Source organism: Phocoena phocoena, chromosome 21 (assembly GCF_963924675.1).
Source record: "Phocoena phocoena chromosome 21, mPhoPho1.1, whole genome shotgun sequence".
Taxonomy (NCBI): Eukaryota; Metazoa; Chordata; class Mammalia; order Artiodactyla; family Phocoenidae; genus Phocoena; species Phocoena phocoena.
Genome location: NC_089239.1, coordinates 30,677,044 through 30,803,581, shown reverse-complemented (window position 1 = coordinate 30,803,581; position 126,538 = coordinate 30,677,044). Strand labels below are relative to the sequence as shown.

The window sequence follows — 126,538 nt, the reverse complement described above, 5'->3', positions numbered from 1 at the left end:
TTGTCTGGGTCCAGAGTGGTTGTTTCCCTCCGTGATCGGGGGGCTGGCTGCCTGGGAGCTGAAGCTGCCCAGCACCAAGAGAAGATCAGACAGCATCTCCAAATTCAAAATTCGAATGCACATCGTTTTCACACGATGGTAAAGTCAAAAAATTGTTAGGTCGAGGACCGCCTGTATTTGATATGAGATTAAAGAAATATAGTGACATAAATACTGGAGTAAAGCACTGTTGAACACACTTATTTTGTAGGAAAATGTATTTAATTTCTATGATTGTTGTAACCACAGAGTATATTTGATGTTTCTGAGTCAGTAAACTGAAACACAGTGTAAAAGGATGGCCTCTTCTGAAAAGGTCTAAATGTATCCATCGTGTTTCCCTGGATGGCCCTGAACCCAGATGACTGGTTCTCCATTTACAAACAACTTAAAACAGTATCTTCTCCCTTGGGTTATTCCCACTTTTTCACTCTAATTTCTCTACTTTCCTATTCTTTATAATTGGTTTATTTTAAGGTTTGCCCTCTCTCTTAAAAACCTTAATAATCATTCTCAGTCTTTTCAGGAGGAAAACTTATTCAGAAAATTCAGGCCTTGCTACCTTTCCATCTGCTCTAGGATTTCAACAAAAAGGGGTGCACTCCAGAGAATATAAACGACCTAAATACATAAAACAAAACATCTCCTGGAATTGCTATGCTAAATGGAAACATTCACTCTGTGTCGTACAAGCACAAGTGATTAGGTCCGGTTGCTAGAAATAGGAGATTTTAGTGTTTCTGAGCCCAAACACGAACAGATCATGCTGGTAAATCATCCGCCAGACAATGAAGGTTCCCAAAGGCTCAAGGAAGGAAAGGCTGGGGTTCTGGGGGGCACAGGACTTGATATCAACCAGGAGAGGATCCGCTGGATGCAGGGGAGGAGAAGTGAGTCAGGGTGCTCACGGTCAGGACAGTTCCCACCACGGGAAGAATGTTTCCCTTCCGCAGGGCTCTGCAAAATCCAAGAGGAGGGGCTGCATCACCACTGGTCCCCTTTCCCAGAGGGCAGTGGCTGACCCACACAGGGCATGGGCGCGGGGCTCGGCCCCGGACGTGCCCTGCCCAGGCCCAGCGCTGCCCGGGACTGAGCGCGTGCTTCATTCTACCCCCGGGGCCCAGTATTAGGAGGACCCTGACCACAGACGGAAGCCACGCTCTCCGACAACAACCTGGCCAGTAATGGGCTTGATTTTTCCCAGCTGCCTCCGTCTTCTGTCTGATTTCAGAATCGCTTGAGACTTCAGGAGGAAGGGTGTTTTGGATCCCCTTTACAGTAGCTCACTCCTATGCCCTAGGCCCACACACCAGCCGCGGGGCTGACACATCTTACGGTCTGCTTTCTCTCGCTGCAGCAGCGTTCAGAACAGCACATGGCGAATCTGCAAAAACACGTGCGCGACCTAACTTCTGTTGCTTCCCGGGGTTCCCACCTTCACGAGCACATATGCCGCCCCCTCTTCCGTCTCTCTGGGCACACGTGTGTACAGAGCCAAGTTCAACGGCGCTCGCCCCCAGCCTCTGTCCTCAGGCCCGGGAGGCTGTTCCCTTTCACTCATTGTGTTATCTTCACAATGAGGCTTTCCAGAACCCTCACTCTCTCCACAGCAGCGGACTTGCCTGCGCATCTATGCCTCGGCCTCTGCACCGCGGTTTGGCAGGTCTGAAATCAACCAGAACAGGGCCTGGCAGCCTCTACAGGAGGGACATTGGGCATCAGGTCATCATTGTCTTGACCGGCCGTCTCGTGCCTCGTAGGATGCTTCCCAGCATCTCTGGCCTCGACCCACTCAACGCCTGCCCGCGTGGGCCCCAAATGTGTCCAGACATTACCAAGTGTCCCTCTGAGAACCAGTGACATCGAGTAATCCCTCAGGGACCGAGCTCACTGAGCAGCCGTAATTCCTCTCACGGACAGATGCCTGAAGACACATGTGAGGACGGCGTGGGGTGCTGAGGATTTGGATTTGCAGCATCAGCAGAACGGGGACAACTCTATAGGCCAAGGACCCAAGGACAGAGCCCTCTAGGTGGGTGGCCTCAGGTCGCTGTGTAGTCTGCAGGCCTCTGGAGCCAGCAGACCTGCCCTGGAGTCTGGGACGACTTAACATTGAAAACTGCCCTGGTGTGGGAGCACCCCGTCAATGTGAGGGGCAGACGTCCTTGTAAATTCCCTCCATTGCCCAGAGGGTAAGTTAAACGCACACACACACTTCTACACTTCCCGAGGATAAATGTTAATTCTCAGGGACAGGATAATTCAAACACATAAGGGCGAAAAAGAAGTATTTTCCTAACTATCTCACGTTTCTGAGGCATCCCTCTCAAAGCAAAGTCGGCATTTTACATTTTATGTTTCAAATTATTAGGAAGATCCGTATCTATTATGTACATGAAGGCATAAGGCCTTAGGTAAAAAATGACTCTTTGAAAGGAAGGACTCAACTTAATTCTCAGCCGCAGGGTCTCAGTCTGGGGGAATGGAAGGCAGTGATTTTGGACTTTGTTATGTTCTCCTTAGGGAAAAAAAAAAGGAAGGTATTAAAAGGAACCTCGGGGCTTCCCTGGTGGCGCAGTGGTTGAGAATCTGCCTGCCGATGCAGGGGACATCGGTTCGTGCCCCCGGTCCGGGAAGGTCCCACATGCCGCGGAGCGGCTGGGCGCGTGAGCCATGGCCGCTGAGCCTGCGCGTCCGGAGCCTGTGCTCCGCAACGGGAGAGGCCACAGCAGTGAGAGGCCCGCGTACCGCAAAAATAAGTAAATAAAAATTTTTAAAAAAAGGAACCTCACAAGCTTTTTTCTTGATTTGTGTATGCAGAGGAAAGTTACATGGTCACCACAGCCATATATGCTAGTTTTAGTAACACTGAGTTGAGCTCTGCTCAGAGCCCAGAGGGCCCCATGCTTGGCTTAATGGTGGTCTTGAAATGCTTAAGTTTTGAACAATGGGCCCATTTTTATTTTGCACTGTGCCCTGAGAATTATGTACCTGTTCCGATCCTGCTGTGACTCTAAATACACCAGTGAGTACCATCCATCTGGAGGGGATTCTTCCTCTTTGGGTAAGCCACATGGAGCTTTCTCAGGTAATTCCTTTGCCCCATTAAAAAAACTAGAGGGAGAACTTGAGGTCTCTTTTCAAATATCACCTCAATATGGACATAGTCTAAGTAGAAGGACGTGGCTCAGTAGGCGGCCTGAGTGAACCTTCTGTCTGATTCCAGAATCAGGGAGACCTCCCCACCTCCCCCTGGGCAGAAGCAGGTGGGGGCAGGTTACGTCCATAACAGCACAGATGTCCCTGGTTGAGCAGAACACAGTAGGTGCTCACCCTCTGCATCCCCCCAACTCCAGCGTGGAAGAGAGGTGTGGTGTTGAAAAGTCAAAACCGAGGCCACAGTTTGAAAATGGCCCTAGACCAAGTACCCTTAGCCACTTAACTAAAACTTGAACTCTCCAGACTTGCCCAAATGCTGATGCTGACCTTAAATAAACTTTAAGCTTGCTCCCTGTCAGTGTGACCTTACAGCTTCCTAGCTAGTTGGCTACCTGTGAGTGAGCTTATACAATGAGGAGTGTAAGTTTCCAGTAACCAATCACAATAGAAAAGAGTGCACCGTCGCCCCATAGTATTTGTGGCGGATCTGGTTCCAGTCCCCCTGGAATGCCTGAGGATGCCAAAATCCCGGGATGCTCAAGTTCCTTATAAAAAATGGCGTGGTACTTGCTTATAACCTATGGACACCCTACTGTATACTTTAACTCATCTCTAGATTACTTATAATTCCTAACACCACGTAAATGCTATGTAAACAGGTGTTGGCAGGAGGTAAATTCAAGTTTTGCCTTTTGGAACTTTCTGGAATGATTTTTTCTAATATTTTCTATCTGAGATAGGTTAGATCCACAGATGTGGAACCCACGGGGCCAGAGGGCTGAATGTGCTCACACGTTTACACTTTATAAACTGCGCTGTAATTGCCGAAAGCCAGCTTCTAGGCACTTTCTGTGGGAAGTCTCCCTGTCTGACATTTGCTTCTCAATCAACAAAATACTCATAACAAGTAAAGCTCTTCTGAATTTTCTCATGTTGACATAGGTCAACAACAGTTACGGACTGCAAGGGCTGTTTGGCTTGCGCAAAAGTTGGCTGGGTCTTAGAGGATGACTGTGGATTAGTGAACTTGTTCAGGAGGTAACTTCAGTTGTAGCTGCTTTTCCATTTGAGGTATTGTAACTGAAAGCGGGGTCCGGCTGCTCGCTGCTCCAAAGCCAGTGAAGAGGCCAGGCTTGTGGAAAGTTTGCTTTATTTTGGGTGCCGGTAACCAGGGCGGGGAGGGGAGGGAGGACTCGTGTCCAAAGGCCAGCTCCCCCCAGTGGCAACCAGTGGGCAAGCGATTTTATGGGCAGAGAGAGGGGGCTGCCTGCAGAAACAGCACAGGCAGCTCTGACGGTCATCTTGAAATTGGTCACTGGTGCTCTGACCAGCGTCATCTCGATAGTTTTAGGTACAGTTAATCTTCGGTTCCAGGGTTGGTTTGTTTCCATTTCTTGAGGCCAGTTCTCGGAATGCGGCAGCTTATGTCATGGCTACAGTCTGGTCACCACGTAGTTAACTTCCCCACCTGGTGTGGGTTTCGGTATCTGTAAGACAGCTCACAGGGCACGGCTCAGAATATGATCTATAGCCCTTGAGAAGGAACTAAAGGTCCTTCTTTATGCTTAATGACTAAACTAGTATTATTTGGTCTCCTTTGCCATTGTTTGCATTTTCTCACTTCTCTGATTAAACTTATTCTTTGGCTGTAGTTTTTCCACAGACAAAGGGCAGGCGGAGGACCTGGGGGACAAGGACCATAGGGTGCTTTTCTGTTTCAGTATCTTTACTGGAATAAATCGCCACAACCCCTAGCAGCTGTTATGCTGCTACAGATGTGCAAGGTGTTTTTCTCCTAACAGCCTGCAAGAACCACAGAAAGCCGCCTGATTTTTTTGAGCAGGACAATAGCGCACGTTCATCCTCCTGCCGCAGGTGAAATCAAGTTTCTGGCTCTCTGCCACGAGGTCAGCAGAGGCTTTTGAGTGTCGTATCATCCCACAGAATACCCGGCTGGTCCACTCCATTCGTGATACCGTGGATCCAGTGAACGGGAGTAGCAGGTTCTTTAGCTGCCCTGGTAACATGTAGATGAGCTACTCCGAGTATGAAGCAATGTATGATTCAGCAGGAAAACAGAGTAACTCCACGAATTCAACAAGAATTTAAGATAAGGAAACGGTCAGACGGAACTAAGATGAGACCATCAAACGAACAGAGATAGACCCCTAGTGCTGGAGAGCAAAGGCAAGGAACAGGGGTCCTGAGAGTCTAGAACTTGAAGGCAAAGCCCTACAGACCTTTGACGGGGCAGCGTACAGCAGGTGCTGACGCTTAAGGGGCTCAGAGGGGCGGTCCTAGAGTAAAACCTGGGGTTTGGAGTTCTGAGCGCTTCTCAGTGGTCGCTGAAACCTGAGGGAGTACGCTGAAACCTGCTCTGGGAATGGAAAACAAAAAGCAAAAAAACAAAACAAAACAAAAAAAACCCAACCTGGACGGTGGCACCAACTGCCCCTGCCCGCTGGAGCTTTGTTGCCATGGTAACCTTCATCCAAACAGCCCTTCTCCTTTCCTCTGGTCTCCTGGTTGCTCTCTAGTTCCCCCTAGTGGCAGGATTTAATACAACTCAGCAAAGGAGAAACTACAGTGCCGAGTTCCAGCTCCATGGGGCAGGACCTAGAAGGGTGTATTTGAAACAGAGACCTATTTGCTTCACAATTGGCACATTTGCTACAGGAAAAAATTCTAACTCCTCAGCAAGACTGTTCTCAGTCAAGCCCCAATCTATAGCCTTAACTTACCTCTCCAGCCATCATCACCGAAATCTTTGGGTAGCCCCACATGCCAAAGCCTAAACACTTTCTCTGACCTTAATGGGTTGTTATTCCTTAAAACTCATAAAAAACTATCATATCATAGATCATGTCTGCTTCTGCTCACACTAGTAACTGTGTGGAACTGTCCCCTCCCCTCTTCATTGCACAGATTTCCATGATCGTCTTAGAAATATCATTTAAACTCACTGAGCCCTATGTGTGTACGCTGTTCCAGGCTCTTCACTCGTTTAACTTAATTTAATCCTTCAACACAACCCTGTGAGGTATATCCTATTTATTTCCATCTTTTACAAATAAAAGTGGTTAAATAACTTGCCCAAAGTCACATAATAAAAAATAGACCTGCTGCTCCAAAGCCTCTCCCTTAACCAGTTCAAAATACCACCTTATAAGATTCACATCAAAGGTCACCTCCTCTGAGAGGACTCCTACACTCCCTCAGGCCAAATTATTTGCTTCCTCCCTGATACTAATATATTTTTACCATGGCAGAGCTTTTCAGGGTGCGTGATCTTTTTTCAGGTATTTATATCTCTGTACCTTCTATAAATAATCTAGTGCACAGTTGCCCAATAGATCTTCCTGCAGTGATACTGCGGTATCTGTGTCGTACAGTGTGGTGGCCACAAGCCCCGTCTGGCTACTGAGCAGTTGAAATGTACACAGTGTTACTCACTTTATTTTACTGAAATTTATTTAAATTTAAATAGGAACAGCCACGTGGGGCTAGTGGCTACCATATTGAATCGTGAAGACCTAGTGCACAGCAAAGCACTGAATAATAATTCCTCAAGAAAAAAGTTCACCAAGTGAATGAATCATCCGTGAAAGACACATTGGGCAAAGAGAAAACACTTGTATAGCTCCGTTTTTGTTTTTCTTTTTCACCACATACAGACTCACATTGGTTTACTTGATTAATAGACATGTCTATGAATACACATTCAACAAAATATTATATAGCTCCACTCTCAAGACCTATCCCATATTTTATCTTGCACAATAATATGTATTACAAGCCACATTTTTTCTTTTACTGTAAGACTTTTTAAAGGATGTTAACAACTCTGCTGTGTAAATATTTAACTTATAATTGTCTGTCCCTGTTCTGCAATCCTTTTTTTTCCCCCTCTGTACTGTTCACTGATAAATCCCAAGTGACTAGCTCAGGGTCTAGTAGGGACTCAATAAATATTTTTCGAATGAATGAATGAATCATGCCTACTGGGGCATCTTTGTGAAGTGTGAAAATCGAATTTACAAATCGCTTTCGAATATGTAATTTTTATGAACACGGCGTAATAATTAAGGAAATAGGTACGTTAAATTTTGTAGCCATTAAGCATCTATTCATTTTAATTTGAAGATTTTTTTCATTGGCATTTTGGAACAAAACCCTATCGTTTCCAATTCCCAAACAAAAACTGTCTTTGTCCTCTGAAAGGTCCTCACAACCTCCTCCAAATGCTTGACTGAAACTAGGCCTTCGACGGGGCAGAAACCACGATATTCAAAATGTCCATTTCTAAGGGAGGGCCCTAATCGGTTATTCTTCACGCCAATTAAAACGGAGATTGAAAGCTCCGCCCAAGGCTTAAGCTCCCGGAACCGAGTCCTCAGTGAGGCCAGGGAAGCGCGTCCGCCAACCCGGAGCCGCAGGACCCCAAACTGGAGGACCCGCGAGGCCCAGGGCGCCCGCGCCGAAGCCCCAGCCCCGCCGAAGCCCCGCCCCTCCGAGGCCCCGCCCCCGGTGCTGCCATAGAAACCCAGAAAGCGCCATGGCTGCCGCCGGTCTGGGAGGAGAGCTTTTGACACTGCCGACGGTACCCAAGTCACTGTCACTTGCGCCACGTCCAGCCGCTCCCATGCGAGGGAGGCCTAAGAAGTGTCTGGTCTATCCGCATCCCCCGAAGAGGTCCCGCGTGTCTCCGTCGGTTCTGCGCTGGCTCCAGGGCCTGGATCTCAGCTTCTTCCCCAGAAACATCAACAGGTGCTGGAGCAGGGCCGGCCCCCGCCGCCTGGCTGGAGCCTCGGTCGGAGCAGAGCAGCCCCGGGGTCCGCGCAGGGGCTTTCTCCTGGGATTGCCCCCGCCCACTCACCACACACACACACACACACACACACACACACACAGCTTGTTTTCTTAGGGAACTGACCTAAAAAAATAGGATGGAGCATTTCAATCGGTCAATCAGTCAATCAGTCATTACATAGACTTGAGCTAATACAGACTGCTTTGGTGACTACAAAAAAAGTAAAAGAGTCCAGGCTCTTTCTTCAGAGACATTGGACATTAATACTAGTGGCAGTTAATATTTGCTCTGGGCGTGCAAACTAAATTCCATAAAAATAATGACTTTGTTGCAGGCAAGGACTCTGGTTTACTAATTTCGGTATTCCTCAAGAAAGACACGCCTGAAAACTTCAGTGTACCTAGGTATCACATGGGCATCTTGTTAAAATGCAGGTTCGATACAAATGAATAGTTTGGGGTTCATAAAAAGAACACCATGGCCTTTGGTGTGTGTCATCTTGCCCAAAGGTTATTCCACAGCAGGTCCTCCTTGGAGCAATGGTACAACATTCTGTAAGTTGCTGCCAGTATAGTATATTAAATTGGTGTTAATGAACCAAAATCACAAACTGTGTAAGTGACTGCATTTTATTTCCTTATTTTTATGGATCAGGGATTTTTCAAATGGCTTCCTGATAGCAGAAATATTCACTGTACACTACCCCTGGGACCTTAAATTGTCATCCTTTAAAAATGGAACTTCTTTAAAAGTCAAGTTGGATAACTGGGCGCAGTTGGAAAAGGTAAATTAGCAACCAATGACCCTTTTAACTGTTGAAAAGTTTATGTTTGAAGAGGTGTATTCTTGAGGTCGTGGATTTCTCTGTATATGCGTGTGTGGCCGTGTTTTAGGATGCAATGCAGCTGGGTAGGCAGCTTGTTTCCTTGTATTGAAAAGAAGGTTATTAAAGTTTATGTCATGAGTCACCTGTGAAACTGAGCATACTCATTTCAAATTGGAGCGGGATATAATGGTTGATTTTCTTGCTGAGTAATAATAACTTAATTAACATGTTAAACCTCAAAATATTAGTTGAGAATTAAAGGGGGATTAAAGTGAATTCACAGTAATTGGAGATTTTTATAGAACTTCTTATGGTGAAAGTATTCTTTTTCTACTATTACAGTTCCTGGCAAGAAAAAAACTTAGATTACCTAAAGAACTAATCCACGGAACAATTCACTGTAAAGCCGGAGTACCTGAAATACTGATACAGGAGGTGTACACCTTGTTAACACATCGAGAGTGAGTTATTTGGAATTTTCTAGTAATATAATATGAAACTTTTGATAATATAAATCTTATTACTAAAATGGGGCTTGTCAACAATATTTATTTTTTTATTTCCAGAATTAAAAGTATCCAGGATGACCTTGTGAATTTCACAGACTACAGTTACCAGATGCAGTTGCCCCTGGTCCCCAGATCGACAGCTTCAAAGTCTATTAAAGATAACATTAGGTTATCAGAATTAATAGGCAATCCGAACAAGCTCAGTAATGAACGTAAAGTAGAGTTCCTCTTCCTTTTACAAATGTTGCAAAGAAAATTGAGCAGAAAACTGAATCCAAGTAAGTTTTCTTGGAAATAGTCAACTGGGTTCTTCCAAGCTTAAGAAGGCTCTTCTTGAGCACAGATGAAAGAAAAGCCTGCCACTGCGCCCTGAATCATAGACTTGTTGTAATTTCATCTACTGTGACTTTTATTGTTATTAATTCAGTCATACTTATTACCATATATGTATTCATATCTATCATATTATTATGTGCTTTTAATTTGTTCTCTGTTTCTTGTCTTACCTATTTTTCTTCTTCTTTTGGACTGAACTTTAATCCAAAGACTTTTTTCCTCCCTACTAATTTGGAAAATTATAAATTTCTACACTCTTTAGTGCTACGCTAGAAACTTTAACATGCATATTTATCTTAGTCTAAGAGTAATATCTTTATTCTCTTCCTCAAACTGTAAGGACCTTATAACACTAGGACACTGACCAATCCCTACCAGCCCCCTCCCCACTTCAGTTCTTTTGTTGTTCAGCATTTTGGTTTTGTCAAGTTATTTTTTTAACACTGCAAAATCAGGTATCATTATTTTTTATACCGAATATTTGCTTACATTTAATCTATCTCACTATTACTTCCACTCACTGGGTCTTGTCGGAATTCCTGGAACGAAACACAACCATTCCATTTAGTCATCAGTTTAAATGTCCATCTTAGTGCAAAGCTAACCTATCTCTCTGCTGTCTTCTTTGGAACACATTTTCTCTTTAGCCATGGACATACCTCAACACTTTCGATTCTTGAACAGAATTCTGTTATCACCAGTGTTGATTTTTGAGAATGCTGATTTTAAGCTGCCAAATAATTAATTGTGATAATCACAGTTCTGGGAATGACCAGGGTGGTGTTTAAGCATAAACAGGGCATGACCTTAGAAATGACCAGACACGTCTAGTCAGAAATGACCTTAGACACGTCTTCCAGCCTCAGTGAGGGTGAGCTGCTGAGGAGTGGGTGATCTTTAGAAGCACAGTGAAACTGATGCCCAAGCGCTGCAGTTGACAGAATTAGTTAATGAGAAATACGGGAAACATGGAAAATAATTTTGTCACTATTTTTACAGTATAAAAATGTTTGCAAAATGAAATAGATACTGTATGGTTTTACTTATATGAAATATAAGTTTTAGGGTACTGTATGGGAGAGACAGGAAGGGATTTTGGGGTGCTAGCACTATACTATTTCTGGATCTGGGTGATGGCATCCCAGGTATGTATTCACTCCAAACATTCTTCAAACTGTAAACATACGATTTGTTCATTTTTCTGTATATATACTAATATTGAATGAAAGCTTATTGGGACTTCCAGTGGTTAAGGCTCTGTGCTTCCAATGCAGGGGGCGTGGGTTCGATCCCTGGTGAGGGAAATAAGATCCCACATGCTGTGTGGCCAAAATTTTTTTTAAAAATAAAATAAAAAATAAATTGGCTGAATTAAAAAAAAAAAAGCTTAACAAAAGACTAATAGGAACATAAGGATACTGTCTTTAAAGTAACTTTTTTTTTTTTGGTGGTACGCAGGCCTCTCACTGTTGTGGCCTCTCTCGTTGCGGAGCACAGGCTCCAGACGCGCAGGCTCAGTGGCCATGGCTCACAGGCCCAGCCGCTCCGCGGCATGTGGGATCTTCCCGGACCGGGGCACGAACCCGTGTCCCCTGCATCGGCAGGCGGACTCTCAACCACTGCGCCACCAGGGAAGCCCTAAAGTAACTTTTTTAAAGCAACTATTTTGTGCATCAGAGATGTGAACCATGGTGGAGAGGGTTATTAACCTATGTATCCACACTGCTCTCAGGAATATGATACAACAGATGTCTAAATAATTTGCTTAATTTGAAATTGTGGTGTCGTATTTTGACCATGGCCATAGTGAATTTTTAAGAAAGAATTTTTGTTTACATTTTATAGAATGGTTTGAGGTCAAACCAACAGTGGGAGAATCGACTTTCAGTCATGGTCCTGCCCAAGCCTGTGGGTGCAAATGTAATTCAGTCATTTCGAAGGAAAGAGTCGCTCCTGTGTGTAAGTGTTTTTCCACTTGTTAAAAATGATGTTTTTGTTTTATTTTATTTGTTTAAAATTTCAAAATAGTTAAAATGTTGGTCTAGGCATTCAGTCTAGAACGGTGCAGTAGGCTGGTATGTGTGCTTTTGGATAGGTGGCGGGGGCATGCTGTCCGCTAAGAACCAGTCACAACAGGGGAAAGTCCCAGGCCAGCGCTGCCCCGCCTGCTACTATAGGAGCCACTTCAATTCCGATTTCAGCTTAAAAAAGTGCGTCTGAAACGGGAAACTCATTGGCAGAGCTCAAAACTCAATCCTGTAGCTGCTAGATGATGAATCAGTCCTAAGGCAGATACAGACAACCTGCACACCTAGACTTCCCCATCACTTGTTTTACAAGAAGCCACGAGTTTAAATCCTGTTAATTCAGAAAGCACTTAACACCAAAGCAAACTGTAGCCAAACAAGGGCCAAAGTCAGCCTCTGCCTCACTTTTTGGTATAGCCTGCAAGTTAATGGTTTTTACATGTTTAAATGGTTGACAACGTACACCAAAATTGCACATAATGGTACTGAAATCACAGCCTGTTCATCTGAAAAGCTTCTAATTATCAAATAGAGTGGCAAAAATTAACTGTAAGAAAGGTTACCTTTTTTTTTTTTTAACACTTAAGTTCCTCTCTTTGTTTACCTAAATCTAGCATCTAGCAAAATAGTGCGCCGAGGGAATGTAGATTTCTTAGTTGTCACTGGCCCCTCATATTAGAACTGAGTCACCTAAAGAGTCTGAGTGGCCGGCTTGGATGCCTCAGTGCAGAATTCTAGAAACCGAATTCTGAATTCTGTATAGTTGCCAAATCTAAGCACTATTAAAATCACGGCACTGTTGCCTCACCTGCTTTCTGAAGCAACATCTAAAAATAGTTGAGTCATGTTCAGTATCAGATGCACCAAAATAAGCCCTGGGTATTTTTAGGCTCCACCGATGACTTTTGGAGATGGTGGCATTCAGGTTTTGTATTTCCGACTACTGTCATGCATGCTTTAAATATTCTGTTTACCAGGCATTTAGACTAACCTGTGCCCAGCCTGTGGCCAATCGTTCTGCATGTGTCTGGTATGTCAGAAACACAGATGGTCGTATACAATACTTAGTAACCACAAATGGATTTTAATGTTGTTTATTTAAATATTACACCAAATACAGGTAATGGTGACAATCCACTTAAAGAAATTCACATGAAGCGAGCTGGAAAACGTTCTTCTGACTCTATGAAACCTATCAGATCAGAAGCATGGAAAGGGGACCCAGAAGAGCACCTGTGTGATGGGCTTTGAAGAAGCGATGCCACCACCTCTTGCCACTCTAAAGGGATACCGTCACCTAGTCTTGGATATATGTCAATAATAAGTAAATTAAAGGGGTGTCTTATCTATAGTTGGGCTGAAGAACGTATTTTTTAATTCAATTCAACAACCATTTATTCAACACCTGCACCTAGTAGTGTTGAAAATACAAAATCAGTTTAATTAGTATAGAATGAACAAAAATAAGTTTAAAGGTACAGTTAAACATAATTCACCAAGACGGGTGAGAATTCTTTCTCATGAATTTTGTAGGAATGGCGAATCTACTTTGTAATATGTTTTCCTCACTAGAAAGAGAAGAGCCATGCTACGAATATGCCTGTTCATCATCAACAAAATGTATTCTGAATGATTATTGCTGTTATACATAGGCCCCCAGAAAATCTTGCCCACTTCCATAAATAACTTTACTTAAGCCATCAAAAAAAAAATAGTCATCTTTCCTGTTGATACTGAGTTGTGGGGAAGGAAAATCATGGTTTACTTGGTGTTTAGCAAACAATTTAGCTTGATTTAAAAAAATGCCTCCTGGGGCTTCCCTGGTGGCGCAGTGGTTGAGAGTCCGCCTGCCGATGCAGGGGACACGGGTTCATGCCCCGGTCCGGGAAGATCCCACATGCCGCGGGGCGGCTGGGCCTGTGAGCCATGGCCGCTGAGCCTGCGCGTCCGGAGCCTGTGCTCCACAACGGGAGAGGCCACAACAGTGAGAGGCCCGCGTACCACAAAAAAAAAAAAAAAAAAAAAAAAAAAAAAAAAAAAAAAATGCCTCCTGCTTGCTGCCATGCCCCATATTTTTACTGCAGGGAGACAGAAGCAGTGATATACTGAAAGACTGATGACAGTTCATATATTCTCGGTAATTTAAAATTCATATTTGGAAAATTTCCTTCAAGTGGAATTATTCACGTTTTTATGCTATCTCATTAATAGTGTCATTTGACTTCCAAGATGAGTATTACTAATGCTGAATCCCATGATATGCTTGTCAATTTCCAACAAAACTCTATTCATCTTTCTGCATTTTTGAAGCCTTAGAGAGTTTAACTCGAATTTCTACCTCCAGAGACTTCCTTGTTTAATCTTACCCTTCTGGATAGGTAACATTTAGTAAAAGAAATTAACGAGAGCCCTGATGAAATCGATGACTTCTTGGGAAAGGTTTAGAAGATTATGAGAATAATTTTTAAACCATAAAATATAGTTCCTTAGGAAAGGATTTTAGAAACAAGTCTTCTGAAGCTCAGCTAGAGAAACGTCCAGAGAAAAGGATTAGATTTGGATAAACAGTCAAATAATAGGTTTCTTTATTCTCTTGACTCTGTTCAATCTCCTGAAAAAGCTACTCACTCATGGCCTGACCTTGGTTAAGTTCCCAAGACCCCTGTGGGACCTACGGAGAGTTTTGAAAATACAGGAGAGTCTGGAAGCTTCATATCATAGTGACTAAGGACATGAAGGAAGTGGGGATATGGTGAAAGTAGGTAACGTCAAGAGCTTCTTAAGATGAGATGTGTCAACAGAAGCCAACACTTCAGGCAAATCTAAGGAAGGTCATTTTCTTCACAAAGTTTCTTCACAAAGATCTTTGACACAAGGAAGCAGTGAGCTATTCTCGGAGCTACAGCAGCCCCTATAGGAACAGAACCTTTCAATCGATTGGCAGAATGCTCATCCCGGGAATGGAAGCTTCTGTGATGTGCTGTTTATATTAATTAGTAAGCCTCTTTTTGCTCTCTTTTTTTTTTTTTTTTTTTTTTTTTTTGCGGTACGCGGGCCTCTCACTGTTGTGGCCTCTCCCGTTGCAGAGCACAGGCTCCGGACGCGCAGGCTCAGCGGCCATGGCTCACGGGCCCAGCCGCTCCGCGGCACGTGGGATCCTCCCGGACCGGGGCACGAACCCGCGTTCCCCGCATCGGCAGGCAGACTCCCAACCACTGCGCCACCAGGGAAGCCCTTGCTCTCTTTTATACTAATTCTCTCTTCTATACTAATTCTCTCTTGTATACTAAACACTGTAGTCAGTGTTTCTCACAAGTGGAGACTCACCCTCCTGAACAGCCCAATCACATGATTTTTCTAGGTTTCTAAGCAGGGTCATAACCCAGATGGACGGCGCAGCTCTTCATACCTCTGATGACTTTAACCCAGAATTTAGCGAGAGATGGTGTCCTCTCACTGGTGGTTCTAGGGACGAGACTGATTGTGTCATCTTAGCAGTTCACTGTGTCATACCTGGCTTTAATTGCAGTTTTTATTAAAATCATTGTCTAATGAGACTTCTTTCATAAAAGCATACTTAAACTTGCAAAATAATTTGTCCACATTATCAGTAATATGGACACATTCAAATAAAAACAAGTTCACATTCTTTGTTTGGGTTTTCATGCATACTAAACATAACAATGAAATTTAACTTTATAAATTTGTAAAACTTTTGTTTTTCATATTAAGACACATACAGATCAACATAGTCAATGACATTTTATGAAGAATTAGTAGTCATAATATTAAGGTATAGAACATTGTTGAAGTCAAGGAATAATAGAATTGCATTTGAATCAATCAAATTTAAGCTTTCGACAAATACTGGGTTATACCTCAATGGTCTTCATGTGCTAAAGAGTTGTAAGATCTTTTTCATACTTTATACATTAAAATATTATTTCTTGCATTCATTAAACATACAGAAGAATGTAACAATTGTTTATATATGTATAACTTAATACCTTTGAAGTATTTAAAGCACAGATTAGGGTTTTTAATCTATTTTAAAACAAAACAGAGAATGATAGCAGGATTTAGACTGCCACTTTTTAAGTGAGGAGATTTCAGTGCATATATGCCAATTAATAATACCCCTCACCTAAAAAAAAAAAGAAATCTGAATTACACGTATCACTAAGGGTTAAAAAGTACTTCTCAGATACGATTTACATTACCCATTGCATCTCTGAGTTGTATACATTCTCTTCTATAATATTAACTATTTTCTTTATAAAATGGAATTTAAGGCTAAAATGCTTTTTTTGTGGAGTTAGAAGTAGGTCAGTGTGATAGACAGGTACATAATATATACTGTTTTCTGTTTTAAGAAGCTTAAGAAAAATTTTAAAGTATTTTAAATGCAACAAGTTTAAAGATAATAAAAACCACCATTATTCTAGTTATATGAGCTCACTCCCTAATTAGACAAAACACCTGTATTATAAATCTTGTAAAACAGCTTGAGTATCAAAGTACTATTCTTCCTAGTGTGCATTCATTTCGTAAATTTTGAAGTCAGAATTCGAGTACAGTTGAAATACATGTCGTCACGCCTCAGGCTTTTTAAAAATATCGACAGATGCACTATTTTAATAAATATTTTTAAAACTTGAATTTACATAATATATCCCAAATTTCAACTAATAACCTATTTACTTACAGAACTTTATTTGAAACTGATTTTCATCAAATAAATTGTTTATTATATTATAATGTAACTTGATTAGAGATTATGTGAATGTTAAATACATTAATCAAAATTAATATTCATAAATTCCAAATATCTTTTTACAATTTTTTTTTTTTTTTTTTTTTTGCGGTATGCGGGCCTCTCACTGCTGTGGCCTCTCCCATTGCGGAGCACAGGCTCCGGACGCGCAGGCCCAGCGGCCATGGCTTACGGGCCCAGCCGCTCCGCGGCATGCGGGATCCTCCCGGACCGGGGCACGAACCGGTATCCCCTGCATCGGCAGGCAGACTCCCAACCACTGCGCCACCAGGGAAGCCCCCAAATATCTTTTTAAATAGTGAATTATCATCAGATGCAAATTTTCACATAGATTTCACTGCATTTTGTGTTTTTCACCTCTAATATTTTTCATGCTTATGTAGCCTATTCCTTTATAATTAGACATTTGAGTTTCAGCTACAGAACTTGGGAATGTTTTCTCTTTAAAAAAATAAAACTCAAAAGTACTTTGCGTACCCATTTATTGATATATATATTAAACTTACAACTGAAAACTTCGATTAAATATGAGCTAAAACTAGTGGTTTACTATACATTTTATAGAGGACAATACCAGTGTTTGTTAACTTGAAGATCAGCTGTACACACCTTACATTTCGACACTTCAAGATACTCAGTCACCCAAATACTCTAGGCACCGACTGCACGTCAAGCACGGTTCTAGGTGTTGCACTATTTTATAAGTTTCAGTGTTTCAACAATAGAATATTTGGTACCTTTTGTGCTTTGTGAAAAGTTGATATGCTCCTTTAGATTTGTCAGTCCTTTATAATTTAAATATTACCTCCCTCCCAAATAAGGAGACACCTATTTTTCCTTGAAATTATATAAATATTTTATTTGTTGAAGTTAACGAATAAAATCAACTGTGAGTCCCCACTTCCCACCTCCTCCTCCAGACCTTTGGCTCTTGGACAACAAAGGTTAAAGGTAATACTAACCGGAAAAAGGTCTTTAAAAAAACAATTAAGTGTGAGAAAAACCTTCTGTCAAAATGGGTTGAGTCGTATTCCAGTCCCCAAAGGTGAGAATGGGTTCACCTTTGCCCACATCAGAGCGTCATTCAAGGAGATGGTGGATTTCCCATCTTCAAGGAAAAATACAGGGCCCTGCACAGTGACAGTCAAGGGAAGAGAAGATGAGATTATGAATTTGCAATATGTTTTTAAACTTCCAGAAACAGACTCACACGAATAAAAAACCACTGGTGATATTCAAGCAACACTGATAGGAAATTTATAAATAAGAGAAAAATTAGATTCTTTGAATTGCCACCAAATAGAGAAACATTTTAAAATATCTTAACATTATGCCCTGATGTCTTTCAAAATAGAATTTAGTTTTATAATTTGAATTCGTTAATTACAATGGCGCTGTCAGTGGCAATAGGTATTGCTAACCTATTAATTACTACAAAGGTAACATTTATAAAGGCATATATGCCTAATAATAGACTTTAATATACCTCACTCTTTTAATCATACAGCCTACGTCAATACAGCTGGGAAAATTATTGAAGCCAGAAATTCAACCTGCTCTCCAGAAGATGAAAAATACACTGCTATATATGTGTATATATAATTCAAAGTCCTGTCGACCCTGTGATTTACTAGCATATCTATAATTTAGTTATATCAGCTATTTTGTATGTCGAGGGTAGTTCTGAAGAACTAAATCCAAAAAAAACTTTCAATGTGTGTCTCCCAGCTCTTAGAAGGAAAAGCATGACTTTACAAACACGGAATGGAATAGAAACTTACTCTCTTCATTATTTTCTAAAGTTATCAGGTTTTTTGTCATGATTTCAAATGATAACAGCTTGTTGTTAGTAAATTATTTCTAGATATTAGGAAATCCATTACATGAAGTAGGCAGCTTCCTATTCACAGGTACTTGACATTTTAGTTTTAAGCAGAACACACTGATTTTCTGCAGGAACAGAAATATCCTAGGAGGGTAGCCCCCCTCCCGCACCTCTGAATCGGTCATTTGCGCCCTAGTGTATGTAAGATGATGAGTAGATCCTTTCCTAACGTGTGTGTGAGCGCAGAGAGGTTAGCCTGTGGAGCAGGTCATCTGTCTGTCTCAGATGGAGAAAAAGTCCTGAAGAGGAGAAAGAAACAGGGAAGTGTCCACTGGAAGTACATGCAGGGCGGTGAGTGGCACTGAAAATGTATTCTGAAAACTGCATAATGGTTTTTTTTTTTTTTTTTTTTTTTGCATAATGGTTTTTGCTCTTAATCATAAGTTCTTGAATTTACTGCTCTGGTTCTTTATCTCTGAACTAAGTGGATAAGCACGTATACAACTAAGTGTTCTGTCTGTGGTTTGGAATATATTGCTGTGTCTGAAGACTGTTTGTTTCTGGTGTCAAGTCAAGCTACAGCTAGAGTTTACATTAGCAGATATTTAATTGGAGTGATTATCCCCCCACGTACCTTTCTCCATTGGCCTGGCATGTCAGTGTTAGAAATGTAATTAGCTACGTTACATTAGAAATACAAGAGTCCACTTAATAAAATGTGAACGTGCCCAAGAGGTGGCGTTCTTTTAGTCCCACCTGGTCTCCATTAGCATTTCACGGGGATTCAGCTTTGTTTACCTCTTGGGGACACCTACAACTGGTCCTGGCTCTGGGATGATGAAGGCTCCTCTATTTTCTGGAGATAATGGCACCCCTGGGTCACACTGGGAGGCTCTGGCATCGTTCACCATCATTACTTTGATTGGGCATGAGGGACCATTCCTTGGGAATTAGCCATCCCTCATGATTGATCCCCGTAATTTTTAACTGCTGAAAAGTGCCGTAAGTCAATGTAAGAACATGCATAATATATCAATGATATATTATACATCTACCAGTTGTTAATTGCTTTCTTTGTGTTTATAAAATACAAATGGAGACTATAAAGTTAAATTTAATCTACTGAGATATAATAATTTGTAACTGTGTTGATTGTTGTTTTGTCTTTCTTATTTAATTTCCCTAAGAATACGATCTATATGTATTTTAAAACATCTGTTACTAAGTATATCTATCATATGAATTGCTTTTATGATAACAGTACCATGGCTATGTCTCTGAATTTATTTCAAGGAGAGAGAAAACATTTATACCAAATATGGAAGCACTGAGGGCAATACTTTCTCACTGGGCCTCAGGTCTCTCTATAGGTACCTACTTTTATTCAGGTTGTGCTTATTTTAAGAACACATTTCAAAAAATAATGAAACAAATAAAAATGATGAAGATGCACAATGTATGCCTGACATCACGCTGTACCTGGATTTTTAATCCCGTAAAACAAGAGATGTGAATATCAGAATGACTCGGTAGGTTTGACCCGGTCACATAATCTGGTCCAATAATTCCTCTGAGTGGTTCTTCCTTTAGTCTCTTCAGTAAAGTTGCATAAACCATTCTTTGTGAATCAGAAGGGGATGTATATGGAGATTCTTCTGATGATCTATATTTTCAACAGATATTCCATTTTTAGTTTTGTAGAATCACAGGGTTGTTAAGGTTTAGATTAGAAAACAGTCCCTGATGATTATTTAGTTCTCCTTTGTAAAACATGGCAAATCAACTTTAGACTCAATGTATAGTAAAATGAAGGACTTAAAAAAGGCAGGAAAGAGCGTTGTAAATTATTACTGAATATAGGCTCAACGGCACAAGATTCATTATCCTGCCAAGATAAATAATGAGACAACCAAATTGTCAATAAGTCTGTCTGTAATATTAAGTGATACCTTCCGTATCCCAATTTTTATATCAGATTCACTCACCGGTTGATGGATTGTGTGCAAGCTCTCCATGCATCCAATTCCTCTGAAAGGTGTTCGATTTTTATAGGCACTGACACCTTCCGACGTTTCAATAGCTGACTGAAACATGTGAAAAAGACATTAACATCTGCCATCCAAGACAAAGACAGCAAAAGAGCAAATGAACTTTAAATAACTGCAATTTCAGATTTAACAACTGTTGTTCACAAATCTATGTGTATATGTAAATATATGCATGTAGGGGGGTGTGCGTGCGTGCAAGTCCCTGGCAGGTCAAAGATATTCAATAAATATTGGTTGGATGACAGACCGGGTATTGCAGAGTAACAGCCACGGTCAGCTACGGTGTGGTCCAGTGTGTCTCCGTATTAAAAGTGACTCTTAGAAAGCAAGTGGAACAGTAAGAAAAGAATGTCAATTCGCGGAAAGCAATGGAAATGCTGATTTCAATTCTTTAAAGACAGGGATGTGTGAAAAAAAGCAGTGAGACAGTGACAGCAGTGATCCATCACATCTGTGTGTAGAAAACTGGAAAACAGATATAATGTTGTTGTTAATTATGAGGCTGTAGATAAGGAATTACTAGTCCTAGTTTCCATAAGTTACAAACTCAGTATGTTTTTCAAGGAACTAGTTGGTTGAAATTTAAAAGTAAAAGCTGTTTAGGAGATAAAAAGAAAAAGAATATAAGAGCTTACAGGTGATATAAGACTAAAGGTAAGCATTTCTAGAATTTATATCTTGTGGTTAACTCTTGCTGGTTTGTCATCATTCTGCTGGGACATGATCAGAATTGGTGAGAAAAAATACATAAATACCCTCCCCCCACACACATACCCCTAACATTTCAGTAATATTATCTCAAATCAGTTGGTAGCTTGTTTTTTTTTCAACCTCAAATTATTGACTTAAAATTCTTTTATTGATAATGTAGCTTGGCTCCAAAACAAATTCTTTAAATCATATGGTTTCCCTGTCTACAGCTCTGCACTTGGTAGTACTTTGTCTGCCCAGTAGTTTTTGATGATCTACTGTAGATAGAGCACTGTTAAAGAGTGAGGAGGAAAACCCAGGTAACTAGGTGGACAGAGCACTGTGAAAATACCAGAGAAAAGCTTACATGTGTACACGGGGAATCACAAGGGTTTCACTTTGGCTGGAGCAGAGAACACGTAGAAGGACACAGTGGGTGATAAGGATGGAATGTGACTTCTGTGGAATTTCAAAGTAAGACTAAGGATCTAAAATGGTATCTGTTCACTAGTGGGGAGTCTCACCATCAGGGAGGCTAATGCAACTGTTGTAGGGGTGACAGGAGGAGCGGGGGTAGGGTGACTAGAGGAAGGGCTACCACAGGGGACAGTTAGTGAAGACGGTAAGTGTGGGTCCCAGAGAACGAGAAACGTGCTGGTGTGGGAGCTTACTGCATAATTGCATGTTGACAGCGAGGAAGAACACCTAACCCTGAACCTGAGCATTTAATTCTGGACGACAGAAGTATAATGACATCATCAGAAGAAAGAGCGAACCCAGGAGGAACAGATGTGAGAAGGAAGATGGCTTTAATTCTGAGCGCACTGAGGTTAGCGAGCTGCGGGGCGTCCAGCCAGGCGCTGTACCTGCCTACAGAAGGGTGAGTCGTCCGCACAGAGGTGAGAGGGTGGGTTCTGAGGGACAGAGTACAGGCAGGTCCCGGAGCTCGCGTTCCTCTCTCTGGGATGACACGTTTCTAACCCAGCCACACTGTCGCAAGTCTCTCCTGCCTTAGGAATAAAATGCCTTCCTTGCATTGGTGATATTTTTTTCAAGGGACCATTTTCTCTTTTTCATTACCAAAGTCATATAGAGCTGAACATAGCTCATTAAATAATATTAATTCCATGTGATACATCCTACTGTTCTTACAATATATTTTTAAAATATTGTTAGAAGTTGCTTTCGAATTGTGGTCATGCTGCCTGCGTAGATCTCTCCCTGAGCGCCCTGACAGCAGGAATCTCTGCTGCTCCTTGGTCAGGCCCACAGCTACACCAGACCTCCCCCCAGGGGCACTGGATTTTATTTTTGAGTACGACAAGCTTTAAGCACAATGGCTGATGGTCAGCAAGCTGTTAGAAAACACAGGAGTTTGGCAGGTAGGTTATACCTGAATACAATATGCTTCGCACTTTTCTACTGTAGAGATGGGAAAGCTAAAACACACAGTTTTTCATCTTCTTTTGAAAGTAGGGTTACACAGTCCTGGCCAGTGGGTTGTAGATGCACAGCCCTAAGGAAGACTTTCCTTCCTGAATCAAAGGGTCCTGCCCTCTGTGGTCTCCATCCTTTCACCCTTACCACTCCTTCTGCTTCGAATGTAGACCTAATACCCAGAGGGCTGGGAACTACCTGGTAACCTTGGGTCACTCAGGCAAGAGGAAGGAAGCCAAGAATGTCGGAGTTGAAAGAAGCGAAGAATCCAGATCCTTGATGGAATCTGCCCGAGAATGCCTACCTCGAGTGTCTTGACATAAGACCAGAAAACCTTAGTGTTTAAGCTAGAATTAGGATTGCTATTGTTTACACCCCAGTTCACTGCCAATTCATATCGTTTACTGCTGCCTTATTATGAAGCACATGCTCGGTAAATACATGGATGAGTGCAAAATGTTGTTGCTTCTATGATGTACTTAGACACTAACCATCTCAGTGAAAGGCACTTCTCTAATTTCACGGCAGAAGAGAACCTGCTCTTACCTCGTGTACTCATAAAGGGCCGGGACGATGCTTTGGTACTGTCTTCTGATAGCCAGCAAAGCACCAACGTACCCACATAGTATCAGCAGTTCGTTTCGAGCTCTAAAAGAGAATATATTTATTTTGAAAGATTCCGTAACTTGAGGTAAGAACATTGCTCTCATATACAGTTATTCTACTTGTGGCTCTATATTTTGATGGGTGACATTTATAGCAAAATATGCTTAGAAAATTTTCTAAACTTGAAGATGTTTTATTCATGTTAACTCCTATTCAGACATGTACACAATAACATAAATTGTATTTTGAAATAAAAGTCTTTAAGTAATATTTAACTCTGCCTTCTTGTTTTTCTCTCTTCCTTGTCTGTTCCTTCATGTAATTTCTCCCCGAGTGATGCACTGGGTCGGACTGACTGATTCCCGGCATACTGTACAGACTGCAGGGGACGGCGGAGAACACCTCCTGCACACCCAGCTGGGGAAGCTTGCCAAAGTCTCACAGGCTCTGCACCATCTTTTCCACATGGCATTGCAACAAAAATAGCCCAAAGCCTCTAGTATAAATATATGTGGTCTCGGGATTTTAGTTACATGGATAACAATGTCCTTAAATGATACTTGAATTCAAGGATAGTGTCTATTTTTTAATTTCTAGCACTTTCACTTCTTTCCCCAACCTAGTATGCTTTGCACACATGGAGATTTAAGAGATATGACCACTAGACAGACCACCGAGGACATGAGGTCCAAAACCAACCCAAAGCTCCGAATTGGCCCTATTTGAACCAGGTGTGTATGTGTGTGTCTGTGTGTACATACACATAACACACTAGGTATTAGGAAATGGGACCACTAAGATTTACTATTTGTTTCAAACTGACCTCTGTACTTTTACTTAAGGATAACACAAATTAAAATGTAATTTTTCTACACATGCACGTATCTGTCCAAGATGATCTTATCTCCTGATCTGAACACCAAAAACAATACAGCCGGGACCTTCCCTGGTGGCACAGTGGTTAAGAATTCACCTGCCAATGCAGGGGACATGGGTTCGATCCCTGGTCCAGGAAGATCCCACATGCCGCGGAGGAACTAAGCCTGTGTGCCACAACTGCTGAGCCCACGTGCCACAACTAATGAAGCCCCTGCACCTACAGCCCGTGCTCCGCTACAAGAGAAGCCACTGCAATGAGAAGCCCGCGCACCGCAACGAAGAGTAGCCTGTGCTCGACGCCAACGAGAGAAAGCCCACACGCAGCAAGCAAGACCCAACGCAGCCAAAAATAAATTAATTTAAAAAAACAAAAAAACAATACAGCCATTCCGAAACATTACGTAAGCTCAGTTACGCATTTTGGAGGAAAAGTACTCACTCAGTACATGTATGCAGGAGTAATTTTTCAGTACGAACATAACTCAGTAGGTCAAGAACGGGGTAAACGGTATCCAAAGTCCAATTTGAACTACTGATGGATCCTGGCAAAATAAAACCAAATAAAAGATTCTCTAAATAACAGGATTAAAACTTGTTCATCCAATTTTTAACTTATGTGATTGATTCTTTTCTGGTCAACGCTATCTACTTCTTTATTTTCTAGATCACAGTCAGGTCCCGATACCAAACACTCAGCAATCTCTTTCCTCTTTAAATTCAGGACAGCTAGTGCTTGGTTTTAAGCCTTTTTAGCAATATGAATGAAAATACCAAATAAAAGAGTAGATTTTAAATTATACTACCAACTGAACACGTACCTTTGATGAAGTCAATACCAATAGGAAGGGCTTTCTCAGGTTCTTGACTTAACAAGTAATACTTTATAGTTTCAAATATATTGCCATCGGCATGGGCTGTCTCAGCTAATTGCATACATTCTTCTACTGTGGGTAGCTTGCACTAGAAAATAATTGGTTTGATGACACCGTTACTAAAATTTATAGGGATAAAAGCAATAGTATTAAGTGCTAAATGTTTCCAATATGCCTCCTTATTAAAGTTGCTGAGAACAGATGTAAATGAAATAATTTGTACTAAAAGCATACACTTATGGGAATATCTTTAAGATCTAGTAACAATAAATAGGGTATTACCTAACGAGTCAGTAGTTTTAATCACACAAATACCTAATAAAAGAGGTGAAAGTAGGGCTTCCCTGGTGGCGCAGTGGTTGAGAGTCCGCCTGCCGATGCAGGGGACGCGGGTTCGTGCCCCGGTCCGGGAAGATCCCACATGCCGCGGAACGGCTGGGCCCGTTAGCCATGGCCGCTGAGCCTGCGCATCTGGAGCCTGTGCTCCGCAATGGGAGAGGCCACAACAGTGAGAGGCCCGCGTATCGCAAAAAAAAAAAAAGCAAAAAACAACAACAAAAAACCCCCCAAAGAGGTGGAAGTAAATTGTCCTGATTGTGATACTAGAATTAGTACCTGCAAATGTAATTGAGCAGGAAATGCTGAAATTAGTTACTTTAGAACAAATATACTGACCAGTCTCAAAAACTACATTAAATGTAGAAAACATAAAAGGTGCATGCTTACGTGTTCTCTACACAGTGATTTACTTTCACTTGGCCTTGAGACAAAGCAACTTTATTTCGAGTAGGACAAGCTCTCAACGTTTTTAGCTTTGACATTCCGAAATGCCACAAAGTGGAGATCTGAGTCTATGAATTCATTACTGTAAAATGAAAAGCAACACTCCCAATCTTTTCAAATAATGATTTTTTCTGTTAAAACTGAGAGTCTACTCCACCTTCATGTAAGTTTTTCTGCTTCCATAACGTAGACAGGAATTAAGTTATAAATTAGTAACTTAATAACTCAAATCAATATTTTAACTTAAGTTATAAATTAATTTTAGATAAAATTCTGACTTGTTCATGATATTTGCAGTTTAGGTGTTGAGGTTTGTTGGTTTGTTTCTAAGCAACACAGGCATAGTTTACTGCTGTCTTACTAGTCTTTGGCAACCACTGAGACAGAGCTTCCGCCGCAAAAAATATTTTGTGCTGTGACCACAGATGATGTGGTTCATCCACAGTTAGGTCATCTGTCTCCTCTCCTTTGAGATTTGTCACTCTATTTCCTTCTCACTATTTTTTACACCCCCGTAAGTTACTAAAATGGTTTATTCAATTTGCTTATTCCACAGCTTCATATTTTCTGTTGTTTAAAATTTAAGTAAACTGAATATTTTAGATCCCTCAAACTCTCCCAAAAAAATTACAACAAACTAAACTAAAAGAGCTCTCATGTATGTGACATTTCATATTGTTTCCCCATGTTTATTCACTGAATGCCAGTTATTTACTGAGCAACTACTATGTGCTAGGAACTGTGCCTGGTTAGAAAGAAAAAAGTTTCTTCACTTTGCTATATGCTCTGAGAGTAGAGGGAATTAGCAAATGGTTCCCACTGAAATTTCATTCTGACACCGAATATGATAAGAGTAGGTTGATCATTCCTGTAATTCTTATCCTATCTTAAAATTCTAAAAGCTATATAACTTAATATTTAAATATAATTTTTAAGGGAGTTCCCTGGTGGCCTAGTGGTTAGGATTTTGGGCTTTCACTACCATGGCCCAGGTTCAGTCCCTGGTTGGTGAGCTGAGATCCCGCAAGTCACATGGCACAGCCAAAATATACTGTAATTAGTACAATCTCCCTATTGTTGAACATTTTGATTGCTTTTGTATGTAATCTTGGTATATAAATTCCTGTATTCGTAATGGAGCATTTTTAAAAAGCACTTTAGAATAAGCATGCCAATTTTATTATACTTCACTAATTCTTTTAAAGATCTTAAACTGCCTATTTTTAAAGTTAGCATAGGGCTTCCCCGGTGGCACAGTGGTTGAGAGTCCGCCTGCCAATGCAGGGGACACGGGTTCGTGTCCCGATCCGGGAAGATCCCACATGCTGCGAAGCGGCTGGGCTTGTGAGCCATGGCCGCTGAGCCTGCGCGTCCGGAGCCTGTGCTCCGCAGCGCGAGGGGCCACAACAGCGAGAGGCCCGTGTACCACCAAAAAATAAAAATAAAATAAAAAAAAATAAAGTTAGCATACATGTACCTTAAGATGCAAAGTGGAAAGGGCTTGGGATGTGAAGTTACAAACGTTGAAGTTCTCACCCCACCGTTAACTAGTTAAAAGTTCCGGACTTCCCTGGTGGCGCAGTGGTTGAGAGTCCGCCTACCGATGCAGGGGACACAGGTTCATGCGCCGGTCCGGGAGGATCCCATGTGCCGCGGGGCGGCTGGGCCCGTGAGCCATGGCCGCTGAGCCTGCACGTCCGGAGCCTGTGCTCCGCAACGGGAGAGGCCGCAACAGTGAGAGGCCCGCGTACCACAAAAAAAAAAAAAAAAAAAAAAAAAAAAAAGTTCCTTACCTTCTCTGAGTTCACTTTCTTTATAAATTAGGAACAGTATCCCCTGCTTTTCAGGGTTTCATGAGAATTAAGTAACAACAGATGTGAAAATTTAGAACAGTTCCAAACGTATAGTAGAAACTCAATAAATGTTCTTCCTTATTGTTATAATTTTTGTTGTATTTATGAGGGGATTCTGACGGGACCGTATATTCATTTCTCTGTGTGCGTCACTATTTGACCAAACCTAAAGCTAATGAAATCACAGCACTGCACTTCAAAGTAGAATACTTAATATCGTCAGCATACCTTCTCATGAAGATCATTTATCTCTTCGATACACCCCGGGTAGAAAGCACAGAGTTTTACTAACTGTAGTTCGCTATCAGGAGTCATCAGGAGAAGATCAGCTGCCAAATTCCTATTCACATAACAAAAGGGGAAACTTCCATGAGGAAGAAAAAGCCTAAAAATAACATTTTAGAACTATTTCAAAGGAAGAAGACTCATTACACCTCCCTTGCTTTTCTATTTACATCAACAGTACTAATTTCCTACTTAGTTATGAAACTCCTCTAAACGTAGATTACAGAAACCAGAGGGCGTGAAGAAAAAACGTATTATGAAATTCCTAAATACTGAGCCCTTATATATTTACAATTAATTTTGTTATTACAGAATAATTCTCTAACCAAACTAAGTAGTATGAGACGTGTTCTTTGGAGCGAATTATAAGGCAGACTCTGTGAAAGCTAATTCTCATCAACTTTTGCTACACTTGCCAACAATGGACAACTGTACTTTCCAGCGCGTTGAAACTAATGGATAGTTAGATATTTTAAGTTTAGATGTATGGGTATTCTGCATATTTCTTAAACTTTAGGTGGAAACCAAAGACAGAAATGCGGTTTCCCGATTTGCTTTCTAAAGATTTAATCAATGGAATAGATCATTTTGAAATCAGACATTTAAAAAATATGTGGACTTTCACAGCTTTACATTGAAATATTTTGTATAAAATCATTTTTAAAAATCAGGAGGTGAGGCGGTTTTGGTTTCACGCCTCGTAAGAGAGAAATCACTAATTTTTAATGGCTTACGATACTATTATTCAATTTTCAAGAAAATGATAGACATTCCGCATGACCTTAGAATAGACAGTATTCCAAACGTGCAGTTACAACGGCTGTGCCGTGGACGCTGAGTAAAGCCCCTCCACCTTCTTTGTGCGCCTTCAGTAAAATCTAACTTGGTCATTCAAGTGAATAAATTATTTTAGAAAATATTAGGGAGACGTTTCAGCAGAATACAGTGAGTAAAGCACAGGAATAGGGATAATTTGTACGTGTCAAATTCTCTATCATCATTGGGCAAGTAAATCTTTGAGTGTTCTTACAGGTTCCAAATTAGAGTAATTCATCTGTTCTTGATAAAAAGTATGACTTTATGTTTTCTGATACTAACATTCAATAGCAGTTTTTAATAATGTCCATGAGAATATAGAAATTATCATTTGCTTTTATAGTGTTTTAAAAAGCTGTGCTAAAATTCTACTTTAACTTCTATGAACTACAGACAGAAGTCTGACTTTCTTATCCTAGAATCATATCCTGATACAGAGAAATTTACAGCAATTCTAGCTAATTTTATTTACTTTTTAGGCTAGTTCACTGTTTATTGAAAATTCAGTATGCCAGTAGGGGAAAATGTGTGTATATATTTCTATATACTGATATAGACCAGCGAAATGATCCAAACTCTTAAATTTCACTATAGAACAGGCATTTTCATTTGCTGGCTTGAGTTATTGTTTTATTGTAGAAAGCCACAGTTCATTTTTTACACAGGTTTAAAGTATAAAATCATGAGTGATTTTGTACCTAGGTTATAGGAACTGTTCTCATTTCCTTGTAGTTAGGTTTTATATAAACTATCTAAATGAACTGGCATTCTGCAAAGCAATAAACCAAAAACAGTTAGTGATCATTTCTTAGTAAAGAGTTGGTATTCTAAAAACAAAATATGTGAATTTTTAATTGAAGATTTTAATAAAACTCGATAATACCTGTATCCAGTGGATGGAAAGCTAAAAAGAAAATAAATTTGAATACCGTGAATAGGCAATGACAACCAAGAAAAAGCAAACTTTTACCAGTAACTGTAAAAAAAAAACACGAAGTGTTCTCGGTTTATAAAATTACATTAGGATTAGATTTCACTAGGAAAAAAAAGCCAGATGCATGTATTTCAGCGTTTGAACTTTATCCTGGTTTCTGGTGCACAAACCTATGGCTATATAAAGAAAGGACTCTTGGAGGGAGTTAAAAGGAAGGAGAAGTTTGTTTTATATTAAAAGCAATAAGGCAGAGAGTCAGGTGGAAGATTTTGAAACCTCTTTAAAATTTAATATCCATGTTTTGCTACTTTTTACCTTTACTTTTTTAAAAAAAGTAATCACATTGTATTTGAATTAGATGATGACTTGTAGCACAGCGTCAGTCAGTCACCTTTGTGGGTTAAGTAGTGTGAGTTAGACCTCGTGCTTTCGGTTGGGTCTGAGCCAACGACCATAGTTCTTGAGAGACGGAACTGGGTCCTCTCGAGGGATGGCCTGCGTTAGGTACACTTAAGTCTGAGACTGATGGTGGGGCACCACTCCATCCTGATGGGGGAGGGAGCTCTTACATCACTGTACGATATGGGTAAAAATTAGAATAACTCTGAGATTCCCGAATCTCTCTGAAGCCCCCAGATCCGACAGGAAAGGAGTCCGGGAAGCACTGCTCTTTTTCTGACTCAGCCCTGGATGAGGGGGCGGTGTAGTGTGACAGCTGCCATAGACTGAATGTTTGTGTCCCCCAAAAGCCCTATGTTGACATCTAACCCCCGGCGGGATGGTATTAGGAGGTGGGGTCTTTGGGAGGTTATAGGGACATGAGGGAAGAGCCACGATGAATGGGATTTAGTACCCCGATAAAAGGGGTCACAGGGAGCTCCCTCACCCCTTCCACCACATAAGCACAGCAAAAACGCAGCCAGTTACGAAACAGGAAGCCAGCTCTCATCAGACACCGAATCTGCCAGTTTATCTTGAACTTCTCACTCTCCAGAACCATGAAAAATAAATTTCTCCTGTGTATCAGTCACCCAGTCTGTAGCATTTTGTTACAGCAGCCCCAGCTGACTAAGACAGTAGCTAGGAGTGCAAACACTGGAGCCAGTTTATGTAGCTTTGAGTCCTGGCACGACCATTTACTGAGACCAGAGGCAAATCAACATCTACCGCATAGTTGTGAGTGAACTGTTGCATGTTGCATGTAAGTGCTTACGACGGTGCATGGCGCACAGTGAGCGGTAAGGAAGTGTTAGCTAGCGATGACGATGATTCTCATCTGTAGTGTTCAACAGTGGCGTCTGTATAGCTCCATCGTAAGAGCGGGGGCCTGTGTGCAGGGAGTGTAGAGTGGGGAGACGTGAAAGTCCTCATAAACAAGCTTACGTAGAAATTTCCCAAGGTTCTACGTGAGAAGACAGAGGTCTAAAATCATCTTTATTCAACAAACACGTGAGTGACAGCACCATCTCCTTCCTCCACGATGAAGGACTGTCTGCCCTGAGAAGTGAGGGAGAATTGCTGTGAGTTGGAGCTCCAAGTCCCCCAGGGACTCTCCCGGGTCTGCCTCTTACAGCACAGCCCAAGTTTGTTCCAAGTGTCCGGCTACACCATCTTTATTATTACTCTCCATTAGAAAAGTGACTTCATTTTCTAAACCTCAAACTAAGACCCAAGATCTGACAAGAATGAGTGTAGACATGCAGAATTTAAAAAGTGGGAATGTTGGGCTTCCCTGGCGGCGCAGTGGTTGAGAGTCCGCCTGCCGATGCAGGGGACGCGGGTTCGTGCCCCGGTCCGGGAAGATCCCACATGCCGCGGAGCGGCAGGGCCCGTGAGTCATGGCCGCTGAGCCTGCGCGTCCGGAGCCTGTGCTTCGCAATGGGAAGTGGGAATGCGTGGTCCTGATAATCTTAAGAAGTGCACATTTACCGTCTCATGGTGCTTTATGTGTTTGAAATATTACACGTTACAACTGGGCTACTTTAGAATAAGTGATGGCAGATTCCGCTACATAGCCACGGTAGTTCTCACTCTTAATTTGTGCTCACATCTTATCTTTATCTAAAAGGGAGCTCCTATATTCTCCCAACACACATCTTATCAAGAGCAACTTACCACATTCAAAAAATGCTTCCATCACTAGGAAACTATTCTTTGACTTTAGAAATGCTCACCACATTGGAATCATCATGCACTTTCTCGCCAGCAGCTCGAGGGCATAGTGGGTTGCGGGTCCTGCCAGCTCTCCAAGCACTGTGCCCACACAGACTGCCAACTCCAGCTCGTTTCCGCGAATCAGGTACGCCATAGCCAGCTTGCTCAATGAGAAGAGAATTCCTTCAGTTTCATAGATGCTGGGTAACATCGTCATTCCCCTACTTCATCTCATGAAGCAGATAAAGTTGTATTAACCTATAATCGATTATTCTTATAAAATACCGAGTGCAACATTTGTCTACGGTACTTATGTCAGGGCAACTACAGTTTTCAGATGGAAAAGCTGATAAAGGGACACAGAGCACATTTTATAAGGTCAGAATTTAAGAGTTTCGAGCCTTTGCTCACATTTTTGTAATTAATAACAGTCTCTCTGCAGTATCCTCAACATGTCCTTCAGTCCCTCTATCAGAAAAAAAAAAGTAAATTCGTAAAATCTTCCTCGATACTGTACAACGACTATCAATTATCCCTTAAGGCCAACATAGCTAAGGATACATGCAAAACAGAACCCACATCTTTACTTAATGGTTTCCTATTACATTAGAGGCTCAAATGAAAAATACCTCAAAAACGTAACTTGTGAAGAATATACTAAAGTATTTATAAAAATAACTGCTTTCAAAACTCAGGTATTCTGAGTCCAAGTCCAGTGACTCTTCCCTTTACCACACTCCTGCTTCTCATATATGATGAAATACTTAAAGTTAGGTTTTGACAAATATGTCTCTTGTAATAAAAATAAATAAATAGGTAAATAAAAGGATCTCATAGTCTGTAGAGTTTATCTGTGTTTATTGGGCATGTAAGCGCTCAGGCTTGGAAAGCATGCAAAAACCAGATCTTACATAGGAAGTCACCGTATTATTCCCCCTCAAACATCAGGACGTATCTTAAGAGCTTTTCATTCACATGAGCCACTTTGAAATGTACCTCGATATTATCCACAGCGAGGTGGCAACACGCGGCTAGGACTGCCCGGCCATCCTGAAAATACCATTCCGCCAGCTCTCTGCAGGCTTCCTGCAGGAGTCTAGGAAGAAAAAGTGTACGTACTGGATATAAACACGAGAACTCCATCATAACAGTGAACTGATGCCTTTTTATAACAAGCTGCTTAAGGGATCCAACAAGATTTAATTTTATATCCTTGGTTTAGGTAGAAAGCCTGATTTGGGGGGAAAATCAGGAAAGCAGAGTCTTTCTTAGCAGATGAGCTGATAAAGCTACCTGCTCTCTCCTGCAATTTTTCTTCTTTTCAGAAGAAAAGCCAATTTTTCAGAATTTCCCGTCCTACATCGAATAATTTATGCCTCAGCTATAGGGGCAGTTAACCTTAGAAGAATTACAGGTTGAACAGAAACTTTTCAAGATTTAGGTGATGACTGGAACAGGGGTGATATAATGTTAGATCTTTAAAATGCCAAGTTTAGAAATGGCAGAGAATAACAGCAAAAAAACAGGAAGAAATGCGTTAGTCCCAACACATTATTTGCCTAACATTTTGTGATCATTTTTACGTGTCAAGTGTCCTAAAAGTTTAAATATCCTATTTCCTAGGGCAATGATAGGAGCTAAGAGAAGACGCAGAGGAAGGTAGATTACTAGACTTAAAAAAGGTCAAAAGGCTGGAGAATCCTAATTTCCATTTCTTTTAAAAACTTTAGTATTTGGATTTCCTTTTTTTTTAATTTTTAAAAACATTTGTATTGGAGTACAGCTGCTTTACAATGTTGTGTTACTCTCTGCTGTACAGCAAAGTGAATCAATTACACATATACATATATTTACTCTTTTTTAGATTATTTTCCCATAGAGGTTATTACAGAGTATTGAGTAGAGTTCCCTGTGCTCTACAGCAGGTCTTTATTAGTTACCTATTTTATATATAGTAGTGTGTATATGTCAAGAGACCTAGATGTTGTTCCAGATGCTAATACCAGGATGTCGTGGATTTTGAGTGATGTCAGGGAGATGTTATCCACACTGAGTCTAGGGTGAAGCATTAATAAACAGCACATCTTACTTTTACTGCCTCTCCTCCCCAGCAGGTTTGATCAGATTTTAAGGATTTAGGTGCTTTATATGCAATTTCTGTACTGAAATGCAGTTTGCTTTTCTGGAAGCTACATAAGACGTGTGGCGGCTGTGTCTATGTGCCTGACATTTCCCTCCTCGTCTAGGGACGGATGCTGTGACGGAACATGACTGTGGTGAGAAATGCAGTTGAGGACACGAGACAGACAAGTCCTCTGCGTGCCAAGAAGGATGAACTGCCTTAAAGGGAAACCAGCCACCAAAAAGTATTGATCCCCAACAAAGAATGAATCGCTCACTCGTTAAAGTCTTCCTTGTAGATATCATCAGAATAAGAAGATCCTTTAGGTGTTGAAACATGGAAGGTTTGCATATTTCCCTCACAAGCAGCCTGGAATTTAATGCAATCTTTAGTTAATCTGTAGCTAACTGCTGATAATGGACCAATTTCAGAATATTCTTTTGAACAAAGTATATTTAAATGATGTTTGAAATTTATACTACGATTTGGAGATAGGCTTAGAATTAAAAAAAAAAACAAAAAAACCAACCCATGAACTCTGTTGTATCAACAGGAAGCTTCAAGTGAATGATTACTAGAGTTGTTCAAGTGTATACAACGTTCAACAGTGTAGAAAAGGCCAGAGTTCAGAGATGCCTGCATGTTTAAAGATCTAAAATAGGTTCGGTGTGGCCAGAGCAAAGAGAGGGTGACTGAAATGTCCAAGAAAAAAGGTCGGGAGGTGGGCAGAAGCCAAGCCATCTACAACTCTGTCCATCACGTGAACATGACCTTCCCCCTCCCACACGCCCCTCCCAGTGTGTCCAGCCCGTGTCGTTACGTGTTTGTACCTGTGCAACAAGCAGAGCTTCTTTAAGCTGACCTCTTGACATAAAAAAATGGACTAATTTTTTCACATCGCCAGTGGCTATGCAGTATGGAATGACATCATCCTTATCTTCCTGGATTAGCTGATCAGCTCTCCTAATAAAATAACAGCAAAGCTTTTTTGTATATAACAGAGTAATTTCAAGGTTCTCAGTTTGACTGAGATTCTCTGAAGTATCTAAAATTTGCATGAGAATCCACAAAGACTTAGATTTATAATCATATCACATATGGAGAACAAAAGTTTTCTGAAATAGTAAACACTGTTAGTACTTGTTTTTCCTTAGGAAACTACAAATTTTCATATTTTAAATGCAATGAACATTTCAGGTCTTAAAATTAATGTAGCTTAGCTATTAAAATAAGGAATATATCTTTCTGACAAGTTGTTAGCTAGATATGTGTGATGGGACATCTACTCTCAATTGGATTAATGCATATGTGGGTGTCTACTTCACTAAAGACAGATAATTTTAAGTGTTTTAGTGAGCACAACGATTGGCGAGCCTCTAAATGCAAGTAGCCTAAGAATCATTAAAAAGGACAATTCAAGACAATTTGATTTCACTGTTACTTATATTTAACAAACATGAAATTTATCTCTGTTTTTATTTTTTCCCCACTCACTGTCATCACTGGCTATGTTTTTGCTGTGCTCATATGCTGGAAAGGGTTAAGGAACTTTGCCCCAAGCAAGGTAGCTTAAAGAAAACTAATGTTCCCAATATGTGAGGGGGGAGCGGGGGCCTGATCTTGGAGATTATGAAGGATATACATGTGTCTGTCTCTGTCTCTCTACATCCATCACTGTCTGTCTGTCTGTTTCTCTTTTCCTGTTTTATGTCCCCATTACTTTCTCAATGACCAACCTCGTTAATTCCACTCTTAACGTTTAATCTCAGTTTTACTGAAAACTAATCTGGAATATCTAATTTATGCTGGCACCTGCATTAAACTCCATTTCAACTGCCAACCTTTGGGTGGGTGCAGTAGACACTTTTTTATTTAATAATAAAACAACAATTTTATTATTGTTTGCCTAGATCACTGTTAACAGTCTCCAGTTCATGGGGTCATTGGAGTTTTCCCTAACAACCAGGCTTTTACCATCTGACCCTGATTTCCCTGTTATAGCTGTTTAGAAACAATATTCTCTTCCTGGGCATTTAGAAGTAGGACTGAGACACTGCCGATCAATCTTTCTGAATGGCTGGATGCATAAAACATGAACGTAGGAGTTGCAGGGAGATGATTTTCTGGCCACCATGTGAACTAAGGAGCAGAGAAAATCAGGCGTTGGTTTTCAAAGATAAATGAAAAAGACTGTTGTTTCTTAGGTTGAAACAAAATTGTTTTGTGAAATAAATACCCTCTGCTAACCTGACTTTATTAAGGTTTCAGTGGGAGCAGTGACATTTACAATCGTGTAGTAATTGTACACACAACAGAAGACACATGAACTTAGAATGACTTTGGATTCTCAGAGCTTAGTCTAATGAGCCTGCAGTCTGAGGGCTGGAGCTAGCTATTGCTTACTTATTTGGGGAGAGTAGGTGCTGGGGAATGGTCCACTTTCCCACGGCTAATGCGTTAATCCTTCTGTATTTCATGCTTAGTCTCTGATTGATTTTATGGGTACACGTGAGTTACAGTTGAATTTTTTTCTAAACCCTGTCCCGTGAAACGAAAACCAAACTTCATTTTTAATGCCAGAAGCAAGGTAATTACTCATTAAATAGTCTTCTACGGTAACTGGCACGTAGTGAGCACTAAATATCTGTGGAACGAATGAACAGAACAGAACAGAGAGCAGTCTCTGTTTCCCCCTCAGAAGATATGTGGTGGAAGCCCTAATCCACAGTACCTGTGAGTGTGACTTCATTTGCTGATATAATTAAGTTAAGACGGGGTTGTACTGGATTAGGGTAAACTCTAAATCTGTTATGACTGGTATCCTTATTAAAAAGGGGGAATTTGGACCCAGAGACGCACGGGGGATAATGCCACGTGAAGACTTAGCAGAGCCTGCAGTGCCAAGGGCTGTCGGTAACCACCAGAAGCCAGGGGGAGAGCACAGACCTGATTCCTTCTCAGAACCTCCAGCAGGAAGCAACACTGCTGACAACTTGCTAGCCGTGAGAGAATACATTTCTGTTGTTCTAAGCACTCAGTTTGTGGTCCTTTCTTATGGCAGCCCTAGGAGACCAATACACCTCAGAAGAAATCTTGTTTGTTTATTACATTCTAGAACAGGGACATCCGGTTAACCTTGTTCAGTGGTAAAACCCTTCTTCATCATCAGAACTACCTTGTATACATGCAGAGGACATGGCAGGAATTAGTGTCCACAGAGAGAATTTCTGAGATTATTTATAGAATGACTATTTCACAAACTTTGCTAACCTTCAAGAAATCTTACCACTTATATTTCAATAGCAATACATTAACCAGTGAGTATGTTGACTGATCTGTCATTTCCTCCATCAACATGGGGGAATTTGCCTTCCACCACTGTTCTTATCAGATGTCAGCTCAAATATAAGAACGCCAAATGACTTAAAACCGATTTGTGTAATTTACTGTATCAGGAGATATAAAATTCAGTTATCATTTAAAACAACATAAAAGTAAAAAATCTCAAAGGCTACTAGCATACTCATATATTGCTTCTATTTTAACAAAATGTAAAACATCTGTTTGGACACAGACTCTCTGCCTCACCTCTGCATCAACTTCTTCCAGTATTTCACAGACACCCCTGGCGCAACTGACAAGGCTTTGTCCCACTAGAACAGGAGAAGAGAAGAGCAGAAACATACCCATTTTGATTGTACAGGCTAACTCTTAACAGACTTTTTAAAAACTGAACTCATATTTATAATACAAGTTTTTATTAGCGTGTTTGGATTTCCAGACATATTTTTTGTATACTATCTTGTGCATTCCCTAGAGTATAAGTATTACCATAGTTTAAAATAAAATAAGATATATAAATTCCCTGATTTAGCAGGGAAAATCCCAAGCCTACAGAAAAAGAAAGAGCGGTGGAGGGAAGGAGGGGAGCAGAGAGAGAAAAAGAAAGGAGGTTGGGAGAAGGGGTAGTACATAAAGTATGTAGTTTGAAAAATATACTAACTCACCTTCCCACACAACACCAGAGTAACCTGGCCTATGGTAGTCTATGTTCTATTTTCAAAGTCATACATACACTGAAATTTTTATTTCACTGTTACTTATAGTTAACAAACACAGCATTTATTTCTGTTTTTATTTTTTCCCTACTCATTGTCATAAATTTTATTCATTGTAATTGATATTCCTGTCTTCATGTTTTAAAAATTAGACTACTACTAAAAGAAGCTCGCTGTTCAATTAAGGCTGATTGTGACTGTTGTCTGAAGACACAGATTTCACTGAATTCAAGTCTAGAAGGGAACTGAGGAGAAAATATTCTGAAATATCACTACATAAATCCAAACTTCATTTTAATAAAGGCTCTCTGAGACAGGCAAGTTCTACTGCAAATAAAGCTAGAAAATTGGTAATTAGCCTGAAAATAATAGGTTAGGGAATTTTTAACACTACATTATTTATAATCATGTTTTTTGGGGGAAATTCGTCTTTATTATAGTAGGGATGAATGGAAGAAAGAAATTGAAATGTAGATTAAATTAACTTTAAAATCACCAAGCTCTTTCAATAAAAACATGTGTTGCAAGTGAAAAGAATAAATGTTTTCCTAATCTCATACTGTCAATTTTACAGAAACAGAAGCTCTTTGTAAGGCGGTGATCATGAACAATTATAAGGACACCTATATTTCTAAAGGGTTGTAAGCACAGTTTTTGGATCATTAAGTCCATTGATGAAAGTGCACGACAACAAAATTATTAGCTCCATAAGTAAATGCCTGCTTATCTTGAATTAAATTGGAACTAAATATAATTTAAAATTATATACACCCAAATATATAACTCAGAAAGATAAAGAATTACACTGTTCTACCAAATTTATTTGTTCTTTTTCTCCTTCACTTTTGATATTCTTTCTAGGAGTGCCCCGTTAAAGAAGTAACTTTTAAGTCATAGCTTTATTTCTTCATAAGAAAAATTTCACACTGCTCCTAAGTTAAACATGTTTTTAGTTTGCAATTCCTTTTAAATACCACTTTTAAATGGTACACTTTATTATCTTAGATCAAGCAGTAATTCATTGTTTGTCTCTAATGTATAGGGAAATACAAAGGTGAGCTAAATTTAATTTTGATACAGTTTAATGTAATGTTACTGCTTAGTTTTACTTCATATTATTTATAAGTATTCTTTTTTTTAAGTTAGTTTTTTTTTAATAGATCTTTATTGGAGTATAATTGCTTCACAGTACTGTGTTAGTTTCTGTTGTACAACAAAGTGAATCAGCCATTCGCACACATATATCCCCATATCCTCTCCCTCTTGAGTCTCCCTCCCACCCCTCTAGGTGGTCACAAAGCACCGAGCTGATCTCCCTGTGCTCTGCGGCTGCTTCCCACTAGCTACTATTTTACATTTGGTAGTGTATATATGTCAATGCTACTCTCACTTCGCCCCAGCTTCCACATCCCACCCCCGTGTCCTCCAGTCCATCTTCTATGTCTTTATTCTTGCCCTGCCACTAGGTTTGTCAGTACCATTTTTCTTTTAGAGTCCTAATATCATGCTTTGCAATTGTAAAATTAATTAACCAAGAGCTTTTCAGAAATTATCAACCATGGAATGAGTCCATGTCATTCTAATCTTTTATTTTTCATGGGTAGGAGAATTTCTGTTGACCTAAAAGTACACATGCCAAAAAATGAAAGGCTCAATAAATCTTCCCAAACTGAATACTAGTGTAATGAGCTCCCAGATCAAGGAACAGAAGCCCCTCCTCTCTTCCGCTCTATTTTAGTCACCACCCATTTCCCAAAGGAAACCACCATCCTGAATTTTCATAGAATGGATTCATCCAAACCTTTTTGGAAAACTCTGTTTTGTTGATTCAGTGCTCTCTAAAGATCAGAATGCACCTTCACCAGCGGACCCTCAGAGGGGGTCAGTGTGGGACTGACAAATAGTATTAGCAGGGGGAATTCACTGGGAGCAGATTAGCCAACATAGACTTTTTTAGGAATCAAAGACTAGAGTCGAGGACAGTGGTTCTCACAGGTTAGCTTGTTGGGAAGAGAAGCTGGAGGGCTTAGAAAAGCACCTGTCATTGGGCTCCATCCCCCGAGTTCCTGGTTCTGTAGGTTTGGGTGGGAAATGCACGTCTAAGGAGTTCCCAGGCATGCTGATACTGCTAGCCGGGATCTCACTTGGATAGCTACTGCTCTGAGGTATACCCCTGGTATCAGATTGGCAGAGAACCAACCAGACCTGGAAGAAGATAAGCTTGATATTTAGTATCTGACTGAGACTTGGAACACTGTGTGAGACTCCTTGGTTTTGCTTTAATAGCACATTTTACCTCTCCAAGTTCCACCATCAGCTCACAGTATCTCCGGATCTGTCCTAATCGCAAGTGTATTTCAGCAGCTTCCTTCAGCCTTTCCTCTTTAGTAGGGACACCGATACCACCACCAAATTTAGACATCTTGACTGTGGTTAGTTCTTGGGCTTCAGACTGGTTAAGAAGAAAATGAAATGATCTAAATTTTGTTATGCAACAGTTAGTGATAACAGATCATTATAAAAGCATTATACAGACACATATTTTATAAGCATATAGCACTGGAAATTAAATATTTTTTTAAATCAATGCTTTTTATCTATAAAATTTAACACCTCTTTAAACACAATATTTTGGTGTGGTGAAGAGTAGGGCTTGGATATGCCTGGTGTGGGTGGGAAGAAGCTAAATCCCATTTTCCTTAAAACTCACCAGAAGTCCAGAGGCCAAAAGGTAGTGAGTGATAAAGTGGTATATAACTGGTGAAAAAATATATAATAAAAAAATAAAAACTCAAAATTATTCTAATTGGTTTCTATACTATCAATAGGTAACTGTTACAGTCATTAGGTGTTTAGTTTGTGATTTAAAAGGGTACTTCTTGGGCTTCCCTGGTGGCGCGGTGGTTGAGAGTCCGCCTGCCGACGCAGGGGACGCGGGTTCGTGCCCCGGTCCGGGAGGATCCCACATGCCACGGAGTGGCTGGGCCTGTGAGCCATGGTCGCTGAGCCTGCGCGTCCGGAGCCTGTGCTCCGCAACGGGAGGGGCCACAGCAGTGAGAGGCCCGCGTACCACAAAAAAAATTTTTAAAAAAAAGGGTACTTCTTTATGAAAATAGCTGCTTCCTATCACCATCAAATCCACATCCCTGGCATGATTCTCTCCATGGTCCAACAATTAGTCACCCATTGATACTTCATTGCAAATATAAAAGCTTTTTCTTCTTTCTGGTCTCAGGACTGGTTTACTGTTGGAACTGCGTATCGCTTCATGTATAAGGTGACTAGTAGTTTTGTACTGAAATTCATTAAGGGATAAAATATGAACGGTTTTAATAAAATATATCCCAGAATACAGCCTAGCAGGACTCTGAGACACAAATCAGAGTAGCCCATACATACAATCATCTGGTAATAGTGTAAAGGTAAAACATTTCAAGGGCTTTCCAGGTGGCCTTTGAAGAATTTCACGAGATTCAACCTATGAAAACCATGGCTGCCTTAATCTGTTCCCCAAATAATTGATACACTCGTGATCAGTTTTTACTGAAGGTTTATGTCCTCAGTGTTCACTTACTTCAGTCTACCAACTCTAATTATATATGCAAAAAATAATTTTCATATTTTAATAGTGAAAAGGCAAAACAATTTTGTGTTTGAGTACATCACATCTGCATATTTACTTACTGTTCGGAATGTAATCAGATGTTTCAAATGCATTATTCCTTTACAGTAGTTCTGAGGAAGTAAGCTATCATCTTGCCCTTTTATCACAGCAACTAAGTCCCATAAATTGTCACTGCCACCCGGAGGCTAAAAAGTTGATACAGAACATCCAAAGATAGAATAATGAATTAAAAACCCCACAGCATTTTGCACCTTTAAAAATATAATGCAGGCATATCTAACTTGAAAAATTAACAGGATAATAACTATACTCTATCTTATTTATTGTTTCTGGTTTCCATTTGCTTTTTTTGTTTGTTAGGCCCTCTGAGATCCTTGCTGGATTAATGCATGCACCCAAATTGTCTATTGAGGACCAGAGGGGAAAAGCTTTATTCGTTGCAAAAGATCCTTGAATCACCCACAGTCCCAACAAATAGCCTCTATATATACAAATGTGTGTGTATAAGCACGTGTGGTATAATATGAAAATGTTGGATATTTTCAAATGTATATAGTAGAAACTGTTATAATTTATAAAACAACACTAAATTTAAAATCACTTAAGGTCGGTGGCAAACTTTTTTTTTTTTCAAACTTTTTTGATTACATATTTTGTTAGCTCAGAAATAATCTCAGCTGTCCATCACCATGTGGAAGATCACGAATAGTTCTTGAGGTGAAGAGGGTCTTCAAAACAAAACACGCGGTTCTGAAGTGCAAGTAATAATTAAGAAGGAAAAGTTGATTTATTGCCAATAATAAAAGATAATAATATCAAGGCGAGGGCCAGAACAGAAGGTAAGGAAGCATGCTGCTATAAAAGCAGACATGGAGACCACACAGCAGCAGCTGACAAGTTAGGAGGTAGGTCGGTAGCTGAAGTGCCCTAAAGGCTGTCAGAAATGCTACTGGTTAGTCAATGATCGATTTTGTCAGTGTTAGTAGGGTGGAAACAGCAAATTGCCTTCTTCTCTCTCTTTTTTAATGTCTCATTGCCCTCACAACTTATGGACCATTTGCTTTCTTACACTGGGATGACACATGTAAATATGTGATAACTTAATGACAAAAAGTTGTCACGATTCACTTTGGCAAAGGGGAAATTTTCACATTTAATTCCTCTAATACTTACTGATAAACATTCTGAAAACCATCTTAGTTTTTTCACACGAGGGTTGCCACTTAGTTTCTCTACCTCCTGTTTGATATCTCTTGACACTTTGCCACACAGCAGAGGGGGCATGCCTTGTTCTACAGCACAATCTGGAGAAGAGACACAACTCTGAGAAAAGAGCGCTTATAAAATCGTATTTAGAAAGAAGATCTAATACATGCAGAGTTTCCATACCAGTGTTCCCGATAATTTCTTCCCAGGATCTATCTGCCAGAATATTTATTTGTAAAGGAGTGATTAACGGCGTTAATGACCAGAGTCTCACAGTAGAGTCCCGGGAGCACGAGGCCATAGTGAAGGGGCGACGTGGGTGGCATGCTAAGCCTGATGGAGGAAATAAAGCCATTTACTAAAGGAAGCACTGAAAAATATGTTTTATTGATGTGTACCTCCTAACCCTTCCACAGAACTGAAGTTGTGGAGAAGTTTTAATATAACATTTCTGTCTTGGCTGAAAACAATACACAGGTGTAAAAAAAGTATTTAGCATCTTCTGTAGATATGAACACAGAGTTGAATAATTATTAGAAAGCAGATGGCCCTGGATGAAAGTGCTGAAATTACATTTCAGTTGGTATGTCAGTGAGCTGACTGTCATACCCATGGAATACACAGCGATCCAGGGGTGGGTGGATGTTCTCATCACACGATAAAGAAAGACTTGAGGACCTTTCATTTTAGAATGTCCAGAAATGGGATTCTCTCCCACACTCAGTCCCACACTGCAGTAACTAAAAGGCCATTGGTGTAAAGCATATGGATACAATGACTAGGTTAGGGTTAACTGCTCTCAATAATCATTTTTGCATTCTTAATTTACCTACTCAACCCCATCAAGGTTTGGGTGCTACAAATGAGGGTAAAATCATGTGCAAAAGGTAAGGAATCTGATTTTCCATTCCCAACTCATTTATAGTAAAAAAACTCTGTACTATATTAAGAAACAAAACATTGCCTCAAATATCCAAAAATAGAGGTAAAGGAATGGCTAACTACATCATACCTAAGTTATTAAGGACTTCCTGTTTTACAACTTACCTTTGGGGTGATGGTAAGGTAACGGAGAAAAATCCAAGTCATACATGAGAATATGTGCAAGGGTATATGTGTGCCTGCGTGCGTGCGTGCGTGCGTGTGTGTATGTTTCTCTACAGGGATAGAGAGAAAGACACCACGGTGCTAACAAGAGTTATTTTCTGATTATTTCTGATGACATTTTCTATTATCTTCTGTGTATTCTGATACTTAAATAGTAAGCATGTATACTTTCTACTAAGATAAATGTTATTTCAAAATGAAACCCTGTAAGACTTCTTCAAAAATACTGTCTTGCTCAGAAATTATAATCATTAATATAGCAAAATTTAAAAGTACATGAAAAATACTTTACCGTATACATCTGCACCATGATCGTACACGGTATCCAAACAAGCTCCTTCCCGAGTGTCCCACACTTTTATAGTATAGTCCCAGCTGCCAGATATTAGTAGGTATGGGATCTCAGTATTCCACATTAATCCCCGCACAGGTGCCGTGTGTCCTCTAAGAACGTTTATGCATGCATCTTTAGTATAATCCCAGATTCGAACAGAACTGAAAACAATATTATGTATATAATACAACTTATAATTTATCTAGAGTATCAGCATATTCTTAATGGAACACAACGATTATTTCTCAGTATATTGAAAAAACATTTTATGTTTCAATATATGTTATGATTCTCTTCTTTTTAGCATATAAAAATGAATTTTATTTATTTTAAAATGAATAACTAACTAGGCTTGAGCCATCCTATTCCAATATTTTTCCCTTACTTTTACTGGCCATTAACCCCTGATACTAAATATATGATTTCGCAGTTTATGTGTTTAAAAAATTGCTTTCTTAAAATAAAATATCCAGAACAGATAAAGCCAAAGAAAAATATGACTAACAACATGTATACAGTAACTTAAGAGCACTCAAATTATTTGTGTAACTTGAAAATACAGCGTGTATGATGACGGGTATTATTTGAAAAATCAATTCGTATCTGTGCTTTTATCAATACAGGAAACACTTCATGTTTTTGTCAGTTAAATAAGTTTCTTGGTCTGTGGACTCACTCTCAGATCAAGTACAAAATTTAAATATAAATGGGTTCATAATACTACTTGAATCTACTGACTGTGTAGAGTACAAATGTTACTGAAGGACAATTTGAACTCAAAATCAATTTAAGACCTCCAAATGCCAACTCTGCTTGGACAATTCATAATAATCTTTTAGTTAAAGATTTATATAAATCTGAAAAATATCAAAATATTAATACTCCAAAGGTTATATTACACTATTAGGAGACATACCACATATTTTATTTCTTAAGGCATATCTCTTTCTGCTATATATAAAAGACTCCTTTCTTCTTTTTCCCCTTTATACCAGGGCAGAATACTGTGGTTACTATATACTATAACTTTTACTTGCACCAAGTAAGATTTTTCTTACCTAAATTTATCTCATATTCAAACATACAAATGTATCTTGTCTGGATATAAAATATAGACAAGATTTCAGAAACTTTCATAAACCCAGAAAAAAAATGTTATGTCACTCTCATTTCTAAAATATCTTCTTTTCATGCTAGCATATATAATCACCTTCTTTTATTCCATTCTTAATGAAAACAGAGTACAGCTGTTTTCCACATTAAATATGGGGAACATTATTAAAAATAAACTCGTCTCTACATGTTACAAAGGTTTATTGTTTCAGACATTTTTCCCTTTCCCAACAGGTTTCTGTTAACTTTTTTCCTAATAAAAGAGAAATAAGCATCTATTGCAAGTACAATAAATAAGGAAATAGAAATCATGAATAAGATGCTAAGTATGGAAAAATTTAATTTACTTTTAGTTGGATGCAATTAGATACTTGTTAACTGACTACTTGTTAAGTACATGTTTAAAATAGTTCCACATACACGTTGGATCATATAAATAAGTACACTTCTATAAAATTACAAGCTTATGATGTTTAGGACTAGAAAATTAGAATCCAAAAATACATACCCATCATCAGAGCCACTGCAAAGAATTCCCTCCCTCAGAGGAGACCACTTAACATGGAACACTTTCTCTGTATGCCCACTAAACACTTTCAGTGGTTGATCGGAACTGGTGGCCACATAATAGACGCGAACATTTTTGTCTTCACAGCCAGTGGCTATCATGTCTCTGAAATATCACCCACGGCACATAAAAAAATAAAAAGTTTGATACTATTTGTTACTGATAGTTTTCAAATGCACACAGTTCTAACTTCTAAAACGAGAATTTTTTGCTTCCTTAATGAAGTTACACTGAAAACTTACATAAGTAAAAACATCATTTACAGCAACCGCTCTAGTACAGAGTTTCTCAATGTTTCCTTTCAATCAGTTGTGTTTTTATTTTATTTATGAGAGATAATGGCACAGTCATTTCTATACATTCTTTTTCAAGATGTCTAGATTCATAACTTTAGTATTTCTCAGACCTTTATATTTTGCAACTACTGGGTCTTAAGAAGGGTCTCGAACGGTCAGTGACTGAGATTTGCTTAATTGCTCGTAGGCACGTTATTAATTACTACATGCCCTGACCGTTGGTAAATTTTGTTGTGGCAGGGATATAAATAGCAATGCTTCCCCCAGAAGTGTGCTAGGAAAGCTCCCCGCAGAGCCAGGGTCGTCTCATCTGACGGTAAGTCACATTCCTGGTTTTCCAATTCTCTTTGGTGAGATGCTTAACTGCTTGATCCAACAGAATCCTCTGGGAATATAATACGTGGATCTGATCTTTTAACGATCTTGGCTCTAAGAGAGTGAGATAGCTAAGCAACTATTTGTACCCTAGCCGTCATGCCTGGAATACTGTTCCCAACGGAATTCGAGTACTAGGCAGACCTGTGGCATCAGGTACCAGCCAGAACAGTCTCCCTGAGGAACATTAACAACCGTATAAACAGTCCCCAGGCTTTAAAGGTAAAGAGGGGAAGTTACACGTTTTGGACCCAGCTGTTATCAAAACCTTCTCCAAACTTCACATTGTTGATTTTTGTCGCATGGGTTGTAATACCTATATTTATTTAACCTCACATGCATAAATACACCAGTTTGTAAACTGCATGCCAATCTATAAATGTGTCGATTGCATGTGCCCAAGGCCCACTGATAAACAGCCCGTTCCTCTATGTGGGAAAATATATTTTGCATAATACAAATATTTACACGTATACACGAGCATATTTCTGTATACATGTCTATGCAGATACATAAAGATAAAATCTTAGAAATGAAAAAATATTCAAAGAAGGTACATACAGATATCCAAATTATAAATTCAGAAATATCTTATGAATAAACTTTTATAAGTTCAAGGTGTTTCTCAATTATGTCCTAGGATGCTAAGTGGAATATAAATACAGAAATTAGAACATTTAGAAAAGATTTTTTAAAATAAAAGTGAAATTTTAAAATGAAAAATGAAATTTATTAGGTAGGCTTGGTAGTAAACACAATAGTTAAGTATAAACGACTTTTTTAAAAAAAAAGTTTTCTTAACCAACAAGGCATACTGCATTAATTTCTAATTTTGTTTCCTACCGGTCAAATTCTTATTAACCCTATAAAACAGAGAAATAAGAATGTGGAACTGTTCTGTTGATCATATGCAAGGTAATTCTACTCATTTTTATATTCAACAAATATTTATTAAACATCTGTTTTTTTCAAGGCATAGCGAGGGTCAGAAGCACAGTGTTTTGCTAAGAATATACTGCTAAAAACAGATAACCACTACTGATCTCATGGAGCTTACATTTTACAGGGTGAAGCAGCCAATTCACAAATAAAACTTAATTTTATGATGTTAAGTGCACCCAAGGCTTATTATACCATAGGGGAAATTTACCTAATATGGGGGTCAGGGAAGACTTTTCTCCAAAAGTGGTTTTTTGAGCTGAGAGCTGAAGGATAGGGAGAAGTTACTTATATCCGGCCCGGGCTGGGAGGAGTTGTATGGGGTGGGATAGGAAGTAGAATCCTAGATGGAAGGGGAGACAGGAGTGAAAGCCTTGCGGTGAAAATGAGCTGACTGGTTCAAGAAATCGAAAGCCACTGTGGCTGGATATAAGGAACAAGGGAAGCAAGGCTTGTAATGTGATACTAAAGTACAAAGGAATGGGATTATACAGGGACTCCCTTGTAGGACTGGCTAAGATTCTGCACATTATCCCAAGATCAATGAGAAACTGTTGAAGGATTTAAGCAGGAGAATGCCGTGCTCACGTCTGCGGTTTTAAACGCTCACTCTGACAGCAACCTAGAGAACACAGAGAGAGGAAGTGGTGACGAAAGGTGTGAATTCTGGAATTGATTTAGAAGACTTTTGCAGAAGTCCCAAAACAGACAAATGTCATTAGTTTAGTCGCTGGAGGGATGGTTGGGTAAAGAAGGATATTTAGATGGAGGATATGACAGGAATTGATGGCTGGCTGCAAGTGAAAATTGAGAGATAATAAGGTCTAAAAGAAGAGGGTTTCCCTGGTGGCGCAGTGGTTGAGAGTCCGCCTGCTGATGCAGGGGACGCGGGTTCGTGCCCCGGTCCGGGAAGATCCCACATGCCGCGGAGCGGCTGGGCCCGTGAGCCATGGCCGCTGAGCCTGCGCGTCCGGAGCCTGTGCTCCACAACGGGAGAGGCCGCAACAGTGAGAGGCCCGCGTACCGCAAAAAAAAAAAAGAAGAGGTCAAGGATTTGGGCTTTAGCAGTTTGTTGTTTGCATTTTCAGGCCACTGAGGTGGGAAATACTGCAGAAGAGCTGGTCACGAGCTCATTTTAGAGACTCTAACCGGGGACCTCCCTGGCAGTCCATGGTTAAGACTTTGCCTTCCAATGCAGTGGGTATGGGTTCGATCCCCAGTCGGGGAGCTAAGATCCCACATGCCTCGGGGCCAAAAAAAACAAAACATAAAGCAGAAGCAATATTGTAATAAATTCAATAAAGATTTTAAAAATGGTCCACATGAAAAAAAGTTTTTTTAAAGTACCTGTAACTGTGTAATAAATGCTTCTGTATTTACTGGAAGAAACTCATAGATCCATCATTTTGTATAATATGTGATTTGACTCAGAACACAGTGTAATAAGGTTTTAATATTTTAGTATGTATATTTTACGACTCTAATATGGAAAAGCATAATTCACACTGTTTTCACAATATTTAAAGAAAGTTTGAATTTTTAAAGATAATTTATATCCCATCAAAGAGAGGTTTGAAACACAAGATTCTTGGAAGTGCAGTGGCTTAAAGGATCAATTTTAGTGGAGGTTTGACTTGGATTAATTTTTAAATCTAAGCTGATCTTTAATGCCAGGCTCTTAAGCAAGGCTGACCTTTCAAAACCATTCTAAGTTCCGTGTCATGGGAAGTCACCCAAGGCCATGGCATTTGCATTAGGTGGAGGCAATGGAAAGTCACGGGGAACAAAATACCATTGCACAGATTCCTAAAAAGGGTTCAGAGAAAGGGCCACGTTCCTCAGAAGACACACACAGATTGGACTGATTTCCATGTTTCATTAGTCAGTCATATGCTTTTCCTTAAAGCAGCAGGAAATAGCTTGAAAGTAGGAAATCAGTATTTCTAAATCATATAAAAACCTCACGGAATAAAAACAGACGGTTACACATGCAATTACAAGGCTAGGCAAAGGGAATATTACCTAAAAAGAGTCATGAATATTACCTATGGAAATAACATTGAACTTTATGGCTATTCAAAATCTCTGAAATGTAATTATTACTTATTTCCGGAAAAAATATTTACCTGTTGTTTTGGCTCCAATCACAACCAAACACTGCAGCTGGATGTTTGTATTTGTGTAGTACTTTACCATCAACTGTTCGAATAATACTGAAATTAAGTATAATATATTAATAGAAAATTACAACAGTCTAAATACATCATTCAAGGGAAGAAAGCCCGAACTGTAAAATTTGAACATAAGTGTTTTAGGAAAGAGACCTTGTCTGCAAAGCACAAGGAACATTTAAAAGTACTGTGTAAATATTACCAATTATGAGTAAGGATATTTATATCACATAGCATTAATTATGGTAACCCACTGAAACCAATTTAAAGGAGATACATTTTTATTTAGAAACTATTTCTTATATTTTTAATTAGGGAAATACATAGTTTAATACATATATTTTAAAATATATGCATTAGATTTCAGCTTCAAAATTTAACAGTTCAAAATGTATGTTTAAAACAACTCATTTATAGTGTTGGGTGCATGCACTATTACACCAACTGCAAGACATATATTTTCATGGCATGTTTTAAGTGATACAACTAGAAATTCAGAGGACCCCTTCTCCCAAAACAGATCCTATATACTTTCACTGCAAAAACAAAAGCAGCTCTAATACCCTCCTATTATATTACCATAGTGCAAGGGCTATTGATCCCATTAGGGACACAAAGCTGTGTATAAATTAATGTATTGCAAAGTCTTAAAAGTCTTTGGAAAAGACCTTTTTAAAACATCACTAGGCCCACCAAAACTTTGAGGTTACTGGAGAGTGGTGGTGACCTACGCTTCCAAATATTTAGTCATTGACTGTGGTATTTATCAAATAAGTAATGCACTGAGAATATATGCTAAAGCTAATCATGTATCACCTAGTCAAAAAACTCTTACGTACATCTTTCGTATTTTGGTATGTATCAATGAGCAAATACTCATTTTCAAGGGAAAAAAATCACTAACTGTTGTTTCTGAAAATTTTAACTTCTTGGTAAAGATCTTTGGTTTCCATAACTACTGTATTTTCCACTGAAATTACAAAGTGAGGAAGAGAAGATTTTGGGCTGGGTATAGCAAAACCTAGGAGGAGATAAACTTTACTACTTCTCAACAACCATAAGTGCTTATACTACCTGCCAAAGATGACAATACCTATAGCTATAGGGTAGCACCGTTGGAATAAAAACATTTTTTTTAACTCAAAGGCAATTCTTCCCTTACATATATTTCTTGGAAGCCTCCTTTTTCCTGGGACTCAACAGAATTAAGAAAGCACATATTTCTGAGAAGTTAGTCACTTTCTAAAAATAGGCATTTCCCACAGGCATGGTCTTATTCCTCCTTACAAAGCCTTTTTATCCTTTTTTAAATAATAACACCTACTGTGAACAAGTTTCTAGAGCACTTGATACCTCTTTAATCACTTGCGAAACTGAAATACCACTCCCTCAAAATGTGATGAAAATTAGACTCTGTGAAAGTCCTTTAAGTTTCTTTGAGGCAAGTCACAGTATTCTAGTTAAAATTCGAGTAGTATTTTCATCTAGAAAGAATTAGTGGTTTGTTTATTTTTAAACATCATTGCATTGTTATTTATTACTGATATATCATAGCAATGTAGCATGTGCCCATGCGGGCTTATAAATAATATTTACGATAGTAGGTAGAGCTGTACAAATGGAATCTCATCGAACATTTTAATGTATGTGCTAACATGATACAATTGATATTATCAAATGTATCTTTTATAAACAGTGTGATTTCATACATAGTACTTACCAGTAACCATCACCACTGCAGGTTGCTATTCTTTTGGAATCTTTATGACTCCAGGCAATGCAGAATATTCCATTTTTTCCATGCTTCAAAAAATGTAAAATACCTATCAATAAGAAATAATTCACCCCTTTTTCCTCTTATTTATTTATTTCTTCTAATATTACTTTGCTATTAGGAACTTGCTCTAGATGATGCTACAGAGACACTACTGTCAACAGCAGAAGGCTGAATACACACTTTAAAGAATGTGTAACGCTGTCAACACTTAAGAAACAAAACCATTGTTTTAAGACATAAATGGGTGGCTCTATTTCCTTTTTGTGGACACTGGTAAACACCCAGAATCTGCTTCCTCGGCCATCTGTAGAATTAAGCTCTGCTTAATAGCTTAATACCTTTTTCTGTAAAAGCCCTTCTGGAGATGAAGATGGTTATCTATCTGCTTTCTAACCCAGTTAGGCTCCTAAAACTACAGTATAAGAGGTGCTGCAAGCAGCTGTTATTATTGATTGTTCTTCTAAATTTCAAATTTTTATTTTTATGAAGCAAAGAAGGTTTAAGGTTATGATTATAATAAATCACTCTGTATTTGCCTGTACTCTATATTTATCTGTATTCTTGGACTGGGAAAGGGTAAAGGAATACAGTCACAGCTGGTATGATGAGAATTTTTAAAAACCCAAAGAATATATTTTATACATAGGAATGTCATTCATCAACTAGGTAATGGGTGTATAAAGGTTGCAACCAATCCATTTCCAAACTTTGTTTAAAACATTTCCGTTTTATATAGCACTTAAATCGTGGCTGCTCTTAAGGGAAGACTACAGTGACTTTTTGTCTGGAGCTTTAAGGCTGTTTTACTAAGGTGGTCCCCAGTTTGCTATTTTTACCTTTCTTGGGGGATCAAGGTGGGTAGCTTTATAAAGATTAACACAAGAATGGAGGTAGTCTCTATACTCACTTGAAGGAGGGGAGGTCCTCCATCAGCTGTGTTCGTCCCCGTGAACGGGGCACTTATGGCTCCCTCACGTCCTGCATTTTATTTGGTGAGGCATGCGTAACTTAGTTAACTGAAGCTGGCACTGTTCATTTTCCCCACATTTATTATCCTAGATGTAAGCGGTTTCGATATTGGTCTTAACTATGCTATTGGAGCTGGGAAAGACATAAATGGACGTAAGAGACGTCCCTGATGCTCAGGGCTGGGCTGCTGGAATCAGGCTGCACCTGCCGAGTGCTAATAGGAAGATACTTAGTTGACAGGACGCCAAGATGCTAGAAGAAGAAATCGACAGATTTGACATCCAAGGATAAGATTCTTGAATTAGGTCAAAAGTTGCTTTTCCAGGTTCATCTTTTCTTCTTATATCCTTACTTATTATGGGATATGCATCGTTCTGGTGATGGGGAGGGCAGAAGGTGGGCTGGGGGAGTGCTGAACTGAGAACATTGTTGTTAAGTAGAGAAAGGGAAGGATGACCTGTCGTCCTTTGCCAAAGTTTCCTCTTTTGAGAGCAGAATTGCACACTGGTGGTTGTTGAAGTTTCCCTACGGCTCTGCATTTGTCACATAACTTCCGTAACCCCTGGAAGATCAACGCTACTTGATTTTCAGAGAGAGAACAGTCTTTTGTATAAATGGTTTTAAAGCCTCGATATATAAATAATTATCAAGTAAGTTATATGTTTGATAAACTTCAACAGTAATCATTTGAAATGAATGAAATTTCAAGAGAGTGAGAGACAATCCTAGATGCTGTTCACATTTCCCCCCATTCACAACTAACATACTGTAACGAGAGCATACGTATTTACAAAATATTAACAGAACTCAGGGAAATATGAGATGACAATTTAACTCCAAGCAGAAGGAAAAGTACAATCTGTGACACTACAAATAGGAAGAGAGGAGCTTTTAGAACTTGTCATGGAAAAATGGAATTTGAGACTTGGAAGGAAACCTAAGAAATTATATAATCCAACTTCACCATCTTATAAAATGAACAATCAGAAGAGATATGGGAACATATGTACATGTATAACTGATTCACTTTGTTATAAAGCAGAAACTAACACACCATTGTAAAGCAATTATACTCCAATAAAGATGTTAAAAGATAAATAAATAAATGAACAATCAGCTTCAAGGCAATAAAATTATGCTCTCTATGTCAAGAGCTAATCAGTGACAAAATTGGGACTATAATTTGGGTCTTGTTCCGAGTTTAGTCTTTTTCCAACTTTTGAATATTTGCCTAGACAATTTTGTGGAAGGCGACCCAAAATTCCTTTGAACCTCTAATGCAACTTTAGGTGAATTTTTGTATCTTAGGCTCAGCTACATTTTTCAGAATTCATTTTAGCACGTGCATGTCCTCTTGGATTTTCTTCTAATTAAAAGACTACAATGCCACCTGGTGACTCACTAATAAATTAAGAGAGGAAAGCATTTAAAAAACGTGAAGCCATATAAGGCATTATGTTATTCGACTAGCAATAAATACATCTTACCTCATTAAATCGTTGTACGATTTTGCCCTTTTTAATATCCCAAATAAAAGCACCATTTCGAGAAGTTGCTCCAGCAATACAATTTAAATCACCTTAGGAAACAATTTGTTAGACATTATATGAAATGTTTGCCACAAATGTTAATTCTTTTCAAAAATGTAATTTTTGAAAAAGTAAGACTTGAGTTTGCAAAGTGGCTCTTTTTTTTAAATAATGAAAATTATCAAATATATGCAAATATAGAAAGAACAGTATAATGCATGAATCCATCATACAATTTCAACAATTATCAAAATATGGTCAATCTTATTTTGTCTATAGCCCCCTACTGGATTTCTTTGGAGCAAATCTCTAACATTGTATCCTTTCATCAATAAATACTTGAGGATGGATGTCTAAAATACAGGAACTCTTTTATTAACATGACCAATCTACTACAATCACAAATAGAAAAATTATCAAAAATTGCTCAATATTATTACATATCCATTTGGTATTTACATTTTTCTGACCATCTAGTAATTTTTTTAATGGTTAGGAAAGTATTTCTCTAAGCAGGACACGTGAAAAAATTCATTTTCTCCATCAAAGACATAAACAATGCTCTTTGTTTTTAAGAAGTTAAAAAAATCTGTTAAAATTGAACTGCAGCTAAGTTAGTAGCTGGTCTTGAATTTTTTGCAAGGCAGTCAAAGAAGAGGTTTGCTCCATTAGAAGAAAGAAATAGCTGTTATCTGTCTCCTAGGAGTAAAAATATGGAGGAATTATTTTGTGAGAAATGACTATAAATACTAAAAGAAAAGGCCTCACCATTTTTTTCTAGGGTTTTCATTCTGCTACCCTTTTAGCGCTCTAAAATTATTGGGGGTAAGTTTCCATATTTATATGCACTTCTAAAAATTTGCCTGTGATATCTACTCTAAAAATAAAGGAAAATTTGCAATCATCTATAACCTACTATACTTCCATCCAGTGTCAACCTTTGCTAGTCTTTTTTTTTTTTTTTTTTTTTTGCCTCTCACTGTTGTGGCCTCTCCCGTTGCGGAGCACAGGCTCCAGACGCGCAGGCTCAGCGGCCATGGCTCACGGGCCCAGCCGCTCTGCGGCATGTGGGATCTTCCCGGACAGGGGCACAAACCCGTGTCCCCTGCATAGGCAGGTGGATTCTCAACCACTGCGCCACCAGGGAAGCCCTTTGCTAATCTTTTAAGTTTCATCCATATTTACCTAACAATAGTGATTCATCAGTAATCACTTTGCAAAAAGTGGCAGAATTTCCATTTTACAACATTTTTATTTTCTTAAGGCAAATTCTCAATGTAGAGAGTGAAATAAGCTTGAAGTAAGATTGGGCCTTCTGTGTTATGATTTGAAACAACGGTTTTCACAGTCACAATTTCTATTCAAGCTTTAGGTGTGAGGCTTGAACACGTTTTGTAGAAGGAAGAATGATCAGCTCGCTGCTGTTACAGTGTCACTGCCCTGGCGGCCCGATTCCTGTATCTCAACCCAGCAGGCCCTGCTGTGACGATGCAAACTACCATGACTAAGAGCACAGGCTTAACCATCAAACTGACAAGGGTTCAAATCTTGACTCCACCGCTACTCCCTATGTATATAATCTTGGGTAAGTTACTCAACCTCTCTGACCTCAGATCCTCTTTAATAAATGTTGGCTCTCACAATCGAAAGTAAAGTGAAGAGGGAGGTAAAGAAGAGAGCAGAAAAGAGTGCTAGTTCTTTTTGTTCCTTACATCGTTTTGTTTTGTTTTGTTTTGCGGTATGCGGGCCTCTCACTGTTGTGGCCTCCCCCGTCACAGAGCACAGGCTCCGGACGCACAGGCTCAGCGGCCATGGCTCACGGGCCCAGCCACTCCGCAGCATGTGGGATCCTCCCGGACCGGGACACGAACCCGCATCCCCTGCATCGGCAGGTGGACCCTCAACCACTGCGCCACCAGGGAAGCCCTGTTCCTTACTTATTAATTAGTGAAGTAACATTTTTTTCCAATTAGCTTTGGATCTATAATGGCACTAAGTATTTTCTGCTTCAGAGAACAGCTGCTGTCATTAAGACTTGGAAGTAAAACCTTCTTCTAGATCTTCTCACGGTAGGAGATAAGGGATACAAAAATAGTAGTTCTTTACCTTTTTTGTGCCATAGACTTCTCTGAAAATCTGATAGCTATGATAATCTTTGACAGATACAGGAACATGCACACATATGCTAAAAATTATGCATAAAATTCCAAGAGAATCCCAAATTCTCTGAAGACATCAAAACCCTGACAGCCCATATATTCAGGGCTAAAAATCTCTGTGCACAAGGAGATAAGCTAAAAAATAAGCTACATCTTGGTTATAAGTGGGTTTTAAATTAATATGTTAGTATTAGGAAAAATAAGTAAAGCATTCTACATAGTTTATAAAGTGAAAAATTCATTTTAGGTGTGTAAAATTATTTATTACAGGAAGAAAATATTTGGGAAGAAAATGTCAGAGGTTTCATAGGACATCTCTTTTTTACGTACAGGAAGGTATAAAGGTAGCATCATTCTGAGATCAAAGAAAAGACCCTATTATAGCATAAAAGTTCTTCAATATTACAAAAGCAGAGTTTATATAGAATCACATGCTCACAATTAAACTGTGATGATATATAATCATTCATATTCACAAAACAGATGTATCAGAGAAAGACAGGTATTATAATTTTTAGAAAATACATGTTTTATTTTCATATATTTGATTCACATGAACATTTTAAGGAAAACTTCTATAATGTAAAATACACTACACCTTTATAGGCATATCTATACAAATGCAGCTAAAACTAGATGGGTCAGCATCATCCTGATTTACTGTGGCTTTTCTTTATGACTATGTCATAGAGAAGGGCGGCGAAATCAACGTGCTTGGGCAAGTAGTCTATTCTACAACCCACAAAAACTGCACCAATAACTATGTTGGTACTAATCTGCCTCCACAATCATTTGGAGTAAGATGACACTGTGAGGAAGAAGGTAATACAAATGAAAATAAAAGTTAGGAAAGTCGGGCTTCCCTGGTGGCGCAGTGGTTGAGAGTCCGCCTGCCGATACAGGGGACACGGGTTTGTTCCCCGGCCCCAGAAGATCCCACATGCCGCGGAGCGGCTGGGCCCGTGAGCCACGGCTACTGAGCCTGCGTGTCCGGAGCCTGTGCTCCGCAACGGGAGAGGCCACAACAGTGAGAGGCCCGCGTACCACAAACAAACAAACAAACAAAAAGTTAGGAAAGTCATTTAATTGTATTCCTGATTTTAATAAAATACTACTTACCTGGAGCCCATGAAAGGGAATAAATAACCCCTTCATTCCCTGGGGAAGTGTACACTGCCGTCAGTGTGTTTATATCCCAGACTTTTATTGTGCCGTCAAATGAAGCTGTTGCTAAAAGATTGGGATCATCAGGTTTGAATTTGCAGTCAAAGATAGTTTCCACATGACCCTAGGAATGCAGCATAAAAAAACACAGAACAAACCCAGACAAAATGTGAGTCCTCGGCAGAGCTGTATTCTATTTTACACAGAGGCTTAATGATCATGAGAACAGAAGTTCGTAGACTCATAGAATTATTATGACTCCATAATAGAAATAAATCTTAGAAAACACTTAATCCAAGCTTGCTCATTTCATGAATGAGAGCAAGAAAGCTCAGAGTAACTGGCAGAGGTGGACTTCTCCTTCCTTCTGAAAGAATATTCTATTTCTTATTTTGCTTCCAAAATATACTACGACTATGTGATTTTCCACTACACAAAGGAGTAACGTGGCCCACACAATAATGGGAAAACTACCAAATGCAGAGTAATCCTGATAAGCTAAACAGACATTAATATTTAAAGAAGTTTAATGTTTATAATGTTTACAATTAAATCATTTTAATAGTTCCACACATTTTTCTAAAATGTTTCAATCAACCAAGATAAAGTCCTAATATATGATTCTCTATGAAAATAATTTTAGAATATCAATAATACATAAGTAAAAGTAAACATCATTTTATACACAAAATAAGTATTGTATATAAAAGAATGACCACAGACATACCAAGTCCCTAAGAAAATCCCACTTCTTAGCTCCCATATCATAAAGTCCAACTCCACCATCCAAGAAACAGCACACTGCGTGACCAGGAGGAACAGAAAATGCTTGATTCTGTGTCAAAGTTGGGGGTGGTACTGCTTCACTCGTTGAGGATGTATAATGATTTTTGGTTGGGGACTGGATTGAAACTAGAAAAGAAAAAAAAAAATAAACAAGTAAACATTTATGCCAGTATCTTCCCATAGGCTGGAATGAAGCCACAGGACTTAATTTATAAAGACGCTCTTTGTTTTCTTTTATCCAGAATTTATATCAGTAAACTCTTAAGCAATGATCAGATTTTCTGCCACAGGAGTACTTTAGCAGCATTGCCCATATTTATATATTTATATATACAAAATGGGATATTATTTTGAAAAGAGGTGTATAGAAGTGCAGGTGGTGCAAAATGAATGAAAATTAGTTTCTGAGGAATCACAATATGTGGTGAATATTTGGTTTCTTATTGCCCCATAAATTAAAGCACAGCACGATTATTTCTGAATTAAAATTTTCTTTTAAAGTGCTGATGTAATAGCTTACTTCTTCCTCTGTACAAGCAAACACACACTCACGTGAACTTTTTTCTTTTAAAACTAATAACTCTCTTCCACTAATTTTTAATCCAATGAAAATATTTTTTTTTTTTCTTTTTTTTGCGGTACGCGGGCCTCTCACTGCTGTGGCCTCTCCCGTTGCGGAGCAACAGGCTCCGGATGCGCAGGCTCAGCGGCCATGGCTCACGGGCCCAGCCGCTCAGCGGCACGTGGGATCTTCCCGGACCGGGGCACGAACCCGTGTTCCCTGCATCGGCAGGCGGACTCTCAACCACTGCGCCACCAGGGAAGCCCGAAAATAATTATTTTTGAGATTATTTATAATTCACTTTAATTTAGCACCTAAATTAAGAATTACAACTGATATACATTTGCACCTTAATTTCTCTCTTCTTCCTCAATTTTTACTGTTCATAGACTTTCAATTACATAAATGTCTCCTTGTTCAGTTATTTTCTTTGTATTCTTTATCACATATTTTGTCTTCTTTCAAAAAGCTTTTCCTTAGAACATAAATGTACTCTTGTAAATATAATTCAAAATAATGATACCACCATAAATTATCAGACCAATCTAGATTAATTACACACTGGAATATAAATATTTCCCAGTATATTGTCTTTTTTGACTCAAATATAATAAAGTCTTTCTTATTGCATTCATTAGGATAATACTCATTTCTTAGAATTAGAGAACGACAGGCAGTCCAAACTAGAACGAACCATTAATAACAAAAGAAGCATTTGGTTCAATGAAATTGTGCTGAAAGTTTGGTTAAAATTAATATAATCCATGACTGTTTTCTAATATTTTAATTTGTTGATATTATAGGTGGTTTTGATACCCTTTATGCTCCTATCTATCCATAATTCATTTTTTTTCAGAATTTGATGATTGTGTCTACATTTAAAGTTTTTCATTTTTACATAATTTTTCTTACTCCACACTTTCTGTTACATTAAAAAATTGGGAGAAAAAACTATCAACAACCTGAAAGGAATGACTCAAAAATGACAAGATCAGTATGTGCTTCTTTATATTTCCTGATTTTTCTCTAATGGGCCTGGACCACTTTTGCAATAAGAAAAATATAAGGAAGTAAAGAACCTATGATATTTCATTCATCTTACGAGATGGGTGTTCACGGCAAATAAACAAAGAAAAAAATAGTTCCAAAAAATGCAGGATACATAAACAATATGCCAGTCCCCAGCATACTATCAATACTTCTCCAGTCCTAATGCTTCTAGACCCTCCAGTTTCCAGGATTTAGAAGTATTAGGAAAAGCTTAAATTTGTGAAAAGACTGGAGGTTCAAATACAGAGATTTTCTACTTGCCATTGCCCACAAAATCAGATACTAAATTTGCTAACCAAAACATTATTTTGAACAGGCCTCACTAATTATTTAGTATATCATAGACAGTAGTGAGCAAGGAGGAATCAATAACTCTAGGTTGTTCAATCACTACTCTTTTCCCCAAGTTTTTTTATGATCCACACAGAAATAAAAGAAACACTACCAACCATGCAGAGTGACCACAATTGACTTAAATAGGAAGTCAATTTCTTTTCCCTCATATTTAGGAAAAATTCTAATTCTAAACCTCCCCCCGCCCATACTCCAGATTTTTCTTTTATACCTTAAATGTATTTTATAACTTTTTCTTAATCATAGAAGTAATAAAAGGTAATTAGAAAAAAACACAAAAATAAATGAAGAACATCTATAATACTAACTACTAATCCCGCGACAAACATGCAATATGTTCAAACATGGAATATATATTCTAGATCCTACATTTCCAATGTTTTAGGTTATTTTAACTTTGTTATAAACCACATAGATTGTAAAAGAGCCATGTTTAAAACAAAGTCCCCTAGTTCAGACCAATTTTATTTAATCCCATCACTCTTGATATTTTTTATTTTCACCAATATCATTGTCTCATTTTCCCCATGTAGACTTGAGATTATCTTAATATCCTCAATAGCATTTTTAAATGTAACTTTGCCCTAAATATTTTCAATTTAGCAATATTAGATATTGTGTGGCTTTGATGGTATCTTTAGCACGTATATTGTCAAAGGCTATTTTTTTAAATTTGCTTTCCAGTAGCAGTATTTGATACGTTTATATCATTATATCACTCATTTTATTGGATAGCAGCAAGTACGATATTTTAAAATATCAAATTTTGATATTTTTACTTACATTTCTTCCTTGGAGGAGAATTCAGTACATGTAAGCAGTGAAACCCTGTTTTCTTTAATTTAAAATTATCAACAGGTGTTGCTCTAGAAACATTCCAAACGCGCAAAACACCGACTTGAGAATCTAGTCAGATCAAGAAAAGAGCATTATATTAACAAATTTTATTTGAAGCATAAAATGCCTAGATATAAAAGTAATAACAAAATTTCAACTTGCCAGATTTTTAGCACCACTTACTGACATTCTTCACACAGTAATATTATATCATAATACAAAGAAACAGCCAAAGTAATATTCATCCTTTCCATTTTTGGCACGTTTTGCCTTTTTTTTTCTGTTCCAAATCCCCTTCTCGGGTGAGAGACTGCCTGCCTTGGAAGCTTCCCCGACAAAGATCTTTATGACAATGTGACCACAAAAAAGCACCCCAGGGACACACTTGCTCTAGGAGCGCCAGCCACAGAAAACTTTCCACCTCTACCATTAAGTAATCCTTCACCTTTCGAAATGCTTGTAAACTGCTTCCTTGCTCACTTGCAGCCAAACAAGGACTGCCTGATATACCTGAAGTTTAATTAGAAAGCCCCCTCCTTTGAAAAATCCTACCTTAGTAAGCTACTCTGGAAAGAGTCTGGCAGTTCCTCAAATGATTAAATGCAGAGTCACCGTATGACCCAAAAATTGCACTCCTGCCTATACACCCAACCGAATTACAGACATGTGTCCCCATAAAGCCTGCACACAAATGTTCCCAGCAGCATTCATAACCACACAAAACCGGAAACAAGATAATGTCTATCTGCTGATAAATGGATAAACAAAACCTGGCATATCCATACAATGGAATATTATTCATCTATAAAACGGAGTGAAGTACTCATCCATGCTACATCACGGATGAACGTTGAAAACTCTACGTTAAGTCAAAGAAGCCAGACATAAAAGGCCACATGTTGAATGACTCTGCTTCTATGAAACGTCCGAACAGGCAAATCCACCAAAAGAGAAAGCAGATTAGTGGTTTACGTACACACAGGACTGACTAAGGGGTGTGGAGGGCGTAACGAAGAGTGACATGGGGATGGGTCCAGGGTTTATTAGGGGGATGAGGAAACGCTCTGGAGTTAAATGATGCTAATGGTCGTAGAACTCTGTGAACACAGAAACCACTACACTGTACACTTTAAGTGTACACGGTGAGTTTTTATGGTATGTGAATCTCAGCTCAATAATAATGATAATAATAGATATATTATTATTAATATATACCTATCATTAATTATATCCTGTGAAATTAAAGGCAATGAAGATGCATCTAGAAGAATCCATCTACTTCTATGTGCACTTTAAGTGCTTAAAGAAGTAAAGACTTCTTTAAAAATGGTGAAAAGATAAAGATTCTTTGTCTTTCATTTTACACTCAGCAAATATGGGAAGTATTTATACAGTAGCTGAAAGTGCGGTCTCTTCAGAGACCTCTCTCTCTCCGAAGCTAAGTAAACGGTAAGAGTCATTTAATTCCTAATGACTATTTTAAATTCCCCACCTTCCCATCCCCCATCACTTCCTAGTTCTGCTAATTCTCTTATGATTAGGAAATCGTGACTGTCAAAATCCTCAGTGAGGCTAACGGACTCCTCACCCAGACAGACTGTTTTTCTAGCCAGTATTTTTACCGTCACCCTGCCATGGCTGAAATTGAACTGCCTTTGTCTTTTGTATACACACAAACACAGACAGGCACACATGTGTGTACATCTATAATATATTCCAATGTTACCAGAAGCCTGGAAGACCGGGCCTTCTTTTCATTTTTATTTGTCCTTGTGTTGATGATGCACTATGTAAATAAAGTAAACGAGGTATTTACTATAATAACAATGTCTGAGGCATTAATAAGTTTTACACAAAGTTAACCAATGAAAGTACAATCTCCCTGATTCAGTTAAAGAATATACACATATTTAAACCTCTGGGAGTAGGGTAAAGTTACCTCCAGTTATAAACATGCCAGGAGCACCGGGAACCCAGGCCAAGCATTGCACAGAAGCCACTGCACCGGGAAAATTAAATGTTGTTATGCAACAAAGTGATTCCGAATCTACTAGGCGAATTCCACGATGCAAATTAGCCACTAGGAGGTAATCAGTAGACAGTGGGTCCCATTCCAGGGCTGTAACGGGATCCTCTGCGTCGGTCCCTTCAAGAGATTCAGGTCTCAGAACATGTTTCTGACTTTTACTACCTATTAAAATGTAAAGAGCATGATTTTAAACAAAATTTCCAAAATAAGATTAATCATTGAGATCACATGAACCTTCTCCTTGCATACCACTGATCTCTGAGAGTCCTGGGAATACAAGTCTGGCATTTCTATGCAGAAGTCATAACTGACAAGGGAATGCAGGGGAATTAGAGTTTGCCATAAGGATGAAAGTCGTACTGGACTGCTTTGCCTTGGCAATCCCCAGTACCCTGCATGTTTTTCTATTTGTTACTGAAAAGCTGTAAGAAAAAGACGTAGGAAAATAATATACATCATCTTGTCATCAACTACAATTTCACTGAGTTACAACAGCATAGGGATAGGGAGGTGTTTACCGAAGGGAAGAACAACGTGTTCTGACTAAAAGCACAGACTTTGGAGGGCTGCCTGGGTCCAGATCCTAGTCCCAAGATACTTAATCTCTGTGTGCTCAGTTTTTTATTTTACAGTGGAGAACATAACGATACCAGAGTTTGTTTGTTTGTTCAAGAGTAAACGAGTTAGTTGCTTGAAGTGCTTCAAACAGTGGGGCATACGATAAACAGCATACCGATGTTTATTGTCATCCGTCCTCATTCATCCTATCACTTGTCGTATCATAATTCACTCCTGGCTACCAGAACAAAGAGGCAGCCAGAAAAACAGGGAGATGAAACAAGTGAGATTAAGTGAAGAAAAGGATCAGCAAACAATCCTCTTATTTCTTCCAAAATATATACACGCCGGCGATACGGAAAAAAAGGCCTTTGCTAACGCACCAACGGGGACTCCAATTAAACAGTTCTCTCATTCACAAAAGAAAGGCAGTGAAACACTAAGTTTACAGATTACAACCTTAACAGAAGTACCAATTATTCCTAAGTACTGTAAACGTTGAAGAAGTGTTTATTTTAAAAATAACACTATTGAAAGATACCATAGCTCTTCCTGCAATGTCTCCGTTACATACTGTTTTTCAATGTATCAGATTATAAAAGCAGAAAAAGTAGATCTCCTTGTATATATAAGATAATTGTAAAGTTAATTGAAAAATCTTATAGTTTCTGGCTTGAGGTTAACTCGTCAGAACATATTCTTTAAATATGTTATTCTTAGATAGGGAGTATTTTATTTAGATATTTTGCATATGTGATCATAGAAGGTTCACGTGAAGCTTCTCTTATTTGACTTTATCAAACTTTTGCAATAACCATCAAGAAAAGTTTGCTTGCTTCTTCTTTCCCAAAATAAGCATCTTCAAAGTTGCTATTTGATAAAATAAATAGTAATGAGTATTAATACAGCTGATCATTACAAACCACAGAGAGGTAGGAAAATGATTAACCTAAGTTGTACCAGCTATTTAAGTAATTATTAGGTATTTGAATGTGCCCGTTAGTATCTATGGTTATTAAAAATATTCCAGGGCTTCCCTGGTGGCGCAGTGGTTGAGAGTCCGCCTGCCGATGCAGGGGACACGGGTTCGTGCCCTGGTCTGAGAAGATCCCACATGCCGCGGAGTGGCTGGACCCGTGAGCCATAGCCGCTGAGCCTGCGCGTCCAGAGCCTGTGCTCCGCAACGGGAGAGGCCACAGCAGTGAGAGGCCTGCGTACCGCAAAAAAAAAAAAAAAAAATGTATTTAAAATAAAATGGTCCAATGGATAAAGAAGATGTGGCACACATATACAATGCAATATTACTCAGCCATAAAAAGAAATGAAATTGAGTTATTTGTAGTGAGGTGGATGGACCTAGAGTCTGTCATACAGAGTGAAGTAAGTCAGAAGGAGAAAAACAAATACCATATGCTAACACATATATATGGAATCTAAAAAAAAAAAAAAAAAAGGTCATGAAGAACCTAGGGGCAAGACGGGAATAAAGACACAGACCTACTAGAGCATGGATTTGAGGATATGGGGAGGGGGAAGAGTAAGCTGGGACAAAGTGAGAGAGTGTCATGGACATACGTACACTACCAAGCGTAAAATAGATAGCTAGTTCCCACTAAGCAGCCGCATAGCACAGGGAGATGGGCTCCGTGCTTTGTGACCACCTAGAGGGGTGGGATAGGGAGGGAGGGAAGGCGGGAGACGCAAGAGGGAAGAGATATGGGAACATATGTATATGTATAACTGATTCACTTTGTTATAAAGCAGAAACCAACACACCATTGTAAAGCAATTATACCCCAATAAAGATGTTAAAAAAATTTTTTAAATAAAATAAAATGGCCTGACTTTATCAATAATTTATATAGCTTTTTTTTTTAACATTAGAAAGATCATTCCCTAAGGAAAGAAAAGATTTGGATGTTCACTGTTCTGTTCAATTTCAATTTCTTCTTTCTTCTATTAATTTCAGATAAATTGAATGTAATACGCCTTGTGAAAGTAGTTATTCTAATCCTGAAGCAGCACTTTCATCCATCTACCTAGTGAACCAGGAGTCACATCCATCAACAGATACCAATGGCTAAAAGCACGTTTTTCAAATGTCAGCAGTGCTGACTTATAAGTGGAGAACTGTTCATCTAATTTTTCAATTTTTTATTATATATTTTGTTATTGTTTAAATTTTAAAAATAAACATAAACTAATTTCTCAGACCTTTCCACTGAGCCATGTTAATTAACTAATAGGGCTACAAGGAGTTATTGTTCCTTTTTTTTTTTTTTTTTTTTTGCGGTATGCGCAGGCTCAGCGGCCATGGCTCATGGGCCCAGCCGCTCTGCGGCATGCGGGATCTTCCCAGACCAGGACACGAAACAGTGTCCCCTGCATCAGCAGGCGGACTCTCAACCACTGCGCCACCAGGGAAGCCCTATTGTTCCTTTTTATCCCAAGTTCAAACTCTTTGCTAAGGAGCTGTGACAACTAAATGGTATTTTACAAACAGGTGGGAAAATATTTTTGAGTAGTATTAGTAAGTTATTTTATAATCCAGCTGTAGGTCCTTTGTCATTCAGGCCATTTTCTTAGTAAATACGCAGAATGAAACAACTGACTTTAAAAAGTAAAAATGCAGGACAAATGCCTGACAGGGGTTAACTCAAAGTAAAATCCGCAGAGCTGAGTTAAATGTACTACGATGCCTCACAAATAAGATTTACTTCCAATGGTTATTTGGAATTGGCATAGTGCCGGATAATATTTGCACAACTATTATTTAAAAATTAAAATACTGTTATCTTTCTATGCTGTGTAAATAAGAAATTATACATGCTGAGAAAAATAAAATTTAAGAGACCTGACTAGTAAAATTCTTACCTGGTTGAAAAATTGATAGACTTCCATCAATATGACCAAAGACAACTTTCCCCTTTTTCTGGGTATGCCATCTGAATATACAGATATCAGACAGGAAGCTATGGGCTTCTTTGTGCACAGTCACGCCACTGTCCGGTCCTGAGATGGTCCAGAGGAACAGTGGGCCTCTCTGGGAAGCAAACGCCACTGTGTCATCTGCATTCCAGCACCAGCTGAGAGAGGCAGGCGTCCCTGGAATAAATTAAATACAGATACACAGTAGAGAAACATGGCATAAGATCGTACCGTTGAATGTTATTTGCATCCTACCTTTCTACAACAACTAAAATACAAGACTGTGTTCATTATTAAAAAATATTACCTTCTTACTTGGAAATTTGATCTATAAAGTAACCCTAAAGGCTGCAGGGAACATATGCAGGGTACTTCTATGATGAAAAAGTACCTAGTTTCTGGTTTAAAACTATTAATATGATCATATGCTTCACATACTCAAAGAAATGTATAGAGTTCTTTCTTTCAGAAAACTATATATTAAAGCAATAAATTCTTACTGAGTTTTTGTGTATAAGCCCTGCTTTAGGCGTTCTAGGTATACAAGTTAATATAGGAGACAATTCCTGCTTTAAAGGATCTTAAGTATAAATTGGGGAGATGACTACATTTATGAAAAGTTGCATGCTACTATAAGGATTTTCTTTCTTTTTTTTTTTTTTGCAGTACGCGGGCCTCTCACTGTTGTGGCCTCTCCCTTTGCGGAGCACAGGCTCCCGACGCACAGGCCCAGCGGCCACGGCTCAGGGGCCCAGTCGCTCCGCAGCATGTGGGATCTTCCCGGACCAGGGCACGAACCTGTGTCCCCTGCATCGGCAGGCGGACTCTCAACCACTGCACCACCAGGGAAGCCCCTATAAGGATTTAATAACAACAAAATTAACACTACAAACTACTTCTTATCAGGAGTTGGATTTAAGTCTTAGTTTTGCCTCGGATGATCTAAACAAGCCACTTTACCTCTGTAAACCTGTTTCCTCACATAAAAGAGACATGACTAAAAATAGCTGACCACCTGTTTCACATGAAAGTTAGGGCAAGAAAAAATAATGATGTGTGTAAAAATCCTTTTTAAACTAAAAGACAAAATACGAAAGTTAACTGTTGATCTCCTGTTATTGTGATCAAATAAATAATAGATGAAATAAATGTTATGGTAAATTTATGACTCAGGAGACAGACTGTGAATCTCCCGACACAGAATCGGAATCATCAAACTGAATATGCATATCAGGTCGTGGGGAGTTAGGGCCCAGGAATCTATTTTTAACAAGGTTCTCCAAATGATTTTTATGTGTATAAGAGTTTGTGACTGTTTGGGCTACTGCCCTGGAAAGAAACTGGATTTGAATTACACCTTGAAGGAACAGCGGAGTTTCAATACGTGGGTCAAGACGTATTTCCCAGGAAGAGGAAATGCTATGAACAAAGACACAGGGTTGAAAGTTGTTCATTGACCGTAAATTCAGTTTGTGTCAGCAGCCTACAATGTGCCAAGAGGCAGAAGCTAAAGCTGATTCACTTTGTTACAAAGCAGAAACGAACACACCACTGTAAAGCAGTTATACTCCAATAAAGATGTTTTAAAAAAAAGAGAGAAAAAAAAGAAACTGTTTCAGGGCTTAACATACAATGGGAACTCCATAAATACTCACTGAATGAATGAATGAGTACACAAATAAGGCCAATAAAAAAGCTGTTTGGTTTTCAGATACATTAACAGAAGCAGAATTTTCCCAATAAGGGATAAGACATGCTGTATGGGTCAAACCACCACAGCCCACTTGAAGGAAGCCACTGGAATGATGGCTCTCAGAATGTGTGTTTTGAGAAGCACAGCAGGAAGAGAAAGGACCAGAAATGATGTCCTGTAGTTATAATAGAAAACACTGCTATACTGGCTTGTCACACACAAGCACTTCTAAGAGCTCTACAAATATCCACTCATCTAATTCTCCCAACAATATTCTGAGATAGGCAGGTAGTATTATTCTCCACTGTTAACAGTTTTGTTTTGTTTTCTTTTTTCTGAAAGTGTATTATTAAGTGTGACATTTTTCAGGTTGGTGACAATTTTTTAACCTTTTACATTTAAACAAAGTAATACTAATTTTCTTTTAAGTGACTTTTTTAATATTAAGAAAAAAGAATGAGGAAGTAAAAAGAATACAGAGGCATGTTCAACAACCGAATGTGGAAGTTCTAATATTTATTTTTTTTAAGGTTGACAATGCAAACTTCTACTTTGTTTAAACTGGATTCTGAAAAGAAAAAAGGAGTCTAAGCCTTTTCAAAGGGGATTATTTTAAATAAAAATGACCAAAAATATTCATAATTTTTGCAAATAAAATATCAAAACTTTCAATCTTCAAATTAAGATCTTTGAAAACATAAGGAATTTACCCTGAAATTTTTCAGAAAAAGGAAAAATATATAAAATTGATCAAAATTGTTACCACAATTATTTAATCATTCTACACATGTTAATGAAAAAGTCTTATTTAATTGCATGTTCAGTGGCAAAGGAAGCTATGGTGCACACAGCTGATGAACAAAAGTCTCTTCCACGATGAATGGATGTGATGCATATGGTGTTTGATGACAAATCAGTGGACAAACTAGGTAATGGTACCATAATATGCTGTCTAATCTGTCCTTATGCATAACATTTAGAAAATGTTACTATGCAGTTATAGTCTAGTATAGGTTTTGTGTGACAACTTTATAAGCACAATGGCATTGTATAACATTTTTAGTTTATGTCGCATAAAATACGGAAAGAATTTTAAGGAGTATTTATTGTGTTATTTAAAATTAATCTCACACAAAGCTGTATTTAAAGTAGTGGGAAAATGCACTGTTGATCAATATAAACAATACTGGTAAAACCGTAGGATCTGTGATTGGTGGAGAAATGGCTATGACCAGAAAAACATGAAATCTTGATTGAGGTTATTAACCACTGTTTATGCACCACAAAGCTTTGTACCAAACCTAATTTGGCTTTTTCTCATTGGAGTAGTGAAAACCTTAAGGAAAACTGTTACTTACATTAATGGAAGCTCACTGAATAGATGACTTTTAAAAAGATTTTGCTCAGAGATTGAAGCAAACTACTCACTGTCTAATACTGAAATTCATTGGTCGCTGCAAGTGAAAATAATAAGCAGCGTATATGAGCTTGGGAAGGAGATGCTCATTTTCCTAGCTGAATATATTTGGTAAATATTTTTTAGGACAAAAGTTACATAACAAAATTGGTGTGTTTTTCGGGTGTTTTCAGCATTCCTAACGACCTAAATTTGAAAAGACAAGGGAAAAGCCGTACTCAGTCTATGTCGAACATATCCAAAGGTTCCAGAAGGCATCATTCTTGTTATATTGGAAGCAAGATTTAAATACAATTGCCTATGACTTCTCAATATTGTTGTTACGCACTGAAAAGAATAGTATAAAGAAACTCTGTGAAAAGTAAAGTGTGTGACACTGTCACGTCTCAGTTTACTATCTCAAAGTTACAACCAGTATTTTTTAGAGAAAAGGCTGAATATGGAAAATATATCCAGCAGTAGCTTTCAAAAACATAATCCGTAACTGAGCTACACTCAGCACGCAAAAAGAGAACTGAATTATTATGACATTTAACACAGAAAAATGATTATTTAACTTCATCATCATTATGGGGTAAGATGCTAGGTAGAAAGAAAGTAATGATATTATGCCATTCACAAAGATCTATTTGCATAAACTAGAACTTTCTACTTTGACCTAAAAATACAGGAAAAAGTCAACCCAGCAGAGCAGTGACTACATGCGTCATACTCTCTTCGTATGTTTCAAGCAAGGCCAATTGTCTCATTGAGAAAATAGTATCTAATTATTATTTTTATATTTATTTTGGAATTTTTAATATTATATTTAAATACTAATAAAATTTGACTATGATTTTAATTGATCGGTGTACTAAGTCTGATAATTTCATGAAATTTTGTTTCAGTTTTGTACACATGCACATACACAGTAATGAGTCATGATGTGAAATGTGTTTCTTATATAGATGACCATTAGAAAGCTTGAAAAACACTACTTTAAAACTTGAGCTAATTGAAATAAAATATTTTGCTTACTGAAATAATAGAAAAAAAACTGAGGTATAATTCACATGTAACATTCTATTTATTTTCATTCAATAAAATAAATCCCAGTTATAGGTATACCTTTTGTATTGTCGAGTTTAGCAATGACTTTTTGTTCTGCAACATTCCAAATGATCACGAAATTATCAGTACTGCCACTTGCAAACAGATCAGGGTTATGTGGACACCAAGAGATAGCTGTGATTGTTTTTTTATGTTCAGACATAATTGCGTGAAGTTTGAATTCATTATAACGGTGATCCAACTAAAAAATATATAAATAAAACATGTCAGTGCTTCTTTCTATGTAATACACTTTCCATTAATAATCACATTATTTTTAAAAAGCTACATACATGAAAATTAGTACACCTAATAACAAGATATGAACATAATTCAAGCCTTGGTCTACTTTCAAGTGAATTCAAATGTATTCAATTTGAAAGAAATCATTTTTCAAAAAAATAAAAGAGAATTGAAATTAAACATACCAATTTTAAAAAGAAGTAACAATAAATGTACATTTAAATATGCATAATAATTCAGAGACTTATTTTCCATAGCTCTATTTATGAGGGAAAAACACCTTGTTCTTAAGATATTTTTTCTGCAAATTTTTAACTTATATTTGAGTCAAAAAAAGTAGGTTAAATAAGCCAGCTGCTCATTACTACATTATTAAGATGTCCAAAGTTTGCAGAGCAATGGTATCATTTGGACCTGTTCTATGTTATTGCTTTTCGGAAGGGGCATTATGTTGTGTTTTTATACGTAAGTGGACAAAAGGAATAGCCTAGTTTTCCTATTTTCTTTGTAAATGTGCCATTAATTAGTGGATCAATTCATCTTTCTATCAGTTTTACCATGTTTGAGATGTATATACTGTATATGTCATTTTGTTGAACCTGGTTTTTCCCTTTAACACATAACAAACCTTTCACAGTGTTACGTAAGAGTTACTCAACTCATTATCATATTAACTATTAACTACACCAACCTTTCTTTAACCGTATACTTGCAGTAAAATCCTAACTGCTGTCACCCAAGTTTATTTGTATTAACTTCTAAATCAGGGTAATTTTTAGTTTGTTTTAGTCTTTAATAACACGCAAACTTTCTTCATAGGTTTTTTAGATTAATACTTTTAGCTTAATCTTCCTAAGTATTCAAGTCATAAAATGTCATCATTAAACAAGATATATGCAAACATTAAAAAAATTAGGTTTCGCCTTCATCCACTTTCTTACCTTCCTGACTCCTCAGAGGAACAGTTTTCCCTGCCTGATAAATAATTCTTCTTTAGGAGGAAGTAAAAGACAAGACAATAGGGACCAAAGATTAAGGGAGAAATTTCTTAAGAGGAAGCTTAGCAACACACATAGGGTGGTAAAGAGGTAGATGGCAAAACAAAAGGGGCATTTAGAAGGCTTGCTCCTGTCTTCTGGGGAATGGGAAGTGAAAAAAAGATGTGAGTTATATTGAAATTGCATTTTGATTGCTAGATATTTCCTCAATCTTGAGAAATGGACTACATAAAATCTTAGCATTGTGGAAACTTAATTGGTTTATAGATGAATGCTATTATTTCTCCAATTTTCAATAAACTGCAACACTATTAGCAATTTAAAGGAACTTTTACTCCAGAATAAAGCAATAATTTTTTTTTCACTCTTAACTGAAATGAGTTGGCATTTCAAGATAAAAAAATTGAAGAAACATTTACTAAATGGTTACTAAGTGTCAGAGAGTGTGCAGTAACTTGAGGATTCAAAGATGAGAAAGACCCATTCTGGTCAATGGAAGCATGTAGGGACGCAATCCATTCCATAAGGTCCTTCACTAAGAACGAGGGAAAAGCAGAATGTAGAAAAGAGCTTATACATTTGAGCTGACATCTGAAAGATGAGAAAACGTCTCTGGACAGGCAATGTGGGCAAACTGAAAAATTAGTGCAAGCACAGGCAAGATACAAAAGAGTCTGAGTAGTTTTGGAAAAGGCAATGATCTCAGGGTCTGGAGCACAAGGTGCCAGGGAGACGGAGCCAGGAAGATCATGAAAGGCTGTCATACCATGAGGTTGGATGTTAATATTAAGGAATGAGGAGCGACTGAAGACGGAAAAGTTTAGATCTGCATTATAGATGACTGATTATACTGAAGGATAAGTTAGAGGGAGTCAAGATAGAGGCAAAGAGAATATTAAGAAACCGTTATGGTAGTTTAGGTGAGAAGGATATGAAGAAGGGAGTAAAAGGTAGAAAATACCAGAACCGGTCCTGGTTACCTAGGGTGCAGGACGTGAGTAGAAGAGGGAGTCAGTGATAACTCTCACATCTGTGGTTTAGACTAATGGTTAGTGGGTGACACTGAAATACTGGCTCCAGGTTTAAGAAGAAAAACTGGACTTGGATTTATGGTGCTCATGGCACCTCTATATGAAAAAATTCAGAAGGCCGTTGGCTGTGTAGATTGGGGACTGATAGGAGATGTCTGGATGGAGCCAGCACATGAGAAAAGGTAGTGATAAAGGTGTTTATCCCAAGACTATCTCAAAATATGTTACAACTGCACTATTTTTAATAGAAGGCTCTCTAAAGGACTACTCACTTCTTCAACTGATAAGACTATTTTCTCGTATCACATGTTACTGAGCAAGGTTTGAAATAAATGGACAAATGAATTCCATTTATTTATATGGGAATATAGCTTAAAAGAATTAAGAACTACTTGTTCACCGTTCATAAAACAGGAACTTTAAGTCTTGAAGAAATTCTTTTTGATGAATAGCATCAAAATAGGATTACTAAATCAATTAAGAATTTGCTAATAATTTAATATTATGATATGAGCATTTTCTAAAAGCTTGACTTGTAAAACTAACATAGTATAAATAGTAACAAAATATACAATAAAATATCAATAAAGTTACAGCATTAAGCTTTTCAAGTATTAATTAAATAGTAATTTTACCTGATAAAAGGAAAACTTGCAAAGAATCAGCATTCTTTTACCTGATAAATATAGATGGCCAGGGTAGCACAGTACGCAAACCTGTCTCCATTGGCGACGCACACATCTTTGTTCCATGGCTGACATCCAGCAGCCAGCAGTCCCACTTGTCTTACCTGGGACATGTTTGCCTTGAGAAACAAATTCAGAGGCATATCAGTCAATTCCATTATTCAATAAACTTCCTCTTCTTTGTTTTACATCTGTTTTCTTCAATCCTTATCTTTACGCCCTGAAAACATTTTCTACTAGCGCTATCAATCTCAGCGTTTACTTTCAAAGAACAGGAGTTGAAATCTCCAAATGTCAACAAACATCAAGGCCGGTCATTTCAGTTAAGGAAGCGAGAGATTATAAAATAAATGATGATTGACATTTGACCAAGGGTTGCTAATCCTACCAGGAGTGACAAGGACCAGAGTGAAAGAGAAAGTGCATATCCTATCTAAAGGGTCTAGTACCACTGGAGAAGGTTACTCCATGTTGCCAGATTTCTGGAACTTCCCAAAGAAATGGAAATATCCAGATGTTTATGTAAACATACCAATTTTTATACACTGGCAATTCCTTCAAGGCAGCAAATTCAAGCGTAAAACACTGTAAGCCAATACAATGTTGGGAGGATTGTGACCTCTGTCTCAGAACTTCACAAGTCTTCACATTGACTCTACGTCCTCACAGAAACTATTCGAGGTACACAAGGCAGGAATACAAGCTGGCTTAACAGTAGTGTTCATTGTGAAGAGAGGACAGAAGGAAGCTGGAAATTACAGAATATAAATCGTTTATGTGGCAGGGCAGAGGATTTTAGAGTAAACGAGCCCAGAGTCAGTTACATTATATCTCATTTATTTATAAAGCTACTTTCCTCTTTATATCTTTTCTAGTTCATATTTCCACTTCCTGAAAAGATCTCTTTTTTCCCCTTCTCTTTCTTCTCCAATTTCTATCTTCATCCCATTAAATTCCTTTATCTGGGTAGAACTAGTGATATATTTCCCCAAAAAAGTAAATAATTTGCAGTGAAAACTGGCAGGATAAAAAAGCGGTGCTACCAACCTTTCGGTGCTTACAAGCGTAAGAAACTATTACAAATACCTGCTTTCTTCCTCCTCTAATGACACCTAGCATTCTGGATAAATTTTTAAAATACACTTTTTTTCAATTAGTAATGTTATGACAATATTACTTTTCATTGAAAATAGACATTATTTCAACCACATGTGAATTAAATAGGCTGTTATAGTTTATCCTTGGTATGTATGATTACTATTAATGTTTGTGTGTAAACAAATTTTGAGTTTATATTTGGAAAAGAAACATAAGGGAAAGATATTTAAATATACAGGCAAAATGGAGTCATTTAATTTTCACTTTCTTCTAACTCTGTTTTACTTTTTAAAAAATTAATAAACTTTATTTTTAGAGCAGTTTGAGGTTTACAGCAAAACTGAGTAGAAATTACAGAGATTTTCATTCGCCCCCCTAGTTCCCCAACACGCACAAGCTCCGCCACTATCAACATCCCTACCAGATGGTACATTTGTTATAACGATGAACCTACCCTGACACATCATTACCATCCAAAGTCCAGAGTTTACATTAGGGTTCACTCTTGGAGTTGCACATTCTACGGGTTTTGACAAATGCATAACGACATGCATCACCATTGTAGCATCATACAAAGTAGTTTCACGTAACCATTGATCTTTTTACTGTCTCCATAGCTTTGCCTTTTCCAGAATATAGCTGGAAATCATACAATATGGTGTTTTTTTCCAGATTGGTGTCTTACACTTAGTAATATGTATTCAATGTCTTTTCATGGCTTGATAGCTCATTTCTTCTTAGCACTGAATAACAGTCCATTGTTTTGATGTACCGTGGTTTGTCGACCCATTCACCTGCTGAAGGACATGCGGTTGTTTGCAAGTTTGGGCAATTACGAATAAAGTCACTATAAACATCTGTATGCAGGTTTTTGTCTGGACATAACTTTTCAATTCATTTAGGTAAATAAGAAGGAGTGGAAAAGGAAGAGATTGCTGGATCCTGGTAAGGGTATGTTTATTTTGTAACAAACTATTGAACTGTCTTCCAAAGTGTCTGCCCCATTTTGCATTCCCACCGGCAACGAATGAGAGTTCCTGCTGCTGTACATCCTCACCATCCTTCGGTGTTGTCAGTGTTTTAGACGGGCCATTCGAATAGGCACATAGTAGTATCTCACTGTCGTTTTAATTTGCAATTCCCTAATAACTTATGATGTTGGACATCTTTCCATAGCTTACATGTCATCTTCTTCAGTGAGGTGTCTTTTCAAGTCTTTTTCCCTTTTATTTTTATTGAAGTATAGTTGATTTACAATGTTGTGTTAGTTTCAGATGTACAGAGGTTCATATATATATATATATATATATATATATGTATTACTTTTCAGATTCTTTTCCATTTTAGGCTATTACAGGATATTGACTATAGTTCCCTGTGCTATACAGTAGGTCCTTGGTTTTTTTTAATTGGGGTGTTTGTCTTTTCTTGTTGAATTTTAAGAGTTCTCCACATATTCTGGGTAACAGTTATTAGATGGTCTTTGGCAAATATTTTCTCCGAGTCTGTGGCTTGTCTTCTTTTTCTCTTGACACCGTCTTTCACAGAGGAGAATATTTTAATTTAATAAAGTTTAGCGTTCAATTATTTATTTCATGGATGATGCCTTTGGTGTTGAATCTAAAAATTCATGGCCATACCCAAGGTCATCTAGGTTTCTCTTATGTTATCTTCTAGGAGTTTAATAGTTTTGTGTTTTACCTTTAGGGTCTAAAATCCATTTATGAAAGATGTAAGGTCTAGTCTAGATTACTTTTTTTGCATGTGGATGTCCAGTTCTAGTACCATTTGTTGAAAAGACTATCTTTTCTCCATTGTATTGCCTTTGATCCTTTGTTGAAGATGAGTTGATTATATTTATGTGGGTGTATTTACGGGCTCTCTATTCTGTTACACTGATCTATTTGTCTATTCTTTCATCAATACTACACTGTCTTAATACTGTAGCTTTACAGTAAGCCTTCAAGTTGGGTAGTGTCAGGCTACTGACTTTGCTGCTCTCGTTCAACACTGTGTTAGCTGTTTGGGGTCTTTTGCCTTTCCATATAAACTTTAGAATCAGTTTGTCAATATCCAAAAAAAATAACTTCCTGAGATTCTGGTTGGGATTTTATCACATCTATAGATCAAGTTTTAGCAATAAGTGACATCTTGACACTACTGATTCTTTCTATCCCTGAACATGGAATATCTCTCCATTTATTTAGTTCTTTGATATCTGTTGTCTGAGTTTCATTGTTTTTCTCATATTGATCTTGTACATATTTTGTCAGATTTAAACCTCAGTATTTCATTTTTGGGGTGCTATTGTAAATGGTAATGTGCTTTAAATTTCAAATTACACTTGTTCATTGCTGGTACACAGGAAAGTGATTGACTTTTGTATATTAATCTTGTATTCTAAAATCTTGCTAAAATCACTATATTGGTACCAGGAGGATTTTTTCTACGCAGACACTAAAGTCATCTGTGAACAAAGACAGTCTGATTTCTTCCATGCCAATCTGTATACCTTTTATTTCCTTTTCTTGTCCAGTTACATAACTTAGGACTTCAGTACAGTGTTGAAAAGCAGTGGTGAGAGCAGACATCCCTGCCTTGTTCCTGATCATAGCAGGAGAACTTCAAGCTTCTCACCATTAAGTATGATGTTAGTTACAGGGCTTTTGTTCTTTATCAAGATGAGGAATAAATATGTTCTTTGTCAAGTTGAGGAAGTTACCCTCTATTCCTAGGTTGCTGAGAGATTTCATCATGAACGAGTATTGGATTTTGTCAAATGATTTTCAGCATCTGTTGATACAAAGGCCTATTCAGGTCTAGATACACATCTACACAGATTGTCTATTTATTCTTGTGTGAGTTTTGGCAAACCGTGTCTTCAAAAAATAGGTTCGTTTCATCTAGGTTATCAAATTTGTGGCCATAGAATTATTGATAGTACTCCTTTATTATCCTTTTAATGTCCATAGGATCTGTAGTGATATCTCTTCTTTCACTACTAATATTAGTAATATATTTCTTCTCTTTTTCTTCTTAAGTAGCCTGGCTAAAGGCTTATAAACTTTATTGATATTTTCAAAGAAGCAGCTTTTAGTTTTGTTTTCTCTACTCATTTTCTATTTTCAATTTCATTAATTTCTGCTCTAATTTTTATTATTTCTTTTATTCTGCTTACTTTGAATTCCATTTGCTCTTCTTTTTCTAGTGTCCTAAGGCAGAAGCTTAGATGACTGATTTTAGATCTTCCTTTTTTTCTAAGAAATGCACTAAATGCTATAAATTTCCCTCCAAGCCCTGCTTTTGTGGGCTTTTACTTCATTAAGTTGTATTTTCAATTTCATTTAGTTCAAAATAATTTTTAATTTCTCTTGAGAGTTCTTCTTTGATCCATGTGCTGTTTAGAAAAGTGTTGTTTAATCTCTAAGTATTTGGGGGTTTTCTAGCTATGTTTCTGCTACTGATATCTAGTTTAGTTCCACTGTCTCAGAGCAGACCTGTATTATTTCTATACTTTTAAAATTTGTTAAGGTGTGTTTTTTGGTCCAGAACATGGTCTAGTCTGTGAATGTTCCTTGTGAGCTTGAGAAGAATGTGTAATCTGCTGTTGTTGGATGAAGTAGCCTATAGATGTCAATTATATCCAGTTGATTGAAGATGCTCTTGAGTTCAGCTATGTCCCTACTAACCTTCTGTCTGCTAGATCTGTTAAACTCTTATAAAGGGATATTAAAGTCCCCAACTATAATAGTGGGTCCATCTATTTCTCCTTGCACTTCTATCAGCTTTGCCTCATGTATTATGATACTCTGTTATTAGGCAAATACACATTAAGGATTGTTATATCTTCTTGGAATACTGACCCCTTGATTATTGTGTAATGTCCCTCTTTATCCCGGATAGCTTTCCTTGCTCTGAAGTCTGCTCCATCTGAAATTAAGACAGACATGCCTACTTCTTTTGATTAGTGTTAGCATGGTATATTTTCTCCATCCCTTTACTTTTAATCTATATGTGCCTTTATATTTAATGTGAATTTCTTGCAGAAAACATATAGTTGGGCCTTGTTTTTCTATCCACTTTGACAAACTCTGTCTTTTAATTGGTGCGTGTAGATCAACATTCAAGGTGATTATTGATATAGTTGGAGTAATATCTACTATATATTTACTGTTTCATTTTGTTGCCCTTGATCTTTGGTCCTGTTTTTGTCTCCCACACTTTCTCTTTCTTTTGTGGTTTCAACTGAGTACGACTCAATTTTTTCTCCTTTCTTAGCATATCAATTATACCTCATTTAAAAACATTTTAGGGCTTCCCTGGTGGCGCAGTGGTTGAGAGTCTGCCTGCCGATGCAGGGGACGCAGGTTCGTGCCCCGGTCTGGGAAGATCCCACATGACGCAGAGCGGCTGGGACCCTGAGCCATGGCCACTGAGCCTGCGCGTCCAGAGCATGTGCTTCGCAACGGAAGAGGCCACAACAGTGAGAGGCCCGCGTACCACAAAACAAAAAACAACAACAAAAAAACATTTTAAGTTCTTGTCCTAGATTTTGCAATACACATTGACAACTAATCCAAGTCTACTTTCAAATAATACTATTCCACTTCTCAGTACCTTATAAAAACAAAATAATCCTAATTCCTCTTTCTAATCTCTTGTATCATTGATGTCGTTCATTTCACTCACACATAAGCATACCTGACACATATATATGTATGTGTATGTGTGTGTGTGTACACACATAAGCTTACATAATCAAAGACATTGTCACTAGTTTCATTTTGAACAAACTTATTTGTTAGGTCAATTAAGAATAAGAAAATGAAAGTTTTTATTTTACCATCACTTAGTCATTCTGCACTGTTCTTCCTTTGTTTTCGTTTTTTTTTCTTTTTCTTTTTTTTTTTTTGCTGTACACGGGCCTCTCACTGTCATGGCCTCTCCTGTTGCGGAGCACAGGCTCCGGACGCGCAGGCCCAGCGGCCATGGCTCACGGGCCCAGCTGCTCCGCGGCATGCGGGATCCTCCCGGACCGGGGCACGAACCCGCGTCCCCTGCATCGGCAGGCAGACTCTCAACCACTGCACCACCAGGGAAGCCCTGTTCTTCCTTTGTTTATGTAGATCTGAATTTCTACCTATATAATTTTCCTTCTCTCTGAAGAACTTTTTTTTTTTTAACATTTCTTGCAAGGCAGGTCTACTGGCAACAAATGCCCCAATTTTTGTTTGTCTAAGAAAGCCTTTATTTCTCTTTCACTTTTGAAAGATAGTTTCACAAGGTACAGAATTCTAGGTTGGTGTTTTAGTTCTCTCAACACTTTAAACGTTTCATTCCACTCTCTTCTTGATTGCATGGTTTCTGAGAAGTGGATATAATTCTGACCCTTGCTCTGGCTTCTTTTAAGATTTCTCTTTGTCTTTGATTTTCTGAAGTTTGGATATGATTTTCCTAGGCGTATGTTTTTTTTTTTTTTTGGCATTTATCCTGCTTAGTGTTCTCCAAACTTCGTGGATCTGCGGTTTGGTGTCTGATGTTAATTTTAGGAAATTCTAAGTCATTATTGTTTCAATTATTGCTTCTGTCCCTGTCTTTCTTCTTCTGGTATTTCCGTTATATGTATGGAAATGTAGTTGTACATTTGTAGTTGTCCCACAGTTCTTGGACATTCTGTTCTGCTATTTTTTCATTTTTTTCTCTTTTCTTTTTAGTTTTGGAAGTTTCTATTGTCATATTCTCAAGCTCAGAGATTCTTTTCTCAGTCATATCCAGTCTACTAATGAATCTATTAAAGGCATTCTTCATTTCTGTTACAGTATTTCTGATCTCTTGTATTTCTTGTTGATTCTTTTTTAGAATTTCCATCTCTCTGTTTAAATTATCCATCTGTTTTTCCATGTTGTCTACTTTTTTCATTAAAGCCCTCAGCATACTAATCATACTTTAAAAAAAAATTATTGGTTGGATAAATTCCAACATCCCTGCCGTATCTGACTTCGGAGCTGATACTTGTTTAATCTCTTTAAACTGTGTTTTTTGCTTTTTAGTGTGCCTTGTGATTTTTTGTTGAAAGGAGAACATGATGTTAGTGGCTAAAAGGAACTGGTAAGCAGACCTTTAGTAATGTAATGTTAAGTTGTGGGAGGAGAGAGAGCATTCTGCGGTCCTATGATTAAGTCTCTGTCTTCTGATGAGCCTATGGCTGTGGAATGGGAATTTCACCAGTTTTCTCAGGGATCTTTCTCCCCTAGGTGGCACAGGATAGCTAGTTAGTGGGGACTGGGTATTTCCCTTCCCCCAGATAGGTTAGGTGCTGATATAATCTCTGCAGATCAGGCTCTCGTAAAATAGTTTCTCCTCATGGGCAGCCTTGTTAAGAAGAAGAGTGCTCTGACATATTTCAAAACAATTCCTTTTCCTCTTCCTTTGGCAGAAGCATGAAGGGATCTTTCTCTGATATTTACTGTGAAAACCTGGTAAAGGTCCTGGAGGTAAAACTCAGAAAAGCCTGGAGGCCTCCTTATTACTCCCCCCGCCGTCCTGAGTTTTTAACTCTCGGACTTGATATATGAGCCTCCAGCAATTCACCAATTACAGTTCAGGTTTTCCACTCTGGCTCTGGTTCCCACAGAGGTTTCTGCTGGTGGGTTTCGGCTCTGGTGCATTGGGATTCTCTGTATCTGCCTGTCTGTCTCTCCAACCTGGGGCAGCGGTTTGCCTTGTGACCTCACTTCTCTTATGAATCTAAGAAACGTTGTTGATCTGTTTTAGGCCAGAGTAAAGACTTCTGAGCTCCTACATGACAAATTGGAAACTAAAAGTCCCTCTGCTAACTCTTTATTTATTGAAAACAAATAAATTACTTCTAAATCCATGCCAATGCTTTTTATTTTATCAGTTTATCCTGATTTACTTCTTTTTAGTTTCTAACTTCAGATAATATAAACATTTCAACATTGTCATACAATTTGGTATGCCTTCGTACGCTTCTAAGCAGCTTTTATAAGTCTTATAGTCCAACGACTTAAATCCTTCATAATTCAGAGTTGAATAACTTGCCTACACCAGCCATTAAAATAATAAACAGGAAAAAACAAAATGGCAGCTTCTTAAAAAAATTAGGATTTTGAATGAGGTATTAAAAAATCATGCATCATTAAACATATGAATACTATTGCATCTATAATTCTGAATTATGTATTTAAACTGCTAGTATTTGAAACGTCTATATTATTTTCCTCAAAAGTATCATAAAATATATATATATATATATATATATATAATATTATGTAGCCTTTATTAAGTGATATCTAGAGTCACCGAGGAGATAAAAAGAAATGTCCAGAAGCTTTTGATATCATTGTGGTCAGCATGAATGTTTACAGCATTAGTGATTCTGCATTACTGAAAATAGAAAACATTCAACTGAAAGTCCATTTCAAAATACATGTTTATATTTTAAATATAAATCCTACAAATATGTCACATATATAGGAAATCTAATCTATTTTAACTGTATGTGACAGGTAGTTTTAATTTCAGGTAAATATTACATACCCTTTTAGCTTTAGTTAAGAATATGTTTCCTTCTTATGTGAACCACCTAAGAATTTCCATGTCCATTCTAAAGATTTGCTATTTCAGAAAACATCATCTTTCTGGCCCAGAAACAATATACACACTTTAAAGATAAAGTACTAAACCTTGCAGTTCACTGAATAATGCAGATTTACAAAGGATTCAGGAATAAAGTCTCAGCATTGTGTCACCTCACATGCAACTGACAGTGTCAGTTGCCTGGCAACTACAGCCCTACAGAGCTATTATTTTCATTTTTTTAACCTAAATTCTACTCTTGGTTTCAATCTTATATTATATGAAATACACAATGCATACATTATAATTACACTGAAGTGTAAGTGTATGAAATGTAAAAAAGCAAGTTATAAGAGTATATTTGCATTAGATTTGTATAACATTAAAGCTCACCTCTGAATATGCAAGATTATACGACATAAGCATGAAATTTAAATATAGCTAGAGTTACAATATTGCCAAAAATAAAATTATAAAACTAAGTTAAAATCAAGCTCATATACATGTGCTGTGTGTGTAGAAATATATACATATGCCATAAATATTAATTATATCAAAGTATAAAGGCCACTTCAGCGATCTAAGGATAAAACTCATACTTGTATGTGACTTTTTTCAAACACTACATTTCTCAATTATAATTTTTAGCTCAAAAACCAACTTATCTTTTCCAGTAAGCATTAAAAATACAACAATGGAAAAATCTGGTATTCTGAATGCTGACTATATAGGGTATATGTGCACATATATATCATCTGAAAATTTTTAAGCTGGAATTTTAGAAGAAATTAAATAATCATGTTTCCATTTTCATTACTTAGAATAAGCTGCTTCATTGTCATCTAAGTCTGTATAAGAACGGATCAAAACTGGAGCCAAGAAAAGCTTAAACTCATGAAGAGGATATGGTAATTTTAGGGTTGGACTATATCTATATATGAGAATAGTTATTCTTTTAATATGTCTCAGAACAAGGAATTCACTTATAAAGGCCATAGTTTATTAAAGGGCAGATTGGGGCTATGGTGGAGGGAAGGATTTTGAATCCTCAAAATCTCCATGAGCTGCCTCAAAATCACTAAAAAGAGACACACAATTTTAGCAAAACGCATTTTCTTAAAATCAGTCACCCCCTCCCTCCAAATTAATTGTCATCCCTTTCCTTTCCCATAGAGGAATATATGCACTACACTTGAAAAAAAAAAAAGCCTTCTGTCTGAACATCAGAAATACACTGTTATTACATTTTAAATGCACACACACAATCTAAAAAAGGATGCTGGCCTTACAGTGTGTGCACACGTGTGTGTGTGCGTGTGTGTGTGTGTCCAGCGCAACTTCAAATACTGCTATTAAACTCATAAGCTGAAATATTTCTATCATTATGGTTAAGGCTGGAATTCGGGATGGTGAGCTACCCAGTAATTCTCAACCTCCCTTCTGAAGAACGCTTTAGGATCCATACCATGAGGGTTATTCTCCAGAGTTAGATATTTGCTGGCTTCTAAGATGTTTACCAGCTTGTTTCACAGCTGAAAAAAAAAAAAAAATCTGAAGAAGAAAACCCAAGAGGCTTAAACTGCTGAGGATTTACAACTAAAAAGATAATCTAAAAGAAGTAAAATGCTGAGAAAATATCTTTGATTGATGTGATTAGAATAGTACCCTGAAGAAGTAAGGAGGAAGGAAGAAAAATTCAGCGCTGCATGTCTTTAGTAGTACACGCCCTCAAACAACAATGGGGATAAAGCTGGTAAAACTCCATCAAGATATTCTGGCTCTTTTGTTCCACTCATTAATGAAAAGAAAAATCCACAAATCTCCTTCATTTAGATAATTAAGAAATCCTTCATTGAAAAGGTGACCACAATCAAAGAGAAATCTTATGTTATTCTAAACTAAATCCATTTTGATAAGGTGCATTTAAAGATGGCAGTTTTCTGCTATCGCAGCAGAAATAGATCAGAATAGCTGTGCTGTGCAACAGTTGCCATAGTAACAATGCAAATCCCTTTGAGCATAATTAATTGCCTAAAAATTTACCAAATGGAACGTGGCACTCTTCTTCAGAACATTTTTTCATTTTCTTTTACAATATTATTATAATACATGGTATTATCATACATATTTCTATCATAAAATTATGTAAAATTACTTTCTTGAAATTATTGCTATTTTCATACATTAATCTCATTAGAAAGAATCCTATTTTATCTTTAAAGCCTAAAGACAATCTGAACACGTTAAGAATTCATCTGAAATCAGGATAGAAAAAAACACCTTTTCTTCAATAAATGACTATCCTTATATATCTTCTTACCTCTGCTTTTAAGTCTATCAGATAAGTATCCTATTTACCCTCAGAATCCTGCAATGCAAAAATGTCCACAATATAAATGACACAGAAATACAGCTGCATGAGAAATAAAGCAGAAAAAAATCACAGAAAATTAGAATTACAACGTAAATATATCTTACTCTTTGTAGTCCTTCATAGCAATCATCTTGCTCAAACCAATGTGAAATGTAAGTCATCCAAGCCATAGAATGTTCCTACTTTAATCAAGGCAATTGGAAACCGGCTCCAGAATGGTCAGCACCTAAAGTAATAACAATGTGTTTCAACCAGAGGGGTTTACCAAACTCTGCCTTATGAAATGTTGTTCAGTACAAGAAACTAGAAGTACATACACATTTCGGCTGAAACAGTTTGAATAATTTATAAATAACAGTGTCTGTGAAAATAATGCTAAAGCAAAAAGGTAAGCCTATAGTCAAGTAAGAAATAAATCAAATGATAATTATCCTGTTGTACTAGACAACGCTATGTCAAATATTTCATCAGCCCTTCCCTTTTCCTTGTTCTGGCGTAGAAACACATGTATGACACATAAACATCACTGCAGCTAGTTGAGAACATCTTTATCTCACTCTAAAAATATACCAAATGGGACATGGCACCCTTCAGAATTCCTCTTCCTCCTTATTCTCTAGAAATATTTTCAATAATATCTGCTTGAAGCCCCAGGTCAAAATAGTTGGGAATAGGCTTCCACAGGAAGCTCCAGGACTCGTACACTCTGGTGCTCAATTTGTTTCCATCTTGCTGACTTCCCCGAATCTGGACCATGCTTTCTGTCCTGCCCTTGGGTTCCCACAGAGCCCCTGGTTCCTGGCTAACTGCTCAGAATTTGCATCTCCTGCAGCGTCCCACCCTCTGGACTGGTGGTCCTTCCTTGCTCTCTTGTCATTGCCTATCCTATTCTGAGTTAGAGATCTGTGTCTGTGTCCTGCCTTACACTTTTTTACCCCGCCCTAGACCTATATCTAGCGCCTACCCAGGGTATATCTAACTATCTTGCCACCATTTCAGTGGTTGCAGTCTCTCATGCCAAGCCCTTAAATTCCATTTTAAAGTACCTACTGTACCTAGATCCCGCAGCCTTGTACCTGGTAGTCTCAATATGAACATCGGTAAAGCCAAGCTTATCCCTTTCGAGTGATAAGAATCCCTTTCTACTGCCCCCCAATAGTCTTTCATTTGCCCTGCATTCCCTGTGCCAGTGACCAAAACTACACTCGACGGTAACCCGAAATAAGAACATGGAGCCATCTTTGATTCTTTCACCACTTTCCCCTCCACCTTCCGCTACATTTGATCACCAAGTCTTAACAACTACCTTTAACATGTCTCTTCAAAAGCCCCTTCCCTCCATCCCTAACGCCACTGTCTTGTACAAACTAATGAAATACTTTACTTACTAACCTACCTGCTTTCACTGCAATTCCTAAACATGTTCTATACCAGCATGGCTTTATGCCTTTAAGTTGTGAAATGCTTTTGCCTGAGCTGTCTTACCTCTTCCCCTTCTTTTGTGACTAATGAGCTGTATCATATTTATCAAGACCCCACTTAATGTCCCTCTTCTTTGAAGCCTTTCACAAATGCACCAAATCCCTCATCTGTATGCCTCTAAGTCTATATTTGTGTACACTGGATAGTGTTATTTGCAGAGACAAAAATTGTGAGTTGCCCAAGACAAAGGAACATGCTTTATTCATATTTGTATAGAAGGTACAAAATGTTTGTTGCGTGAATTGACACATGCTAGAAGAGTTTGTCAACTAGTGGTAGTTCACATGAACCGAAGGGGTGTGTGTGTGTGTGTGTGTGTGTGTGTGTATACACATAACTGCAACTTGGAAAGGGGCTAAAGAAATGTATCCAAATTACAGGTAATATACTCATCAACAAGGGAAATGGGATTACCATTCAACTCCTTGCAGAGAAATGGCTAATCAAATTATTTCAGAAATTAATTTTTGAAGGGAAAATAAAATGCAGACTTGAATTTGTGAAATTAGTTTATAATCATATAAGGTACCAAGTATTTACTATATCACTATAAATACAATATAGTTAAAAGTAATACCTCGTTTGTAGGGCACATAATAGTTCTCATGTCATACATCCTGACATTTCTCCATGAGCACTATTTACCATATTTGCAAGAACTAAGAAAAGTAAAATATTTCACATCATGGAATCTCAGATGAATATTATCTTGCATAAAAATACATATTTTTATTGTATTTCAGGTGTTTTGATTATCTGAGAGTGTATAAAATCTGGTTCATTTAGTATAAGAATGGCCAATAGTGTTCAACTCTCACATCTCCTTGTGGCTGGAGTGCAGTTGATACCTTTAGCTGATCTCAGAGCGGAAGCATGTCACGATCACTTAGCAGTCACTGAAACAGGAAGGAGAAAGTCATGGTGACATTTACTCCACATCTTTACATCTGTGTATTCGTCCACGGGTCTAACTGATTAACTTATTGTTAAAATCACAAATTTAACTTAATTCGTAGTCAGAAAATTTTTCCTGCCTTTTAAGATTAGTGATGGAAGGAAATGAAAAGAATCAAAGGCTAGATGTCATTGTGTTAAAGAAAATAAATAAATAAAGTAAAATGGCTTGCAATGTCAGAAAACTTACTGCAGGGATTCATACAACACACAAGTAACCTGTGGTCTGATTGCTGGTCAGGACCTTTTTATATCCCTCTCTGCATCTATACCTTTTTATGAGCTCATCACGGGCCGACTATATATCCTGGCCTGTTGCCTTTGGACTTGCCGTATGACTTGCTTTCCCCAGCGATATGTGGTCAGAAGTCAGAATGTTCCAGCTCCAAGCTCTGGCTGTAAGGCTTGCTTCCTTTCACACCCATCAACATGAGAGGGACATTCCACAGCTACCCTCTTGTAGGGAACAGGGTGGGGTTGGGGAGGGGGGAATGTTACTTTCTCCCCAACAGGATCTGACTATCTAAAAGTAGTGGCTGAAATACTAAGAAGCTATGGAGAGCTTTTCATAATCTCATGAGACTGGAGGGAAAAAAATTGGTGTCCATATGCTGCCAAGGAAAAAAATGGCCTAATAATGGTGCCCTTTCAGTGAGAACCATGTGGGTCTACACCTTAAAACTAGCGTGAAATAGACTATCCTTTACAAAGACTGAAGTTCAGCTTCAAATAGATTCATTCAATGACTGCATTGAGGGGGTCTTCCCTACCCTCATACTTTCCAAAAGCAAAAGCGTATTCTCTCTGGAGAAAGATAATACTAAATCGTCAGGCTTCAAAGCAATCAAGGGAATTCCAAAGAGTGAGGAGACCAGTCATGGGGAGACAAAGAGACTAACGGCTTCGCCTTTGACAGGGAGTGGGAGAAAGAGGTGACTGCCATCAAAGCGGGGAGGAGAAAGTCAGATAAAATCTGCGAAAGTAAAAAAAAAAAAAGAAAAAAAAAATCTGCGAAAGTCCTAAAGGCCGATATGAGCTAGAGCATCAGTGTAAAATAACTGGAGGTCCCCGGTGCAAGCTGAGTTGCACTCACCTGTCAGAGCTTCTCCTCAGGTCTCAATTACGGGCTTAGGAGAAAGAGGGGGGCAAATCAGACATAGTCCCCCGTAGTGGCTCAGGCACATAGTAAGCACTTGGCTACTGAGAGCTGACAGGCATGCAACTCTGTATAGGTCCCTGAATCCTTCTCCCAAATGGCGCGCAAGCCTTCAGCTACTCGGAGAGAGGAAATACATACCCTCACTCCCAGGGACAATGGGGAGGGAGTAAAAGCAAAGCCCATCTGCTTCTAGGGAGGGACAGATAACCCTCCTTCCTGCCCACAGAACTGGGAGAAGGAAAGAAGCAAAAGCTACCAGCCCCTGGGGGTGGGCAGGAAAACATCTTGGGCTCCCATCCCGAACCAAAACGAAGCCCAGATCTGCCACTGAAGAGGTGCTTTCTCTCTTACTCAGCACCCACCCCAGATATGAAGTGGAGTTTGGCTGCCTCAGAGCGGGGTTGAGGAGAGGGAGACACACAAGTCTCCCCTAAAAACCAGATTCCCCCAATCTGGGAGATCAGATGATAGGACAGTCATACACTTGGGTACTATACAATAATTAAAATGAACCATACACAACGAAATGGATGAACCATACAATGTAATGATGACTGAAAGTCACACATGAATATCATAGGATTCTAATATTTATAAAAGTTTAAAGACCAGCAAAGTTAATCTATGCTACTAGAAGTTATGAGAGAGTTTTCTTCAGGGAAAAGGAAGTAGTGACAGACAGGAGCCATGAGGGAGATTTCTAGGAAGCTCACAATGTTTCTTTTATGCTAATGTGCAAATCTGCTGGTACAAAACAGTAAATGCACACTTCTGCTGTCAGGTATATAATCTAAATAAAAAGAAATTATACAGTAAGAATCCACAGCAGCGTTTTCTAATACTAACAAAATTAAGAGGGGAAAATAAACTGAAATGACTTGTCCACATATAAGTAGGTGTTGTATAATTGGATTATATTTTCTAACTTCATTTGGACACTTTCATTTATCTTCTTATTTTGCCCCTAGAGTTTCCTGACCCATTTACCACCCCCAGCCATCATATTTTGCAACATGTTAAGTCTTTCTCTGAGATATGCACTAATGCTGCTTTAACCCACAAGTATTTTTAGAAGCAACGTCAGGGACAAGCGGATGAGGAAGGTGGACACAAGGAATAAATAATCTCACAACAGGAAATGGGTAAAAACCAAAGTCTGCAAAGCAAGCAGCAGGGGACTGAGATGGGCTAGATTAAGGATATGCATTTGGGGGTCCACAGGAACACCCACAGAGTCTGAGGACTCAGCCGTGATGGTTCACAGTGGATGCCTGCTAATGCCACGCCCATAGCAGATCCTCTGACTCCTCAGTCGGTACTATTCCACAGGGGTGTGTCCCAGAGCAATCTCCACCAGCACGTTCCTAAACGTTGGCAGCGATCTGTAGCGACACATAGCTCCCATCCCAGCATTTCATGCCTTGACCAGACCCTCCAAAAATATAAAACAGCTACATCCTAAGAACAATTTGAAAGCTCACCCTTGGAAAACAACAAATCAATATAGCTGACAAAACCCTCCAGTTACTGGTGATTCTAACCACTAGTAACAAAGTGACAATCTATACAGTATACTTCTCTTTAGCTTAGGTCACATGACATTTTCAATATGTAAGAACAAAAATAGTTGAAGTATTTTTACCAGAAAATCTGACTATATGAAAAGTAAAAATAGGGCTTCCCTGGTGGTGCAGTGGTTGAGAATCTACCTGCCAGTGCAGGGGACACGGGTTCAAGCCCTGGTCTGGGAAGATCCCACATGCACCACGATGAAGAGAGTGGCCCCAACTAGAGAAAGCCCTCGCATAGAAACGAAGACCCAACACAGCCAAAAATAAATAAATAATAAAATTTAAAAAGGTACTATAGTCGTGTCATAGGTACTACATGAAAGCGCACTAAACAGAGGGAGCAGCAAAAGCAGAGACTCTGACCAGGAAGCACTCCGGGGAGGCTTGAGAAAGAGAAAAATCGATCAAAGTATATAAAGATGTGTATTCAGGGCTTCCCTGGTGGCGCAGTGGTTGAGAGTCCGCCTGCCGATGCAGGGGACACGGATTCGTGCCCCGGTCCGGGAAGATCCCACATGCCGAGGGGCGGCTGGGCCCGTGAGCCATGGCCGCTGAGCCTGCACGTCCGGAGTCTGTTCTCCGCAACAGGAGAGGCCACAACAGTGAGAGGCCCGCGTACCGTAAAAAAAAAAAATGTGTATTCAAAGGTCAGGGTCACAAACATCACCATGCAGAGAGTCAGGGTAGTTCTCTTGAACTCTTCTTTGTCCTATTCAGAATTTTGTTAATTTTCTTAATAGAAATCTATTGCCTATAGTAATTTTTTAAAAAACCTAAAGATATCATGTTGAAAATCAGTGTTTAAAATTTGAATACACTATATGCTCAGAGTGATGCAAAAAATTCTAGTGAGCACATATAGTTAACATGTTAGTATTTACTATACGTGCTCATTAGAAAGCATTTGGAAATTGCCAAAAAAAAAAAAAAAAGGAAGGTTTTTTTTTAAGCAGCCACTAACCCACTAACTTGAGATCTTCCTCTGTCTAGTATCCACAATTCTAAATGACCACTATTTTCACTGATATGTACATAGATTATCAAGGATAAATATAATTTTTTTAAATCTCCATGGGGCTTCCCTGGTGGCGCAGTGGTTGAGAGTCCGCCTGCCGATGTAGGGAACGCGGGTTCGTGACCCGGTCCGGGAGGATCCCACATGCCGCGGAGCGGCTGGGCCCGTGAGCCATGGCCGCTGAGCCTGCGCGTCTGGAGCCTGTGCTCCGCAATGGGAGAGGCCGCAACAGTGAGAGGCCCGCGTATCGCAAAAAAAAAAAAAAAAAAAAAAATCTCTAAATCGGTGCATCTCAAAGTGTGGTTCTCGGGTCTCTTGCATCAGAATTAACTGAGAAACTTGCTAAAAATGAAGATTCCTGGATCACAGTCTAGGGCCAGTGGATCTTGGGGTGGAGTCTGGAAACTTGCTTTTTAACATCATTTCCAGATGATTTATATAGCACAGTAAAGCTTGAGAACTACTTACTCAGTTCAGCAATAGCAAAGATGTTTATCAGATAAACTGCCTCTGGTAACTTCTACTGACCAGATTAATCTCTTAAATTTCAATCATTCCTAAATTTACCTTTCGTGTGCTTGGCAGGACATTATATCTCAGCATCCCGAACATATGTCAAATCCTGATGTTCTTAAAAGCTTAGACGATAAAATAGGTCACAAAGTACAGTATTAACCTACGTTAAAATCCTGGATTAGATAGCGAATAGAAAAGAATAAGGTCATTATGGTTGTTCTAGTTTGGACTCACAGAATGACCACTTATACCAGTATGAATTCCAATTTGATCAGCAAAACAAAGGACTATAGGTAAGACGGAGAAGACCAAAACACTAATTCAAAGATGTGGCAAAGTGAATGCAGTTATTTCATCATCCATCTATATTCTTAATCTATCATTCATCTAGATATTTATTTTTATACTTCCTACATTTTAACCACCAAAGTGAAAATTATATGGATTTGAATTATGAAATTAGATTTTCAAGGCGCTTGAAGGATTACAGAATCTCTTGACCTGCAACGTGGAAAAGATTTTTAATTTGATCAAACATGTAATACACTTTTCTTGAACAATAGGGTCATTCATATACCTTCAATTAACCATTCTGAGAGACTCAGCCAAAGAGAAATAGAAGAGTGAGATCACGTATTTTTCACCCATAAACTAAGAAGAGGTAAATATTCCACTGAAAGAGACATTATGAAAGTAAACGTGTAAACATTGTCATAATAAAGATGTAGGATTATTTTTATAATAGGGTATGGCAAAAATAAGTAGCTTTATTTTTATAAATAGGATCATTCCTCAGGAAGGAGGACTTGAGAAGCTATGGCATGAATTGTTCTGTAAACCTGAGATGCCTGTCCCCCTTCTAATTCATCTGTTCTGTAAGTTGGATTTTGTATATGAGTTTTTAAAGTAGGGTGGGTCTTTATGCTTATCTGTGTCTGAAAATCAGCATTCTCATTTGGCAGAAACAGTCAGTTAGACTGGCATTTTCATGTTCTGGGCCAAGGGTGTTAAAATTTATTTTTGTCAAGTGCTGAGAAAAACCAACAAAGGAAATCAAATGGATTTAAAGCTTGAAAGCTTTAAGGAATAGCTCACACAAAGTCACTACATCCAAAATTTCTTTTATATATGCATCCATACATTGATAGGAGGCTGGAAATAAATCCTAAAGTTTGATAAGTGAAGAGTTGTATCAGCTAAGGCAGGACCAGTGCATATATGAGACAGGTTACTAATCTAGTCAATGGGCCACCTGTCAAAAATTATTCCCTTAGCCACCATAAGATTCCCACAAAGATGAACTAGCATAATTAATAATGCAAGTGAGATACCGTGTCCAAAAAGCTACTATTGAAATTTAAATGTTTATGAAATGTATCCACAATTGTATTCAATATTTTCAGGAATGAGTTCATTTATTTAGTAGTTTAAAGTTTCAAAGGTGGAGTTGTATACGAACACTACCAGTTCAAGAGAAGACTGGGTCCAGTGGCACAACGTACCTTCTATCAGTACTTCTAAAGCGTGACCTTGCGTTAGAATCGCTCGAGGCTCCTGAAAACACTGATTCCGGGTGCTCCCTCAGATATTCTGATTTGGCAGGGCTGTGGCCTGGAAGTATGCACTTCTGACATGCTCCCAGGGGATGCTGGTCTAAGATACATGTCGAATAACACCATTCTAGATGGCGTCTAGTACCAAAGGGTCAGAAAGTCTAGAAAATAAATGCGTCCAACTTCAAAATTTTACCCAATGGTAACCATAATCCAGGCTTCAGATGTAACTTCCAAAAGCTTCTTATTTCTAACATTCAATTGTAGATGTGATGGCTATGTACACTTAAGTACCACTGAGGTGCATTAGGATAAAGAATTTATAAGATAACTGGATCCCCCCTAAATCACAGAAGACTTTGCAGAAAAACTTAAATCGTATTAATGAGCAAATCAAAAAAATTTATAAGTTGTGGGAAAACACTTTTTAATTAATATTTTAAGCAAACTTTCTATATGATGAGACCAAACACATGCAATTTGTTCATTATGTACAATAATCACTTGAAAAATACAAAAGTGATCTAAATCTTAACTACTCAAACTTTTTAATTAGTCACTTGAAGAAATATAATAAAAGAGAAAGGTGATATATTTTTACACCTCTTTAGGGAGCGGCGCAATGCTGAGTGTTAGACCTGAGGTTCCAGACCAGCTTTCCCATTGAAATTTTCCCAATTTTGAGCAACTTAATTTTTGTGTGTTTAGTGTTAATGGTGTTAGATTGACTGGTCTCTAAGAATCCTTCTAGCTTAAATTCTGAAATGACTCCTTCAAACCTGCTCCCATGTTTATCTTAAAAGTAAAATTTGCATAACTCTTTTCATTAAGACTCATTCAAAGTTTTGTCTTAATGGGCCAAAATTAAGTTGTACCTACTTCTTATTAACCAACTATTCAATTTTCAGGGCTCCGTGTGGCGCTGTATTGTATTGAAAAATGAAGTTTTTCCAACAGCACATCATACACGACTGCTCTGTGTAGTGAGAACTACTTTCTGCTTTCCAATTGGAAAGTTTTTTTGTGTATGAGATATGAAATTGAGCTTATTATACATAATTGCAAGTGAGCTCACCTGAGATACTGGTACATGCTCATAACTTAAAGTGTCAACAACTGGAAGAGAACAACAAATCTGAACATAAGGTAAATTACTTAACAGCCTCCACTATGAGTTCTCCACGTCTGAGCATTCAAATTTATAAACCAAATTTTAAATGTTGTAACATCCTCACCGAAGCATGGAAAATTATTTCTTGCATCTTTTGATAAGAGCTTTCCTGAACATGACAGTTATCAATTATCCCTTTAATAGCAAATAACATTGCTGAAATATCTCCTATGATCTTACTGTGCAAGATTTGCCTGTTTCTGTGACACATGTATTTCCTAAACTAGAATACAGACTTCCAGAATTTTAGGAGATAATTAGGCTACTAAATCAATGTTGTAAGTACCTGTAAAGTAATAAAAAGTAAGCCTTTACCATTATTAAAAAAAATTATCTCACTCAAGTAGCTGATAATGTGATATATAGATGCATGTGCCATCTGTGGCTCCAATTCCAGGTTGCTTTTTTAACAAAGTCTAGCCTATTTCAAGTTATATTTGTCTAGTCATTGAGATCAAGTAAAAACAACCTGAAACTGGTCTCCTCATGTGACAGCCCATGTTTTACCATGAGAAGTTTTGAAATTCTTCTAGTCAGTCATGATGGGATTTTTTCCCTTCCAATACACAAAGGCAAAGGTCAAAGTTGATCATTTTAGTGTATTTCTCTACCAATTTTTATAACCGAAATTACAAGTCCTTCTTGAACAGTAACAGTAACCTCAAGCAAGAGAAAGCTTTTCCTTTAGGATCTGTTTCTCTACAGATCTCTTTAGGATCTGTTACTTCTCTACAGAGTAAATTCTTTGGGGAATTTCTAAGATTCTCTCCAGGTATCCACATCTAATTTCTTGCTCATAAATCTCCAAGGAATAGTCTCATCAACAGTGAGAGAATCATCTCCACGTGATTATCATAGAACACAGCATGGTCTTGGATGTTGAAAAATGCCAGCCACTCTTGGTCTAATATATGTTTCTCACATGAAAGAAAAGGAGGTGTCAGTAAGAAATCCCTCCCAAACTCCTAATATGATTTCTATGGATTAAAATATTCTCAATAAGATCTCTGTTCCTGAAGACACACTGGAAGCTACATACATAATTTCACTTTAATATTTCAATCTGCTACATGGAATAGATACAAAATACAAGATGAGATAATTCAGCAATTGCAGAAAGTAGTAGTAATGTTTGTATACACATCATTACCATGAATGGCTGGGTAAACATGTTATTCGGTAATCTGGTAAACCATTACCTTTCTTGCATATTAGATCTGATTTTGAATAAATCCTGGAATACAGGAAGGACAGTAAATCCTTTCAAATTGTTTGAATTTCATTTTAGTCTTCATTACAGAGTTTAGGCAAGTAAAATTAGGTAGTATGGAGAATTTGCACATATTTTATTGACAGGGACATCTAATCATTCATGTTGGACTTCCAGTATCTTCTGGGGCAAAAGAAACAAACAAACATAAAACTGTTCTTACTCTTCTCTGAGCAATATAAAAGCTGCTGTAGCTCACCCATGCTCAGGCTAAGGGCTGCAAGGTAGAGTCCACAGAACACAACGACAAAAAACACTCTAGCCCTAGAAGTCCGTCTACTGGGAGCAGAGGAATTTAAAAACATTATTTTCTAAGCTAAATTGATTTGCAGCTTTCGACTATATAGGATTATTGTGTGAGTAGTAACAAAAGTTTTTAGTACAGCAATATTTAATCATTAAAGATAAAAAGAATGAAGAATTTCAAACTTTTAAGTAAATATATCTAATTTTTTTTCAGAGATACCCACAGCTCTTTAAGTATTCCTATTACTATAAACACAGGGAAAATCAGCTCAATATAAGTAGTAAAATTCAACTAGCCATTTTAATATAGAGTAAGTTTGTGGAGCTCACTTAAGAAGTATATGAGTTTTCTTTCCATGTGGGCCCTTTCAACCAAGCCGTTGGTTTATTCCAGTTGAGCAAACTTCCCAGGAACTCTCAATGCAATGACCTAAACCTAGCATTTGTAACATTAATCTCTAAACTATCACCTAAAGCACGATTCCCCAAACTCTGGTGAATTAACTGACAACTTTTCAAAGGCATTTAACTACTGTATTTAATTTTAGATCACAGAACAGGAAAGACTGTCAGACTGATTTCTCAGATCTCTGTCTTCACACAGGTAAGATGTGACCACGCTCACATTCTTGCACACTTAGGCCAGTGAGGCAGAATCTCAACAGGATGTAAGAGAATGCTTTTCTGCAGGGGCTGTCCACACCACAAGCCCAGAATCAGCTCCACTAATGCCAATAAGAGGGAGACAACGTAACACCCAAGACCATGCTGTGTTCTATGATAATCACACCAAGACTATCCTCTCACTGTTAATGAGCCTAGGAGATTTGTGAGCAAGAAATTAGATATGAAAACCTGGAGAGAATCTTTGAAATTCCCCAAAGAATTTACTGTTAGAGAAACAAACCCTAAAGGGAAAGCTTTTTCTCACTTGAGGTGATTTAAAATGTTCAAGGAAGACTCGTAATTTCGGTTATAAAAATTGGTAGGGAAATGAGTTTCTCCGAAGGGTATCTATTTCTGAAATACTCAGACAATGAAAGAAATGTAATCTCTCTCTTCAAACCATTGTTGGAGACTTTTAAATTTAAAAAAGTCAACAAATACATATACAAATGGACATGGAAGTTACAAAACAAGTGTGCTTTACTTCTGATACATGATCCAAGGCATCACTAAACTTCATTCAAATCAACTGCTTTTACTTAATATAGTAAAAAAAAAAAAAAAAAAGCTCCAATGCTTGCTCCTTTTAATATCTGCATGCAAAAGAGTAAGTCTGGGTTTGTTAGCTTCTGAAAAATAGGAAAGATTATATTTTTAAGATTCGCTTAGCACACAGTGCGCCTCTGAGATTCAATACTGTCTGTCTTTTCTGGAACGCGCTTCCCTTTGACCCCAGGGTTTCTTGCCGCAGCCTGAGTACGAAGGCCACCTTCAGGGGGGCGGGGGTCCTTACAGAAGCGCCCATGGGCACAGTAACGAGAGCGACAATCTAGACTCTAGACGCACTGAGGCTGAATAATCTTAAAACATAAGGGCAGTGTCCCCGGTCAGGGTCGCAGGTGACACTCCAGGGGCAGTTCAGAGGCGCAAGGGCTGCTGCTGCTTCTGCTGCGTCCCGTCGTCGGCCGGTGAGTGGCGCGGGCGCTCGGGGCCTCATCGCCTGCCAAGCCCCACAGGACGCGCGCACGCGGGTCCGCGACCGTCGCGGGGGCGGGCGGACCCCCACCAGCCCCGCGACGCCCCATCGCTCGAAGATCGCCCTCCTCCAGCCCGCGTCCGCCCGCGTCCCTCGCCCTGCGGCCCGCCGGCCCCTACCTGCAGGACGAGGCGACCGCAGCGGCGGACAGCGGAAGGTGCTGAAGCGGGCGCGGCGGCCGGACCCGACCCGCACCGCCCTCTCCTCCTGCGCCGCGAGCTCCGAGGCTGCGCGGCCGGGCCGCGGGGTCTGAAGGGCGCGGAGGCGGGCTCCGCAAGCCTGGCCGCGCGCGCGGCGCTCCGGGTCCCGCTCCGAGCCCCACGTGACAGCCACACTGGCCGCTGATTGGAGCGCCTGGGGAGAGGCGGGGGCGGCCCCTGACCCCCGGAGACTGTGCACGCCCAGGTGGTTACCTGGCAACCGGGAGTCGGCTCTGAAGTTGTGGTTCCCAGGCCCTGGGTTAGGCTTCAGCAGAGTTTACAGGGAGGCTGAAAGTGGAGGAAAGAACAGTGAACCGCCAGCGTTCTCACCACCTAACAGATTCCGCACACCGGGTTTGCACTTTCTAGGAAAATGAGTCAAGTATACAATAAATAAATCACCCCATCTTCTTGAGGAGCCTGAGGGAGGGAGTTGAGCCTCCTTCAGAGTCTAGGCTACACTAGCCTTGATCCTCACCTGGAAGGTGAGTACAGAATGGGGTCTCTTCTGCACTTCGTTATAGTCTGATTGGGCTCAAGAAGCTCTCTGCAAAACTCCTATGAATGCGATTTGTCTCTATTGGTGGATTTGAATGTAGTTAATACACCTGCCCTCAAAGTGTGCAAACTGACATTTTCCTTGTGGAATCTGGTTGAATGGAAATGGCACTGTCATTCATATTTCCTTCTTCGTATCTCTGAAATATCTTCACTACCAATGACCTTTATCAAACACCCAGGAGAAAATAAACCTTCATATACTTGGAATATGTGTTTAATAACATTTACTGAGCTTTAATTATATGTCAGACTCTGAATAGTTAATAATTTTTTGTTTTTTTAATAGCATTTTTCAGATCTTTTAAAAAATTAATTAATTTATTTATTTCTTCATTTTTGGCTGCCTTGGGTCTTCGTTGCTGCGCGCAGGCTTTCTTTAGTTGCGGTGAGCAGGCGCTACTCTTCGTTGCGGTGCGTGGGTTTCTCATTGTGGTGGCTTCTCTTGTTGCGGAGCACGGGCTCTAGGCGCGCTGGGCTTCAGTAGTTGTGGTTCTTGGGCTCTAGAGCGCAGGCTCCGTAGTTGTGGCGCACGGGCTTAGTTGTTTGGCGGCATATGGGATCTTCCCGGACCAGGGCTCGAGCCCGTGTCCCCTGAATCGGCAGGAGGATTCTTAACCACTTTGCCACCAGGGAAGCCCCTGAATAGTTAGTAAATTATGGTTTGCCCCAACCGGCCAACCAGGGAAACTCCCTGGACGTAATTCTGAACCTCCTATGCCATACACTTTTTTTTTTATACACTTTTTTCTTACAAAGTATTCTGTGCAGACTGTTCCCTATCACGGCACTTAGCATTCTGTTTTGCAAATTAAAATTGACTTAAAAGTTACCTCTCCACATAGACAAACTTGTCAAAAGCTAGAATCAGTTCTTACAGGTCTGTTCTCTGCATTCTAATGAAGTGCTTGATGAATAGCAGATCTTCAATAAATGTTGGATGAATGGTTGGATAAATAAAAAATTAAGCACATAATCTACCAGAGAAAGTATAGAGGACAACACCTAAATATATTTGGTGTGTTAAGTCCTAAAGTAGGGTTATATAAAAGTTCTGTGAGATAATTTCAGATGAGGGAAGGAGAAAATTTTCTTTGTTTTCAGAGTAACTCTCAAGAAGGCTGATATTTGGACAGGAACTTAAGAAACAAATAGATTTCACCTGTTGGAAAAAAGGACTGGACATACTATGCATCAGGAACACATGGCCAAAAGCACAAAATGGGGAAAATGCGTGATTGATTTAACTAATTTTGACTTGTTTGTATTCTCTGGAGGAGGTGAAGGTGAATATCTAAAGATAAGAGGAGGGAAAGAAATTGGCAAAAGATTAAACTGAAAAAATAATAAAACCAGATTTAAGAAGACATTGGACTCCCTGATTAGGTTAGACCTTAGACAGACCTTAACCTCTAAAACCAGAGCTTTTTCTTGAGAAAAGATACCTTACAAATGTTGGGGGTACATAAGGGTGCAGAGAAATGAAAAGCATGATCGAGTAGGGAGAAGATGCTGATGGCCTGAATTAAGATGATGAAAATAAGAATGATGGAGGGGAGATCGAAAGAAACATTTCTGGGAAAAAAGACTGTCATTTTCATTTATGACAGATATTTGCTCGGTACAGTGTCAACAATAAACATGAAGAGAAAAGGTTGTCAAAGACCCAATGTCTAGCTTGTTCCATCAAAGTCTTTTACAACTAATTGCTTCATAATTGTTTCAACTCTCCAGTTAAGAATCAGAAAACCAAATGACACATTAGAAATTGTCTGGTTATGAATTCACAATTGAAAGATGAAGGTCTTGAGGCCTGGAAAGTTCTAGAATTTGTCAAGATCCTACAGCTATATTAGCAGCAGAATTGATATCATGATCCCAGACTCCCAATTAAGTACTCTCCTCCCTTTACCATGATTTGGTTCACAAGTTTTGAAAGGGAGGTTTAAACAATCACAGATATAGTTAGGTCCAGAACCCAAAGAAATAGTATAACCTAATTTCTAAGGAAAACATCTTTTTACTGAGATTTTCATTCTTTTATTCAACAAATATTTAATCTGATGCTCTCATCTCACAGCCAAAAAAGTCAGACACTCAGGCTGACAGTTTCAGGGCAATCATTAGTTCTTAGCTAGAAGAGAGATTAGGGGAACCAATTGATTCTAGTCAATCAGTCTTCAAGGATAGACATGTTCTGTGAGAGCAGTGGCTTTGAAAAGGTGTTCCAGGCCATTTAATGTGACAGGTGCATTTTTTGTGGATATCCTAAAAAAAAAGCAACCAGGTAGAAATTCTTGAACTTAAATTTTAGGAAAATTTAGCTAAAAGGGCTTTAGATTCACCTAAGTGAAAAGCTTTCTCACACTATTTTTAATGTAAAAATGGTAAGAGAACAGAAATAAGCATGACAAAAAAAACGATCAAACTGATATGCAGTAAACATGTAGAGAACTAAATACTTAGAGACTTACTGTGTATAAAGACACTGGCTGAAACCAGATCGCACTGGCTTGAGAGAGACAGCTGTCATAGTTTTCAGGGTTTTAGCAACCCATTGCTGTACAGAGCTCTTAGTAAAATTAAGTGATATAAACTTATAATTCTAAAATGTTATTAAAAACAAATACTCAATGCTCATCACTTTCTAATTATTTTTAGTATTTTATCTGTATCTATGTTATTGATGTTATTTATATCTATTATGTCTATTTATGTCTAAGTCTGCATGGTAGAAATACTATATAATATTGTATATTTCTTCCCAACTCGTCATTCCATGATGTGATACTGGATGCTTGAAACTAGCCAAAATCAGTGTATTTACAATCCCCAAATCAGCAAATGCTGCAAATCAGGCCGTGATTCATGGTTTTGTTGACTGTCTAGACCTAAACTGTCTAATAAAGTAAGTACTAGCAGCATGTGGGGTTTTTTAATAAATTAAAAAGAATGAAAAGTTTAGCTCCTCAGTTGCAGTAGACACATTTCAAGTGCTCAACAGTGAGTGTGGTTAAGTGGCTTCTGTATTAAACAGCATGGGTGAAGAACATTTTCATTATCAATCACAGAAAGTTCTGTTGGTAAGTGCTGGTTTATTTCCAGAGTCAGAAAACTGTTCCTGGAAAGAATCAGAGAGTAAACATCAATATTTTAGGCTTTGCAAACCATACAGCCTCCATCTCAACTCCTCAGTTCTGCTGTTGTAGCTTGAAAGCAGACAGACAAGACATAAATAAATAGGTGTCCTGTGTCCCCAAAGAACTTATTTACGAAAACAAGCTGTATTTGACCAAACAAGTTATTTGCCAATCCCTGGTATAAACTTAAGGAAATGATGGAGAAAATATTAATAACGCAATTCAACTGTAAAGAGTGATATGCCTATAGTTATTACAATATAAATAGCAAAAAAATTTGAGGGACACTGCTTCTAATATTCAAAACCTATTATACAAAGACGTTGGTAAGGTCAACAACTAAGTAAGAAGCCTTCATTGTTTCCCTGTTCACTCATTAACATAAAGGAAAATATCAATCAGCATCAAGGCACTATGTTCATTTATCTATTGCAACTGTCATTCAGCTACAAATAGAAGAGTTTGGCAAAAATTCAGAAAGAATTCTGTGAAAATCAATTAGCTATATGGAATATAAAATAAAATATTGCATTATTATATGTAAACATGCAACACAACCTTTATCTCAGCAAAATCTGTAATAAACTTGTGTACATATATGTACACATTGTTTATTCAGAGCACTGGTTGTTAAACATTCATTAGCACACCACTAAGAATTACTTAAATGTGTCTAAATATGCGACACAGGGTGCATTATGATTCTTGGTGTTTCTAAAGCCATCAATCTATCTATCCATTGATTTGTCTTTATTTCTGTTTATCTATCATAACCTTGAAAATGTGCCACTCATCTCCAGCTGTAGGAAACATCAAAGATAGATGACCTCAGGTTTTGTGCTCTGAATCCACCACCACTGTGTCTGGCCAAAGCTGCACTTTACCATATGTAAATTTTCTCTCAATAATTACTGTTTCATCTTGGCAAATGACTGCCTCCAGTTAATACTAAAATATCCCAATAGTGTACAATTGGCCCATCAGACTGAAAGAAAATTAGGTGAATACATTTTTTATTTTAAATGGAAGATGATTTTTGAACATATATTTGCAGTGAGTATTGGGAGTTAATAGAAACTAGGCAAAATAATTCTTGTTTGCTTGGACAGCTTAGCTTATACCCTTAATTTTGCCATGAGCTTATACCCTTAATTTTACCATAATCCTCTTAAATAATATGTTTTAGGCTTATTGTATCCCAAATGGAAATCTTTTTTGGTATAAGATACAGGCAAATGTTATCTGAGATATTCTAACTCTCTAAATCTAGAATTTCCTTAATGTGGGCATTCCGTTCCTGTGTGTGTGTGTTGCATATACATAACTATGTATCTAAATAAAATGTATCAAAGCTTTATAAAGAGCACTGAAGAAGTGTACATATGAGACTGACACACTGCAACAGACAAAGCTGAGACAAAATAAAGCAAGGTTGAGACTTCTGGTTATGGAAAATATGCCTTAGATCATTTTGCTGTGAAAACAAGACAAGATGTTGTTGCTATGAGTGGGAGTCCCACATGATGCAATTTGCCAAAAATATCTCAGAAGACTTTGGGCCCCTAAAACAAAGCTTGTTGTTCTGGGGATGACTGCCAACAATTTATCTTTAATCCACAATTTTAATCTTTTGGTGACACCAGGTCGAAGAGCACTTAATCATTTTTCACATGTTTTTTAAAATTCTTAAGATCATCTACAATAATAAGTTAAAATCTAGCATTTATAAAATCTTGTTCAGTGCATGGCCAAATTTCCTTTGGCTATGCTTTTTGAGAGCAGTCGTAAAATTAAACCTTAGAGGATTTCTTCTGTGTTACTGTATTTTTAATCCTAGCCATCTTGCCAAAAGGAAAAAGAAAGAAAAGAAAAATCTCTGAATATATTTTATGAAATATGAAAATAATATGTTACATTGTGCTTTTCCAGAGGGAAAACTTATAAACTGGTTGATTTTATGGCCTAAAAAAATTTTTCTAAGGAGCACAACAGTTTAATAAAGAGTATGTCCTTTTTTTTTTTTTTTGCATGTTATTTTTCCACACTCCCTTGTCCCTATGCCACTCTGATTCCACAACTACATTATAGTTTTAGGTTTTTTAGAGATGAAAGAGGAATAAGAAAGTAATGGATCCAAATTCTCTTCTGGAGATGTTAATATTGAAAAATTTTTTTCTCAAAAGGAGAGTGTGGACAAAGTAATTAAGTAAATAAGCAAGTCAATCTTGAATGTCTATTAAGCAGGTCGGTGAACATCTAATACTTACCACTTACATAAATTATTCTGTTAAATGAATGTTAAAATTTTTTAATTTATGGTTGATAAATTAATATTTTTAAAGACGGTTATATTTAGCTTTTCAAACCTTTGCATTGCATAATGCTTCATTTTTATGTTGAAACTTGAGGCAAGATCCTTAGGGATTAATTTGCAGGTATTCTCGAACTCTCTGATTGCCAGAGTGTTTTAGTATCATTGCTTTTGCTGTACAAATGGATTTCCCCCTCTAGTTCATGAAAACACAATTAAATTTTGAGAAGTGTGTTGTTCAATCATATGCCATTTCCCCAGTTACAAGCATTTTACTAGTATAGAAGGGAACCAGGCAGGTGTTATAACCAGTTCAAAAAAATTCAGAACTTCACAAATGTATGTGGTGCGTAAGGGAATATTGAAATGACTTTCAAACGGAAGCAGAAATTGTGTTTCTGGGAAAGAGGAGGAAGTCAACTGAATCTTTGCCAGATAGGACAGAGTTTACGTATCTATCAGTTACTTACAATTTAAAAGAGAAGTGCAAAACAGCGCACAGACCATGATTGGAATTGGGCAGCCAGAAGGAGGGGCGATAGTCAACGCATGAATTTCCACGGGCTTTTCAACAGTTGTGCTGGCGATATTTAGGGACCTAGCTTTGTGTACATAATACACTCATTGAGATGACAGATATGTAGACTTTAAACCTAATCAACGTGATTGATTCCTAACATCACATGTAGGTTCACTGGGGGAAAAAAAGATAATCTCTGGCTATAAGAGAACTGAAAGAATGCTTAGCTTAAAATAGCATATGCATTGGCATGATTATAAACTAGAATTATCTAATAGATATCATTAAAAGAGGTTTTTAGTCTATCAGTTCACCACCGCTTTTCCCAAATCTTTATTGTCAAATTTACAGTGGTTCATAGCTGAGATTTTTTTTGGTGATGGGAATAGATGGAGGGTATTATAATTATATATAATGGGAAAAGTATTAATCTCTGAATACTGAAAAATCTTGGTGATTTTTTGCTTGGTTAAGGTATGGAGTTTAAAAATAAAGCTTCTGACGTTATCTGAAAGAGTACACGTGTTGTCTTAACAGGACAATCCTAATTTTTCTGATGATTTTTGTGACAATTTTGAGTTACCACTAGGTGGCACTGCTACATCCTTAGTCAACGTAGCGGTTGATTCCTCTTCCACCCCGAAGGCCGTGCAAGTACTGTGAGGCCAGGCTCGACTTCTAGTCTCTCCTCTCGCTTCTGTTGGCTTGCTCATTAAGTTCCACTCAAAGCAACAATCAGATACAACTTGTTGCTTGTTCAGCCCTGAGATGATATATTGATTCTGATAACTGTGATCCTACTTAGTTACTTGAGGACAAAGCAATGTAACCTAAGCATTCGTCTTCCTCTCTCCCAGGGGCCAACTGGCTCGGCGTTGTGTGTATCTGTAAAGCAGTGGGTCATACCTACGTCCCCGCTGAGTCGCCCACCTGGCAGCTCTCCTCCCACCGCCTGCCGCTGCACCGTGGTCACTGAGATGCACAGGCATAGTTCCCTGACGGGATGCCCTCCTCCTCTGAACGCTGCAGCAGGAGAGTGAGTGCTCAGCCTCCTCAGTTCCTCTGATCCTTCTACCCCTTCACACTCCCCATCAGCAGCGCCCGATGCTGAAAGGTAGAGCAGACTTTCTGAAGGGCTGGGGTAACTAACACAGGAGCTGTCATGCAGGAGGAGAGCAACTTCAGACAACACACTAAAGGTGCCTTTTCTCACCACCCAGAGGAAAATTGCCCAAGATCTTAAGTCACAACTTTTGCAGGGTTAGGGTTTTGAGTGATGGGCACACTGAAGTTCCTAACCTTGACACTCCTTCCTCAGTACTGACTACTTCCTAAAACCCGCATGAAAATTGTATAAAAATGATTTCCTTGCAAGTCTTTGTGTATGTGTGTGAAAGTGGTACAGCTCTAATGCAGCCATTTTTTAATGGTGTCCAAGTGGTTTACAATAGCTCAGCATCTTTGAAACCAAGTATCATTTCATCAGTGCTTTTCAAGATTTTCACCTAAGAAAAAAAAAGGAGCATGAACCGGAGGGTTCTGTGACTATAACATTTTTTGGAAGTTTCAAAGTATATTAGAAATCAGTGAGAATTTCACATTCTGTGCCATAAAAATGTCTCCATATTTTTAATTTACAAATATTTTTAATTTACGAAATACGTTTTTAATAAAAATTTACTATTCACTAAAACTGAGGTTTCAGGAAGACGATTCTCGCTTTTTTCTGGGACCTTGAATGTACCCCTAAGGTGAAAAAGCAGCCATCCTGGTTTGCCTGGAACCACAGTGTTTCCTGCGACACAAAACTTCCAGGGCTAAAACCAGAGCAGTTCTGGGCAAATGGGGATGGTTGCTTACCTTATATGTGACTTTGAGAAGCACAGATAGGACAGGGGTTAACATCGTTTAGGAAGAAGGATCCTAAAACTTCTGCCTAGCGTCCCTTCCCTATTACGATAGCAATTACATCCTGCTTTTTTGGTATGTGATCTCCGCCCTCTCCCCTGCCTTAGCGTGGGCACATGAGTTCAGCTGTCCACCTAGAGTGCCCTGACTCTCCCCACCATGCTTGGACCCAGTCCTTGTTAATAAGAGCACTTCGCTTCCTGCCCACAGCAATTTGTGCAAGCAGGGTCAGGAGACCCAAACAAGACTTGAGACGGGTACTTGGAGACGGTGAGAGAAAGGCTTTCTTCTGATAGCGTTGCTAAATCAGGAGGATAGAGAAGGAGCTATCTTGATTCACGTGAAAAGAAAAAAAAAATCATTGCATGAGGAATGGAGGCAAGAGGGTTTACCCAGAGCCAAGAAACCCAAGACTTGATTTATTTATTTGAGCTCCTGTCTCAAGTCATGCCTAAAGCTGGACCCATTTCTAGGCTTTAAACCCTGCAAGCCAATACATTACTTTTTATCTTCAGCTAGTATAATTAGATGTATATAATTAGCAATGGAAGGAATCCTAAGACACATGCTGAATTTATTTTTCCTCAGTTTACAGAAGCAAAATTAAACATAGCCTCTTGAAGATTCAGGCTTCATAGCACATGACTCCCCTGTGCATTGAGGCCGTATTCCTCCAAGGAGACGGTGAAGGGTAGGAGGGGCGGAGTGAGGGGGATGGGAAAGCTAACCCTCAGCTGAGACTCCAGGGGGCAAGCCATGTGCAACGTACATCAATGAGGGCTTGGAAATCTCCAGGTCTGGTTCAGCAGGGGATGGCACCAGGTGTGTCAAAGTAAAGTAGCAGGTGTGCCAAAGGTGGGTGCAAAATGGTTCCAAGGAAAAGCAACATGGGAGATTTGCTACACGGAGCAGGGCCCTAACTGATTGAGTACGGTGCTGTCTAAGTCCTCAGGGGAGAGTGAGAGGTAGACCAAGATAGGAATCAGTCCTACAGCCTAGGACCGACACCATGAGGAACCAGGCTCAGAAACTCTGGATAAGCCCGAAGATCAGAAGAGATTGGCCTGAGGAAGGGAAGGTAGGACCGTGAGAGCCTCTTTTCTTGAGGGAGGATTGGTTTGGGATTTGAATGGGGAAAAAGCCCAAGGAGGGGACCAGCAGCTGCAACCCTAAGACGCTGGAGAAGGCAAAGACCTAGAAGTGCAAAACATGGAAAAGAGGGCGGTTTTAATGATAGCTTCCTAAACTGTAATTCCCAGAAAAATGTTATCTTTACAACTGAATTCGAATTCTAGTGATTTTTCGTAAAAATAACTTTTTGTCTATATGCTCATTCCCCATGTTGAAAATCCACTCTCCGTTTGGACATGTATGTTTACTGGAAATTTACAATTCCACCTGTGAATTCATTTCTATAAGCCTTGAAGCCACAACTGGAGAGCTGCCTCTCTATCCCTCTTCTCCTGTGCTTTCCTTAACTTAAAAAGAAGAAAGCTCAGTTCACAGAGCCGTGAAACATGAAAAGAAACAAGCTCAATTACTGTTGTGAACAAGCAGGCATAGCAGCATAAACAAGCTATTCCAAACGCTTTCACCGCCTGAGATTTAAACGCCGCTCCTTTGAGGTTGGGTTTCCACGTATGTAATGGGACTGTCAAGTCAAAAGTTTTATCGTTTCATAGATGTTTTAATGAAATAAAAGGGCATCTAAGAATAACCTGAAGCATTAAATGCTTTCATTCTATATCCCTGGTTTTTAACAAAACAAAAATGCAGGTCTAATTTATTTCATATCATTAAAAATTCTCCACGGACCCTCTGCTCCCAGTATATCAGCACAGCACCCTTAGCATCCTTGCTGTCTTCACCTCAGGGTGTCCTCCTTTTCCCTTTTCTTTCCCTCTCCCCACCCCTATCCTGAGAATCTTAGTGTTGTAGAAGGAAAAATGAATATATTGGTGTCCCTGACTTTCTGGAGTTCTTTTTCACTCAGAGGAGACGGTGACATGCATAAAAATGCCAGCATGTTTTGAAGCCTTTGTCCTCTATTTATATGACTGTCTGGGTTTTATATGTCAGTCTACCTTTCCGTTCGCTGATGTGTTGAATACTTTAGCTCCCAGCACAAGGTCTTCCCCTCTAGTCCTTCTTCTAAAATCAGGGAGCTCAACATTCTTTCGGGTGGCCTGTGCAGCAGTCAGGCGTCTCAGCCTGTCACATTCACCTCCGACCATTTGCTCTAGTGCCCTCAGCTCTGCACTCGATGCATCCTTGGGTCATCAGCCTTAAGACTGGAACTCTGAAGGGTCTAAGCTAACCAGCTAGCCCACCAGTCTTATGTCCGTACATGTGATGCTTCATTGTCTGTGTTAACTTGGCTGGGCAAGGGTGTGACTGCAGGGCTGGTGAAACATCATTTCTGAGTGCGTCTGTGGTGGGACTCCTGGAAGAAATTAGCATTTGATTCAGTAAACTGAATAAAGAAGATCGTCCCTCCCCAATATGGGGGGACATCATCCAGTCCATTGAGGCACGTAATACAACAAAAAGACAGAGGAGGGACGAATTCTATGTCTCTGATCGAGCTGGGAAGCCTGTCTTCTCCTGCCCTCGTACATTAGCGCTGGTTCTCAGGCCTGTGGGCTCTGGGACGGGCACCGCTGGTTCCTCTGATTGTCAGGGCCTCAGGCTTGGACTGAAACGCACTACCAGCTTTCCTAGGCCCCCAGCTTGCAGACAGCAGATTGTGGGCCGTTCAGCTCCTGTATCATGTGAGCCAATCCCTCAAAGCAAATCTTTTTCTACATATGTATCTATATATATCCCATTAGTCCTGTTTCTCTGGAGAATCCTAATCCATCCTGTGTGTGTGTGTGTGTGTGTGTGTGTGTGTGTGTGTGTGTGTACAGAAACATGAAACTCTGGATCAGGGAACAGAACTTTCATGTACTCACAGAACATCTGTCCCCCACACCCCAATTCCCCACGGCGAGACAAGGCAAGAGTCAGACTTATCTGTGTCTGCAGGGGTTTGTATCACAAGAGAGAAACTGAAATCATGAAACCCAGAGTTTATATTGGAACTGCTGGCATATCTTCCCAACCTCCCCTCTGGAGAGAGAGAGAGAGAAAGACACTTTGTTTTTCACTCTGGAATATAAACAGATCCTCTCTTGGGGGAGGATGGGAAGGTCTTTACTGGAATGTAGGAAATTGACTCTGGGGGAAGCAAGAAAGCTGTCTTTAAATTTTATTATTCATAAAATGTGAACAGTTGCCTCTGGGGAAGAGGAGACATTCTGTATCTTTATAGTATGTCAACTTCCATTGTTCAGAAAATCCTGGCCATGTAGGAACATGTAGAAATTCAGGAAGGATTGTCTTCTTGCAATCTATACCTACACGACCTCTAAAATCTCCATACCGAACATCTCAGTTTCTGACTACCTGCTCGTGTTTTTCTAGCTCACTTATTCCAGTACCCAGACTCTAACAGACTCTAATTCTCGCCTTCTTTAAGATATCTAATTCACTTTTTGATTTGTTTGTTTATTTATTTTTCAGGTATCCAACCCACCATCTGCTACTTTCACTTCCCTTTTAACTCAGCCTAAATTTCATGTCCCATTAGTATCAGTGTCCTGAGAATTCCCTTAGTCCCAGGCAAACCAAGATGGTTAGTGGAATTTATCACCAAGAACTAGCTACGATAACAAAAACAACACAATGGTTGCAAAGCCTTAGCATTTCAATTAAGCTTTTGGAAAACGAGAAGTAAAGGAGAGATTTGAGTCATAATTTCACTAAAATGCTTTTTTTGTAAAGTATCAAGACTAGTTCCGTTTGAAGATCCACAATCCATTCATGTGGTTAGGCTGACCTCTGTTGGGGATGGGCTCTCAACCACAATCACTTGAGAGGTGATCAGTGAGCTGCATTTTTCTTTTAAAGTTTTTTATTTCCTTTTCTATTCAGAATGAAATATGCCTCCCATAAAGTTTCTCCTCTGACGTGAAATATACGGAGGAAGCTCTCTGCAGTTGTGCTGCTGACGTGTTTTATGGGCCTGCCATGGAACCGCAGAGTGGCGAAAATCAGGCCTTTGGTCCCCATGTTATTCTTAGTTATTAGTAGGGAGAACCCAATAAGATAGTTAATTTGAAATTGGATCTCTAAGTGCTCGTCTTTGCGTCTGGTGTGTCCTCGGCCTTGACATACTGTTATCGCAGATTTCTATGTGTGTCTCTCCTTTGCTTCCTTCAGATCTCTGATTAAATGTTGCCTTATTAGACAGCCCTTCTTGACTACATTGTATAAATAGCATCTCTTTCCCTGATACTTTCTATTATCCTTCGCCTACTTTAGTCCTCTTTAGACCAGTCAACCACACCTGAAATCTGCTCGTCTCTCTCTCTCTACCTATCTATCTATCTATTCATCCATCACTATTCCCACTAGAAAAAGGCAGGGGCTTTGCCTATATTGGTTACCGCTGTATCTATAGCATCTCAGACAGGACGCCTGAGGGCACCAGTAGATGCACAATATATATTTCTTGAATGAATGAGTGAACGAATGGTCAGTGTTTCATTAACGTAATGCCAATCATCTGAAAGACATTGAGCGGCCAAAAACAATGCCTAAGCCCTTGCAAAGGAAAGTTGTCATTAAAAGAATCACACTGCAGAGTGTCTTTCCACAAGTTAATGGCCTAGTTACCTAATTTCACAAAGTGGAAATAGAGTGGTAATGGCAGCATGTGTCACTCGCAGGTCTCTGAATGCAACTTTGTTCACAAACAGACTTTGTTCTTGTTCTTGCTATTTTTCCTTTACCAAACTGAACTGTAAATTCAAGGCAGTGGTTCTTCTCTCATTTGTCTATTGACGTTAAATCTATATTAAGACTTTTTAATAGCCTAAAATATTATTAGGCATATATAGTATGCCCTTCAGAATACGTTTACTGCATATAGATTACTAATGCTGTCCTAATTATATTCTAGCTAAGTTGCCACTAGGCATATTAAAAAACTATCTGGTGCTTACACCTGAGGCCATACGGACAGAGCAAACCATGCTACACGTTTTCAACACTGGACAGAGAATAACAACTATTTTTCTTGTTAATATTCTTTGATTAAATAGGACTTAGATAAACGTTTTTGGACTTTTAACTGAAAATACACCTAAGAAGATCGTAACAGCTGACAGTGCTTGAGAAAAGTGGTAAAAAGCAGTGCTTTAAACTTTTATTCAACTTCTTATTCTGACATAATTTCAGACTTGTAGGAAAATTGCAAGAATATTGAAAAGAATTTCTCTAAGCCTTTTTATTTTTTATAAATTTATTTATTTTATTTATTTATTTTTGGCTGCGTTGGGTCTTCGTTGCTGTGCACGGACTTTAGTTGTGGCGAGCGGGGGCTACTGCACTTCGTTGCAGTGCACGGGCTTCTCATTGCGGTGGCTTCTCTTGTTGCAGAGCATGGGCTCTAGGCACGTGGGCTTCAATAGTTGCAGCACGTGGGCTCAGTAGTTGTGGCTCGCGGGCTCTAGAGCTCAGGCTTAGTAGTTGTGGCCCAGGGAATTAGTTGCTTCGTGGCATGTGGGATCTTCCTGGACCAGGGCTCGAACCTGTGTCCCCTGCATTGGCAGGTGGATTCTTAACTGCTGGGCCACCAGGGAAGCCCCTCTCTAAGCCTTTTATCCAGGTTCCCATGTTAACATTTGCTACCTTTGTTTTGCTCTATCGCTCTTTTCTTCTCAAATATGTTACACACGCACACCCCCGGAGTTTAATCTTCTCTCTTTGCATATGTTTTGTTCTTCATTTTTTTGAAAGTAAGCATCAGACATGATGCCCCTTTACTCTTAAATACTTCAGTAAATATTTCATAAAAGCAAAGATATTCTCTTTCTAATCAAAGTACAATTGCCAAATAAAAAATTAATATTGATATTGTGATCTAAGCTACAGACATTATTCACATGTTGCCAGTTGTTCCAATAATATCCTTTATAGCAGAAGAAAATCCTGGTTCACACTTTGCCCCCTGCTGTTCTGTCTTCTTGGTCTGCTTTAGTCTGAGCACTCCTCAGTGTGTCTTTGTTTTCATAACCTTGAGAAATTTGGAGAATATAGGCCAGTCATTTTGTAGACTGTCCTTACACTTGCTTTTATGGGACACAGCCGTGTGATTGGGTTCAGTGTCTGCATTTTTGGCAGGAATATTGCAGAAGCACAAGATGGCATGTGTCCTATTGCTAGTGATATTGACTTTGATCATTTCATTACAGCGGTGTCTGCCCGTCTTCCCCATGGAAAGTTATATTTTTTCATTGTAATAAGTAAGCATATTACGGGAAATAATTTGTCAGTAAAGAATATAAAATCCCTGTGACGACTCAGACTTACTGTTTATCCACTAGTTTTAGCATCTGTTAATGGTTCTTCTGGAATCAATTATTACTATGATGGTTACCAAACGGTGGTTATCTAATTCCATAACAGTGCTGCTTTAATCAGAAATAAGTTATTATATAATAGCTTTTTATCTTTTCATAGTTTAATTATTTTCTAAATGGATTTGTATGCTCTCATTTTTTCCCCACTGCTAGTTTCCCCACTGGTATCTAAGAGATCCGTAAAAATTGCCTAGGTCATTTGGTAAAAAGCTACTGATTTTATAGATCATTTCCTTCTTATAATAAGTAATTGTTTGCATTAGCTATATTATTTTAATATTTTAAACAGTATAGATGCTGTCTGTTTTAAGAGAGCAACTTTTTTATATGTAAAGGGATATCCTAGCCCCACTCACTAACTTGGGGTTAGGTTCCTTCACTAAAGCTTAAATTTACCGGGCATGGGTTGACTTTTTGCCAAGACTCTGATATTAGCAGCAGGGCGCAGGAGCTGTCGAAAGAATTTTGGGTTTTTTTTTGGTCACAAGTGACATTCATCTTAATTTCTTTCTTTTTCTTAACTATATGACATCGTGTGGTAAATATTACATGATATAGCAAAGAGTTTCCTATAACTTTTATATTATGACTCAGTTAAGGACACTTTAAAACCAACACTACTGGGCAAAGAAGTTTTTAAAACTATATATCATTGAGTAGTCTTTGCAATGGCATTTTTAAAATTTACTAACCTGACTAGCTCAATAAACTAGACTCTGCTCCTATACTAGAAAATTTTCTCTCTATATATGTATTTCTATACATACATATAGTATGAGGATATCAAGGGTGAACATAATATTTACCAATCTACAAACATTACCTCTAAGTTTGTACACACTTTATCTCTGGGTATTAAAATGTCATAACTGCTAAAGTTTAATGACCTCTTAAGTTAAGAGGAATGGAGTAGGTCTTCATCTTTTAAAAATATATATAAAGTAGTGATAGTACCAAGAAAATTTGAAAATTATTTTGTGATAAAATGGGAAAAATCCTAGCATGGAACTCTAGATGCTGCCAAAAGAGCATTTATCGGTGCTTTGCTGATAATCACGTATGACTTCCACTCTATTATCAACACCATCATCAAATCATGCCTGTAGGAAGGCTCAATGAATACTTTTGGACGTATAACTTGTTCTTACCATAGATGTGTCCTTCATATTTGTTCATTGGGTAAATGGTTTAAATTAATAGCACCTTAATATATTCAGTCCATGATTCTTGAAAATTCAAATTTAACTTACTTATTTTTGTTGTTGTTTCTTTTACTTTGGGTTGGCAAAGGTTGAGGAAATAAGTTGATTGAAAGGATGTTAGCACTCACTTTTATCCAAGATGAGCCTTGTTGGAGACACTGCAGTGAAGTAATACAATTTGTATCGATAGCAAGGGAGACAAAGGTATCATAATTTTGTGAGGCTAGAGACCACGTACACCTTTTCTCTCTCTTCCTTTATAGCTTTATAATAACTTTATAATTTTCTCTGCCCAGTCCCACCTCACCTCCTCATCCCCTCCATTCCCATCCCTTTTCTCATCCCCTAACCCTTATTGACCTACTTCTCTTATAGCTTAACTAGAACTAGTTTTATGTTCAGAGATGGGTGTTTATAATACGTAGTCTTCACAGATTAAGTATATTTATGAAACCGAAGTGGAAGCTTTATTCTAACCATCAAGAAATTTTCGAATTGAACAAAAAACTCTCAAATTTATGGGAATACAAGGATTCAAAATATTCTATTTTTTAAATTATATTTTAGAAATTTAAAACACTCTTAGTCATAAAGTATACTGTTGGCAGTGAAATAAACATATATATATATAAATTAATTAATTAACTGTTATTCTTCAGCCAATGCAGTTTTTAACAAGACTGCAGCCAACAGATTAATAAGACGTCTCTAATTCTGATGAAATGATTCATTATACAGCTTGACTCTATTTTCATATAATTTAAAGATCAATGAAGCAACAGAAAAATAATGATGACGAGAGAGCTCTATAGCCTCACGACTGTGTTCTGATCCTCTTTTTTTGCTGTAAGACTAACGAGCTTACGATTGCTGCAGTTTGCTGCAGTCGGTACAAACAAATCATTTTTACAGTGTTTCTTACACTAGAGTCAATTTTTTTTTCCTGGAGTGATTTCTTTTTCCTACTAGCTCTCCAATCTATTCTCTCGCCAGAATCCAAGTTGCTCAGACACCTTTCTGTCCAAACGGAGCCACGCTCAGCAACAGTAGATGCCTGTCTGAATAGCAGGGAACACTCCTAAGGGTGGCAGTGAATCCCAACGAGAAGAGCACTGAATTCAGAGCCAGAGGCCAGAGTGCTTCCGAGTACGGTAGGCTGATAAATGACAAAGTCCTTTCCAGTCTCTCCTTACCCTTCACGCAGGTGACAACTTAGTGCTTCCTTGTCTCGGTGGAATTTTCCTGTGGCGGGTAAAGGAGATGTATGGGTACATCTGTTCCCTTTTGATGTGTCACCAACCAATCACCCCAAAATGCGGTAGCTTGAAACAACCATGACTGACAATTTCTCATGACTGATTGCGTCGTTGGTTCTTCTCTCCACAAGGGGTTGGCTGGACTCACTAGTATAACTGTGTTGGGTTGCGTTTGTCCGAGAAGGTCTCTCTCAAGTGTCTGGGGCTTCAGCGCCAGCCGTCGGCGGAGGCATCTCATTCTCTCCCCTCTTGCTGCCCAATTCCACACGGTCCCTCTTTCTATCAGGACATCCTGGACTTTTTACCCAGAAGCTCAAGGATCTAAGAGAGCAAACGTCAAAGCTTCCGGGCCTATTAAGGGCTAGTCCCCAAACCAGCAGAGTGGCTACTTCTGCTGCATTTATTGGGCAGGTCAAATTCTACTGGACAAGGCCAGCCTGCTTCAAGGGGAGGGGAAATTCCGCCTCTTGATAGAATTAGTGTCATGTGCACACAGGGAGGGGAGGAATTGTTGGCAGCTCATTTTTGAGACTATCTATAAGAAAGGTACGTTATTTTTTAATGCTGCCCGGATTAATTTCTCCCATTTTTTTCAGTAGTCATATCCATTTTCCCTCAGGAAATTATTCTTCCTACTCTCAATCCACGTGCGTTGGGTGAAGTCCCATCCCCAGCTCAAGTATAACGTACGGGACTTGGGTTTAGGTCGTTCAGTGCATCGTATTACATGAGCCACCGAGGTCAGGAGTGAAATGCGATCTCATCAAAGTCAAGTGGGTGCGATCTCAAAGTTTGTTTCCCTGGTCTTTGTGGGACAGAGAGCCTCATTCTCCCCTAGTGGTCTTGAAGCTAAAATGGTGATGGTAACAAGAGACAACAGAATAATCATCAGAGAACAGATTCAAGCAAGAAGTAGAGCCCTAAGCTGGAGAGAGGAAAAACAGACCCTGATGACATAACTGAGTCCTGGATCTACCTTGCTGAGGCCAGAACCCCACCTTGGTTTTCTCAGTGTTGTAATGCAATACATTTCTCTCTGTGTATAACGCCTGTGAGTTCACTGGATGGGAAGAGTTCCAAGTCATAAAAGTAGAAAGTTAAAATTGTCTGCAATTCCATTCCCTTCTTGGCCTCTGTAGCCCAAAGTTTAAATGCCTTGAAGAGAAGGGAGTGAAGAGAAAGAATTCCTCTATTAGAAATATGAAGAAAGAAGGAAGGGTTTTTCCAATATTAAAAAAGAGGTTTTGTCAACTTGAGCTTGGGAGTGGGTGGAGGAGACATCAGTTAGGATCTGACATTGCCGTGTGCCCTCAGTGGGTGGCCAGGCCTCAGAAGAGTTGTGAGGCAGGACCCTAGGCTCCAGCGCACTCACTTTCTCCAGAGAAACCCCAGCCAAGCGTGGCACGGATGCTGCAGAGCTGGCTGGCTTGAAGGACTCACGGAGAATGGGACAGTGACAGCTTGAGAACAGGCTCTGAAAATAGCACACTAAGCCCCAGGGGTTCTGCCATACCCTCGTGAGGAGAGACCTTGGGACCCTCAAGGTCGAGTGGCCTGCCATCCTGAGGGAGTTCAGATTTAGGCTGATGTTAAATTCACTTTTAGAAAATAAAACAATGACTTTTTGTACATTGGAATTTGTAGACTGAGATTTATGCTTATTGAGCACGAATAAGATACATGAATTAAAGCAAATTGTTTAACATTTCTGGGCAGGAGTGTTCTCCCATACACAAGCTGGAAGATGAGGGATCATGAAATCAAAATATCTTGTATGCCTATGATAACTGGAGATTATGTGTGTGTAAAATTTCAATTAAAATATTGAGCACCTACTATGTGTCAAGCACTGTGCCGGACGCTGGGGACACAGTGATGAGAAGAATAAGCCTGGTTCCTGCCCTCCCAGAGCCTGTAGTTTAATAGAGACGCAGACCATTAGAGATGGAACCACAGTGCAGTCGCTATGATGGGAGGACGGGCTATGTTTGGGGCATTTAGATGGCGGTTGTGCCTGTCCGAGTCTCCAGGTCGTGGAGAGCCACTGAATCCAAGTTGGAAAATAAAGACAGCAGATCTTTACAGAGCAAAGTGGGAGTTTGTTGGGGGCAAGAGTTGTTTTAAGCCGAAGGAACAACATGTTCAAAGGTCAGAGTGGAGAGAAAGCACGGCAAATTACCGGAACCTGAACGGTGATGCACAGTTTGAACATAAAGATTGATGTGGTGAATGACAGCCTCGAGAGGTAAGGCTGGAGGGCTGAGCGGACGGCAGCCATGGCACCAAGTCCCTTCTATGCTGCTTAAAATGTTTGTCTTAATTTACCAATATATCCCTACCCCCACCTGCCCTTTCCCCCTTGGTAACCATAAGTTTGTTTTCTACATCTGTGACTCTATTTCTGTTTTGTAAATTGCTTCACTGAGATTGACATATACACACTACTAGGCATAAAATCGATAATAAGAACCTACTGTATAGCACGGGGGACCCTGCTCAGTGCTCTGCAATGAGCAGCACGGGGATCGAATCGAAAAAAGACGGCATATATGTACATGTATCGCTGACTCACAGCAGAAACAAACACAACATTGTAAATCAACTCTACTCCAATCAAAATTAACTACAAAATGTTTGTCTTGGGGCTTCCCTGGTGGCGCAGAAGTTAAGAATCTGCCTGCCAGTGCAGGGGACACGGGTTCGAGCCCTGGTCTGGGAAGATCCCACGTGCCGCGGAGCAACTAAGCCCGTGCGCCACAACTACTGAGCCCGCACGCCTACAGCCCGTGCTCCGCGACAAGAGAAGCCACGGCTCACTGCGACTAGAGGAAGCCCACGTGCAGCAACGAGGACCCAATGCAGCCAAAAATAAATAAATAAAATAAACTTATTTTTAAAATATGTTTGTCTTATTCTGATGTTTAGGTGAAGAATTTTAAACCAGGAAATTACATAACCAGATTCACGTTCTTAGGATGATCAGTTGGGCTGCCGAAGAGAGGATAAAATGGTGGGGGGAATTGTATGCTGTAAATCGAATGGTTTCTGGCAGGCCACTCCTGCTCGGAAATGCGGTTGTCACTTCCAGGCTGTCATTTCCGACTCTGGCCCAGATGTTCCCCGTCCAATTTACAGAAGCAAAATCTACTAGCGCTCTTTGGTGGTCTCAGGACTGCTCATTTCTTTCCCTATTCAGCTTTGCCCATCGTATTTGGCTCTTGTCCTCGGAGCTCTGCTAACAATGCCACTAACTAGTCTCACACAGACGTATAAGTCACTGCAGGATCTGAGCCTCACTCTGCTGTTGGAGAACTCCTCTGACTCTGCCCCAACATATAGCAGCATCATTATAAATTAATAGTAATAATCCGCTGAATTCAGAGTTGTTGGAAGAACTGCATATGTGATGTTTACGCAAAGGACCTAGCACATAGTAGGCACTACAATACATGACTATTATTTATAGTTGATCTGATCTTTCGAGCAATTGCATCCTCCTTGCCCTGATTACCTAGAGTAAATATATGCAAGGAATCAGAATAAATTTATACCATATTTAGGTCTATCAGCACAAGAGATAGTATCATAACTCAAATGTTGCAGTAAAAACATAATACCTGGCATCTCCAAAGACGCAAAGGAATAAAGAAACTTGAAAATGATTATCTTCATTAAAGAAATATATGAGGTGTGACTGAAGTGATGTGGCTTAAATGGGGCTGTGAAGGCTAGCTCCACAGCCACACAAACAATGAACCCCCTTATTTTACAGTTGACAGCAGGAGTACTAGATAGATAAGGGATGTCTGGTACTTCTACATTAAGTGTAGATCTCATCTGAATTGCATTTTCACTATTGTGTTTCTGATGTCCTAAAATAATTTATTATGCTACAAATATGCTCATTTTTTTTTCTGGGAATTCTGGAAAAGTTTTGTATTTATGAAACAGAAGTAGAGAAGTAGAGTCATGGATGTAGAAAACAAACTTAAGGTTCCCAGGGGATGGGGGGGGAGGTATAAACTGGTAGATCGGAATTGACGTATACACCCTACTATGTATAAAATAGATAACTAATAAGAACCTGTCATAGAGCACAGAGAGCTGTACTCAATCCTCCATAACGACCTCTATGGGGAAAGAATCTAAAAACAACAACAACTATGACAAAGTACTGTGAGTTTGGAAGAGAAATATAGATTGGTTCATATCATACTGGAAAAGAATTATCAAATCATTTTTATCCTTACTATATCTAAAGTAAGTTGAACGACATTTAAAACTGCTTTAGTGGTGGAAAAAAATGATGTCTCATTTGCTTCTGGTAGTTGGACCACATTTCACAATAGACTGAAGGTGAAGTTTCTTAACTTTCCCCCCTATCCTTTGGGGCATGTAGAATGGCATATCCTTCAATGAGCTTATTTTACAAGCAGAATCTACATTTCTTCTTACATAAATTATTCTAACTTCTGCCCGTCACACTTTACTTTTACTATCTAAAGGGCATCTGTGATCTCTTAAACATGTTTATGTGACTTTGAAAAATGGTGTTGGTTGTGCTTATTTACATAATATGGCACACATGTGATAATTTACAGTGTACTACATCACCTAACACTTTTGGATAAAATTACAGATCATGGTCATACTTCCTGATTTTTCATTTAGATCAATGTCAAACACTCTTAAAAATATTTAAAAAAATTTTTTTTCTGCAAGTCTGGGAAGAAAGACACTAAATTTGAAACTTTTTTTTTAATTTTGAGGACAATCAAAATGTACTAATGTTATCCATAAATATTTATTGGTCTTTGGCAACATTTTCTCTAAATTATTATCAATGAGCCATAGTGTACATCTTCCCAACATGGCTAGTTTTAAAAAGGAACTGTCTCTTATTCCATTTTGTCCTGATGGAGTTATCAAACCCAAAATTGTATGTGCAGCGTTCCTTCTGTCTCCCAAGTGGTAGCTCAGGGCTGGTACATGAGCCGCGCAGACTGAGGGTAGTGTGTCAACCTCTTGACAAAAGTGAGCAGCCCACAGGTGGTCACATGACCTCCAGCAGAGCCAATCAGACTCCTCCATAGACTGTGGTACAGTATCCGGAGTGAGAAAGGTCCTTTGCTGTAGGGCTTCTATGCTGGGAAAAGGTAATCACAGAAGGTTAGTGCCATCTTCCATGTCACATGTAGAAAACAGAGACACTTTCTGAGGGATTTTACATCTGAGAGGCACAAAGTGCCTACCCAGGGAGGAGGAGAAGTGTAATTGGTATTGAAATGTGTTAAGACAACGTTACAAGAATGAATCGTTCTGTAGAGAGAAAGGAAAGGGTGGAGATATTCCCGAAGCAACATCCACGTGAAGTTCTAAGCTCATAGGCACCCATCACAAAAGATGCCCCTTATTTGTCATCCGTAGAGGAAGGGCCTCGGACGACAGTGAAAGGCAAGCCCAGGGACAGTCAGCTGTGAGTGTTGAGTAGGGTCACTGGCCAGAGCCACCAGATGTCAGGGCGTCACTTGGTTCAGTCTTCTGACCTATGACCCCTTTCAAGGTGTGGTGGAGTTGGGCCCCCCTGGTTTGAGAATAGAGAGCTGTTGATAGGAGTACATTGTGGGCAGCCTGGAGTGTCTGGAGGACGCTGTGGAGACTTCGTAGAACCTGCTAGGGAGGTGTATTCACAGCCTGCAGGTCTGCCTGGAGGAGACGTGCTGATCAGAGCCATCGCACTTCTCGTAGGTGTTATTTAGTTCTGCTTGTCCGCAGGCTAAGCATGGATAGCTTCTTCCCTGGCTGTGACCCCTGAGCTCCTGCACTGGTTAGGCAGTAGCTGGGAGGAGGGTAAGGTAGCTGAAGATTTAACATGAGAGTGACCATTGCCCAAGTGTCTTCAAGAGAGTGAGCTAAGCCTGACATCTCCCAATAGATGGAGGGGGGCGGGGAGATAAAGACATCTATAATGAAGCATAAAGTATTTTCCCTGATCCACTGAAATGTGAGGTGAGAGAAAAGAGCACTGGATGGAATTAGGAGACTCCTAACCCCTTCTCTGTCAACGATCGATGCTTTGAAGGACACATTAAAATTAATAATAACCATTTGAGTCTCAGGGTCTTGATACATCACATTCTAATTTCCCTGTAATGATTAACTTCAATTGAGTAAACTCAAATGACCACTCAGCACTCAGAAGTTTGCTATTATCACTCTCTTAGGTGACGTCTCATACTCTTCTCCTTTCTTCATGCCTTACACAACCCTTCTTTTTATAATTCTTAAAAGAGGAACTCATTTAATACTTAGCTGAAAAACAACAACCAAATGGAACAAAAAATGCTACGAGGGGCTTCCCTGGTGGCACAGTGGTTGAGAGTCCGTCTGCCGATGCAGGGGACGCGGGTTCGTGCCCTGGTCCGGGAAGATCCCACATGCCGCGGAACGGCCAGGCCCGTGAGCCGTGGCCGCTGAGGCTGCGCGTCCAGAGCCTGTGCTCCGTGGCGGGAGAGGCCACAACAGTGAGAGGCCCGCGTACAGCAAAAAAAAGAAAAAGAAAAAATGCTACGAGGGGGAAACTGTTCATCTGACAAAGCCCACTGCAACATCCTTGTCTGTAGCTGTCCGCCCCCTCCTCCCCTCTATGGACGGGCATCCTGCCCCTGTTTACCTTCCCTCTCGCAGCTGCGATTTCTCCTGCCCCCCTGATTTAGTCAAATAAGCATATAAACGTGCTCTGGAATCCACCTTCCTCTCATCATGCCTTTCTATTCCCAACATCCTTGCCCTGTTTCTCTTCTTCCTCTCCGAGCAAATTTTCTAACAAGATGCAACGTTTTCACTTTCCCTTTTCTTTCACTCTTCAGCGCAATCTGTTTGCTTCCATTCCCACCACTCTTCAAATATTACCCTTATCAAGGTCACTAGGAATCTTCAGTTTGCCAGATTTAAAGAGTACTTCTTCAAGCCTTCCCTGACTTGTCTCTGAATCACCCCTTCTTAGAAACAATCTCTTCCCGCCCCTTCTCTCACTGTTTCCAATCACATCAGCCACTTCTCTAATTCACTGATTCCTACTCCTCTGCAGTACATCAAGGATAATCCTCAGGTTCCTTCCTGGAATCTCTCTTTTACCCTCCCCCTAAGTAAGTCCTTCTATTTCTGTGGCTTTTAATAACATCTCTGTGCTGTGAAGACATACAAGTGCACCTGCTGCTCAGTTCAGTCCTCAGTTGTCCAACTGGCAACTTGACATTTCTACCGGGATGCTTCATGGGCATCTCAACACTTAACACGTACAAATGAGGTCTGTCCAGGACCTCTACTTCCTCCCTACAACTCTTTCATTTTAATAAATGGAGCCTGAACGGGAAACCCAGGAGGCATTCTTGACCCCTTTCCCTTTTTCAACTCACATCAATCAAACATCCCATCATGTCAGTTTTATGTCCAAATTGTCTGTCCAGTTTTCTCCATCTCTCCCATTGCTTCAATTCCAATCAACATCATCTCTCAACTGGCCTGGTTTTTCTGTTCCTTTCTCTTCCATTCCCCTTTTCACAATGCAAACAAAATCATCCTTTAAAAGTAGGAATCAGCTCAAGTCACTCTACTACTTAATATACATTAGCTTTTTCCCATTGTAGTGAACCTGATTTGCAGACTCTCTACAATGGCTTATAATGTCTAATGTGGTAGGACTCCTTGCTGTCTCTCTAACCCTACATCGCCTCTCCATCACTCCTCACCCGCCGTACTGGCCCACGTCAGCTTCTGGAACAAGGTAAACTCTTTTCCTCATAAAGTAAATCTGAAGTGGGACCTGAAATCTACATTTCTAACAAACTACCAGGTGATATGAATGCTACCCTTTCAGTTGCAAGGGCCTAGATTGACAACCAAAGCTTCAATTCACTTTTCTATATTTATCCTATAGATGATATCTATTGGCCATCCACTTAGTGTAAGAACTACAGGGAGGAACGTAGGTAATGAGAAAAGAATAAGGCACTCTACCCAGAGAGGAGTAATGCTCTGATTGAAGGATAAGGTAAGTAAGCTAGTCACTCCAGGGAAAACGGAATCCATTTAAAAGGATGTGGAAGAACAATTGATTTGGAGATGGTGGATTATAAGAGGGCAAAAGACGCGAAAGTTCTGTCTCAAAAAATAGGTCCTTCCACAGGTGAAGGAGAAGTAAATGACAAACAGAAGTAAAGGTACTTTGGACATAAATTATGGAAGATGCTAATTATAATAATAGCATTAATAAAACTAACGCTGTTTAGTAGGGGCTTCCCTGGTGGCACAGTGGTTAAGAATCTGCCTGCCAATGCAGGGGACATGGGTTTGAGCCCTGGTCTGGGAAGATCCCACATGTCTCAGAGCAACTAAGCCCGTGCACCACAACTACTGAGACTGCGCTTTAGAGTCTGCACTCTAGAGCCCACGAGCCACAACTACTGAGCCTGCGTGCCACAACTACTGAAGGCCACGCGCCCAGAGCCTATGCTCCACAGCAAGAGAAGCCACCGCAATGAGAAGCCCGTGCACAGCAATGAAGTGTAGCCCCCGCTCGCCGCAGCTAGAGAAAGCCTGCCCACAGCAGTGAAGACACAACACAGCCAAAAATAAAAATAAATAAATTAAAACAAAACAAAACAAAAAACTAATAGTAGCAATAAAACTAAAATTCATTGAGCCTTTACAATATGCCTGGTGATTTCAAAACGTATCTATTTATTATTTATGTACATAATGTATTTAAATATAGGTTTATGTATTATATATTTATACTTCAAGCCATATATATTAATTATCTATAGTATAATAAATATATATTAAAATTATAAATGTATTATTTATTATATATAATATAAATTATTTATTATATAAGTTCATTTAATCTTCAAAATAACCTAGAAGTTGGTGCTATAATTATGCTGTTTTCCAGGGGCAGAAGTAGAGGAGAGAAGTTAAGCCACTTGCCCACGTTTACCTGTTTAGTCAGTGGCAGAGACAGGATATGAACGCAGGTGGTTTGTAGCAGTTGGTGGTTACAAAACTCAGACTCTAGACTCCAAACCATTGCATCAGATTCCTTCTAACATCCTAAGCCTACCAAACTAGAATATATACTTCAAGTCGACCCAATGTTATTTATGCATGTGATGGTTTTAGAAGCTCTGCTCCAAACTAAGTGAATTCTGAGAGCTCTTGTAATTCTGAGGTTTTATTATAAAGCTTCTGAGGAGCATTTAGTGTCAGCAGTGGGTGCTTGCTCAAACTATAAGCATTTAATGGTGAGAGGATATTAACTAGAAAACTCCCTTTTTTCCCTAAAAATAGGGTGGTGATGGGGCAAGTGCAGTTAGAAAATATCTCTTGTGGGTTAAACATGTGAACAATACATGAAATAAAATAAGGACTAAAATGTATACTGAAGGGTCACCTAGCATAGTTTTTTTTTTTTTCCACATATCTGAAGTGTTTGTCTTTAATTCCATATAAATTTCTTACAGATTATACCATCAGTTAGCTGAAGTGAAAGAGCAAAAGGAAGAGAAAGCAAAGCAAGATGCAGATGCCCAAAACAGAGCAAGGGCAAAAGAATTTCGTAAGGTGAACAGCGAGCCTCACAATTTTTCATGTCTAAGGCACATCAGAACTATAACTGATAAATTGAGGGAACTCCACAGAAAACACTAGAGAAACTTCGAGCCAAAAATATATGCTGACTTTCCACACAAAGTGTAAAGGTTTTTTTTTTTTTAAATTATGTGTAACATAGACAAAATTATTTAAGTCAATTTTTAAGAAATTTCATGTTCTGATTCTTTCCAAGGCCAATCACCTTAGTTCCTCCAAACTCATAATCTTCAAGATAAAATAGCGCTCTCAGAAAGAAATTGTCATGTGAATCAACCCACAATTCTTTTAGTTGGGCTTCTTCAATCTCCAGTGGAATATGGACACACTTCAGAATGCCCCACCTGGAATCTTTGGGATCCAATTTCTTCAAGTGATTTACTTTAGGACCATATTTAGGGTCAGGGGATGGATCTGCCTGGTTCTGAATTTGACACCCTCTAAAAATGTATTAGGTTCAAATCATATTCACTCCTAAGCCATCACACCCTAGAACAGTACAGGTGATTGGGATATGCCAATACCTAAGATAAAAAAAGTTTGACTGTTAGGTTTTTCATAGTTTACTTGGCAGCTCTGTCTTGTAGTTCTTTCCCACAGATCTAACAGGTAATTCTATGAGTAAAGGAAACCACGCAGTTACTCTATGAGGCGTTTCCAACGAAGGTTTTTTAAAAGATACACCAATGAGCCTAACTCAAGAGAGATGCTAACGTGATTATAAATGTCAATTGCATAGAGGACAGTGCAAGAAACATGCCACATTCTTTAAGAGTGTGTGAATACAAACTAAGGCCATAGAATATAAAGGGTGCTGAGGCCTGATACTTTCCACACCCTTAAGTCTATGGGCTCTAAATACAAATCTGGTGTGTTTACAAAATAAGTATGGATACAGACCAAATATTAAAGAGCTGAGAACGGAAGTAATAACAAGAACAAACAGAAGAGAGGAATCACGTCACCATCCGGGGTTTCTGGTGACCTGGGGGATCTGACCAAAGTTAGCTATTTTGCTCTTTGACTTCCTCGTCTATTTTGCTTGTTATCCCCTCACCCCGTTTTCTTCTTCTTCTTCTTTTTTTTTTTTTTGCGGTACGCAGGCCTCTGCGGACCTAGCCCACGGACCTAGCCGCTTGGTGGCATGTGGGATCCTCCCAGACCAGGGCATGAACCCGTGTCCCCTGCATCGGCAGGCAGACTCTCAACCATTGCACCACCAGGGAAGCCCATCTTCTCACTATTTTTAATGCCTTACTCTTTTTTCTTTTTTTTTGATTTTTTTCTTTTCTCATTTTATATTTTTTTGCATTTTTGTATTTTTTCTTTTTCTCATCTTTTCCTTTTTATTTTCTTTTTCTTAATTCTTTTACTCTTTTAATTTTTCTCGTTTTAAAATTCTTTGTGCCTTATTTCAGTTTTCTTTTTATTCTTTTACTTTTCTCACGTTGTTCGTTTTTCTTTTTCTCAGTTTTCTTTTTCCTTTATTCATATTTTCTTACTTTTAAATTTAGTTTGTAGGGTTTTTTTTGTTTACTATTATTTTTGTCTGTTATTGTGGTTTGATCCCTTTATAATGACTAGTTAATTGGGTGAACTGTATTAGTCAGGGCTCAACAGAGAATAAAACCAATAAGATATATAATATATATATATGTATTTTATATATATAATGTATACATATTATATATGCTATGTATCGTATATATTTTATTATAGATTATATAATGATGTATTGCTATTATATAATAATGTAATTGTTATTTATAATTTTATATTATAGTATGGATTTATTATAGGTTATATGCATATATGTATAATAAGGAACTAGCTCACAGGATTAGGGAGGCTGAGAAGTCCCATCCCACCATCTGCCATCTGTGAGCTGGAGCCCCAGGAAAGCCAGTGGTGGGATTCAGTCCAGTCTGAGCAAAGTCCTGTGAACTAGAGGAGCTGATGGTATAAATCCCAGCCTCAGGACAGAAGAAGACGTGATGAGCTGTCCCAGCTCAACAATGAGACAGGAAGAAGGCGGAAAACATTCCCCCGGCCTCCCCTTTCTGTTGCCTTCGCAGACCCTCAGTGGAGGGGAGGCTGCCCATCCACACTGGGGCAGCGGAGCTGCTTTGCTGAGTCTGCTGGTTCAAATGCTCACCTTCTCCAGAACTGCTCTCACAGAC

At 38.9% G+C, this 126,538-nt stretch overlaps 2 protein-coding genes and 1 pseudogene across 6 annotated transcripts; 1 reads left to right on the top strand and 2 right to left on the bottom strand.

Annotated features, from left to right (window-relative positions):
* The first annotated feature begins 7,729 nt into the window (after nt 1-7,729).
* Nucleotides 7,730-12,957, top strand: SPATA4 (spermatogenesis associated 4). The gene is made up of 6 exons (XM_065899866.1): nt 7,730-7,965; nt 8,663-8,792; nt 9,177-9,295; nt 9,401-9,621; nt 11,525-11,638; nt 12,815-12,957. The coding sequence occupies exons 1-6, from the start codon at nt 7,754-7,756 to the stop codon at nt 12,955-12,957; spliced, it is 939 nt and encodes a 312-aa protein (XP_065755938.1). The 5' UTR covers nt 7,730-7,753.
* A 4,533-nt stretch (nt 12,958-17,490) lies between these two features.
* Nucleotides 17,491-84,676, bottom strand: WDR17 (WD repeat domain 17). Of its 5 annotated transcripts, none has more exons than XM_065899799.1 (30): nt 84,611-84,676; nt 73,426-73,554; nt 70,496-70,679; nt 66,225-66,455; nt 62,703-62,954; nt 60,710-60,832; nt 57,902-58,086; nt 57,130-57,298; nt 53,810-53,901; nt 51,297-51,379; nt 49,532-49,618; nt 45,736-45,900; nt 44,073-44,275; nt 42,857-43,006; nt 42,641-42,771; nt 41,527-41,652; nt 40,139-40,294; nt 37,373-37,437; nt 34,615-34,747; nt 34,062-34,153; nt 32,659-32,758; nt 31,683-31,822; nt 29,458-29,478; nt 27,702-27,837; nt 24,784-24,925; nt 24,405-24,507; nt 23,027-23,128; nt 20,291-20,389; nt 19,785-19,968; nt 17,491-17,610 (listed from the first exon to the last, which is right to left on the bottom strand). In XM_065899799.1, exons 1-30 carry the CDS (start codon nt 84,674-84,676, stop codon nt 17,491-17,493), a joined length of 3,969 nt encoding a protein of 1,322 aa, XP_065755871.1. The 5 variants fall into 5 exon arrangements, with proteins under 5 accessions (XP_065755871.1, XP_065755872.1, XP_065755873.1 ...); XM_065899800.1 differs by having other exon boundaries at nt 27,702-27,813; XM_065899801.1 differs by lacking the exons at nt 29,458-29,478; nt 84,611-84,676 and having other exon boundaries at nt 27,702-27,813; nt 73,426-73,548.
* A 40,256-nt stretch (nt 84,677-124,932) lies between these two features.
* On the bottom strand, nt 124,933-125,056 carry LOC136141955 (small nucleolar RNA SNORA18; annotated as a pseudogene).
* Between the last annotated feature and the right edge of the window lie 1,482 nt (nt 125,057-126,538).

What these genes read in the sequence shown, in the direction of transcription:
- SPATA4 (XM_065899866.1), top strand. Translation starts at nt 7,754, where the DNA reads ATGGCTGCCGCCGGTCTGGGAGGAGAGCTTTTGACACTGCCGACGGTA. An exon ending in TTCCCCAGAAACATCAACAG is followed by an intron (nt 7,966 to 8,662) that starts GTGCTGGAGCAG and finishes TTTATGGATCAG; the next exon opens with GGATTTTTCAAATGGCTTCC. An exon ending in ACTGGGCGCAGTTGGAAAAG is followed by an intron (nt 8,793 to 9,176) that starts GTAAATTAGCAA and finishes CTACTATTACAG; the next exon opens with TTCCTGGCAAGAAAAAAACT.
- WDR17 (XM_065899799.1), bottom strand. Translation starts at nt 84,676, where the DNA reads ATGGCTTGGATGACTTACATTTCACATTGGTTTGAGCAAGATGATTGC. An exon ending in GATTGGAGCCAAAACAACAG is followed by an intron (nt 45,901 to 49,531) that starts GTAAATATTTTT and finishes GTGATATTTCAG; the next exon opens with AGACATGATAGCCACTGGCT. An exon ending in TTTCCATCCACTGGATACAG is followed by an intron (nt 27,838 to 29,457) that starts GTATTATCGAGT and finishes TCCTCATGGAAG; the next exon opens with TTTCCCCTTTTGTTATGTGA.